The following is a 113,833-nucleotide window of genomic DNA, read 5'->3' on the forward strand; positions in this document are numbered from 1 at the left end:
ATGCTCCACAGAGCTTACTACACAGTGGAAGTCTTAATCACGGTAAAGTCACAAAATTGGCTTCCTACCGTAAACTACCGTAAAGCTGCTAGCACGCTACCCCAGCTTTAGCCACAATTACCCTGACCTACAGGATTAACCCCTACACCATCGAATAGTGCACCGGGTTGCCACACAACAAACCCGGTAATTAAGCTTATGAAAGCTTGTATGAGTAAACTCAAAACCACAAAGTAGAAACACATTCTTAAGTCACCTCAACCTAAACAGCGATAAACATATAACTCACAACTACAACCATCAGTTTCATAACCTTCCATATCATGCTCACGTAGGTCAACTCGTGACTAAAACCACATGCTCAGATTCTCAACCTAGCATCTAATTACACAAAATCCAGCCAAACAAAACTTCCTCAAGTAATGTTTGAAACCATTTTAATGCACTACGACGAATTACAAAATCACACTCATTCCCTCCCCACTGGAAGCCTTTGTCATCAACATGACATCAAAGGTTGAAATCAATGAATCACCTTCCTATCCTCACCACAGAGAATAATCGTCACCACTATGGCCTTTAAGATCAATCAACTATCAACAAATAAAACCAAGAAGAAAACAAGACAATCACAATTCAAAACAAAGTGAAACAATTCATAGTAAACCCCGTATAGTTTAGTTCAGGAGGTTACATTAAAACAAACAAATCAAGTCATAGTAATCATCATAACCCCATACTCTGACATCTGTAGGTAGCTCCGACCATCACAACAATCCTCTCAATTATTGTTAACTTAATAACAATTCAACTCCTTTACTGAGCAGTCATCACACTAATCACCACTCATATTTCACCTGTCATCACACAGATAACAATCATCCTACTGATCATCACATAGATTTCACCGGTCATCACACAGATAGCAATCATCCTACTAATCATCACACAGATTTCACCGGTCATCACACAAATATTCTCACATGCTTTACACAACAATCATTACAAAGATCATCACATAGATGTCATCGATTCATTACACGGATATTCCTACACAAGCTTTACATAATAATCATCACAAAGATTCATCACACTGATGTCAACGATTCATTACATAGATATTCCTACACAAGCTACCATATCTTAAATCCCAATTAAGATGGTCCTACTAGACCCATGGTATCTCAACAAATGAAATTCTACAATTACCACTCAATACACAATTTCACTATTTCCAAACGATGATGAACTCAAGACATCATATATTGCTCATATCACAACAAATGCACCAATACATATATATTTCATGTATATATATATATATACACACACACACACGTAGTCATCCACTCAGGAATGCCACTAATACCAACTATAGTCATGGTTAAACTAATAACTCCAAGACAATATGGTAACTATGCTCATAACGAATATCGTGAGATTTACTCACCTCTGAATCCTGCTGCGTCTTCACACGCTAACCAAGACAAGCACAAATCGCCGCAACCCCCTCAACACAAGTCTGTCAAGTACCTAAAGACATACGGTCTTGATTCAGTGCATGAATCACAATCACAAAGTGATTAAAGTTCGAAACCCCCATTTTGAACTAAAATCCCCAAAGTGACGCCAATCAAGGCGAAACCACATCCGAGACCACCCGAAGTCTTCGGAACAATCGTCCGATCGATATATATCAAAACCACAAGTCGATCGAACGCTCGAATCCTCACGGATCGAATAATCGAATGGTTCAAAACCGTAAAAATCATAACATAATCATATGATCTCAAAAAATTATGTATTATATATCAAAACGCTCGTATCAATAAGTAGATGATATATAAAACCAAAAATTGTCCCTTACATGGCTGGAACACCGTCAGAGCTCCGCCACAGGCGGAGGCATAACCACCACAACCACCGCTGGCCAAAACTGAAAACCACATCAATCCAATCGTCCATAATATCAAGAATACCAAGTATAGCAACTTTAATACCTGGGGTTCAAGCCAACTCGGTCTAGATCGCCGTCTATCGCTGTTCAAAGCCCAATAATTACTGTTCACGTTGAGTTGCAACTCCACACTGAGATTCGTTCGAAACCACCACAAGGATCGACAGGGGAGGCTGCTGCGAGCTCCACAAGCTTGGTTTGAAGCCCCGCCGTCATCGGAGATCAGAGAACCGATCGGGTCGGACTACACTTGATTACACATCCCTGCAGCAACGCCGTAGGTGAGAATCGTCGCTAGAGGATGCCACAGAGAGGAGCGCATGGTGGAGGCGAAGAGGTCAGAGCTTGTCTGATGGTCCATCGTCGCCGGAGCTCGGAGATAAAACTGGTTCAGAAAAGCGGGTTTGGGTCGGGTCGAGTGTAAAGAGGAGAGAGAATGGAGCGTTTGGAAGGTTTCCGGTTTTGGCAAGTTTCCAAAATAGTAAATTTCTGATTTACTCAAAACAGAAACCCCTATTTATAGAAATTTCTAAAAATAGTAGAAACTTCTGCTGACCATAACTTTCTCATACAAACTCCGATTTTCGCGTTCCACATGTCCACGAACTCGTATTGACGTGCTCAACGACTTTTGTGAAGGACGTTTTTGGAGAATCTCAACGTATAAAAATTCAACCTTTTGACCCCTCGAAAATAAAACGTTTCGAGTAATTATTCGTTCAAAACACTTCCGCTTCACCCACGAACCACAAAATAGTCCAACAACTACTAATTAAATTCCAAAACAATCCTTGAAAAATAATAATGAATTTTCAGGGTATTACAAGAAGTATAAGTCTACTCAAGATAAAAGGAAGTATTGCTCCTTAACTATGCAAGGTAAGAGTTGGTCGACTAGAAATGGATGACTATTATCGAAAATGGATTGACTTTCATGCTGAAATACTGCAACTTGGCCTAACGTCTGGTCTCGTGGTGTTCTCGTTGATTCCTATCTCCTTAAGCGATAGATCTACCTTCCATGCCTATGCAAGTCCCATTATTGGACGCATCAACGTACGTATTACTCTATGTCAGTTAAAGCCCCACTACGCTTCTACTGCGCCACTCTAATACCTCACTAGAACCTTGATCAAGCCTTGAAATAACATTTCGAATCAACTAGATAAACTTCTTTGATAGCTACCCTACTGGCCACACTTATAACATCTCAAACTGACTACCTAGCTTTGTCCCTAAAAAATTTTCTATTAGTATGATATTGTGAAAAAAATTTCTAAATCGAATGTGCCCTAAGAGTTCTACTAACTACCAATGTCTCCAATAAGAATTGCTAATATTTCTCACAAGTTAGTGCTTACTATATTGCCACATCATGTACCACATATTTTGAAACTCAGTTCAATGCAAGAACCATAACTACTAGTTCTACTTTCAACCCAAACCAAATCCTGAAACACATACAACATTGGCAATTAGTCCTTATCTATGGCCACCCATCCTTAATAGTCTTGAGCGTGATCGGGCTCTGGCCTCATACCTCAAAGTATCCTCAATAAAGTTGATGAACTCAAAACAGATTATAGCCGTATCTTGATTCTCAATTCGTAATCAATACTTGTTGGTGACGAAAAATTCCGAAGAGGAATTTGACTCATTAATGAATGCGGACTGGAGCGGGAGTTGACTGGGAACGATCTAGAAGCTTCCTTCGAGCGTTGACTTGGAGTTTGACCGTCGGCTCGAGGAGAAGGGGGGTACCTGCAAAAAACCCTCTGTTGCCTAAGTCAGTACGTTTCTTAGTCGAGTGGAGTAAAACAGGTTGGAATAAGATGGATTACCTCGACGTCGAGCCACCTTTATATAAGTGATGGCTTACTTGGGGGACAAGCCGTCATTATTCCCGTCTTTATGATCGCATTCATTCGCTCACTTATGATGATAATCATTGCTGTATTAACAACGGTTAATCATGACTCATTTACGACAGTCATTCGTCGCGCATTGATAACCGTAATCATTGTAGTAGTAAGGCCGTAATAATCCCTGCATTCATGATTAGAATTTAACTTCATACTAATTGCGGAGTTAATCGCCTTAATTATGAGAGCAGCAAAGGTTGACTACTCCCACAATGCCCCCAAATTTTTCTCTTTGAGCACTCGTTCGAAGAAAAAAATTCCAAAAGTTTGATTCTCTCCCTTTGAACACCCATCCCCTGTTTTCTGCTTTGGGCACCCTTCCTTAATTGCTTCTTTAACACCCATATTTTTGAACTCCTCTTTGAAAGTCAGCCCAAAACTAGAAGAAATTCTGAAATTCAACCCAACGGTGTAAGTTTCTTTCAATCACCAAGAGGATGCAAACATTACGTATTAGTCTACACATGAAGAATTCCTACGAGGCCAATGTCTAAGAGGCATAGTACCAGAAAATTGAAAGTCAACACCAAACAACTGAAAGGAACGACATCGAGATGCATACCTTATACACTTGATGATTGCATCAGCACCGAAAAGTACATGATAGGGAACCACTGCATTCGGGTCATCACTCGAGGGGTACTGAGCATCACCAAGTATATAAGGTACATGCAAGTAAGAAAGTCTACAAGACCTAACAACCTAATGCTCTGATACCAAGTTGATAGGACCTGCCCCAGATTTCACCTTGAAAACCGAAGTGGCCCTACGAGGCGCACCTTAGAAGAAATTCTACCAAAAATTTGACGGAACTTCCCCTAAAAGTGGACTACCCAAACCTGTGAACAATTAAACACTTTTGTAATTGCCAACCAAAACTCCATCTCTAGTAAGCCTACATGCTCTCCTCAAATATTCAGCTTCCACCAAGTGAAATACCATAAAACTTAATCACAATCACAAATTATATTCTTCTTAGTAATACAACTGAAAGTTGGTCATCAAAGCAATCTAGATAATAAGCTGAAATAAAGTACAAGTTAATTAAGTATTTAATCTATAGGAAATCAGAAGTGGTGGACACTATGCCTCAACGCGAAGACACCTATGCACGCTCGACCTCAACCTATCTGCAGATTGGGCACGTAAAACCCAAAAGCCCAGGGAAAAGCATTCGAAAACTGTTAGAGTGAGTGGATGAAAAATAAATAATTTCAAAGGAAAATAAAACAAGATTTATTGCTTTCCCAATTTTATTTTCATATAAAACCAAGCATGCAGTAAGGAATAGAGAAAATACTTTTAATTGATCTCTGGTATTGAAATCTGAAAATATCCTGATATCTCATAATGATTTATCTCAAAATCATTCTAGAAATCTCAGAAATCTCAATATACTGTAAATCTTCTCAAAAATCGTTACAAATCCTCATATGATAGAATATCTCAAAATTCATTTCAAAAATCTCATAAACCTCAATTAAAAAGCTCACATCATAAAATAGGCAATGACTAGAGGGTACTGCCAACTAGTCGTCTCATGCCACCTGAAGGGTATTGCCGACCAGGTGACGCATCTGAGGCAGCCCGGAATACGAGGAGGTGATGGCTAGAGGGTACTGGCGACTAACCATATCATGTTATCTGGAGGGTACTGCTGACCGGAATAAATAGTTAAAGGGTACTGCGGACTAAATATCTCATGCCATATGGAAGATACTATCGACCAGATGACGCATCGGAGAGTACTGCCAACCAAAACATATATTCTGGAGGGTACTGCCGACCATAATATTGTCTGGAGGGTACTGTCGACTAGGTAATGCATGCATGTGCTATCATTCATCATTGTTCATATTTACCTCATCAAATACATAATTCTGAACTCAATCAATCATAATATTGAAATCACTATTTTCCGAAAGAAATCCTCGAAAACTCAATATTTCTCATATGATTTACTTAACTGATCCACTTTCTGAAAACCATTTCTCAATAACTCAATAAATCGTAAAATCAAATATCAAACTACATTTATACTTATAATTCAAATGAACCCAAGGCCGATCATAATATTCAACAAAAATCAATATTAAATATCGACCATTATCAAGTGAATACTCAAATCTCAACCAAGTCATCGAAAACAAAAATTAAAGTAATTCCGATAAATCATAAATAACTCGTCAAAAGCATAATTCATTTATTATAAATCGTAAAATCAATTCAATAAATTAATATTCAGAAAATAATACTGCATGCTCATTTAATTAAAAATAAATGTCCAATCACTGATTTAAAGCTGTGGCAGTTGTCCACAAACTCGGTTTAGCGCTCTCTACAACTTTCTAGAATGAAGTTTTCTCGTAAAGTGAACGGATTAAGAAGTCAACTCTCGGAAGTCCCTAAAAGTATCGAAATGAAGTTAAAAGTGAAGATAATTGTCGTTTACCGTCCAAATGACTAGTAGACCGGTAAATTTGGGTATAGGGAGTAAGACAGTGGGCTGCTAGGACATGGGTGCAGAGGCGCTATGAAGAGGCTGGCTAAGCGAAGCTAGCGTGATGCGTTAGGACAGTGGGCTTCTAGCAAGGCTAGATGCGGGGGTAGGAGCGTCCTAGCACTGGGCTGCTGGGGCTAGTAGGTAAGGCTAGCTGGCAGGGTGCGTAGGGGTTGTGCAGGGCAGTGTGTAAGCGAGGCTGACACGGTAGAAAGGCTTGCGAGGCTAATGCGGCAGGTAGATTTTTTTCTTCTTCCTAGAGTTTTGGCTGTTCGAAGGTAGGGCTAGAGGCTCGTGATGATAACGTGTTTAAGAGAATATGATTCGGGTAGACTATTGTATATATTTCACTCATAATATGGGCCTCTATATATAGAGAGGGTTGCATAGATGGTTGCTTGGAATACAAGTACAGAATCCTATTACAATTAAGGGAAATTGGTCCAAACAGTACCTGAACTATTGCTCCTTATAATTTCGGTACCTCATTTTGAAAATATTAGAAAGGTACTTGAGATTCTGACCCCAACTGAACTTTGGTATCTAGAGTCGTTAGCTCCGTTACTGCGTTTGTTAGCTGCCAATTTTGAACTTGAAATGACTAATTTACCCTTTTTTGTTTTTTCTTAGTTGTTCTTCATCAGCTAATAAAAAAAGTAAAAGAAAGTTTTTCTTCTTCTTCTTTTTGACAGTAAATGCAAAAGAAGAATTTTAACAGTGTTTGACTGAATGTCACTTCCTTTCTTTGTTTATAGGCAAAACTGGGACTCTCTCTTTTCCACCTTCCGTCATCCATCACGTTGAAGCTGCATGCCTTATTTTCATCGGAACTCCGAATTTGCTCACCAAACAACATAACCCTTTTCGTCGTTGAATTAATCTTAACACCTCATTCCTCACTGACCCCTTCTTTCAAATTCTTTTCTGACTTTCAAAGCTCCGTATTACACACACACACACACACACACACACACACACACAGGATTAGAAGCGGACGTCCGCAGTGCCGTAAAAGTGCGGACGTCCATGCTTTTGCAATTATCAGGCCCCGATGGCGGCGCGGCTCTTGCCGAACGGAGCCCAGGGGCATTCCGCACAGCTTCACCATGAAGATGAAGGCCAACGAGATCGAGATCGAAGGTTCTGGGCAGCGACCTCACCTGAAACTTCAAGCTTGATCAAGGTCGACTACAAACTGGTAGCCGGCAAGTCCACCGGCAAGAAGAAGCTCAATATCGAATTCTAGCCTCCATCCGGCAAGAGCCACGCCGCCATCGGTGCCTAATCGCGGCAGAAGCATGGACCTCCACACTTTTGCGGCAGTGCGGACGTCCGCCTTAGAAGGAGTTGTGTGTGTGTGTGTGTGTGTGTGTGTGTGTGTGTGTGTGTGTGTGTGTGTGTGTGTGTGTGTGTGTGTGTATAGATATTTCAAGTTTCAAGCTTCACAATCAACTACACACCGTACACAATCTCCTTCATTTTCTTCAATTCGACGTAATCAGGTTTATTGATCAAGTTTAGTTCAGCTTTCGAAAACAGTGTTTTGATTGAAGAGAAATTGGGGCCGCACTCCTTGAGGTCAATCTCTTACTCCTTCCAAAACGGAGACGCAGAGAAATTGCGATGTAATCAGAGTTGATGAACTTCTTGAGGTCCTGTTTTCAGTCGAGGTCGAGTGGATATGTTCATACCAGTTCAGGTGCAGGGGGTATGAACATATCTAGAACCAAAGCACCAAACTTTCTCCCACCCAATCAACGAACCAATCCCCATAACCTTAGAACGTAGTAACCCAACTACTTAATTCGCCGTATTTTCCGACCTGGGTATTGGGCTTCTTCGGCGAAACCGGCCCGATTTGTCGGAATCGGACGACGAAAATGATGAGGAGGAAGAAGACAATAGTGATGGGGAGGTTGGGAGGTGGAGGTTTTCGTGATTAATTGGAGGGAAGACAAAGCAGTTGGAGTCTCTGATGGCTACCATTGACCATTCCTTGAGCTTATGTGAAAACAAAAACTCATGAATCTGATTTCACATGACTATTCTTTTGTCTAGGAAAGAAGATTTCAATTAAAATGGTGAAGATTTATTGGAAATTGGTCACCTCCTAACCAAATTGGTGGCATATTTGTTCTTGTTTCTGGGTTTCAATTGCAAACAAAGACCCTTTAACTCTTTAAGGAACCACCGAGAAAGCTAGAACTGGGTTCTCTGTGAGAGATTGGGTTTTGAAAAATGGTGGATTTTGGTATGCTAGTCTCTACCCCCGTTCTTATGCTCTGTTTTATTTGAACAGAGCAGTAAATAATTGTTACACCCCACACCTGATATACCTTTTTACCGAGTTACATGAAATTCTTATTGGTTACCGTTCACAATTTTAATTTTAACGTTTAGGGGGGTGGTTAAAAATTGACTTTTTATGAGTTATTAATTTGAGAAAATTTCCTTCATGAAAGTTGTAGAGGACGTTAACCCGAGCGCGGGCATATGTGGTACGTAAAAATTGGAGTTCGTATGCAAAAGTTATGAGTGAATTAAGAAAGTTACTGTTCATGGTAAGAAAATTATATTTTTAAGGAAATTACTGTGGTAGGTTTCCAAAACCGGAAACCCACCTTTCTCTCTCCTCTCCCCCGATTTTCCCCTCTTTCTTCTTCGGGAAATCCTTCTTCCCTTCGATTGGCCGCCGTCCGGCCATCACCCGGCAGAAAGCCGGCCACCACAGGGTCGTCTCCTCCCCCTGGTCACGCTGGTGCCCTTAGTTTTCGACGATTTGGCCGGAAAAGCTCAGATCGAAGCAAAGTTCTCTCCGGCTACAGTTTTGGGATTTCGCCGATTTCCGGCCATTCCGGCCACCTCCGGCCACCATATTGACATCGAAGGTTTGGTTTTTGATGGTGATCATTTCCCCTAAGGTAGTTCGTTCCAATTTGCATTGTAGAGGTTGAATTGATGATTTTTCATTTCTAGGGTTCTTGAAGCTTCGGGGCTTTCCTTCACCAGCTTGATTCGACCACTTCAAGGTAAAATTGGTTGGTGTTGTAGTTGGGAAGTTGATTGGGCTTGTTGTGTAGATGCTAGTGCCGGAGTTTGGTGGTCATCGGAGGAAGTGGCCGCCGGCGCGTGGGGACCACGCGCCGCCACTGTAGGTAGCGCGTGGTGGCGCGTAGAGTTGTGTTTTAATTGTCGTTTTAATCCCATGTACCCTACAATGATTGTAGAATGTAATGCATGAAGTTTGGTGGAAATCGGAAGATTTACGAATTGAGTTAATTGGTTAACTATTGATTTTCGTGAATTCGATCACCGAATTTCTTTCGAATTCACTTTAGAATTTATTTATCGATGAGAGATTATTGTGGGAGTAAGGATGGATGTTGTGGAGAGTTGAGGAGTTGGATTTTAGGAAAGGGGGGGGATGTTTTGAATTTCCAATTATAAGTATTGTAGAGTTAATTCCGTCCTGTGAATTATATATATATTTATGAATGTTATTCGTACAGGATGAGAGGAGTCTCCATACGAGGAAAATACCGAGCGACGTCAGGATTGAGCATATATTGTGAGTGGACTTTTGTTTTTAAGAATTGATGCATGCATTTATTTCTTGAAGTAATGCTCTAATTATTTATCATATTACATTTCGAGCATATGATTTATTTTCAGAGATTGATTATTATTTGACTAATTATTTATTTCCGAGGTGATTTCCGGAATTATACTTTTTTTTATTATATTTCTATTCGTCGATTTGAGACTTTTAAAGGATTTTCGAAATGGGATTTCGATGGAGTTATATTTCTTGTTTATTTATCGACTTTCGGCTTTGGCATTGGGAGTGCCTTGATGATGAACTTGGAATTGGTTTTGTTTCGATTCATGGAGATTATGTTTTATTATTATTTTCTCTCCTATTTATTTCTGAACTTGAGATTATCTTGGCGTGTGGGACACGTCGTTGGAAATTCTTTTACGAGAGATGGGGGAAGCCTTATGTATTTTGGATTTACTGGATTTTCGGTTATGTTTCCCTGTGCCATACTGAGGGGTGATTTTATCATGCTAGCATTGATTTTCCGCCTTTGTGGCGCGATGATGGGATCACCGTAGCCCTTCCGCCTTTGTGGCGCAGGTTACTGTCTCTGTGACAGTAATTCTGTAGCCCAGTATCCTATCGCTACACTTAGTGGCGTAAGGGTATATTACGGGAGTTATGGGAGTTCTTTAGCCTGGGAGGCTATCACCCAAGCCTGAGTGGCTTATTCGTATGGCTATCATCTTCCCCTACTTATACTATTTTTGACTAGCGGGGACTAGTCTGAGTTTTCTTAACCAGCGGGGCTGGACTTATATTTTCGAGTTTTGAAATTTCAATCTTTTACTCTGTTGTTGTGTCGGTTTTCTGGAGTTCAATGTTTTTCGGATTATTTTCTTAAGTGTTTTATAAATGTTGCATGCATCCGGATTTTATATATATCGAAAAATGTGGGAAAGTATAAAATCCATTTGGTTTATATTTGTTTATTTTTGTCCACTCACGCTAACGTTTTTATGTACTTTCCCCTGGGCCCTTCGGTTTCAAATGCCCAGTTTTCAGTGTTGCTGCTCGGCGTTCTGAAGTGAGCCATAGTGACCGCATCCGCTTCAGTCATCATATTTTGTAGGTTATTTATTTAGCCTACGGTACTCTATGTTAAACTTTATTCCTAGAATGCTCTGATTACTAAGGGATATGTGACCCAAACTTGTATGAATTATATTTGAGGTCTATGACCTAACTTTGGTGATTGTAGTAACTTGTACCTTTCGGAGATTATGTATGATGTTGTTAGCTTTGAGATGGGATTGGTGGAATTTGGGAGCAGGGTGGCTCCAGGAGTTGTGGTTGGATTATTAGAAGTGAATTTTGTTTCCGCAGGATTTTGGGTTATCCATTTTTAAGGGAGGTTATGCCGAAATTTTTGGTAAATCTCCTTTAAAGGTGGGTCCCGCGGGGCCACTTCGGATTCCAGGGTGGAATTTGGGGTGGGTCCTGTCAATAATTGTTTCATGGGTTGTATTGGTAGGTTGTTGAGATTGATTTCCTATATCTGAGCGAAAGCATCCGTAGAAGATGGGAGAATGAATATTGTTTCAACACCAAGACCCATCTTCACATCTAGAATTGAAGGGGGAGATGGGTGCCTAGAGAAAATTTCTAGGTGCCTAAATTAGATTTGGATTCCAGAAGGAAAAAAAAAATGGATTAAGACATGAAGGGAAGAAATTACCCTTCTAAAATTGCCACATGGCAAGCTCCGTAACGGAGCTAACGGCTCTAGTTACTAAAGTTCGGTTGAGATCAGAACCTCAGGTACCGTTTAGATATTTTCAAAACTTGAGATATCGAGGTTTATAAGGAGCAGTAGTTCAAGTACTGTTTGGACAAATTTCCGTACAATTAAACTAGGGGGTGAAATTTATAAAAAAAAAAAAAAAACCAGGGGGGTGAAATTTGCACACATAAAATTGCAAACTACACACCCTTTCATTTTTTTTTAATAATATGTCAACTCACATCTTTTTGCACTTCCTAAAATACTCTCAAAGCCAGATTTTTCTTTTTTTCTTTTTGGGTATTCTCTCTCTCTCTCTCTCTCTCCCCCCCCCCCCCTCCAAAACCATGACAACTCTTACTCTTCTCTCTTTCTTCTCTAGAGTCCAGACAACAACCTACTCTCTTCTCCATTGAAACTTTACCAACCTTAACCCTTCCTCTTTCTAGCTGCGAGGTTAAAGAACAGAGATCCATTTGTAGAGCATTGGAAGAAATCCGACAGCCATGAAAAGTGTTCTTACTCAGGTATTACTCGTTCTTCAATTTAATTCATGCATTTTCACTATTAACTCAATTCAAAATCCCAAATACCAAATGCTATGAACTAAATTTGATGATGCAGGACCGTCTATTGGGCGCCGCACTCATAAGCATACTCACCGGAATCCGACAAAGCATCTACAACTCCATTTCTGATACCATACCTGAATCCGACCCAGTGGCGGTGTTCTTATTATTCCGTATGGGTGAGAGCGAGGGGATGGTCGGTGACCTCAGAGATGTGAACCGGAAGCTTCTTGTAGCCTAGAGATCCGAGGGCAGCGTAGATGGCGTCTATTTGGGCAAAGAGCATGTTGTCGTAGTGGAGATTGGTAGCCAAATCCGGCGAACTGACGCTGGGCTGGAAGAGGACGTAGTCCATATTTCACTTGTTTAGGGTTCAATTTGTAGGCGAAGGGTAGGCGTTGATCAGGAATGGAGATTTGACTTTGGCGTGGAAATCGAGGATCGGAGATATGCAATTCTTCAGATCCCGGTGGAATGCCCCGACCGACTGAGATTGAGGTGGACTCGATTTATGGTGTGTGTGTGTGTGAGTGAGTGAGTGAGAGAGAGAGAGAGAGAGAGAGAGAGAGAGAGAGAGAGAACCCAAAAAGAAAAAAAGAAAAATATGATTTTGAGGGTATGTTAGGAATTAAGTGCAAAAAGATGTGAGTTGAAATATTACTAAAAAAAATGAAATGGTGTGTGGTTTGTAATTTTGGGCGTGCAAATTTCGCCCCCCTTAAACCAAGATACTAATAGGATATCTACGAGGGTGTGTCCTGTAACGTTTTATGAAACTATTTTTGTAATACTGGATTGTAGAATGAAAACGGGGAATTAAACTACAAGTTTTTAAGATGTAAATACATGTTCGGTACAAGTATTTCAAAACTTGAAATATTAAAAACATATCTATCATTAAAAAAAAAAACATATCTATAGCTCTTAGTTTAGTTTTTCCTCAGTAATCATGAAAGATAGACTATTTTGTTTGTATTGATTATGAATCCTTTATTGGTTGTTATGAGAAAAGAAACAGAGTATTGCATGTGAAGGAGATTGAACAAGAAGAATCAAATCTCTCAATTTTGTTTATAAAATATATTATATGAAGTTGCAAGCTCTTGAATCTTTAGTTCAAAAAGATAATTCAATCAGTCTCAACCTTAGTCGTTAATTCCTCTTGCCCATGAGATAATCCAATTATATTGAAGCATAAAATACCGAAGCTTTCACCCTAAATTATCCGTATAAATTAGATCTGACACGTGAAAGAGGTATTTTCTAAATCCTTCATTCTTCTCTACTGCATGATTCTGCAAGTTTCAATTGATTGAAAAAGACAGGGAAGAAGAAAGTTCAAACAACAGATAAAGTAGATGAGATCATGAGAATAGAGGATAAGTCTCAATGGAAATTGTGGGAAAGAAAGAGAGAAAGATCAAAAGAGAGGAGAAGAGTTTGTGGATCTATGTGCTTAAAAGTAAAAAAAAAATCACGACCTCTAATTGCAGGGCAGGTTGTTTTTAGAAAACAATGAAAACATCAAAAAGTCATTTCCCATATTCATTCATAGTTCCTGAATTGTTTCCTAAAATTTGTTTTCCTTGTTTTTCAAATTTAATGCAACGAACACAAATATATTACATAAGTTTTTAAATTCATAAAACAAAAAACAGTATCGCAAAATGATACTGAACGGGCCCTTATAAATTAGGTTAAGAAACCTCATTCGGAAAAGGCACGCTAAATCTCTATCTTCTGCAACAGGTATAGCAAATTATCTCCATGAACTACTACGCTCACCAATCAACTCTATATGAACAAGCACAACTTCGCTCCTTTTGAAATAATACATTCTACACTATCACCATGAAGAATGTTACCGAACATCTGTTTTCTAGGCATGCTGAACATAACCCAAATGTCACAAAATTATTAATCTAGCTATACACAATGTCAAAATACAAATAGCCTTCAACTCAGAGAAAACAGCCGAACATCTGTTTTCTGGGCATGCTGAACATAACCCAAAAGTAATAATCTAGCTATATACACAATGTCAAAATACAAATAGCCTTCAACTCAGAGAAAACAGGAAAGAAGAATAGTGATCAAGGACAGAAGTACTGAAGCTCAGCAGCTGAAGTGCTCATCTTCCTATTCATCGTCTTCTCTTTTTGGGTCTGATATTTTCTAAATCTTCACCGTCCTCAATTTGATCTATCATGTCTTCATCATTTTCACCAGCTGAGTACTCATCTTCCAAGTCGCTGTCATCTACGAAATCTTCATATTCATCCTGTAGCATTACCAGGTGAACCCCATAGCTTCTACAGCGCACCGAATCTTTACTAGTATGTTTCAAATTAACTAGGCAGCTATAAGGTGGCTCATGAAACGCAAACTTAACAAATGGAATATAGAGCAGCCATACATGAGCAGAGTCCTTCATCTTGCTTGCTTCGAAACAAAATGAATAAGTACATCTGCTTTCTCCATTGATGTGAATACTGGCTGTGAAAGAGCACTGATCAAGATTACCCACAGCAGTTGCTGAAGCACAGATAGCCAATCCTTTGTTGAAATTTAGAGGAATTTCAAAAGAAAATTCACATTCATCAAAAAGCTCCATTAAATACTTGCGATTCCTGAACCAACTAGGAACTTCACTTGCTGGAAATACAATCTCGAATTCAGACTGCTTAGCCAAGTGAATGAGAGAGAAGAGACTACTCTTATTACCTGCCCCACAATGAGGTAGATTGTCACACAATCTCTGACAATTATACAATGAAATTGATTCAATCATTTGCGAAGCTCTACGTTCCAAGATGTTTGAAAGTTTTGCAACTCGGACCAATGACTCACAGCCATCGGCATTTATCCATTCCATGCTCGGTGGAAGTTCGGGAATTTCTGAAAGCTCTGTGCAACCACGCAGGTCAAGAAACCTCAAGTTAGTCGAAACTGACTGCTCATCATTCCACCTTGGAAGCGTAACAAGCTTTGAGCAGTTCTGCAGATCAAGACGTGATAAACTATGCAGATCATAAATGCTATGTGGCAGATGGATAAGCTTATCACATTGTCTTAAAATTAAATGTTTCAGGCTGACGAGATATATAACTGTTTCAGGCAATTCTTCAATGGCCGTGCCGGATAGATCCAGCCTTGTCAAGGATACCACATTTTCCAGAATGTCGCAGAATGTCTCGAGCAATCTGCAACCCCCCAGATTGATATATTTTACTGAAATCAAGGCGATTCTTCTTGGAAACCTAGTGAGTCTGTCACATCCAGAAAGACTCAAAATAACAAGCTTATCAAGAAGTCCAACAGACTGATCAACCTCAACTAAGCTTGTACAATTGTTAAGATTCAGCTCCTTTAAATTTGGGAATCCTGACAAGTCGGGAATTCTAGTAAGGAAGTGGCAGCTTTCCAAGTTTATATATTTCAGGTTACTGCAACTCTGCGAGGCAAAACAAGCAAAAAACTAAGGATCACATGACTTAAATAGTTATATCAAACCCACGTCAAAAATTAAATACCTTGAATGTCTCTCCCAGTTGGGAGATGAGGCTACGAGGTATACTAAGCTTAACAAGCTTAGTTGGATTAAAATTGATTGGAAATGATCCAAAGGGAAATTCAGGCCAATCAATAAGTGTTAACTTGTCGGGGAGATATTCAATGTCTCCAGAAAAGTGTGCATCGGTGTTTATAAAGAACTGAAGATTTGTCATCCCCTCGAAGCTCTTATTTTGCAGTGCTATCTCATGTGGTCCGCCAAACATTACCATGACGCCTTTGATATTGTCTGTTCCCTATATATGAAAAAGCATAGCATTATCAAGGGTAAAACTATGGTATGTTAACATTTCTCATACATCAACTATTTTTACCACTTTAAAGACTCATGTTACCATTTTGAGGACTAATATTACTATTTTGAGGACTCATATGGTAAACTAAGAAAGTTTACCACTTTAAGAACTTATGTTACCACTTTGAGGACTAATATTACTATTTTGAGGACTCGTGTGGTAACTAAGAAAATTTACCACTTTAAGGACTCATGTTACCACTTTGAGGACTAATATTACTATTTTGAGGACTCATTTTACCACTTTTAAGGCAATTGTATGCATGTCATACGTTAACACATTGTAGAATTTTCCCATTATCAAAGCTCCTCTCTTCTTTTCTTTCTTTCAATTTTTTTTTTCTCATTAACATTAGCATCCCAACAAATAAGCTGCTAACAATTTCAGAATTTTGACAACATGTGCTTATCATATTTTTGAAAATTAAAGTGAAGAAAATATATGTGTTCTTGTGTTTGCAAGTATGTGTTCTGCTCACCGTGCATCTTGTGAGAACATCGTAAACATCATCAGAAAACCACAATCGGCTACGTCTAGCAGGGTTCTTTGGTGACTCAATGTGAACTATCTCTTTAGCCATTACTTCTAGTATATTGTGCATCAAGATATGATTTTTTTCATTAATCCTTATGAGTGCCTTTTCTTTGAGCTCACTAATACTTTTGTTAGGCTTGTCACCACCTTCTAGGATCTGTAACACATGGTTCTCATCTTGACCGTTGAAGAAAAATGCAATGTCAAGGAAAACATTCTTTACCGAATCCTCCAAGTTATTGTAACTTATTCGGAGAGTTTCAAAATAACCTGATTGAAGAGAGTAAAATGGAGTGTTTAATTCCTCTTGCCATTCCTTTATAGGTCTACCACACAAAACTGAACCTAAAGCTATCAGAGCTGATGGGAGACCTTGAGCATAATGTACTGCATCACTTGCAAGTTGTGAATAATCAACTGGAAGTCTTTCTCTAGGGAAGGCATTTGCAATGAAGAGCTCCAAAGCTTCCTGATGGTCCAACTCCTTGATCGTGTGTATCCGTTTGACTTGATGAGTAGTTAGCAAATGTTTATTTCTTGTTGTTATGATGATTCTGCTGCCAATACCAAACCATTCAAAACTCCCACATAATTTTTTTAACTGGTCTAATTGGTTCACATCATCCAATACTAAGAGAACCCTTTTTTTAAGTAGCCTGTCCTGTATCGCACTCATCCCTTCACCCACATCTGTCAGCTTTAGTTTTTGCCCCCCTAGAATCTTATACAGAAGGTAACTTTGTAGTCTGACTAGGCCTCCATGCTGCATTGATTCTTTGCCAACATTTTCTAGAAAACAACTGCCATCGAACTTATAGGCAAGGGAATTATAAACAGCCCTAGCAATTGTTGTCTTGCCTATACCTCCCATACCCCATATTCCTACCATTCGAACATCTTTCACCCCAAGACCTAAAACATTGTGCATATCTCGTACTCGAGAATGTATTCCAACTGGATGATCAGCCACATTAAAATTGCTATGACGTAAAATTTGTTCTGAAATTTCTTCAACAATGTTATCGATAAATTTTGATTCAGACCTGCCAATTCATAAAGAATATGAGATCTAGAGATGTGTTACTCACATTTTTACTGCAGGCAAACATTTTTCAAATCAATTCATTGTGTTTAGAATAATAAAATAAGTGCAAATTGCACGTGGTTTTGCAACTGTTTCCACCCAAGTCAACCCATCCCTCCTCTCAATTCCAAACCGCCGGTCTGATTTCTGATGAGTGATGAGTAGATCTTCGGCCAAACTACAATTTCATCTAAGTTCATGTTGATTCTAAGGTTTTTATGAAAAAGGAAATTCGGTTCTTAAAAGAAGATAAACGTAGAATTAAGGTTGTAAAGCCAGTGTAATGGTTAGAAATATACCCATTCGAGTAAGTCCATCCAGACAAGTCGGCCGCTTCCTTGAGAGCTTTGGTCCATTTATTCAGCTTCTTCATGTTATGCTTGAATTCGCTGTCATCATAACTCAACGACCAGTTCAGCAAATTCCTTATCCACGACAAGACCCTCTCCGTTTTATTGTTGAATCTCCTCTCATGTTGAGCAAGCGCTTCACCAAAACTACCACTTTGGTTCCGTACATTTGAGGGATCCACCTTGTAGAAAACGGGTCTAACCATCTGATTCTTTGACTTTTTACATTGAAGAATCTTCACGAGTTCATCCAAACACCACTTCGAAGAGGCATAAGTTTTAGAGAATACGACAATAGAGATCCTTGACTCTTCAATTGCTTTTAGAAGTGCGTCTGATATTTCTTCTCCCCTGTCAAGCTTATTGTCTATGAAGGTTTTAATTCCCTTTCGACACAGAGCGCTGTACAAATGGTCTGTAAAATTATCGCGTGTGTCCTCGCCTCTAAAACTCAAAAAGACATCGTACGTGTATCCTCTCATGGTTATCAGTGGAAGACGAAGAAGAAGAGTAAGAAGTAGATGAAGATGATGGAGGTCCAGGTTGAGGGGTCATTGTATCAAGCATGATTTTGCATATGTGAGGTATATAAGAAAGCAGGCTGAAAGAGAGGCAACGTCAACGACTTTGTGTGTAATTCATATATAATACCCGGGAAATTTCAAGTGCAACTGTGCAGGTACTTTCCCACCTTTGGAGACGGAGTATGTCGGGCGTTGACGATGTTTTATTTGTTTGTATTTATTTCTGAACCTCGATCGACTTTGGATGATAAGGATGACTAGAAGCTGAGAAGGCCGGCATGGTGTCAAGAAAGAGCTCAAACCCATTTGACTAGTTCGACCGACTAATCAGGTGGTGACATGGGGAAAAAGGAATTGTAATTTCATATTTTCACTTGATATGCAGAGAATTGGCCAATATAATTCACTTTATATTGTCTACATGTCGCCCTTCGAATCATATTTTTTATATCCAAATGTCATCTTCTTCTTGGGAGAATATTGAATTGTTCAAACCTATAAATAATAATACTAATAATTGCAGTACGTCCAAGTTGAGTTCCCATAAAATATGACGATTTTGAAATATATTTTTATTAAGAAAAAAAAAATTTCGTATTTCATTTTTGTCTCCCACTATCTTCTATAACAACTGTTTTTTTTTTTCAATATTACATTTTCTTTTTTATTTTTAAATAAAAATAAATACTTTGATACATGCAGATGTGTGGAGGAAGACTAGTTATTATTAAGAGAAGAGGTGTTGTTAGCCAAAAGCCCAAAACTCAAAATTTTGATAGAAATGTCTCTAGAATATTTAAAAAAAATTGAGAATTAATTAAACCACAAGGGAAATTATGACACTTATAAAATAGAATTTTATTAAAAAATAAACAAAAAAAAATCCAAATCCATGTTTCTCTCCCACTATATTTTCTTTGCAATAACCATTTTCTTCAATTACTTTTCACATGCAGAGCATGTATAGAGGAAGACTAGTACTATTATTATGAGAAGTGATATTGTCGATCATAACTAATTTGTTTTTTTTAGTTGAAAATGTCATCCATTATGTAATTCAACAACCAGTACAATAATATTTTTCCAGTCAGGGCTATTAAAAAAAGCCATTACATAGAGTACACAAAATAAGTAAACTCCAAAATGAGTGTACCACCAAGCACACCCTAACACACATACCTTTTTGGAATAAGCACAAAAAAAAAAAAAACAAAAAAAAAAAAAAAACAAAACAAAGCTACCCCAATAACAAATAAAATTAACCAAGAAGAAGCTTGTCCCTTGTCGATCTTCCCCACTCAAGCAGAAATTGAATCAATAAAACTATTCTCAGTTGAGGTAATCACCTCCTCAACCGGGATAGAAGTAGACTTAAAGGAAGTAGAAGGCTCATCAATGATTGCCACATCCACCATATATAGCATCCTTCTCAACAATCCCTACATCCATAGTAATTACTCAATGAAGTTTTAGGTGTCTCAACTTCAGGAATATCTGAAGCTGCCTTCATTGATACTGATTTTACCTCCTCAATAGCAGTGGTCTCCATAGTAGTTTCCTCCTCAAGCTTCTTTAGAATTCTCTATCTGCCTTTCATTTAAGGACAAGGTACCACCTCAACCCCATCCAGCTTGATACTATTGGATTTCTTCTAGAACCCTTTGGCCACCCTAGCTTCGGCTTCTTGGGAGAGATGGTCAAACGTCCATGCTCCTGAGTAAGCGCTAGAGCTATATCTTCAGTCACCAGAAGGTCCGGAGCAGGAAGAGCCAGAAGATGTATCCCAGGTTTCATCAAGGAAGTCTCGGTAGTACGTTTATGGCCATTGATCTCCTCCACATTTTTTCAGACGTAGGTGCAGCTATAGCCCCTTGCTTGCATGCCAGGATGAACTATGCACCAATAATAGAAGCGCCACGAGGTTCTGTTTTGGTTATAACACTGGCGGCACAGGTGTGATAAGTTTCTTCAGCAGGCCAGTAGCTTGCAACCCGGAGTTCAGATGTTTAGAGAAAAAGACAGCATGTTTCCTATGTTGAAAGGCTTGCTTTGCCGCTTCCTGGTTTAGAAAACCTAGATTCCCTGCAACGCTAGGGTTAATAGAAAACCTAGAAGCAACCGAATCTTGAGAACTCCCCATGGCAGAAACGATGGACAGCCAAGACATCGCACCTACTGGCGGCATAGCCTTCAGTGCATCCTTTTCCTTTACAAAGAACAAATCACAGCCCTCCACCCTATGGATAGATAGACCACAATCCCTGCAAATTCCTTTTACCGTTTCATAAACAAAATACAAGTCAACCTCAACTTCTGTAGAGAAAGAAAACTTACAGTAAATCCTTAATCGATGTCGTGTATCAATCACCATTCAGATTCGTTGTTCTTCATCTTTAAGGCAAAGAGCCACATGATAAGACCTTTCTACCTTACCAATTGATGATCCGATCATGGATAACGCAAATTTGTTTTAAAGCACAGGCAGTAAACCCTTCACCGTGAACTAGAGTTCCATGGAATGAAGTGGAAAGAAATTCACGTTACCAACATCATCATACGGCGCCACCACCAACATATTTTTTCTAAAAAACCAAGGGCCTCCCTTGAGATATTTGTTTCGATCTGTCTCGCAATCAAATTGAAACCCAAGCCTCTCCCTCATAGCACGAATATATAAACTATGCCTTATACACCAAATCGTAGGAATAGATCCGATAAAATCTGGAATGCTATGGTTACGTGTTATGCCATGTACCTAAATTCACCCGTTTACTGGTCATTTGGATGGTCGATGATTACAACCTTCACTTTTACTTTCATTTCGAACTTTTAGAGGCTCCAAAAGTTAACTTTTTCTTTGACTCAGTATTCGAGGAAACTTTCTTCTGGAAAGTTGTAGAGAACGTTAAACCGAGTTCATGGACATGCAACACGCAAGAATTAGAGTTATAACAAAGAAGTTATTAACTGTAATAACCTAGTTTTTTTTAATCAAACAATTTGGTGGCAAACACCGGTTCCGTGATTTAAGGTTAGTGGACAATTGCATAATTTGAAGGCCGGTGCTTTAACATGATTATGCATGAGTGGAAGAACGAATCAATTAAGCTAAGAAACGAATTCTCTCTCTCTCACGTCCGAAACCACCCAAAACAGAGCAAAACTTCTCCAAACTCTCTCTCACTCCACCGGCCACCAATCAAGACCAGAACACTTCCTATAGCTTCGCCTCGACCTTGCGCAGCTGCAGGTGGCAGCCTTGAACCACGACACGGCCACCAGCGGCGGCGGGAAGCTCCGCCCGGTTTGAGCTCGTTTTGGTTCCAAGCTTGATATCTCAAGCTACCGGCCAACAATCCTCACCAAACTTCACCCACGAGCTCGCCTCAACGTCCTGAAGCTCCCAGAAGTGGCCTTGCACGGCGGCGCTACTCGTGGTGGCGGCTGGAAGCCAGACCCGATCAAATCGAAAACCGAAGCTTCGATCGGTATATCTCGAGCTGTAGTGCATCGTTTTGATTGATTCTTTTTCCAGTGGGTTCCCCTTGATGTTTTTAACAACTCTCTAGAAGGCATCGAGGCCTGAAATTGAATTTTTTACGTCGATCGGAGCCCTCGCCGGATTCTGCAAAATTCTGCAAATTTTCCGACCACCGAAGCTTTCGATCGGTATATCTCGAGCTACAGACCATATTTTTCTGTGATTCTTGAACCAATGCGTTCGTCTTGAGTTTCTTAACAACTCTCTAGAAGGAATCGAAGCCTGAAATTGAAGTTTTGACGTCGAAATCAAGCCTTGCCGGATTCTGCAAATTTCGCCGGATTCTGGAAATTTTCCGGCCACCTCGACTGTTCTAGGTAATTTCCGACCACTTCCTTTCGTTTTCAGACTTCATGCTAGTTATGAAAGTGGATCAACTCGTCATTTTGAACAAGTTTGTAGTTGACGACTTTTGCATCGGAGGTGGTTGACCGCCGCGTTGACCGCCGTTGACCGCCCACTGACCGCCGCTTGTGGCGGCGTATTCGACCATATTTTGAGTTTTTATTATCTAGGTGATGATCTACGCATCCTTACGAGCGTTTTGATATATAACATGGTCATGTTAGAAAAAGTTGATAAATAGTGGATTTACGTTTTTACGTTACTATTTACGGTTTTTACGTTTTATCTTCGGTTTACGATCTGTGAAGATCAGACCATCGGTTTTACTTCAAATTTTAGTATGTTGATCGTATGACTGTCCCGATGACTTTGTGAGGTCACGGGCGAAGATCCGACCGTTGGATCTTCGTATAATTGAGAAATAGTTATTCGGAAGGCGATTCGTGAGAATCCGACCGTCGGATTTTCATATAATTTTGTGGAGATGTTAGTAAGGGCGATTCAGGAAGATCTGACCGTTGGATCTTCGTGATAATTTTGGAGGATGATCCTAAGGGCGATCCGTGAGGATCCGACCGTTGGATCATCATTAAATTCAGATCCGACCGTTGGATCATCGTTTAATTTGAATCCGACCGTTGGATCATCATTATATTCAGATCTGACCGTTGGATCGTCGTTTAATTACATTTATGAGTTGTTGGCTAAGTTAAGATCATTATTGGATTAGGTTATTGACGGTTTGAGTTGGTGGACGATTGTGGATCGTATTTTGAGCTGAATTGAAGACGCAGCGGGATTATCGAGGTGAGTAAACCTCACGTGGTTCATATTACGAACCGAATAAATTTAATTACCTTATTTTGTCGTAATTGCGTGAAAATATTTATGAAATAAATATTTGTTTTAAAATCATATGGACTTGATCAACTACGGTCCATGGGTAAGTAAAATGATTTTTACTATACAAATGAATTTCTCGGTTTTATTGCATGTGAACTATAGTTGGTATTAGTGATTATCCCTGAGCGGATAATTACGTATATATATATTTACGTGATTATATGTGAATGGTGTGACATTGAAGAGTGTGGAATTGGGATGATTAAATTATTATGAATTGACATGTGACTTACCATATTTATATGTGATGAACATGATTGATGAGTTCTTGTTAATATTCATGATTTACATTGGAGGATGTATAGAGTTAGAGAATGTAGGGTTCTGAGGATGAGGTGTCCGAAGTTCGACGGTTAAGGATAACCGGAGTGTTTGTGTACTGAGGACGGGGATGTCCAAGGTGCGACGGTTTATTATTAACCGAAGTTGTGTGCTGAGGACGGGGATGTCCAAAGCGCGACGGTTTATTATTAACCGAAGTATATGGTGCTGAGGACGGGGATGTCCAAAGCGCGACGGTTATAGTGTTAACCGAAGTATTTTTGCCGTTGCTTGACCCTAGGCCAAGGTGTCAGAGGTAACGAGGCAGTTAGAGCTCTAACGTGTTATGGGATGGGACCCAAGTGGTGATAGTGTTGTGAGATAGGACCAAAGTGGTGATATTGAATGGGTTTGACGTTTGCGTCGTGGATGTTGAGATTGTTGGTTGTGTTGTTGAGTTATAAGAATTGTAATTTAAAATCAACAGTTCTTTCTTGTTTACTCATACTGGCTGTAAAAAGCTTACCGGGTTTTGTGTTGTTGCAACTCCCGGTACACTATTCAAATTGTGTAGCGGGAAATCCTACAGGTCAGGAGAACCAGGACGGTGATCGGGCTGCTTAGAGTAGTGTTATGTGAATTACAGCATTATATTGTGAGGTTTGTTATGCTCATTTAGAGCTTTGCAATTTTACTTTGTAAGAGTGAATTGTAATAATTAACTCGAGGTTTTCGAGTTTTTGTGTTGAGTGGCGAGTGGTATGTTTGTTTGTGAGAAAAAAATTCAGAACGTTATTTGTATTAATTGTTTATTCATGTTTCGGATTTGAATTGGTTATTCAAAATTCGGGGCGTGACAGTTTGGTATCAGAGCGTAAGGTACATATTTGGTGACGTGTCAATACCTTCCGAGTGATGGCCCGTCTGCAGCGGATCCCCATCGTGCGCTCTTCGGTATTGGCTAAGTCATTGGGTATGTGTGAGTGTTGGAAGTTGTTTAGGCCGCTAAGTCGTTTTAGGAACGTTAACACCTTCCCTGTAGTATTGACTTGGTTAATATGGACTTGTATTTGACTTATACTGTGTTTTAAGTGTTATACGTGTATTAGCCAAGCATACTATATTTCTTAGGTGTTGAATATTCGAAGGAGTAGTACTTAGAACTACAGAGTTGTCTTGTAGGTTCGTATTTGAATAAGTTCAGTTACCGCGAGTTATAATCTTTAAGGGATGGAAACCTTCGGATTTAACTCTATTGAGTTAGGGTGATTGTTTTATGGAAGTGAGGTTCTTTTGGATGTTGAGGTGTTTGGTTGAAGGCATGATGTTGGCCTATGCACGTACCTAGTGTGGATACGAGTATGAATTGATGGAATTTTTGCCTTATTAGGTTGGATATACAGATGTTTTTGATTTGATTCTTGACTCATGTGGAGTGGTGGGTAGTATTGCGGTTTGGGAATGAATTATTGTGGTTAATTCTTCCATGTGTTTGTAAGTTGATGAGCAGGGTTTAAGTTGTGAGAAAGGAGTTTGATCTCGTGTTTGAGTGATTGAGACGAACGACTATATATTTGAGGTTGTTTTGTGTTTTAAGTTTATGTAGACGGGACACTTAAAGTTTTGAAATAGAGTTTGATTTTTAGTTGATAGATAATGGGGAGAATTAGAATCAACTCTTTGTTAATGATCTTGGACGAGAGTGTGTTTCTATGGTTATGGATTTTAGGTGAAATGGTTAAATACAATTTTGGGTATTGATGATAGTGACATGATTGGGTATCCATAGTGGTTCAAGTGAATTACTATGCGGTATGGAGTTGATTCGACGTATGAATCGTGAAATCTTAGGGTTGAATTATGGTAAGTTTGATGGAGCATGTTTTAGAGGGAATGGTTGAGATTTTATAAGACTAGCACGAGTAACTCTAAGGATGTGAGTTTTCCTAGTTAACTCAGGAAGTGTTTAGCTTTATTAATCCCTAATTCTAGCGACGAAATTATTGTGTTTGGTTTGACTCAGAGGATACTAGCTTGACCTCTGTGCAACTTAATTGATTGTTTGTGATAAATCATTATGAAAGATGTGTGCAGTAGAGTTGTTTATGGTTTTGAAAACAGTATTGGGTGACCAAGGTTCGATCCTTGGTGTTGTTGTTGGTTAAAGAAACAGGAAAGAAAACATGCACACCATCTTATTGAGTTTATATTACAAAAAAAAAAAGAAAAAAAAAGAAAAAAAAAAGCGAGGACTATGCTATACTAAGCCTAGTCAGCAGCTCCGGATGGGTTGAGGCTGAGCTCAAGAGAAACGTTTGAGCCACTGTGGTAACCGCCTGAGCCACCAGAATAGTAACCAAAAGCGCTACCTTCCTCGGAAGTAGCCTTCAGGTTACCAAAGACGTCCTCGCCGTGCACGGGGAACAGAGGAAGAGTTTGAACCTCCTGGTGATCTCCTCCTCGTTGTTGCAGGGATGTTTGTCCTCCTGTTGTGCCAAAAGAGTTGTACTAGTATTAGTGTTGAAGTGTGAGGAAGAATATGAAACAGAATTTAAATCAAGAAATCCTTCATTACCAGTAGAATAGGTGGAACCAAAGTTGAGATCAATGGATCTACCATCATCAGTAGAACTAGTGGACCCAAAATTGATGTCAATGGATCCACCAGCTGGCCCAAAATTGATGTCGATGGATCCACCAGCACCAGTAGAACCAGTGGACCCAAAATTGAGATCAATGGATCTACCAGTACCAAGAGAACTAGTTCTCATGGGCACTGGAGCAGCCTGATTACACCTATTCATCTGCTTCTCTCGAGCCCTGACGTTCTGGAACCAAAAGTAAATGTTCTTACCCTCAACATGCCCATACTGGTTCAGCTGGAGACAGATCTCGTGAATCTGCTCTGTAGTTGGGCACTTAAATCCCTTGACATAGTAAAGATCCTTGAGGATTCTTATTTGTTCTGGAGTAGGAATCCACCTGGTACGGCTTCGCCAGAAATCCATGTTGGCACTACTTCCAGCTGCTTGGGTGTTTCCTCCCTCCTCTGTTGGTTGCTGTTGTTGTGGTTCCATTTGTTGCGGGGTTTGGAGCTCCATTAGTTGCAGAGTTCGTGGCTCTTGGGTCATGGGGTGAGAGGATGTGGAAATCGAGGAATACATGGTTTAGTGTTTGAGGGAGATTTTGTTAGAAGGATTGGAGTTGTTGAACTGGTGATTGGAGATCTGAGATTCTCAGAGGAAAGATGAGATCGAATCTTCAAATGGAAGAAAAGATCTGAGAAAGAAGGATTGAAGATTTAGAGGAAAATATTGAAGATCTGAAAGTTCAGAGGAAAGATGGGATTGAATCAACTAGATGGGAGAGAAGATCAGAAGAGAAGGATTGAAATTGATGAAGAAAGGATTTGAGAAGAGAAAGGCTGAAGAGTTGAGAGAGAAAGACTTGAGCTCGGAAGAAAAATTTCTTTTCTTTTGGAGTGAACAGTTTTTCTCCAGAATGCACCTATTTATAGAACAAGGTGAGCAGATCTCCACCGTTGGATGAACGATCTCAGAATTTGAATCCACGCGTTGGATTAAAGTCGCCCCGAAACCCGGAAAAGCTGTTGGCGCGTGTTGAGCGTGTAAGGGGACAGGCCGAACCTCGAGACGCTGTGGCAGACAGCTTTAGCCGAAAGTGATTTGCTTTCCGTAAATCACGGAAGAGACGTGTCGTGGCACGTGGAGTGTACCGACAGTTTGTTGTTATTCTATCGCTTATGATAGAATAAATAAAAGAAGTTGCATGGATAGTAACGAGAGCAGCTGGTGCTCTAGTGGTTGAAGAGCAAGGCTCATGTACAAGAGGTCAGAGGTTCGAACCTTGCCTCTCGTTTATTTTTATTATGTTCGCTTATGACATAATAAGTAAAACATTTGTACACATTATATTAAGCACAGCTTGTGCTCCAGTGGTTGGTGGGCAAAGCCCTTGTGCAGCAGGTTAAGGTTTCGAACCTTGCCTCCCCCGTTATTTTATTTATGTCGCTTATGACATAATAAATATAACACGTGAGCATATATTAATGAAGGCAGCTCTTGCTTCAGTGGTTGGGAGCAAAACCTTCGTGTTTGAGGTCGGGAGTTCGAACCTTACCTCTTACAAATATTTTTGGATCTCGTATATGCTTGATATACGGACGTATATACGGTATGTACGGTATACATACGTATATACGGTCTGTACGGTATGTATACTTATATACAGTTGTACAGTATGCATACGTATATACGGTCTGTACGGTATGCATACGAATATACAGTTGTACGGTATGCATACGTATATACGATCTGTACGGTATGCATACGTATATACGGTATGTACAATTTCATACCGTAGCCGAGCTGGAAGTTGGTGGGCCGATTGGTAGGCCCAAATAGTAAGCCCAAATAGTAAGCCCAAATGGTAGGCCCAAATGGTAAGCCCAATTGTTCGGCCCGAATGGTAGGCCCAAATGTTAAACCCAAATTGGTTCGAGCCGGTTCTAAATGTGGATGGTTCGGTTTCTTCGGCCCAATTGGCCAGCCCTAATGCTTAGCCCAAGGATTGAGCAAGCCCAAGTCATCATCACTGGGTGACATGTTTTATTGGCGTGCTTTTGAGAATGATTTGTTTTGAGTGATGCTAATTGAGAAGCGAAACGCTTTGTGGGAGTGTTTACTGTGCTTGTATGCCAGTACAGGATGACGATCTGTGTGAAAACAGCTATATGTGCAATGCCACGTGGTGATTTGAGTGTGGGTTGCTTGAGGCAATTGTTGTGTTGTAATTTTGAGAAATGATGCGGTGAAGGAATGTCATGTTGATGACTTAAGTGGGGATGAGGATTTCATTTGTGAATTCTCGTTGTGTGAGTTTACGTTTGTGATGAAAGGATTTAGTGGCCATAGGAATGTATTTTTATACAAAGGGCTGTGGTTTTGTAGATTACTACAGTTTTGGGAAAGATGGAGATTCGATGGTTAGGTTAACTGTAATCGAGAGCAATTAACTTGCGCTTAAATTTCGGGACGAAATTTCTTTAAGGAGGGTAGATTGTAATAACCTAGTTTTTTTTAATCAAACAATTTGGTGGCAAACACCGGTTCCGTGATTTAAGGTTAGTGGACAATTGCATAATTTGAAGGCCGGTGCTTTAACATGATTATGCATGAGTGGAAGAACGAATCAATTAAGCTAAGAAACGAATTCTCTCTCTCTCACGTCCGAAACCACCCAAAACAGAGCAAAACTTCTCCAAACTCTCTCTCACTCCACCGGCCACCAATCAAGACCAGAACACTTCCTATAGCTTCGCCTCGACCTTGCGCAGCTGCAGGTGGCAGCCTTGAACCACGACACGGCCACCAGCGGCGGCGGGAAGCTCCGCCCGGTTTGAGCTCGTTTTGGTTCCAAGCTTGATATCTCAAGCTACCGGCCAACAATCCTCACCAAACTTCACCCACGAGCTCGCCTCAACGTCCTGAAGCTCCCAGAAGTGGCCTTGCACGGCGGCGCTACTCGTGGTGGCGGCTGGAAGCCAGACCCGATCAAATCGAAAACCGAAGCTTCGATCGGTATATCTCGAGCTGTAGTGCATCGTTTTGATTGATTCTTTTTCCAGTGGGTTCCCCTTGATGTTGTTAACAACTCTCTAGAAGGCATCGAGGCCTGAAATTGAATTTTTTACGTCGATCGGAGCCCTCGCCGGATTCTGCAAAATTCTGCAAATTTTCCGACCACCGAAGCTTTCGATCGGTATATCTCGAGCTACAGACCATATTTTTCTGTGATTCTTGAACCAATGCGTTCGTCTTGAGTTTCTTAACAACTCTCTAGAAGGAATCGAAGCCTGAAATTGAAGTTTTGACGTCGAAATCAAGCCTTGCCGGATTCTGCAAATTTCGCCGGATTCTGGAAATTTTCCGGCCACCTCGACTGTTCTAGGTAATTTCCGACCACTTCCTTTCGTTTTCAGACTTCATGCTAGTTATGAAAGTGGATCAACTCGTCATTTTGAACAAGTTTGTAGTTGACGACTTTTGCATCGGAGGTGGTTGACCGCCGCGTTGACCGCCGTTGACCGCCCACTGACCGCCGCTTGTGGCGGCGTATTCGACCATATTTTGAGTTTTTATTATCTAGGTGATGATCTACGCATCCTTACGAGCGTTTTGATATATAACATGGTCATGTTAGAAAAAGTTGATAAATAGTGGATTTACGTTTTTACGTTACTATTTACGGTTTTTACGTTTTATCTTCGGTTTACGATCTGTGAAGATCAGACCATCGGTTTTACTTCAAATTTTAGTATGTTGATCGTATGACTGTCCCGATGACTTTGTGAGGTCACGGGCGAAGATCCGACCGTTGGATCTTCGTATAATTGAGAAATAGTTATTCGGAAGGCGATTCGTGAGAATCCGACCGTCGGATTTTCATATAATTTTGTGGAGATGTTAGTAAGGGCGATTCAGGAAGATCTGACCGTTGGATCTTCGTGATAATTTTGGAGGATGATCCTAAGGGCGATCCGTGAGGATCCGACCGTTGGATCATCATTAAATTCAGATCCGACCGTTGGATCATCGTTTAATTTGAATCCGACCGTTGGATCATCATTATATTCAGATCTGACCGTTGGATCGTCGTTTAATTACATTTATGAGTTGTTGGCTAAGTTAAGATCATTATTGGATTAGGTTATTGACGGTTTGAGTTGGTGGACGATTGTGGATCGTATTTTGAGCTGAATTGAAGACGCAGCGGGATTATCGAGGTGAGTAAACCTCACGTGGTTCATATTACGAACCGAATAAATTTAATTACCTTATTTTGTCGTAATTGCGTGAAAATATTTATGAAATAAATATTTGTTTTAAAATCATATGGACTTGATCAACTACGGTCCATGGGTAAGTAAAATGATTTTTACTATACAAATGAATTTCTCGGTTTTATTGCATGTGAACTATAGTTGGTATTAGTGATTATCCCTGAGCGGATAATTACGTATATATATATTTACGTGATTATATGTGAATGGTGTGACATTGAAGAGTGTGGAATTGGGATGATTAAATTATTATGAATTGACATGTGACTTACCATATTTATATGTGATGAACATGATTGATGAGTTCTTGTTAATATTCATGATTTACATTGGAGGATGTATAGAGTTAGAGAATGTAGGGTTCTGAGGATGAGGTGTCCGAAGTTCGACGGTTAAGGATAACCGGAGTGTTTGTGTACTGAGGACGGGGATGTCCAAGGTGCGACGGTTTATTATTAACCGAAGTTGTGTGCTGAGGACGGGGATGTCCAAAGCGCGACGGTTTATTATTAACCGAAGTATATGGTGCTGAGGACGGGGATGTCCAAAGCGCGACGGTTATAGTGTTAACCGAAGTATTTTTGCCGTTGCTTGACCCTAGGCCAAGGTGTCAGAGGTAACGAGGCAGTTAGAGCTCTAACGTGTTATGGGATGGGACCCAAGTGGTGATAGTGTTGTGAGATAGGACCAAAGTGGTGATATTGAATGGGTTTGACGTTTGCGTCGTGGATGTTGAGATTGTTGGTTGTGTTGTTGAGTTATAAGAATTGTAATTTAAAATCAACAGTTCTTTCTTGTTTACTCATACTGGCTGTAAAAAGCTTACCGGGTTTTGTGTTGTTGCAACTCCCGGTACACTATTCAAATTGTGTAGCGGGAAATCCTACAGGTCAGGAGAACCAGGACGGTGATCGGGCTGCTTAGAGTAGTGTTATGTGAATTACAGCATTATATTGTGAGGTTTGTTATGCTCATTTAGAGCTTTGCAATTTTACTTTGTAAGAGTGAATTGTAATAATTAACTCGAGGTTTTCGAGTTTTTGTGTTGAGTGGCGAGTGGTATGTTTGTTTGTGAGAAAAAAATTCAGAACGTTATTTGTATTAATTGTTTATTCATGTTTCGGATTTGAATTGGTTATTCAAAATTCGGGGCGTGACATTAACGATTTAAGTTAGTGGTATTTTCATAAATAGTGGGAACTCTGATACTATAAATAGTTGTTTCCTGTCTTAGAAATAACCATATATGGAAGTTTCCCGAAATAGAAATCCCAAAACGAATAAAAGGGCATATCGGCGCCGAAACTTCTCAGCCTCGTCAATGCTGATTTCAGCCACCTTAGGCCATGATATCGGTTCCATCTAAACCATGTTGACCTCCTCTTCCTTTCTGTGGCGGCGGTGTATGACGATTTCAGCAATGGAAGGCGCAGCAAGCGGAAAACTCTCCGGGTCCTTGCATCTCTGGCCACTGTTTCTGACGAAATCACTTGGGTCCTGAAGCCCACTTATCTGTGGTTCAAATCCACCCAGCCACCAACTCCAATTCACTTGGAAAATGACGAATGGAAGATCAGAAAATCTAGGGATTCTGGGGCTTTTGAGGTAAATTCTGACTTTTAGAGTTGAAATTTATCGTTCTCATTAAGAAAGTTGTTGGGGATGATGAGAGGATCATGGTGATATAATTTCACGACCCAATTCGGGGTCGAAGGCCGCTAGGCTACTTTCACTACCAGAAAAATGGTCTTTTACGGCCCACATTGAGCGCTGTAAATGACAAATTACGGCACACAAAAACGCGCCGTAAATGGACATGCCGTAAAAGACAAACCTCTTTTACGGCGTGTTTCCAGAACGCCGTAAAAGACCTCACGAGCGCGCCGTGAAAGATATAAAAGAGCGCTGTAAAAGAGTTTGAGAAATTCTTAATTTCGATTTTGAAACATTAAAGCGCGCCGTAAATGACCAATAAGTGCGCCGTAATTGATCACATAAGCACGCTGTAAAAGACAAAAATGAGCGCCGTAAAAAAATTTTAAAGATTTTTTTATTTCGATTTTCAAATTGGAAAGCACGCCGTAATTGATATCTAAAGCACGCCGTAAGTGATATCTGAAGCACGCCGTAATTAATTAACAAGCTTGTCGTGATTGATTAACAAGCACGCGCGCCATAAATGTGGTCGTAAGGATATATTTAAGACACGTAACATTTGCACTGATTTTTTTTCCCTGTAAATGTTGTGATACCATTTCAAAATCGAAATAAATCTATACAATTTATTGAGATAAAAAGAGAGATAACAAACTACAAGTATCACATTAGAAAATGTAAATTATATGCCAACAACAATTGAGTATTGTACAAAAACAACTTAACTAAACCAACATATCATCACCATGCTAAAATCTAAAACATTCTAGATTAACAGAGAGCATCTTAGATTTCCATTGTCTCTGTTAATTGCACGAGATAAATATATAGTGAACCATCCTGTGGCCTTTTAAACATCTTCGTATTATGCTTGATGCCAACTTTTACCTGCATAACCAAAACAAACAGAGAGAGCAATGAAATCTAGTCTGTCATATTTGTTTTTCATTCAAGGAAAACATATACAGCTAAAATTCTAATTTAGCAATTAATGTATCATAAGCAAATAGAAGCAATTACCTCCGAAATGGCTAATTCACTTTGATGTACTTGATAGGCCATGCAATCATACTTCCTGTGGATGCATAAAGTTTACTAAACTCGCTTATGGAGTAAAGTATCAACATTACTCCATGCTTATGACAACTCTACACAGTAAAGTCAGTAAACCAGAATGTGTCACAATCACAACACCCCACAAAGATTGGAACATGCACAAAAGCAAATGAAAAAGATAAGTTAAAAGCTGCAAACAAACAAATTTAGTAAGTCATAAATCAGTTCCTTTGTAATAATCTTCTGCATTCACTTAAAACCTTCATAATTAAGGTCCAAGTAGTTGTAGTTATCCATATTCTGTTTTAGGGTACCTCAGCCAACATGTATGACAAATAAGCCATAAGCATCATGAGAGCAACTTCACGATCTGTAGAATGCATGTTGCCAAGAGAATCATAAATTCATAATGTCAGGGAAATTGGTTAAGTATAGTTCCACAGTACAAGTCTTTCCATCTAATTGCTATTCAAATTTGCTAACTACACAGATGGTCATAATTTAATAAACTTAGCTTTTGCTTAAATTTATAATAAGCGCAAGAACACATATGCCATTATAATTTTAGCAGATTTTAATCTTGCTGATGTCAAGTAAAAACCAGAAACTATAATGGTAAATGTAAGTGCATACGCTGAGCTTAATTATCTTCTATAAATTCATTTTCTTCCTATTCTTTGTATATGTATTTCTATTACAATAAAAAATCTATCTCATTGACTGGACCATAAGTGACTACTAGTCCTGGAATATATATTGTTTATACATACAGAAATGAATGCAGCACCAAATAATGGGTCAACATTCCAGAAGTGTTCCCTCATACCTTCCAAAGTAGAGTGTTTTTATGATATAAGCGCTTATAAGACCAGCCTGAAACATAGTAACGAAGCAAGTTAGAACATCCCAAACTTAGTAACAAGCGCTCAATTTTCTCCCAATCATATAATTACAGATTAAGCATATGCATATTGCACATATGTGAAGGTTCATGGTATTTATTCTAACATATTATCAATCCAAACCATCTTTTATGCAAAATCCACCAAATTAATAATCCAGACAAAAAGTGAAAACATGATGGCATGAAGTCTTTTAAAAGAACATTTTCTTAGGAATAACACAGTTTTTGTTATCCAGTCTATATTATTAGTCATTTTGTGTTATGTAGGACAGTTACTTCAATAAGTGATATGACCTTGATAATCTTCACCATGGTAAAATAGCAGACTAGTAGAAACCAAGCACCCACATAGAGCAATTACTTACCTGCAGTGTCCCATAATCCAAAGGTTAACTGTGCTTCCATCCACCACCACTTTAGCAATTAAAAAATATGTCATAAATCAATGAAACAAACTTAACTGATTAGTTATATATGAATCATGATGAAATTAACACCATGCTTCTTACAGTGGGGAAGGTAATGTTGGTATAAGAGATCAACATGCAAGTTTTTCCAATAGCTCCATCACAACATTAAAGAATCAATCAGTCACCTCTACTAAAGCTCCAATCAAAAAGTCATTGTAGCCATAGTATGAGCCCAAACATATAATACATAAACTAGTGGAGATACAACTTACTCTCTTTTAACCTCCCCTGAAGGTGTGAAAGATCAGGAGGTTGATGCGCCTCTTGTTCAAGTTCCTATATCATTAGGAAAAAGACGTTGAAAATTTAAGCAGGAATGAAAACTAATACTTATCAATTAATATTCCAATAAGTCATGTGAAAGAAGCAAACCTGGTCAGTTGGTAATCTGAACTCATCAGATTCATCCTTGATATTTAATTCCAGTTCCTTTCTACCTTCTTCTTGGGCTTCTTTGGAATTTTAGCGGTGAAAGGCTCCTTCTTTTGCTTCGTCTTGGGCAAAATTCAACAAAACCATTACAAAATCACCACAAACAAGATAAATAAAGCTTCAGAATCCGAATTAAAAAGAACCGCAAGCACAAAGTTTTGAAAAGTCAAACCTAAAAGAGTAAGAGAGAGTTGGAGAAAGCACCGGACTGCTCAATCGGGAATAGTTCAAGATGGGATGGGTTTCGACGGCATAGAAACTGTATAATCACAAACCCTGTAAACCCATAAAGAAAACCGAATCAAAATTAGATCTTGAGCTCTAAATAGACCCAAATGAAATCCACCCAAATCGAATGAAATTCGCACGGTACCAAATTACAATCAAAGATCAACACAATCGATATGCATGAAAGAGGAGAGACAACTGGCGATAGCAAAAAACATGGAAAATCAGAAATAGCAGAGAGGTTACCATAGATCTGAACACAATATGAAGTATCTCGAGATCCAACTCTAATAGAGAGAGCCCTGCCACATATCTGAAAATGATGTCGGAGCGCTGCTACAGATAACGCAGAATGGACGTCGGCATGTATAGAGAGAGAGGCAGAGCTGCGGTGAATAGAGATGTGTGAACCGAGTCCTACTCCAGATCTAACAGAAACCCAAACTTCCCGGAGAGGAACATCCCGTCCGGTAACTCTCATTGGAGTAGGCAAGGTCGCAAGGATAAGATGAGAGAGAGAGAGAGAGAGAGAGAGAGAGATCTAGGATGAGAACATTACAAGAAGAGGGAAGTTTAATTGTTAGCCGAAAATTATTAGCGGGCTCTTAAAATTTTGTTACAATTAGGGCGCTCTTCAAAAACACGCCGTAAAATACTTTTCTATCATTTACGGCGTATATGAGAAATACGCCGTAAAAGATCAGAAAAGATAGTCTTTTACGGCTCACAAAAACGTACGCCGTAAATATAATTTGTCATTTACGGCACACACTGAAAGCATGCCGTAAATGACCAGAAAGAGAATTCTTTTACGGCACATAAAAAAACACGCCGTAAATGAGACTCTTTTACGGCGCACATGATATGCACGTCGTAATTTGCGCGCCGTAAAAGATTAATTTTCTAGTAGTGTTTAGGGCATCTAATTTGGTGATTTAGGTAGAGCATGACATTACGAACATGTGGATATAGTTTGGTAGCCATACGATGAACTTTGAGATCGATAGGAATTTCTGAAGTTTCGTAAATTTGGATTTCGATTCGGGAAGATCCGACCATTTTGACCCCATTTTTTGATAGGTTTTTATAGTTATCGAACCAACATAACCTATGAAATTTGAACTCCTTTGATATGAATACAAGCTTTTCACGAATTATCGTTTTAAGGGTTTTGATTTTATTATCGTCAATTTATTTTCGATACTAGGAAACAATTATTCATAACATCAATTTGTTCAGGACGATGTGTAGATCGAGCTCGAGAAGGAATTTGTCGGACGACCTTCATAGCTGTTACACTATCAGTGAACATTTGCTTTTTAAATTAAATCTGCATGCAGTATTATTAATATTTTCCGATTGAGATTGATTTTTACGATTTAATGATTTCCTTAAATTGATGATATTTGAGTTTGAATAATTTATCAAGATTTTATGATTTATGCTTTCCGCAGTTCATCGATGATTTAATATATGTTCTCGTTATTGAAGATAATGATTTTTATCAAGTAATTTTGAGTATAGAGTTATTGAGAGAAAAGTGGAGATTTAAATATTATGAGTTAATGAGTTAAATATGAAATGAGAAATTATGAGTTTGGATTCTAAATTGAGGAGATAAAATTGAATGATGATGATGTTAGCGCATGCATGCATTACCTGGTCGGCAGTACCCTCCAGGTAATAGTCTGGTCGGCAGTACCTTCCGATGTTTCATCTAGTCTATAGTACCCTCCAGATGACATGAGATGGTTAGTCGGCAGTACCCTCTTACCATCACCTCATAGTGTTTCGGTCGGCAGTACCCTCCGATGCATCATCTGGTCAGCGATACCCTCGAGATGGTATGAAATGGTTAGTCAGCAGTAACCTCTAGCCATCGCCTCCTTATATTCCGGTCGACGGTATCCTTCGATGCGTCATCTGGTCGACAGTACCCTCTAGGTGACATGAGATGGCTAGTCGGCAGTACTCTCTAGTCATCCCTTATTTGAGATATCAATATATTTTGAGTTATTTTATTATACGAGGTTTTGAAATGATTTTGAGACGAGTTACAGTTTATTTATGAGATATTGTTATCAGAGGTTTTGAATGGATTTTAAGATGATTTACAATATATTTTAGATATTAGTATATTTGAGATTTCTAAGATGATTTGAGATGTTTCATTATGTGAGCATTTGAAACAATTTTCGAGGTGATTTACAGCATGAGTTGAGATTTCAGTACCAGAGAATGATTAAGAGTATTTTTCTTGAACCTAAGATCACTCACTACCTAAGATCAAGGTCCTGGGTTCGAGTCACCATGGGGGTAGAAGTGAAATCCTTTGATCCTCTTTAAAAAAGAAAAAGAAAAAAAAAAGAGTATTTTTCTTGAACTTATATTGCAGGCTTGGTTTTTACATGAAAATAAAATTTCGAAAGCATTAAATATTTTGTTTTACCTTCATTACACTTACTTATTTTTCGTTCACTCACTCTAATAATTTTCAAATATTTTTCCCTGAGCTTTTCGTTTTTATGTGCCCAGTCTGCAGATAGGTTGAGGTCGAGCGTGTGTAGGAGTCGAGACATAGTGTCAACTGCTTCCATCTTTATTGTAGGTTACTGTATAGTCTACTTGTGTCATATTTCAACTCATTGCGTAGTTTGCTCTGATGACCTATTTTCAGTTGTATTAATGATAATTTGAGACTTGAGATCCGAGATAAAGTACGTTTTCTTATATATCTTGTGAGAGTTGAGTTATTTGGGTTGCCCTTGTGGGTATTAGAAGTTTTATTTTTGTTTATAGGATTGACGTTTTGGGTAGTCCACTTTTAGGTGAAGTTCAGCCAAGTTTTTTTGTGGAATTTCTTCTAAGTTGGGTCTTAAGTAGGGCCACTTTAGATTTCAGAATGAAATCTGGGGCAGGTCCTGTGACTACGTGTGAGAAGCTGTCAAATCATATAGTGATGATTGTCTTGTAGCGCCACCTCACAGGAAACCCTAGGTCAACATGAGCCTCATCAGACAAAGCAAAGGCAGCAGCCAAGCTTGAGATCGAATCTGCCTTGACAACGGCAATGATAAACCTAGTAAAGGAGGCGCAAAGTCAAAGTGTCATCACTATTTTTTTTTTTTTTTTTACTTTTGTACCCGTTCAACATTATACAATTTTATATATATTTTTAATTGTGAAGAAATTTTTTTTTTTTTTTAATCAAGGAAATAATATATTCATCACAAGCCAGAATAGGTCATTACATACCATTCCGCTGTCATTTAAGGCCATAGACAGATAAGAAGATAGTGATAGCACCCACAAGTGGTACATAGAAATAGACCTACTCATTGTACATTTAAATACGTAGAGGTAGTGGAGACCCTCCTTTGGTACTACTCCAGAGGCGCTAGAGATACATAGAGTGCACATCGGTGCTTAGCTTCCCAAATACAAGAAATTTATTGTAGGAAAAATTTCAGTTTAGTAACCTGTGGTTTTCACTCGACATCATGTCAGTCCCTGTCCTTTCAATTTGATCAGCAACACCCCTCAGGTGCCAATTTCGATCACCCGTGACCAAAATTTCGTCGGTCGTCCAAAACAGACGTCAAATGCTGACTTGGCTCTGACAAGCCCAACAAGAAGGCCCACATGAAGGGGTAAATTCCTAATCTGCCCCTAATACTTCCCATTAACCTCCACTCGATTAACCTAATTCATTTTGAACGAAATCAAACGCCTCACTCTCCTAAAATCTTCCTCGAGCGACCTAACTCTCCCCCAAAATCTAGCAACCCAGAATCCAATAGCACCGAAATCTATCCTAAAATCGGGCAACCCTATCAAGGAAATCCTCCATTTGAAGCGTCAATGGATGAATGGAGACCCCGAAATGGGGGGGATACAGTTGCTGACAAAATTCCTAAAATGGTGAGTTATTTTTGTTTAGAAAGTTTGAATCCGGTCTTCGATTAGAGTAGGTTGAACAATGGTTTTGAAATTTTGAGGGTTTGAGTGTTCAATTAGGAATGGGTTTGGGGGTTATTGCTATAAGCTAGGGTTTAGGGCATCGTTTAGCCCTCTTCGAAGCTTCTGATTTGGTGTATCTAAATGTGGGGTCTTATTGTGGGTGGAATGGGTTTATAAACGGCAAAGTTTGTACCTTTCTTGTTTGTTTGCGCTGACGGTTTAGGGATTAAACATGCTTCTGATTTGGTGTTTGGAAATGGGAATGAATATTTTAGGGGTTTGATTGTGGGTGGAATGGGTTTATAAATGGCAAAGTTTGTACCTTTCTTGTCTGTTTGCGCTGACGGTTTAGAGATTAAACATGCTTCTGATTTGGTGTTTGGAAATGTGAATGAATATTTTAGGGGTTTGATTGTGGGTGGAATGGGTTTATAAATGATTGTGTGTAGCTTTATTGTTGCATCTTTCATATTCAATTGAGCTATTGTCTGTTTGTGTTTATGGTTTAGAGAAATTGTGGTGTAAAGTCAGTAAAAGTGTAAAGAATGCATGTAATGGTTGTTGGGGAGCTGCTTTATGCACTTTAATACAGTACTGCATGTGTGGTCCTAATGTGGACAAAAGAAGAAATTTGACTGGAGGGCTTTTAAAAGTTGTTGTTTTGTTTGGACTTATGGTGCTTCTCATTCATTCAATTGTTTGGTTGTGTGGTTGTTTTGCATTCAATACATGGCTGATTAAATCCTTCTCTATGTTGCAGATCACCCAGATTACTTTACGGTCAAGATGTATCATGATGGATACATCAGTGGAAGCAGCTATATTGGTGGTCAAGTGAACTACTATGACTATGTAGATAAGGATCGAATGTCACTTGTAGAGGTTGATGGGATGGTCAGAGGGTTAAACCAGAACTATAGTGGAAGGAGAATAGATTATTTGTACAGTATAGGGAATGGGGATGATGGTATGACTAAGATTAAGACAGACAAGGACGCAATTACTATGTGTTGCTGTGTACCAGAAATCCGATTAGTCATCATCTACTTGGATCACTTGGATCTACATGATGACTATGAAGAAACAAACTCGGATAGTGACTTATATATGTATGAAGATGGGGAGGCAAATTGTTTTGTAAGTCAAGCTAGAACAAAGAGTGGAGTTGTGATTGAAGAACTCCCGGATTCTCCAAGAAAGAAACCTGGGGTTATCATAAAAGAGCTTCCGGATTCACCAAGGAAAAGTGGGATAGAGAGAGCAGCCAAGAAATAGCTTGGGATTGTGATTAGAGAATGGAATGGGGATGGCAGCATACCTACTCAAGCAAGCAGAACACTTGCCTTAGATCCAAAGGCTAAAGGTAAACAAAATGTCAGTGAAAGTGAGGATTTGTTTGACATTAAAGTGGGGGAGTTTAGGAAGAGAGGAAGAGTGCATGTTGATTATAAGGAGGATGGGGCACAATCTGGAGATGATGATTCTGCAGATGAAGATTATAGGCTACATTTTGAGTATGATGAATATGGGAATTATGGTTTGGATGATGATTGGATGGGAGATATGGACGATGAATTTGATGTCTTTGGTGAGAGTATTGGACCAAGTACACAAGTAAAAGCTACTGTTGGAAGTAGTGTTGAGGAAGAGTTCGTGGCCGAGGACAATGAAGATATGTATAAATCAGTTGATTCTGATGAGGAAGTACTAGGAGGTGAAACCAACTCTGATGGTGAGATAGGGGATGACTTTTCAGAGTTCAATCCCAAGACGGACATGAAGGACCCACAGTTTATGTTGGGGATGAAGTTTGCATCAGCAAAAATCTTGAGAGCTGCTTTAAGAGAGAAAGCAATAATGGGAGGATGGGAATGCTGCTTTTTGAAGAGTGACAGAAAGAGGGTGAGAGTGATTTGCAAAGCGGACAACTGCCCCTTCGAGTTGTATGCTAGCAAAATGCAGCATGAGTAAACCCTGATGGTGAAGACATATCAGGCAAAGCATACATGTTCTAGGGTTCATGTCAACTCTATGGTCAAGGCACCTTACCTAACTGAAAAGTTTGTGGATCAGATCAAGCTAAATCTTGATTGGAAAACAGGTACCTTTGTTTTCATAATTCGGATTTTCAACTCTTTGGAATGATTATGTTCATAATCCGTTCCTAATATGTTCCTTTATTTATTGAACAGAATCACTTGCACAGACGATGTCAGCGGGTGTAAAGGCAAAGGTATCTGTGCAGCAGGCCTATAGAGCTAAGAGGGCAGCCTTGAAGCAGCTTGAAAGGTCCATCATGGAGCAATATGCTATAGTGAGGGACTATGGATCATAATTGAAAAGAGTAGACCTTGAAACCACAGTGGACATAAAGTGTGATTTCAATGATGCTAGTGGGTTGCCTGTGTTTAAAAGGATGTACATTTGCCTCAGGGCATTGAAGACTAGTTTTAAAGCTGGATGCAGATCAGTAATAGGGCTGGACGGTTGCCATTTAAAGAGTCCTCATGGTGGACAGCTCCTAACTGCAGTAGGAGTTGATGCAAATAACACCACCTGGGTAGTTGCATATGCCCAAGTTGAGATGGAGAGCACAGACTCTTGGAAATGGTTCTTAGAGTTGCTGGTCAAGGACTTAGACATAGAGCATGAGGGGGCTGGATGGACTTTTATCAGTGACAAGCAGAAAGGCCTCTTACCAGCCTTTGAGTCCATTATCCCCCTTGCATACCATCGCTTCTGTGTGCGACACCTTTGGACAAATTTTACTAAGTTGTTTCCTGGTAAAGCCAAGAAGGACCAACTCTGGGCAACAGCAAAGTCAACCACCTTGGCGTATTTTCACAAGGAAATGGTTCTGATCAAACAAATGGACCCTAAGGCTTATGATTGGCTGACAGGTTAGTATTGTTCTTGTTTTTTTTTTTTTTTTTTTTTTTTTAAAGGTTCACCAAGTTAGTTTCTGCCCCATTTGGATTAATACATGTGTTTGTCTTGTAGATCCAAGAAGGCCTCCCCTTCACTGGTGTAGAGCACACTTCAAGACTCACATTAAGTGTGATATTCTTCTGAATAATTTATGTGAGAGCTTTAACACATTCATATTAGGTGCAAGAGGCAAGCTTGTTGTGTCAAGCTTTGAGGAGATGAGGGTTAAACTCATGAAGAGGATTATGTTGAGGAAGGAAAAGATGATGAAGTATGAGGTTACCATCTGCCCTAAACCTCGAGGAATTTTTGAAAAAAAAAAAAACAAAGTCAAAGCTGCCAGCGATTGTGTCCCACATGGTTCTGGAGGTCCACAAATTGAAGTGGAAAGTTTTGGAGGAGGTAAGCATGTTGTTGGTCTTGAAAGAAGGACTTGTGCATGTCGGAGATGGGACTTGAGTGGTATACCATGTAAACATGGTGTTGTTGCAATTAACTTCATGAAGTTAGACCTGGATGACTTTGTCGATGATTGTTACTTGAAAAAGACATATATGGCTAATTACAGCCACACCATCAAGCCTGTTAACGGCATGGAGTTGTGGCCCACTTCTGAAGAACCTACAATCCTATCCCCCCCCCAGTACACAAGACAACCTGGAAGGCCAAGGACAGCAAGGATCAAGGATGCATCGAAGAGGGCTGAAAATGGAGGTTCCAAGCTTGGCAGAGTTCAGAGAAGTTTGAGGTGTGATAATTGTGGTGTGGTTGGCCACAATGAGAGATCATGTCATATGCAATTGCCACCCAAGCCAAAAGCAACCAATATAAACAAGAGGAAGATGAACAATGAAGAGGCAGAAACATCTGCAAATCAGGCAACCAAACTTTATTTTTCGTATAATCAACCGATGAGTTTTACCATATAACCATTCTTTTGGAATAATACAATGCTAATTTTGTTTCTTGATTTATTGTAGGGTACTGGTAAGAAAAAGGCTACCAAGACAAAGAATGAGTTAAGGCAGAAGGCAAGGGAAAGGGCAGAAGTACTAAAGGTTAGCTAATCAATCAAAATCTAATGATTAAAATGGTCCAATTAATTATGAGCTAAGTTGGTGTCGTTTGAGTGATAGCAGAAAAAAAGGGATGAGAAGAAGGCTGCCACAGCTAGAGCTGCTCCTACAAATGCAAGAGCTGCTCATTCTGCAAATGCAAGAGCTGTTGCTGCTTCAACCTCAAGAGATGCTCCTGCTTCAAGCTCGAAAGCAACTGCTGCAAAAGATCATCAAAGAGGCTTAGAGAAAGTGGAAAATAGAGTCAAAGCATTTCAGATTAGCAGGCCTTAGTTTACCTTTAGGGTGATTAGTTTTTGTTTAGTGATATTGATGATGATTTATGTTTCAATCACTTGTGCAACCTTGTGTTGTGGTACAAGGTTGCTGGATCTAATCTTTTGATAAGATGATTAGGTCTACTAAAACTGCAATATGTGGATCCCATTTGAAATATTTTTTTGGGTGATGGATGTAACACGTGTAACTTGTTTGGGTCTGCTATTGTGAAATACAATTGACGATATTGATGTTATTGTTATTGTTTCAATTGGTCCTTGTTATTGTTTCATTGTATTGTTATAAATTAGGTTGTTTTGATGTCTTTCAATATGTTTGAATTGAAAAAAAAAGAAAGAACTAGGTTCTGTCAAATTCTGGGTTTTTGGAGGCAAGATTTGTCAATTGTTGAATTTACCCCTTCATGTGTACCTTCTTACTAGGATTGTCAGAGCCAGGTCAGCAGTTAACGTCTGTTTTGGATGGCATGGTCATGGGTGATCGAAATTGGTACCTCAGGGGTGTTGCTGATCAAATTGAAAGGACAGGGACTGACATGATTTCGAGTGTAAACCACAGGGTACTAAACTGAAATTAATCCTTTATTGTAATTAGATAAAAACTAAAACCATAGGGATGGGCGTAGGGCAAAAACACCCTAGCCCAAATTATGCCCCAGAGGGCAGTCCTAAGAGAATGAGCCCAGCTCAAGGCCCAGCAGAGAGTTGACCCTTTTCCGCCATCATCCTCAACCTCCAGCGCTGCCACACATCCTCAACCCCAGCATCGATCACGCTGTCAGACCTATAGCCGCTGCGACCCTACACAAAATTGATCAGAACCGCACAGCTACGCTGCCACTACGATCTGTACATATCCACCACAACCACGGCACCCCAGCGATCCTTCCAGACCGCCAAAGCCTCACCGCCATAGCCACCCCGATCCGTCATAGCCACACTGTCACCAGTTCTAGAAGCCCCCGCCGCCACAGGTCTTGGAAGCGCTCCCACCATCCCTGCATAATCCGACCAGCCTGGACCCCTCGGCCAAACCCCAAGTCACACCCCATTCATGAGACTACTGGCAATAGCTTTCAAGACCCGCCCGGCAGCAGCCCAAATCGGCATAGCGAAACGTCGATGAGCGCCGCCGGACGGGAAGAAAATTGGGAAAACCTAGACGCAGTCCGAGTTTTCTGGAGCAAACCCGAGAGAGTTTTTTTTTAATTGTCAAGAATAAAAGAGTCAAAATTTAAATAAACAACTAGTTATTAAACTTATTAATTTCAAAAAATAACTACCCACTTATAGACGAGTAACTACGTACCCATCTCCCCACGTATAGGGTGTGAGCACTTTCTAGTTATATTTATAATACTGTTGTTGTTTTTTCTTTGACTCAGATATATTCTCATCTTTTTTTCCTTTTCTATGTTTGTACTTTTGGGGTAAGATTTATGTCCCCGCCTCTTCTTTGTTTTTTTCTATTATTATTAATAAAAATAAAATAAGTGGATGGGGGGTGTTTTCTCAAAGTGTCGCAGACTCTTCTTCTATAAGATTGAAGGCGAGACTTATTCACTATATTGTTTGCTTGTAAAGAAGTAATATCGCATAATCGCTTATTTAATTAAAAAAAAAAAGAAGCATATGTGCTATGTCCTACATGGCGTTTGATTAGATGTCCTTGGTCAAATAACCTTATGCAAAAACTAATTGATCAGTACGTCGTGTTCAAATTGTATTAGAAATAAACCCACCAATAATTATGCGTACGACTTTTTTAACTTTGGCAGATTTGGGAGAACATCGTGGAATTTTTCCCATAGACGTGACCCTTTTTCAATAACATATTGCATGACACCAACCAAGAATTTTCATCATTAATCAGCTACACTTTTAATTTCTTTTTTTAACGTACTCTTCCACGCCTCAAATATTATATTTCATGCCTACAATTACACCTGGTTTGGTGAACACCTCTGAAGCAGTTTCATCCAAGGCCTAATCTGGTGAATAACAAGAGAGAGTGATCGATCGATCAGTATCATATTTACAATGAAACCCAATTCAATGGTCACTCAATTTGGAACCCCTTCCTCTTCTTCTTTCACCCATAAACATTCTTGGACATATGATGTCTTTCTAAGTTTCAGAGGTCAGGATACACGCAGAAATTTTACAGACCATTTGTATAGCGCTTTGAGTCAACAGGGGATCTTAACCTTCGATAACGTTGAGGTTCCAAAAGGAGAAGTGAATGGCCCGGCGATTTTCAGAGCAATCGAAGAGTCAAGAATTTCTATCATCATATTATCTCACAATTATGCAACTTCAAGATGGTGTTTGGAGGAATTGGTGAAGATCCTCGGATGTAGAAACTCAAAGCAATTACAACAGGTTCTTCCTGTGTTCTACAAGGTTAGCCCCTCCGATGTAAGGAACCTGAGAGGTCGTTTTGGTGAGGCATTAGCTGCGCATGAAATTGAGTTCAAGGATAAGATATATGAATGGAGAGCAGCTCTTGTGGAAGTAGCAAATCTCTCTGGTTGGCATTTTCTGGAGGACGGGTAAGTTTCTTAACCATCATAACTAGCCACCTTCATTCTATAGTTTTTTTTTTTTTTTTTCGTTACAACCTTCAATATCTATGCTTTCGATCAGCTAATAAAGGAGATAATTATGTAACCAAAACAAATAAAAAAATAAAGGAGTAATTTTCTAGAGTAAAAACGCATTATAATAACTTCCAACTATTTTCTGAATGGACAACAGCTTTTTATGGAAGCAAATTCAAGTTTTAGGTCTATGCTAACCTGATCATAAATTGATAAATCATTCCAGATGGATTCAATCATTACTTTTATGGTCTCAGCAGATAAAATCCTACATCTGAACCCACCAATCTTCTAAATTTCCCCATAACATTAGTTATGAGAAATTTTGTTCTCTATAACCCAAATTAAGCTCTTTTGAAAAAAAAATTCTTTACTAATTTGCCCTCTCCCCCTTTGAGAGAGAGAGAGAGAGAGAGAGAGAGAGAGAGAGAGAGAGTGTGTGTGTGTGTGTGTGATAGATAGATAGATAGAGTGGGGTTACCGGAGAGTTTGCTGGAATCTTGCCAGCGGTCAACGGAGATTTTGCCGGTCATCGGAGGTCCCTGGAGAAATCGTCAGAGATCTCATAAGTCACTAGAGAAGATGCGAAGGATCTCACTGAAACATTTATTGACCCTCAATAAAATACTTTTTATTAAGGATCAATAAAAAAAAAAAGGGAAAATGTCCATTTACCCAAATTTGAGTTACACTAACCCCATTTACCCAAATATCTTATAAATTAAATTGCCCACTTATCCAACAAATTATATATTTTTTGCCCTAATACCCAATTAAGTTATTTTTTTATTAATTTTTATTTATTTTTGAGACAATTTTGCCCTCTCTCCCTTTGCCACTTGGAGAGAGAGAGACTTCACTGGAATCCGGTCACCTGCCGCCAGAATCCCGTGACTGACTGCGGGAATCCTGTGATCGATTGCCGGAATCCGATCACCGGCGGTCGAAATTCGAAGATCGGTGTCATGTTTTATTGCCCCCCAATAAACTGTTTATTACCCCCAATAATACATAATAAACTTTTTATTGCCCCCCAATAAACTTTATTGCCACCTAATAAACTTTTTATTGCTCCCCAATAAAAATTTGGAGCAATAAAAATTTATTGGGGGTTAATAAAAGTCTCTGGCGACCTCTTTGCGAACTTCTGGCAACCTCCGGACCGGTGACCAGAGTCCCGCGTCCTATTTTATTGCCCCCCAATAAACTTTATTGCCCCCAATGATACCCAATAAACATTTTATTGCCCCCCAATAAACTTTATAAAAATTTATTGAGGGGTAATAAAGTCTCCGGCGACCTCTTTGAAAACCTCCGGCGACCGGTTACCGGATTCCGGCGATCGGTGACTGGATTTTGGCGGCCGGTTACCGGTGACCGGAGTCCCGTGACCAGTGACCGGAGTCCGGCGATCGGTGACCGGATTCCGGTGAGGTCTTCAATGATTTTTTAATTATTTAAAGGGCAAACTTGTCTTTTTACATTTAAATTGGGTAAGTGGGCACATAAATCTTTTGGTGGAGTAAGTGGGCATTTATTGGACCCAAATTGAGTAAATGGTCAAGAGCCCTTAAAAAAATGGGTAAATAACCAAAAACCCAAAATCACCTCTAAATTTGATTTCTTCTCATTTTCATTCTCAACAAAAAATTTATTGACCCTCCATCAAAAGTTTTATGAGTTATAGTCAGTTGTATTGAGGGTCAATAATGACTCATTTTGTTGCTTTTGTGAGTTGTACGCTATTTTATTGAGAGTCAATAATGAGTGCAAAATCATCATTTAATTTCTTTTATGAATTGTAGGCAGTTTTATTGATGGTCAATAATAAATGCAAAATGTAGATTTGAAAAGTTTTGTCAGTTGTTAGTGTTATTGAGGGTTAATGAGTATAAAATATAGATATTCAAGATTTTGTGAGTTGTAGTCAGTATTATTGAGGGTCAATAAAAATGTCATTTTCAACGATAAAGATTAATTGCAATGTTTTATAGAAAGTTATTTCTACCCAAAAGAAATTAAAAACAAAGATCAAGTAATATCCAGACGCAAAGATTTAAAGGATATATTATAAGGCAACTGACCAATTGCCCAAATTTAGCCCAACAAATGCCCACTTACTCCACTAACATATTTATGTGCCCACTTACCCTATTTGAAGGTAAAAAGACACTTGTAGGCTCCAAATATCCAAAATTTACCAACTGCCACAATAACTCTCTCTATGTCTCAGACTCTCTCTCACTCTATTCACCACGATGACTAAGGACATCTCTCTCTCTCTCTCTCTCAAAACTTCTCTTATTCTCTCTATCTCTCTAAAGCCCCCTCCTCCCCTCTCTTTCTGAAAGGTATCTATGACAGACGATGTCCTCGTCATCGAGCTACTACTACAGCTAAAGAAGTTACGGGCAGTGGCATCATTGTCTTTGATTCACTAGGAGTTACAAGTGAGTTGGTTGAAGGCATCGACGGTGGTGGTGGTGGGTTCTGGCGGCCGATATCAATCTCAAGAGTGGTGACCTGATGAATTGCTGGATTAAATTCGATGGGTCAAGTCGGGTCTTCAACATATCCGTTTCGTATTCGAATCTCAAACCCAGAGACCCGCTCCTCTCCTTCCCTTTCGATCTTGATCTCCAACGTCAACAAATTCATGTATGTTGTGTTTTCCGAGTTGACCCAAGGAATCATTGAAATCCACTGTCACGCCTTGATTTTTAATCATCAATAAAAATCAAGATCATTCTCACAATTATACAAATGTGATGATTCAACCATTAATACAAAATACTTGAAATGTTGAAGGATATTCGATTTATGTGCGCCTTACCAAACTAGGATTACTTTCTATTGTTGTAATAGGAGAGAATGTTCTAGATTCCTAGTTCTAATTAGAATAGGATTCCTTGTACTCAAAGATTATGTACTTGTATCCTCTATATATAGAGGCTCCTATTATCAATGAAAGTTTAAACAATTTCTCTCTACAATCTTCTCTTAAGTCTCTTATTCTAAAACACGTTATCAGCAAGAGCCTAACCCTGAATCAGAAGCCAAAATTTTTTTCTTCTCTCTTCTTGCCGTGAAACCCTAGAACCCTACCCTAGGATCACCTCATGCGCGCCACCATCTCTGCGCGCAGTTTTGGGAAGAGAACTACAAGACTACGAGGAAAAGAAGAACAAGAAAATCAAGCATCAAGAAAGCACCAAGTATGTTTTAAATTGAAGTTCCTGCTTTCTGTACTTTAATTTAATCTTCTTTTTCTTCGGGGACTTGCAACCTCCCTTCTTCTACATCCCACCTTTCTGTAACGTGCGTTTGATTCTATAAAAGCGGAATCGTGGGGATTCACGCTATATGAACTAAGAGCGTTCGTAGACTTTGGACTAAGAGCGTCCGTAAGCATCGATTTTGACCATACAAACATCATTGTTTCGGTCTAATTTAAATTTCTTGGAAATCGATTTCTTGGTAGCATTAAGGCTCGCAAATCTTAATATTAGTTTTCATGGAAGCATTGACTTCAAAACTAATCGGTTCTTGTTTCTCCTTTTCAAGATGTCAAACTTGAACGAGCTCGATTTTACTCTATTGGATTCTACGGGCACAGGATATTTCATGTGGGCTCATAATGTTAAGCTCCACCAAATTGCCCTTGATTTATTGCCTACAATCCAAGAGCGCTAATATGAAGGAACCGCTCAAGACTCTCAAACTGAGATAGATAATTTCAGGTTACTTACCCTGATGAAGCACCACATAGAGATGGCACTTTAGTTTGAGTACATGAATGAGGATAGCGCTAGAAACCTTTGGGTAGCGCTTCGTGAACGTTTTAGTAAACATTCACCATCTTCCGAACTTAGAAGCACAATGGAATAATCTCTGCTTCTCTAAACTTCGAAATAGTTATGGAATATTGTTCGGAAGCTCTCTGCATCAGATCATTGATGCATGCCTGTGGAAAAACTATCACAGAAGAACAATTGATTGAGAAAACTCTAACTACCTTCCCCGTCACTAAATTAAGATTCTCTGAATTCTATCGAATCTTAATCAACGAAGGACGGATCACAATCACAAATCTCCATCAGCTAATTAGAGCTATGGCTTGTGTTGAAAGGCACAACCACAAATTTGTGAATAGAGAATATGGTAGGCCTCAAAATGGCTACCATGAGCATCGTTCTAGAAGAAGTCGCCATGGACGATATGATACATATGATCAACATGCTCATGAAGGTAATCACCAAAGTTGGCAAATACATGACCAAAGGAGTCATGACGTTAAGCGTATAGGGGTTGGACGCCATGGCACCACTTTTGGCCATGGTGATGCTATTCCAACGCCATTGGTCCTAGGAACCATATGTATAACGTCAATATAGCTCAATCAAGAGAGCATCCTCATCATGGTATTTTATGGAGTATATGATCAACGGTGATCATGACATCGAGTTAAAGAAGACTTTAAATATGGCAATGAAGATAAACATATGCCGCAGATTTTTTAGTATAGTCTTTTTTTTCCAAGAATTATGTAATGGCAATTATGCCTTAAATCAATAAATGACAATTGTCTTAACTCTTTCTCACTAGGCTCACCCAATTAAGTATGATGTCTAGGAAACTAGTTGAGATTAGTGGTACTTAAGCGAGTTTTGCTCCACCGACATCTCTTCTTACTTTCCTAGTCATGTTTAATTGAAGTTACCGAAATGATTGAGTGACTACGATTTGTCTACGTTTGATTTTTATTTTGGATTAGATTTTGGTCAAGAAACTTTGATGTTATCATTGGGTATTATTAATAAAGTATCGATTATTCTATTTCATGTCTTGGACATATATTAAATTCGAACTTTATTATTTCAAAGATATAAGAGTCAATGGTTTTCATTGTGTGAATGGACAAGAGTTCCTTTGCATCACCTCTAATGACTACGAATATAAACGAGTCTTAGAGAAACTTATATGTCATTCTAGTGGGTTGTATGCAACCACTATTCGAATCATTGAATCAAACTATGTCATGAGAGATGACTTATGGGATTCCGACACATATAGGCTCTGGCATGACCATTTGGGACACCCAGGTCGTGACATGATGATCCATATATTAAACACTTCACGCGGACATCCATTCTTCAAAACGAAGAGAAGTAAGAATAAAAAAAATTGATTCGAGGAGAAGCATGGCACGCCTCTGCGCCTCATGGAGCCACCACCATGCTAGACCGGCCACCAATGGCCAGCGCCGCCTACCCCCTGCGGCCATCACTTGGCTTTGACGCCAAGAACCCTAATTCACCTCCTCTTTCTACTTCTAAAGTCAATTGTGACTTCATGGCTCAACCAAAATCCTCATTGTTGCTTCTAAAGCCCATCTTTTGTTTTGTAAAGCCTGCTTTTTAGGATCGAGACCATCCTATGCAAAGGACAGTAAGGAAATAATTCCATTCTTACAAAGAATCCAAGGGGATGTTGTGGATCGATTCAACCAACTTGCCGACTGCTTAGATGTTTTATGGTGTTGGTTGATGTGCGGACATGCTGGTCACGTGTCGCGATATCGTCCGCTCATAATGCTGCTCATGATAAACTCCTAGCCCATATCATATAGCTATAGGCTCACTACTCGGATCATCCTATTCAGTCCATTCGACTTGATAATGCTAGAGAGTTTACATCGAAAATTTTTGATGACTATTGCATATCATTAGGGATTGATATTAGGCATCATATTCCCATGTACACACCCCAGTGGTCTCGTGGGAAAGCCACCATTAAACGACTACGATGGTAGCCTGAACATTGGTAAATGTGCACCAATATTTCCTCTTAGGGTTATGCAACATCGCATGCAGCTATGCTAATTCATCTACGACTCATAACCACTCAACCTTTATTTGTGTTACAGCTAATGACTGGGTGCGAGTCTAATATCTCGTACTTACGCATATTTGTGTGTGATTTATGTGCCAATTGCGCCGCCACAGCACATCAAATGGGTCATTGCATCTAATGCATATATATATATAATTTTTTTTTTTGTTGGATATAAATCTCCAACCATAAGTCCGCTATGTAGAACCCTTGACAGGCGATCTTTTTTCTGCTAGATTTGCGGATTGTCACTTTGATGAGACAATCTTCCCATCGTTAGGGGGAGATAAGAACAAGAATGTCCAACAGGAACGACAGGAATTGTCGTGGTCTGTGTCGTGGTCTGTCCCCACTTTGTCTCATCTAGATCCCCGAACCACACAAGAAGTGCGGAGAATTCTCAATCTTCATAACGTAGCAGATTCGATGCCTGATGAATTTTCTAATATCGCTAAAGTGACGAAATCACACATACCTGCTGTAAAAGTGCCTGCAAGGATTATTGTCCCCACAAGAGGACATGGCGCCACCCAGAGGAGATGGGCACGGCACCACCACCATGGATGGTGGTATAGTAACGCCACAAGGTGGCATAATGGCATCATAGGCCATGGGTTATGCTAGAGAGCGTAGGAAACCCATAGGTTCGATGGATTCTCACCCTAGGAAGAGAGCGAGTTTGGTACAACTTGATCCATTGATCATTGATACTCAAAATCCTTCTCATGAGAATATCAGGATTGTGGTTAGAACCGTTGAAGAATATATAGATCGTTGGGGGACGCCTCAATGTTAGAACCGACTCCTGTGAATATAGAGATCTCTACAAACTACAATAGTGTACATGAGGACGTGGGATTATTGAGACCAATGACATCGAACCTTGTTCTGTTGAAGAATATCAATGTAGGGGAAATTGGCCTAAAAGGAAAGATGCGATCAAGGTTGAATTGGATTCACTAACGAAGATGAAGGATTTCGGGCCTGATATGCCAACACCTCCTAACATAAAACCTGTTGACAGTAATAGGTCTTCATTAGATAGCTTGATGACAAAAAGAGATGGTAATCTGATCTTATGGCCCAAGGCTTCTCACAAAACGCTCTGGAATCGACTATGAGAAGACATATTCTCTTGTAATGGATGTCAATGCACTCCACTACCTTGTCAGTTTGATAGTTTTCGAATAACTGAACATGCAGCTTACGAATGTGGTCACTACATATCTTTTATGAGGATCTAGATACATAATATAATGAAGGTTCTTGTAGACTTCATTTACCCAAATCAAGTGGCTCAAGACCACGGAGTTTGTTTGCAATGAAGTTGAAATGCTCACTAAAGTGACTATTTGATTGGGAAGGGATATAATGAACTATGCCCGCGTGTCTCCATGAAAAGTTTCGGATTTGCAATTGTAGCGGTTTTTGTTGATAAACATAATTGGAACCCTTGAGAGTTAAGGGAAACTACTGAACACCTGAAATTCGAGTTTGAGATCAAGGACCTTGGGAGAAAACGATTTTGTCTAGATTTAGAACTTTGTCAAGATGCACTCCCATGGCTGTCTGTAGTCTTGACCCTAAGAGGGATACGTTTCGTCCCAGAGATGATGACGAAGACGTGTTAATTGGCAGAAGTGCCTTACCTAAGTGTAATAAGCGCATTATTGTACATCTTAACATAATACAAGACCAGACGCCTCATTTGTTACGAACTTGTTGGCTAGATGTAGCCCTACGCCAACTCGATGCCATTGAACTGGTGTAAAGACAACTTTCGATACTTAAAGGGTACGATAGATATGGGTTTGTTTTATCCCTACAGAGAGAAGAGGAATGACAAAATTATGGGATCAGACCCCATATGACAAAGCGTCACCGTTTACACGCCGTAGCCGACCATGTGGCCGCCGGCGCCGGCGCCGCCACCAAAGGTGGTCGGCCTCACCCACCTCCCTTACATCAAAACGATGGTGATTTTTTTATAGGTTTTGTTGATGCAGGGTATCTCTCTAACCCTCACAAAGGTCGCTCCCAAACAGGTTATGTCTTTACCATGGGAACTTGGGAAGCACTGCGATATCTTGGAGGTCTACAAAACAGACCCTTGTTGCTACTTCCTCGAATCATGCAGATATTATTGCCCTACATGAATCAATGCATGAATGCATATGGTTAAGGTCCATAGTTGGACATATGTGAGGAACTTGTGGTTTGAAGTCTACCACAGATGAACCTACATGCATTTATGAGGATAATGCAGCTTGTATTGAACAAATGAAGTTAGGTTTCATCACAGGCGACAACACCAAGCATATATAGCCTAACTTCTTTTATTATCAGCAATAACATACACTTCTAAAGATTGAAGTAAATCAAATCCGATTAGAGGATAATGTAGCAGACTTATTTACTAAGTCGTTACCTAAATCCACCTTTAAGAAACATGTGAAGAGCATCGGATTGAGAAAGTTATCCGAACTCCCATGATGTAGCAGCCAGGGGGAGATGTCGACATCAGGGGGAGGCATGATGTCTACATGTTTGATCTCTCAAAGAGTGAAGGGCGTGTTGTACTCTTTTTCTCCTCCTCGAGGTTGTTTTTGTCCCACAGGGTTTTTTATTACTCGAGTAAGGTTTTTAACGAGACAACATTTGAAGCGCCATGGTGTCACGATGACATCACGTTTGGACGGCACAAGGGGGAGTGTTGAAGGATATTCGATTTATGTGTGCCTTACCAAACTATGATTACTTTCTATTGTTGTAATAGATTCCTAGTTCTAATTAGAATAGGATTCCTTGTACTCAAAGATTATGTACTTGTATCCTCTATATATAAAGGCTCCTATTATCAATGAAAGTTACAACAATTTCTCTCTACAATCTTCTCTCAAGTCTCTTATTCTAAAACATGAAAAACTTTTTCCTTTTAAACTAAGTACATATTGATGTCCTGAACCCACAATGTAAATATATTCTCGCTCCGCAGAGTCATATATTACACAAGTTTACAAATTAAATTGCCACAATAAAATAAACGTAAATACTCCTCAGAGCTTAGTATATAGCAAAAGTCATAATAATGGCAAAACTACAAGTTGATCAAACGGTCAGATCCTCATGGATCGAAAACCGAACGATTTGAAATTAAGGAAAACCCTAACATTATCAAACAACCTCCAAAAGTTACATATCATATATCAAAATGCTCGTATCGACTAGTAGATGATAATGAAGTAAGAAACTGCCCTAGACATGGTTGGACGCACTGCCACATGAGGCTGCACGTGAGCTCACGCGCTGCCGTGCCAAACTCAATACCAGCTCAATCCAACCGTCCAGAATGTAGAGAATACTAAGTCGAGTAACTTTAATACCTGGAGTTCAAGTCAAATCGGCCTAGATCGCCGTTGCAAGTCAAAAATCACTGTTCACCTTAAGTTGCAGCTCCACGCTGAAAATCGGTCAACATGACTACCAAGGGTCGAAAGAGGACGCAGCCAGGAGCAAAACGTGACCGATTTCACGTCCATCCATCGCCAAAATCGGGAGAACCGATCGGGTCCGCAGCCTAGTGGCTTCACTGCGCAGCCGTGGCTGAGAATCAGAGCTAGAGGCCACCGTAGGGAGGACCGGACGGAGGAGAAGAAGCGATTTGGGTTGGTTTTGTGGCCTGTGGTCGCTGGAGAAACGAGTTCTGGCCGGGTTGAGAAAACGGGTCCGGGTCAGGTTTACAGGAAAATAGAGAGAGAATATTTTCTGGAATTTTCTGAAAAACTTGCCAAAATGGGAAAGTAAGGTCTTTTTCCAGAAATTTCCCTATTTACACAAAATTTCTGAAAATGAAAATAACTTCCGCTGACCATAACTTTCTTGTACGAACTCCTATTTACGCGTGCTGCATGTCCACGAACTCGTATCGATGCGCTCTACGACTTTCGTGAAGGAATTTTTTAGAGAAACTCAACATAAAAATTGTCAACCTTCGCGTCCTCCTAGAATAATTAATCGTTCGAAAATAATTTCATTTCACCATCAACATACGAATAAAACATAACAATAATAATTCGTACAACTGGTCCATTATTAATTGCAAGAATTAAATAAAAAAAATCCTGGTCATCACATCCACAACGTTGAGTAGTGGAGCTTCAACTTGTTTGTCGATTCAACTAGCTCAAGTGGATCAGCAGCACCACCGCCTTTGACGACTAATCTGATGAACCCAACCACCAACTAGGTCAAATCTCCACCACCTTCTTTTGCTCCAACTAGGTCTGATTTAGCTTCTAGTACTAGCACTACACAGAAGAACAGTAAGTCTTCTTCTTGCCATAACTAGCTTCACAAGCAAGGTCCAGGAGTTGTTGCTGGTGCGGTCATAGCTGGGGCTTTCATTTTGGCTATGTTTGTCAGTTTTTTCGTTTGGGTTATAACAAGAAGATTAGACATGTTAAGAAACAAGTTGAGTCAGTTAATTCACCAGTGAGGTCGATTCAGAACCCTACTACTATATGTGCATATGGAGTATACATGAGATTTCTATGTTGTTAAATTTGGTATATGGAGTATAACATGGGATTTTTGTTTTGGTTAAATTTATTTTATTGGAGGCAATAACAGATTTTATTTAAATTCAATAAATAAACTTTTATTAGGGAGTCGATAAACCTCTTAAAACTTTTAAAATCAAGAATATCTTCATTTTTTACTTATTATTGACCTTCAATAAAACTTTTATTGGGGGCAATTAAACTTACTAGATTTTTTATTCACGGGCAATAACAGTTATTATTGGGGGTCAATAAATCTCTTAAAACATTTATGAGATCTCCAACGACCTCCCTGTGGGTCTCCGACGATCTCTCTGATGACCTCCAATGACTGGCGAGACTCTAGAAAAAGTTCGGCAAGGTTTTGGCAAATTTCGACGAGGTTCCGGCAAAGTCAAGTGTGGTTCCGGCAAACTTTTATTGGAGGGCAATAAAAATTTATTAGGTTTTATTGGGGAGCAATAAAAGTTTATTGGAGGGAAGGGAGACTAATCTCCCTTAAATTAGACAAATAAAACTTTGATTGAGGAAGAAGAAAAGGAGATCACATTAATTTAACATCTTTTATTGGGGGTAATAAAAGTTTATTGGGTTTTATTGGGGGGCAATAAAAGTCTCCGGTGACCTATGAGATTTCCAACGACCTCTTTAGGGACCTCCGGCAGAATTTTATGGAGAAGTCCGTTGGACAGTCACGAGATTCCGACGACAGACGATCGATGACCGAGAGTCCGACGACAGACGATCGATGACCGAGAGTCCGACGGCCAGTTACCGGAGTCCGCCTAAGTCTCTGATGACTTTTCTCTAAGTGACCAAAGAGAGAGGGCAAAATTGTCTCAAAATTAAATAAAAAACAATAAATAAATAAAAAAACCTAATTGGGTATTAGGAAAAAAATATGTAATTTATTGGGTAAGTGGGGAATCTTGTAAGATGTTTGGATAAATGAGGTTAGTGTAGTTCAAATTTGGATAAATAGACATTTTCCCTATATTATATACAAGCAAAAGACCCATCTTTTTTTTATCAAAAAGACCCCCTTCTCATATGGGTTTTGCTTATATTCTGCAATTCAAGCTTAAGCTCCAATTAGGATCCCTGTAGCAGAAAACAAAACAGAGGTCGAGTTATACTTGTTCCTATTGGCCCAAATCACTGGGTTTAAGGTCGCACAATATGGAAACTTCCCAATAGATTACTTGAACTAAAAAAAGGCACCCAATCAAACACCAAACTACAAAAATCCTACAAAGTAAAAGACAACCCAGTAGCTTGTGAAATCATTAACTACCTTATACCCAGTTGAAGATTGAGCATCAAATCATTCTATCGAGAATCAAATCGTAGTTCGTATGCTCTTTGGAAATAAGTTGCCCAGGTTTCTTGGGCTCGCCTGGAAAACAACAGGGATTCCTCTTCCAATGTGATTGGAAGTGATGATGATGTGAACAATTGGACCAACTGAAACTGAAGAATGAATCTACCTATTGGTGGTGCTGCAAAGCAAACAATCCAAAATCCTAAACCAGATATGGTGGGAAGCCCTTTTGCTTATCCCTAACCAGAGCCTGGTCGAGGCCACAGTCACCGTTGTGGACCTCGATGACGGTGTGTTGTCGCGGTTCTCGAGGCTGAGGAGGATGTTGAGGTTGTGGAGGCCAACGTTAGCATGGATAGTGACGACGGAGAAGTCGAGCACGCAAGGGAGAGGCCGACATTGGCGGTGGTCATGGTCTTACCGACACTTGGAATGACATGATAGTACTTCAGGCCTTGGCATTATTGGCAACACGTCGGTGGTTGCACAGAGAGAGTGAGAGAGAGAGTGTGTGTGTGTAATTGAGCTGAGCCCAAAGGTGTCATTTAATAATTGAGCTGAGCCCAAAGGTGTCATTTTCTCCCTAAATGGAGTGATTGAGAATTTGAATTTGTTGGTGGAGTGATGGGAAGTGTGTAAAAATTGGGCTATGGGGCAATGCCCTTATTAAAAAATACTAAATAAAAAAGGGGACCGATCAATAACCACTTAAATTATAGTTAACATTATACTTTGGTTCTAGACCATATGATCCTGATTAAACAAAATTTGTTATTTGTCTTTTAAATAATAGTAGAACAAAACACACTCGATAGGTGTGAATAATAAATTAAATAAATATAGAAAAACTTTTTTCAAAGTAAGTGGGAAGTTACTACATATAGTAGAAAGTGTTGTTATGGGTGAAATGCACATATAGTGGGTAAGTGGGAAGTTACCTGCAGATGAGTGAAATATTGTTTTCTTATCTTTTTCAATTTTGATTTTGTTATCTATCTTCTTATCCCTTAATTATTAAATATAATTTCAAATTAATATATATATATATATATATATATATATACAGATCCTATCCAGAGCGGAGCTCTGCTTTGAAATTAACGTGTGAAGTTCGAGTTTTTGGTCACTTTTCGGTTGCATATCCACATCTCGACCGTTCAGTTTTTAGGTACTAGTGTATAGATTCTCTCTGCAAATTTTCAGCCAAATTGATGATCGTTAAGGTATCTAAATCGCTTAAACCAATGGACGGACTGAATCTGTCAACCTGAACCGTACTAGCTTTAAGGCAATTATCAATGCCTTAACGATTATCATTTTGGCTGAAAATTTGCAGAGACGATCTATACACTAGTACCTAAAAACTGAACGGTCGAGATGTGGATATGCGACCGAAAAGTGACCCAAAACTCGAACTTCACACATAAATTTTCAAAGCGGAGCTCCGCTCTGGATAGGATCTGTATATATATATATATATATATATATATATAGGGTTAAATATTGTTTACTCCCTGAACTTTTACCCAAAAAACACTTCAGTCCTTGTCATTCTAATTTTACACGTTTACTCCTTGTACTCTTAATTTTGGATCAATAGGTCCATTCCGTTACTCTCCGTCCAAAATTTCCGTTAAGTCCATGACGTGGCAATCCTTCTGCGTCAAAATGTCTATTTTACCCTTTTTTTTTTCTTTTTCTTTTTCTATTCATCTCTTTTTTTTCTCTGCTCGACGAGAATGAACTCCTTTCACTCTCTGCTGCAATACCCATGAGATCGCCACCGACACCTCCAAGGCCAAACCAGACCCATCGTACGGCTTGGGATCTTCCTCATCTCTCATAGCTTCTTCTTCAGGTTACTCCCACTCCTTCTTCTCTCAGATGAGACGATCTGGGTTTCGAGGCAGAGGGAGAGATCCAGGTCGGGGAAGGAGGCGAAGCAGGTCGATGCCGAATCGACTCAATCGTTGACGATGGGACGATCTGGGTTTTGAGGCGGAGGGAGAGATTGAGATCGGGGACGGAGGCGAAGCAAGTTAGGTTCAGGTTGAGGTCGTGCGTCCCAAAGCATGAGGGAGGTGCGGCGGTGCAATTCTGGGTTTGCATTGGCTCGGCGGTGCAGTTCAATTTAGGAAGACTCTGAACCCGAATTTGTGGTGATTCGGACTTAGGGTTTTTGATCTGTATTGGCTTTCGATGAACTGAGCAAGATGTGTAATGGGTTTGCCAACAATGAAAAGAAGAAAATCAAGAAACCCAAAAAATTGAAATCTTGAAATTGAAGAACTGAAGAAGAAGCTCAGAATGGCAGACCAAATGTGCTTCGACTGCCTCCAGCGCTGGATTGAGTCGGAGTTCTCCGGCAAACTCGTCTTCATCCACAGACTTTCTGATTCCGCTTTTTCGTTTAGCTCAAACGTCGTCGTTCAGGTCCAAGTTCAATTCTTTATCCCTCTCTCTCATCCCCGTGCATTAAGTACCGGCAAAAGTTCAATGCTTTTTGATTTGTTGAGAAAGTTGAATACTCAAATTACTTGATTTTTTGCAGTTGTCTAGTTCAAATGGAGAAGCTGCTTCATCTCCTCAATTCTTGCTCAAGTATCTACCCAGTCATCACCATGATTGCTTGACCAAATTTGTGTTATGATTTGGCTCAATTTGATTCTGGAAATGAATTAGCTTTTCATTTGTGTGTGGTAGAATAGCTCTAGTGTTTGATTAACTAAATTGCAACTCAAATATGAGATTGTTGATTTCAATTGCTGATTGGTTTTCAGAAATTGTTGTTCTTGTGGTGTAGTTTGTTGTATTTTCAATTAACATTGCCAAATTGGTGTGAGGAGAGGGGTTCGTCAGAAGAAGTGAAAAAGATTGAGGAGGTGAAGAAGAAGAAGAGAGAGCTGGAAGAAGAAGAAGAAGAAGATATGAAAAAAAAAAATTAAGGGCAGAATAGACATTTTACCACGACTTAACGGAATTTTTAGACGGATAGTAACGGAATGGACCTATTGGTCCAAAATTGAGAGTACAAGGAGTAAACGTGTGAAATTAGAAGGACAAGGACTGAAGTATTTTTTGGCTAAAAGTTCAGGGAGTGTACATACCTCCAATAATATGGAGTATTTACTACGTCACCAAGCATAAGTAACACCCACTTTGGGACATCCACAAGACATGGCAAGGCCCAACCGAGACATACATCGTGTAGCCCTATGTTCAGGCTACGCGGCGGTATCCGGAAGTCGCAAATCCGCCACCGGGAAGCCACCTTCCCGCCCTTGCCAACATGTCTCCATAACATAGCTTTCTGCATGTTAAATAGACTAGAATAGTGTGGTTTCTTGTCCCACATCGAAGAACAAGTAAAGGAGAAGCATTCCTTCATCTATAAAAGGAATGCCTCCTCCCACAACTCAACACATTCATCCATCCCATTACATACTTTGTAATCTTGTTAGGCCGCAAGGCTCGACACACTAGTATAAGCTTTCAAGTGGACGTAGTCTCCCGCTCATGCGGAGGCGAACCACTATACATCTTGTGTCAAATCTCTCTCTCTCTGTCTCTCTTTCTTTATTTATAGCTAACTAGAGATCCCCACGGATCACTTAACGTTAACATTGGCGCCGTCTGTGGGAAGCCGACACACAGAGGCTTCGTCACTTACCATTGAGTTAAGTCATATTAACCAAGATTTCTTTCATTGAGTTATATAATTGAAATTCTTAGCGGTAACTTGTGCCATCGGGGCCGGTCAACGGCCAACATGGCTGGTCAACGCCGGTCAACACGTGGTCAACGCCCATGGAGTGGTCAAAACTTGCAGAAACTGATCAAAACACCAACATATGGGTCGGTCAACGCCCGGCGGATTCAGTCAGCGCCCAGCGGGCTGGTCACGCCAACTCAAGAAAGTCAACGATGCACTATTCAAAAAAAAAAGTGGGCGGCACAAACTCTCTGGACACCCAGAACACTTCTCTGGGCACCCCTCCAATTCACGTTTCCCGCCGGTTCCTACCAACTGCAGCTCCGTCCACCTTCGACCGAGCTCGTGGTCTCCGCCAAGCTCCATCAGCGGCGACTTCCTCCATCAACGTTGCCCAAGAACTCCTCCGCCCGGTGCTCCACCGCTCCGCCGGGGATTCTTCGCTGCACTTCTTCCGCCGAACTCCAGCATCCGCTGGACACCAAGACCATCTTCGCCCCTCTCCGTCCCAAGGCCTCCGCTAGCCAACTGCGATCTTCCGCCGGAGTGAGATCCTCCGCCGGACTTCTGCAGCACCGCTAAACACTAAGCTCCGCCGAACTCCCCCGCTGGGAATCACCGGCGGCACACCACCGCCCAACTCACCGGCAACCTTCCTCCGCTGGGCGCACTCCCAGCCAGCCAGCGGCTCCGCTCCGCCGGAAGCTATCTCAGGCAGCAGGTGTCGATCAAAGATTGATCCGCCAGGCACAGTTGCGTCGAGCGCTCTAGCCACTCATCAACCTATCTCCGCTAGGAGACCTCCTCTGAGCACGCAGCCTTCGCCGAACTCAAAACCACCGCCGGACCGCCAGCCCAGTCCAGCGCCGGCATGCCAGCGCCCGCTGCACTCCAAACACCGCCGATCTCGGAGCCTCCACAGAGCTCCAGGTCTGCCGAACTTCATCTGCGGGAAACAAGCTCCGCCGGCCACGTTTGGCTGAGCCACTCCACCAAACAACTCGTCCGCCGAGCTTCGTCAGCAACTCCTAAGCTTCATCAACGGCAGCAAGGCTAGCCACCGCCGGACTCCAGTACGGCACCTTTCCCGCTCATCGCAGTCGGCGGAAAGGGCTGGGCTCATTCAGCCTGGGCTGCTGCCAGTGGCACCGCCACACTGGGTCAGCGGCAACACCGAATTTGCAGCACATCCGCTGAGCTTTCATCCCCACGTTCACTTTGAATAGTGGCTAGCACACCTGATCCCTTCGCTGAGCTTGAAGCAGGCCCAACCAACAAGATAATTGTGTATTGGCTGCATGTGCCTTGTTATCAACTTATGGACACCTGTGCATGTGCTCCGACTCAACCGCTAGCATTACTTGCTTATTTGTACATTATCGGAATACTTTATCCGCCAAGCAATGGATCGTCATGCTCGGCCACCCTCGCCAGCCTCCAAATTGGCACAAGATAAGTCACTATTTCTTATCTTTTCCGCTCTTACAATTAGAGCTACTACCATACCAATGCCATGCTTTTACTACTTTTAAGCATGTTATTAGCAACTTTCCTACAAGTACATGCTACACACATACACGCTTAAATTCACTTTCATGTGACATTCATCTAGAACCTTGCACCGCTAGTCTCCCATGTGTACTAGCATGACTTATAGCTCAATTAAACATGCTCGGATAAATGCTTGCGAAACGGTTACGACTCGCTTGGGTATCAAAGCATGGCCGCGACTCGCTTGGGCAACGTATGCTCGCATAGCGCCTACACCCAACTTGCTCGAACACCTAACTCGCTCCACTTATCCAACATGCTTTAGTTACGCTCTCGGTTCACAATGCTTCATACATGTGGTCTAGCCTCCGGGCACTACATTTTTTCACATTCTCTTATCTATGGTCTAGCCTCCGGGCTCCACGAGTACATGGTCTACGACCTACCGCCATGCGGCAGGGCGACGCCCCATTATCTCATGCACTTACGAATTTTTGTCTTTTGTGATACAGGATAGCGAGTCCCTTCTTGCTTGCGGAGCTCGGGGACTTGTAGGGGCTGTGCGCCCCTCGGATTTTACTTATGCTTGATGACTTCATGATTTGAACTCCCCAACCAAGAAGTTCCTCTTACTCGGGGACTTCGGGGACTTGTACATACCTCCAATAATATGGAGTATTTACTACGTCACCAAGCATAAGTAACACCCACTTTGGGACATCCACAAGACATGGCAAGGCCCAACCGAGACATACATCGTGTAGCCCTATGTTCAGGCTACGCGGCGGTATCCGGAAGTCGCAAATCCGCCACCGGGAAGCCACCTTCCCGCCCTTGCCAACATGTCTCCATAACATAGCTTTCTGCATGTTAAATAGACTAGAATAGTGTGGTTTCTTGTCCCACATCGAAGAACAAGTAAAGGAGAAGCATTCCTTCATCTATAAAAGGAATGCCTCCTCCCACAACTCAACACATTCATCCATCCCATTACATACTTTGTAATCTTGTTAGGCCGCAAGGCTCGACACACTAGTATAAGCTTTCAAGTGGACGTAGTCTCCCGCTCATGCGGAGGCGAACCACTATTCATCTTGTGTCAAATCTCTCTCTCTCTGTCTCTCTTTCTTTATTTATAGCTAACTAGAGATCCCCACGGATCACTTAACGTTAACAGGGAGTAAACAATATATATGTGTGTGTGTGTGTGTGTGTGATGTAAGGATCTATATGTAATTTCACATGCAGTTTCGCTAACAAAACATCTTCTCTTAATAATAGTATAGATATTCCATTATATACCTTATCAAATAAGGCTCCTAACCATTTACCCAATTTGGGCCAAATAAATGCCCACTTACTCCACTAAAAGATTTGTGTTCCCACTTACGCAATTTAAATGTAAAAAGACAAGTTTGCTCTTTAAATAATTAAAAAGTCATTGAAGACCTCGCCGAACTCCTGTCACCGGCTGCCGGAATCCTATCACAAGTCGCCAGAGACTTTTATTACCCCCCAATAAATTTTTATAAAGTTTATTGGGGGAAATAAAATGTTTATTGGGTATTATTGGGGGCAATAAAATAGGACGCCGGACTCCGGTTGCCGGAAGTTCGCAAAGAGGTCACCGGAGACTTTTATTGGTGCCCCCAATAAAAATTTATTAGGGGGCAATAAAGTTTATTGGGAGGCAATAAAAAGTTTATTGGGTATTATTGGGGATAATTAAAAGTTTATTGGGGGGCAATAAAACAGAACACCGGCCGCCCAATAAAAAGTTTATTAGGGGGCAATAAAGTTTATTGTGAGGCAATAAAAAGTTTATTGGGTATTATTGGGGGTAATAAAAAGTTTATTGGGGGGCAATAAAACAGGACACCGGTCGCCGGATTCCGACTGTCGGTGATCGGATTTCGGCGGCCGGTGACCGGAGTCCGGAGTCCGGTGAAGTCTCTCTCTCTCTCTCTCTAAGTGACAAAGGGAGAGAGGGCAAAATTGTCCCAAAAATAAACAAAAATTAATAAAAAAATAACTTAATTGGGAATTAGGGCAAAAAATATGTAATTTGTTGGGTAAGTGGGCAATTTTATAAGATGTTTGGGTAAATGGGGTTAGTGTAGCTCAAATTTGGGTAAGTGGACATTTTCCCTATCAAATATCTATCATTAATTTCTTTCTCATTCTCCTTCAAATTCATTTATTGTAGATAGGGGTCATCATTTGGCCATAAGTTCATAGGACCAAAGCCCAACCTGGCCCTTGCATTAAGACGGGCCAGCCCGACCCTTTCTCAAATAGAATAGGATATGGGTCATGCAAGTGAAGCCAGGGTGGGCCCGTTAGGGCCAAACCCGGCCCGACCTTTTAAGCCCGCTCAATGCCCTAATAATTTTCCATTTTTTCTATTTTTAAATATGTTTCTCTTTACTTATCCCTTTCTTTGTGAACCTAGACTTAGGGCTGGGCACGGGCCGGGCTGGGCCGAAATTGTGGTAATCCCGATCCCAGGCCTGAAATTGAAGTTCGGTACGGGCCGGTACGGTTTAGCACATTTTGAGAATTGATCCCGACAAGCCCGAACCGGATCGGTAACGGGCCGGGACAGGACCTAATCCGGGATAGAACCGGAAAAAAATAAATAAATAAAGATCTCTCTGTTTGCTCAGATGCACTTTGTTGATCTCCGTTTGCTTCAATGAAATCTAATTCAAAGGAAATAAAGAGATCAACATGTAGATTAGATCACTAATATACAAACTCTCAATCTTCGAAGCCCTAGAATCTCTCCCTCTCTCTCTGTCTCTGAAACGCTGTCATTTCAGCCATGGCGGAGTGCAGCAAGGTCGCGCCGACGCCGCTGCTGAAGGATGAGTTGGACATAGGGATCCCGACGATCCGAAACCTCGACGGGATTGAACTTATAATGGACCGAGGAGGCCGGGCAGGTGAGATGGTAGATCTGGTCGACTTCGAGAAGGAGAGGAAGACAAAAGAAAGAAGAGAGAGTTCGGATCTACACCTATCAAAGAGATTAGGAAGTTAAATCATAAAACCAGAGATGATGGCAGCAATTTCTTCCAAATTGAGAGCTAAATAACATGCATGGGAGATGAGAGATAGAGATCATGGTGCAAGATTCATGGCGATGAGAGACGGGTGAGACAAGCAGTGGTTAGATTGTGAGGGATTATGTACAGAAAGTCAGAAAGAAAGAGATAGAGAGATGGTGTAGAAGGAAAGGGAAGGGAAGATAAGAATATAAAATGGTAGTGTACATGTTACACTTCCCAGAACATTATGGTCTGAGTCAAAAGCTATCCAATTAAGTCAGCCCATGTTTCAAAAACATAGAATAATTATACTTCGGTACGGTTTGGGATAAGCACAGGATGAAGAAGAGTTTTTCTATTGGAACCTCCAAATTTACTCACTTGACCTCAATGTTTTTTACACCTCCTATCAAATTTTCAAATACTAAATTTACTCATTAAACCTCACTAAAGTTCCTCAAATAACCTTACTCATATAATTTACAAACAAACTAAGATCTTTATAATAAAAAACTTAGTCATTTCAATGATTTAATTACTCTATACATCTTAATTACATCTCCTTTCCTTAATCAGAGAACATAAATCTCTTATCCAATAAAAAAAAAATCAAACACAAGGTATTGAGTTTTTAAAATTAATAAAAATAAAATAACATGAACTATTATGTGATTTTTTTTATTTACTTTTTCTTTTTTAGCTGTGCAAAAAAAAAAAACAGATTAATTATTTTTACTTAATGTTTCTCTATTTTCTGTACCTCATGATTAATTATTTAAATATTTTTTTATTTATTTTTATTTGCTAGCTCTATTTTGTTTTTTTTCTTTTTGCAAATATAATGGATAGATTTAGATTTAGGTCATAAATATTATTTTGTTCTCCCTGACCAATATGCGTTCAATATGCATATCATACATTTTTATCTTAATCATAGTTTTATTTCTTATTAAATATATATGAATGCTTTAATGAGTATGTAGTGAAATTGGAAAATGAAAATAGATAGGGAAAATAATAAAGAATGCAATCTAATATTATTGAATAAAAAAATCTAGAGAAAATAAATATAACAATTTTTTTGGAATAATTATTGTCCTTAATAGTCATTTTATAGTAGGTTATATATGTCATTTAATAATTCATAATAGAGTGAGGTCAAGTGAGCAGATTTAGAGGTCCCAATAGAAACTCTTGATGAAGAATTGGATACCGATCCCGTACCGTAGCAAACGGTTCAGTTCGAGACAGTACCCGAACAATGAAAAAATGAAAAACAAGATCGTACCGTACCGGCTTAATTCGGGACGGAACCGGACCTACAATTAAAATATTAATGCAAAGAGTTTTTTTTTTTATAAGATTAATGCAAAGAGTTTTAATCATGGAATACATAACATTACTTTTTTGTTAAGGAACCCAAAAAAAGGTTATTTTGTTTAGCCCAAATAAAGAGTTTTAACCTTTTGTAATAAATAAAATCATTACTTTTTATTTCAGTGGCAATTTCTGTAATTTTTAGGGAAAAAAAGGTTGTATTATTTATCCTACATGGCCATTTTGAGTGTAAATTGAAAAGAAATAATGGATGAGTTTTACCTAATATCTATACTATTATTAAGAGAAGAGGCTTTGTTGGCCAAAACAAAAAAAAATATACCATAATGACCCTGGATTATTAAAAAACTTTAACACTCATAAAACAAATAGGGGTAAAATAGTCAATTTATAAAATAAATAGAAAAAAAAATGTAAAAGTGGGAAGTAGATAAAGTACGTACGTGAAAAAAAAAACCACAAACTTCCACAAAAAACTACCAATTCCTGTAAAAAAAACTACCCACTCTGTTTTAAAAAAAATATATCAATTTTCACACATATTGTGTGTGGGACCTGTCTAGTTTCTTATTAAAATTGGGTGTATAATGAATATTTGACCAAGCTATTAAAGTGCTAGACAAACTGCATTTTTTCAACTTACATTAACCAGTGTCTCGTGCTTTACCATTGGCAGGTTTGAGTCGAAGTTTATTCATGGGATTGTTGACGAGATTTTGAAACGAGTACATCTTACCTATTTGCATGTGGCGGATTATCCGGTAGGAATAGAGTCTCGTATACGTGATATGGATAGGCTTGTAGGTGTTGGCGGGGATGATATTCGTATGGTCGGGATATGGGGGCCTGGTGGAATAGGTAAAACAACAATTGCCAAAGCTGTTTATAATTCAATTATTCACAAGTTCGAATGTAGCTGCTTCCTGGAAAATATTAGAGAAAGATCAGCGCAATATGGAGGCCTCGTGAAACTACAAAGATTTTTTCTTTCCCACATCCTAAAGGGAAAAGAAATAAAATTAGCCACTTGCAATGAAGGAATGACAGTTATAAAGGAAAGATTAAGCCACAAAAGGGTTCTGTTAGTTCTTGATGATGTGAATGACTTGGAACAGTTAAGAATATTAGCTGGAGGATCTCAGTGGTTTGGTTTGGGAAGCAGGGTTATTATTACAACAAGAGATAAGCATTTATTAATTGCTCATCAGGTCAATCTAATATACAAGATCAAAAAATTGGATCATCATGAAGCTTTTGAGCTCTTCAGTTACAATTGCTTCCCAAAAAAGGAACTTTCAAATGAGTCTGCGAAACTGGCAATTGATGCAGTACAGTACGCCCAGGGCCTTCCATTAGCTCTTGTAGCTTTAGGCTCAGTTCTTTGTGGTAGATCTATAGAGGAGTGGAAAGAAGCGAGAGATGGTAATTGGCAATTTGGTATCACAGGTCTGTATGACACTCTTAAAATAAGTATTGATGCATTGGAACATCAGGTTAGAGAAGTTTTCCTTGACATCGCATGTTTCTTTAGAGGTCAAAATAACAATCATGTGATACAGTTACTAAAAGGGGGTGGCATCAATCCTAACATCAGTCTTAGTATCCTCCAAGAAAAGGCGGTGATAAGTATTAATGAAGAAAACCATATCTGGATGCACAACTTGGTGGAGGTAATGGGAAAAAGAATAGTTCACATTGAGTCCCCAAATGAACCCTGCAAACGCAGTAGATTGTGGTCTTCTGATGATGTTTACGATGTATTAACTAAAGGCAAAGTAAGTAGAACATACACATGCAATTACAGATTTATTTAAAAGAGAACTTGCTTTACTAACACTAATGCTTTTTCATATTAGGGAACAAACAAAGTCAAAGGTATCATGGTAAAGTTGCCTGAACCAGATGAGATAGTATTGAGTGCTGCAAGCTTTTCACGGATGAAAAATCTTAAATACTTCATAAACTGTAATGCATCTTTTTCGGGATACATTGATTATCTCCCTGATGAGTTGAGGCTAATTGATTGGCCTGCATTTCCTTTCGAATCTTTACCAATCAATTTTATTCCGAGGAAGCTTGTTAAACTCAGTATGCCTCGCAGCTGCATGTCACAACTGGGGGAGAGATTCAAGGTATATTGAACTATTGAACTATTTTCAGCAGTTAAATTTTTTTCACTTGAGGTTATATATATTCCTACTATGTCTTAATCTGTTTCTTTTTTCCTCTAATGTATACAGCACTCCAAAACTCTGAAATATATAAATCTGGAAAGCTGCCCATTCTTGACAGAAATCCCGAACTTGTCTGGATTTCCAAATTTAAGGCACTTGAATTTGAGCAACTGTACCGCTTTAGTTGAGCTTGATGATTCTATTGGATTCCTTAATAAGCTTGTGTCTTTAAGTCTTTCAGGATGCCGTAATATTACTAAGTTTCCAAGAAGAATCGCCTTGAAATCTGCAAAACATATTACTCTTAGAGGTTGCAGAATGCTTGAGTCTTTCCCCGCAATTGTAAAAAGGATGGAGTGCTTGACAAGCTTAGATCTATCCGGCACTGCCATCAAAGAATTGCCTTCACAAATTGCATCTCTGATTAGCCTTGAAGAGTTAACTATAAGAGAATGTGACAACCTTACTACTCTTCCATGCAGCATATATGATTTGCAGAATTTGGGGTCTCTTGATCTCCAAGGCTGCTCAAAAATTGTTACGTTTCCAAAATGATGTGCAGAATCAGTCCCAACATACTTGAACATATCACATGACTTGACTTATCTAAATCTACGTGGCTGCAGGATGCTTGAGGAAATTCCTGAACTTCCACCAAAAGTGAAATGGGTAAATGCGGCTGATTGCTTATTGTTGGAACGATTTACGAAATTATCAAACATCTTGGAACATAGAGAGTCGCAAATGATCAAATGTGTTTCACTGTTGAATTGTCAGAGACTGTGTGGAAGTCTGGCCAACAAAATGGAAGAGATTGAAGATACTTTACTGAATGAGGTCACTCTCTGCTCTCTGTTTCTCTCATGCAAGCAATCTGAATTCAACGTTGTTTTTCCAGGAGCTGAAGTTCCAAAGTGGTTCAACCATTGGAAGTATTTGAGTAATCCAGTTGATACATCTGAATTTTCTTTTGAAATCCCTCTCAATTTCAAATTGGGGGACAAAGGATTGGCTATATGTGCAGTGGCTACTTCTGTAGATGATCTTGGTCATTGCGCTTTCACAGCCAGAATTAGCATTCAGGAAGAAAGTAGTTGTCACGCCCCGAATTTTAAATACAATTAAAATCCGAAACATGAATTATACAACTTAATAGAATAAACGTCCTGAATTTTTTTCTCACAAACAACCACACTTCACACCTCTCAATATTACAATAAATCAAATCCTCAAGTTAATTATTACAACACACTCTCACCAAATCAAATTGTAAGGCTCAATGAGCTTAACTCACCTCACTATTACAAATGCTGTAAAACTATAACAAATACTCTAACCCGCTCGATCACCGCCCTGATTCTCCTGACCTGCAGGATTACCCGCTACACCGTTTGAATAGTGTACCGGGATTGCAACAATACAAACCCGGTAAGCTTTTTGCAAAGCTCGTATGAGTAAATGAAAGGATTGCACGATTTAAAGTAACCAAATCAACTCATGCATAAATTTAACTCAAGTATTTTCTTTGCATAATAATTGAAGTGTACAATGTCACTTCAAGCATCAATCAACTCACATCTCAACATGACTACTCAAAAACAAACAACTGTTTACTCAATATATACTCACAGGCTTATGATTTATTTATATAAATCATCCCATGCAGTATATTATACTTACAGGCTTATGATTAATTAGATTAATCACCCCATTCAGTATATCATACTTACAGGCTTATGATTAATTATATTAATCACCCCATTCAGTATGTCATGTCATACCCAAGGGCATATGATAACTCGTTTATCCCCCAAGCAGTATGATGGCAGACAGACTAGAGCTCTAACTGTATCGTAAAGTGTCACCTGGGCCAAGGTTCACCTTACGAATGACTGCTTTTCTCAATTCACTCGACTCCTCATTTAATTCATCTCAACGACTCAACTATCGCACTTTACTCAATTACCCATTATCATAGACAACACAACATCTAAGATAAATCACATATTCCAAGGGTAATGCTCAAAATATAACTCAGTAAATCACACCATCCAATATATATTCCACGTAAATATATATATACGTAGTCACCCACACAAGAGTGACCACTAATACCAACTATAGTTCACATGCAATAAAATCTAGAAATTCATTTTTATAGTTTAAATACATTTTACTTACCTATGGACCGTAGTCGATCAAGTCCATATAATTTAAAACAAATATTTATTTTCGTAAAACAATTTCCACAATTTCTCAATTAAATAAAATCACCGAATTTCGGTTCGTGAATGAACCATGTGCGATTTACTCACCTCGATATTCCCGCTGCGTCTTCAATTCAACACAATACACACCAAAACCGCTCACCCAAGGGAGACCGTCAATCACCTAATCACACATGACCTTAACTTAGCCAATAACTCAAAAACATATTCAAACGACAATCCAACGGTCGGATCGAAATTAAATGATGATCCAACGGTCGGATCCTCACGGATCGCCCTTAGGATCACCCTCCAAAAATCATCACGAAGATCCAACGGTCGGATCTTCCTGAATCGTCCTTACTAACATCTTCACAAATTTATACGAAAATCCGACGGACGGATTCTCACGAATCGCCTCCCTAATCACTGTTTTGCATTTATACGAAGATCCAACGATCGGATCTTCGCCCATGGCCACACAAAGTCACTGGGACAGTCATAAGATCATCATATCAAAACTACAAGTCCATCTGACGGTCCTAACTTCACATATCACAAATCTAACGATCGAAATCGATCGAAACTTAAAAATTCATAACTTAATCATACGATATCCAAAAATTGCGTATAATATATCAAAATGATCGTATTGAAATATAGAATCTGAAAATGTACAGAAACCATATTTTTGATCCCCGGAGGTGGCCGGAAAGGGCCGCCGGAGTTAGTGGCAGAGCCGCCGCCGACCACCGCCAATGGTGTCGGGGCCGGGCTGCTCCTCTTCCTCTCATCATGCTTAACAACTTTCATAACTAGCATGAAGTCTAAAAACGAAAGGAAGTGGTCGGAAATTACCTAGAACAGTTGAAGGTGGCCGGAAATTTTCCAGAAACCGGCGAAGAAATGCAGAAACCGGCGAGCCAAGATTTCGACGTAAAAACTTCAATTTCAGGCCCCGATTCCTTCTAGAGAGTTGTTAAGAACATCAAGGCAAACCCACTGGTTCAAGAATCAATCAAAACGATGCACTATAACTCGAGATATCACGATCGAAAGGTTTTGATTTTCGATCAAAAACCGGTCGAGCTCCGACGAACGTGAAAATGGTCGATTCAGGTCTGGTTCTTCTTGGTGCTTGTTCAGAAAGTTGATGCGAATCATATGAGCCAAGAATCAAGAGTATTGGTGGCTTGTAGCTCAAGATATTGAGATTGATTCGAAATCGGCTCAAACGGAGCCAGGTCCTCCGCCGTCACTACAGTTCATGTTGCGGCGCAAGGATGCCACTGGCGGCTGCGCAAGGTCTAGGCGAAGCTACTGGAGGTGGTCCGACGTCTTGAGGTGGCCTGAGGAGAGAGAGGTCGGCAGGTGAATGGTTGCTCTGTTTTTCTTGCTGGGTTCGGCTGATAGAGAGAGTGAGAGTGTGAGTGGGAGAGAGGGAGAGTGTGAGTGAGGGAGAGAGAGAGTGTCGGCAATGTCGATCAATACAAACAATTAACCCAGCATAATCATTAAAGTTAAAGTAATCGAATCATGAAAGTAAAGCACACTGTTTGCTTTGATTAAAGAAACAACCGGGTATTACAGTAGTATTACACGTTCGTTTAGTTTTGAAGCAAAAGAAATGGTGTCAGCTCATGTGTGGCTGCTCTATATTCCATTGGTTAACTTTGCTCATCGTCAATCCTTGCCTTTTACCTGTCGAGTTACTTTGGAACATACTAGCCAAGGTTCAGCGCGCTGTAAAAGCTATGGGGTGCACCTAGTAATGCCCCAAGGTGAATATGATGACTACATGGAAGATGACTACTCCGTCTGCTCATCTAGTGAAGATGATGAGAGTAATATTTCAGATTGGAAAAAGAAAAAAGAGAAGATGAAGAAATGGAAATAAGAGCAGTACTCCAAAGACGATGGGAACGATCCTTTTTGAGAATAATGTTATCAAAACATGGAAGGTCAATGGAATTCAGTTCAAGAATATGTATCTGTCTTTGGTGGTATTCCACTAGCATTTCGCTCGTCGTTTGCATCTGTACCGTAAAATATGTACATGTCTTTGCGTCTGTGGCTCGTTTTCTGTTTGTTTCATTTTCTTTGTATCCATTGATGATTCTTGTGAACATACATAAAATATGTACTGTATTCTCGACAATGTTCAAACTTCATAGACTCCTAGATCAGCCTTTGTGGTACGTTGTTAGGTTTTTTTTTTTTTTTGATACGGAAAGAAATACACTAAATACTTAGGCCGCGCGGCCCTCCACAATTTACAGTGTCAAACAAAATAGCTCTAGAGACCGTTGGTGGAAAACAATTGACCCACCAAATACGATCCGAACTAGTGTGGCCAAGTTTGGTGACAGAATCAGCAGCAAAGTTTGCCTTTCTAAACACATGTTTGAAGGTAATGGTAGAAAAAGAAGCAACCAGTGATCTAATATCCGTAATGATTTTCCGTAATTTCCAAGGTGGATGAGATACACCATTAACAGCATCGATGACAAGCTTTGAGTCTCCCTCAACCTCAATGAACTGGAGTCCCCTATCCATAGCAGCAATTAAGCTATCCCGTAAGGCAATTGCCTCCGCCGTCGGAATGGTTGTAGAACCCGAATTTGTCGTGCTTGCGAGAATAGGTTGTCCCAAAGAATCTCTAAATATGAAGCCTGAGGAAGCAGAGCCGGACTTAACAGATCCATCAAAGTTTATCTTGACAGTATTATGTGGCGGGGGTTGCCAACGGATATTATCTGGTATGTGGTTAGAACACCTCGGTGTTGGAACCATCTAACCGTTGTTCAACGTCTGTAGCACAGCAGAGGCAATTGCTACATGAATGTTAGGTTAATTCAACATGAATGTAGTACAGTTTGAAAGATTTTTGTTTCTCAGACTTCAGTCTTTTTTTTTTTTTTTCAGAAAGGGTAATTCTAGACCTCCCAATTTACTATCTAGACCTCCCCTAATTTTTGTAAAATTTTAAATCCTATTTTACCCCTTCTATACCACTTCTCGTCTTCTCTCTCTGAACGATCATGTCAATTTTCCCCAATAGCAAAGACGTCATCAGTCAATCTCTTTTCATTTACTTACAAGCCAAAGAGATTCATCAACAAGATTCCACTACTACACCAAGTGAATCAGACAACAGTCAAAAGCCTGTTGTCTGAAAGAAAATGGAGATGTTGTAAACTGGCATGACGTCTGATCTCCCCTATCAGACAACATTCTTTTTTAATTGTCTCTCTGGTCATTCACACAACATGTGTACCTAAATATGTGTTGTCTAAATTTACCAAATTTCGATTCATGACGGTAGTCTGTTGTCGGGTATGAACACAGACAACAGCTTATTGTCGGGGTGTTGAGTGAAATTCACCAAGCACAACAATCTTTCGAAGCCTTTGTTGTCTGCTAAATATCTTCAACGACAATATTGTATGAGACCTGATGTGTGCAGTAAACATCACACAAGCATTTTTGATTACCAAATGTTGTGTGAAATGCATTACAAATATCAATTTGCTCGATATGGTGTTGTCTCGGTTGAACCTTAGACTACATCTTCAATTACCGTATGTTGTCTGAATATCCCTAAGATAACAATTATCTAGATTCCAATGTTGTCTGAAATTCAATTAATATGACAATATTAATTAAGCATGTGTTGTACCGGATGAATTTCAGACCACAGATTGTTTTTTTCTTGTTGTCTGAATTAACAGTTATATAACAAGTTTGATGATACTGATGTTGTCTAAATGTAATTTAAGATAACAATAATGTTGATGAATTTGTTGTCTTGAATGAACCTCAGACCACAATATTTTTTCCTTCTTGTTGTCAGTGCTCCTTTAAGATGACAAATTGCTGGATGCCATTGTTGTCTACACTAGCTTAAGATGACAAGTTGGTACATGCCAATGTTGTCTGAATATCTTTGAGATGACAAGTTGGTATATAAAGGTGTTGTCTGAATTCTCCTCAGACAATAAGCTTTATTTGGTCCTTTCTTTTGTGTTGTGTGATAGTTTGCACTACAACAGTTACATTCATATATATGTTGTTGGAATTGAGTTTGCATAATTGATCTGGAAATAGGCAGATATATATGAAATTCAAAGTTGTCATTTACTTCATCATTCTCATACATCATTCTCGCAAATCTTACATTATCGATCAATTCAAAGTACAAGCATCAACTCATGTCCAACCAAATCCATAGAACAAAGTTTCAACTCAACTAAAAAAGAAGATATAGCTCCATAAGTACCAAGCACAATGCTTACATATATGTCTTCACAATAAACTTTGCCCACTCATTTCTGACCACATCAATATCTTCCTGGGTATATGCTGCTTTGCCTCTTCTCTCCCACTGAAATAAATTGGTTTGTACGTAGTTAGTAATGGACAAAATTACAAAAAGAATCTATATATAGTTGTCATTGAGCATTATGTATTCTGGACAACCTTGCCACTTAGTAATTGACATCAAAATTTCAATAACCATAATCGAAGCAACCAACAGCAAATGCAGTTATTATATATATATATGACATATTCACCAAAACACATTGAAAACAACAGCAACCAAAATTTAAGGGATTTTGGACTTTCCTGACATTCCAAGCAATCGACATTAACCAAAAAATTACATATATATGTCATTGTTCAACAGAAGACATGTAAAACAACAGCAACCAAAATTTCAAGCATTCTGGACAACCTTGACATAATCCAAGCAACCAACACCAACCAAAAGTCATATTCACCCAAACACATGAAACACAACAGAAACCAAAATTTCAGTAACTATATTCCAAGCAACCTCAACTAGTTGTAGTTACCTTGGTGAAAAAATCTAAGCTCTTATCTTCCACTATTTCCTTCATATATCTCATTACATAATATCCACAGTCTTTGTCCGTCTTTTGCTCCGGAATACCCTAAAAAAAGTATATTAAATACCAACAATGGGCAAAACTCATTCGGGAATAACCAACTTCTCGGAACAAAAATTATAAAAACTGTTTCATAAAAGGTTTCATAATCGTACCGCACAGTTTTTCCAAGTAGTTGCCTTTCTGCCTTGCCTCTTGAGTTGAGCATTATGTATTTTGATGCCACTTTAAAATTAGCAGAAAATTTGTGTTAATATGCAGCTGAAACATCAGTTTAAATTAAGTCCATTACTACTAAAAACATCCACTTACTTATCAACAATATTCTTCCACTCTCCTGTGCAGAGTCTCCTCTTTAATGGATCCATGAAGTAGACAATGTCTTCTTCAGGACTGAGTACAGTCAGCATCCAATGACATCTTCAAAGCAGAAAAAAAAAAAATTCACATTTCAAGACAATGGACATCAAATCACAATATATTCAGGACCGTATCAATTTCAGAATGCATGTATCCAATGTATGAAGATTACATACCCAGAGTTATATGGCACCAAAATAATCTGACCACGCTTTGCTCGTTTTAGCCTATCGGCGATAGCACGGGAACGCTCAATTGGACTGCCACACCCAATGGCACCAACATCTGTATTGTCCAGAAATCCAACCATATCTACCATTTTTGTTTTTTTCAACACACAATATAGGTAGCTACAAATGAAAGAATGCAACATTAAACCATAAGTTTTAGGACACGTATATGTAAATTCCAACTAATGTGAGTAGGTTACCGAATATAGATGTCTATGCAGCTGCCCGATACTTCCTTCATGGTAACAAAATTATTAATATCATGTTTGCAGATAAAAGTTTTGGATGGATGTCCGAAAATCTTTTCATCGAACTCGCAGATAATTGTTTGCGCATTTCTCATTCTTTCTTTGGCCCAATTGCATACCGCAATAAGAGATGCAGGAGTAGTTGGTGGCAGTGATGCAGTGTCTATATCTTCCTCTTCATCATCATCTTCATCTGCCCTTTTTCTCTTCTTCAATCCTTTACTCTTTGCTGTCGTCTGCTTGTGTAACAGAAAATGGTACAAATCAGTAGGGACAAGTCATCAAAGCAAGAATTAACTTTAAGGTACATTTAAATGAAGTTATAAGTAGTATTTGTTACCTTAGACTCGCATTGAAAAATTATAAGGTTTTCAGGCCAGGCCACATAAGTCCCGATAGCATCTCGAACAGTCACTATTTCATCTTTAATCGGAAATGGAAGCTTAGCTTCATCCACTAGAGAAGTGACAATTGACACACGCCTGTTTCCCTTGCCCAATGGAACACCATGGATAAGCTGGCTATTGTTTTCACCATTGACTTCTGTAATTGTTGCAATTGCTACAACATTATCGATTGAACCTGTAGCCAATCGGCACTCTTTCCCAATTGTTTGTGCCTAAAAATGATAAAATGTTATAATGAGGCACTATATAAGATAGTTGATCAAATAATGTAACATGGCAACATAACACATCATCTAACTTAACGATGTAATGGTTTAATGTAGAACACATTTACAATTACCTGAATTGAACCCTTCTGGATTTCCAGATCAACAACCACCTGACTATTTTTGACATCTTTCACAGTAGCATTCAACTCCACTCCACTAATGGGATTCACATCTTTTACTGGCTCCTGAAGAGGAAGTTTTAATTCCAAAGATTCTTTTGATGGCTCCTGAAGATGTTCTAAATCCAAAGACTTCTTAACAGTGGCAGAAATCAGTTTTTCAGTTCCCACAACATTTTTCTCTTGCAAATTTGAACAACTTCCTTGTCCAGAACCCACTTGCTTGTCAAGGGTGGAAACTTTGGGGGACTCAGTTTGCAAAGCACTCGCACCAACCTTCTCTAGTAACCTCCTAAATCTCTCCTCCCAAATTGCTCGTTCTTCTGCTAATATCTTCTCCCTCTCTTGTTCCATTATCTTCTGAACACTTAACCTAACAGTCTGTTCAACACTTTGCTTTTGACGTTTTGGGAGGTTAAAATATGTAGATTTCCTCACACAACCTCCCACTCCTCTTACTACTCCAGTATTTTCAGGATTTCCTAATGCTAAGGTTAACACATCATCTGCACCCGAAGTGCTTAACTCTCCCTCAACCTCCTTTTTCTTCAAAGCAGCCTGAAAATACAAGTGTTTGAGGGTGAGATATATATATATATATAAAAGTATTGATGGTGTAACATTACATTCAAATGGCTGATCTCAAACCAAATTGAAATTACTTACAATTTTTTTGGCCTTCTCCTCTACCAAAGGATCTTTAAACCCACCATTCTTGTCCTGACGTGCCTTAATCCACATCGTTGCACGATCAAGTTCAGAGTCACTCATACATCCAGACTATATAAATTGATCAAGTCAATATTTATACCATTGTATAATAAATCAGTATGTACAAACCATGAAACATGCAACTGATTACTAACCAGTTCTTCCTCCAATCCAGCGTATCCTTTACGTGACATCCGATGAGGATACTTATTTAAGGCCCTTTTTTTTTTCTGTTTCTCATGCAATTCCTACATAACAAGGTCCACTCATTACATGCTTAACTTGTAAACACTCAATCAATATGTACAAAACAGTAACTGCCAAATAGTTCTTACTTACCAGGAATGTGTCAGACAACCTATCCTTTACAAAAATCTCCCAATCCCGTTGATTAATGAAAAGATAGTCCTCTGGACGAGACTCGATCATTTCAAGGTTATCCCTATAAGGGAGAATGTAGCGGGTAGTCAAATGACTTTTGAATTCTCTCCATTTCCGTCCTGCTGAGATTAAAACCATTCTTTTGTGTTCTGGACGCAACAGAAACGCCAACTACATACATGAAAATAGCAACCAACAACGCATAAGTAACTGAACAAGTAAGCATGAATTATCTGCAACACATCAGAAATACCAAAAGATCAAAAATTAGGAAATATGGATCATACCTTTACACCTTCCCAGATTTTGTTTTTATGTTCCATTAAAACATCGTTCCATGTAGGATTCGAGATTGCAACCTTCTTGCGAGCTAACACCCCAATATATGACTGCATTTCTTTACCAGCTTTCCCTATGGGTTCCCCTTTATCGTTAAAGCTAACTGTCATCTTCTTTCCAATAATTTTTCGCCTCACAATGCGACACATAGTTACACACCCTCGTTTAAGCAACTTCAGTCCTTCTTTTCTGACAGCTTTTGAACCCTTCGAATGACGTCGTCGCTTCAATGACAAGGCCTTTGATGCACCGTGTACTGAAGCCTTACTGGTTCCCTTTGATCTCTTGGTAGTACACCTTGTCCCCAACTAAATTTCTCTCATTCTCTTAGCCATTGCTAGTGCTTGAGATGAAGGTCTTCGCGTTGAAGGTGCCATAATCTGAAAACACAAAACCAAATACAGTAAGCTTTTTATTTATAATAATTAAGTGTTGCGATACAAAAATAAACACAAAAGCAAATACAATCAAGTTCCTAATATTTATAACATCAGATAAGTAAATGAGAATTAAACCATTTTACATTATCAGACATCATCAAAAAATGATCATTACACATGCTAAAAGTGCCTCAACATTAACTGCCTATACTACAAATGGGTTTAGGGGAGATTTGTTAAATCCCTAACTTAAACAGATAACTTCGAGAGTTATCATTTATCAACCCATATCCCTTCATTCCCTTCTCGCAAGTAGCGGTTCTCATCATCACCAACTGCATTGTCATACGACTCAATTGCTGGCATTCTTGCTACAAAGGGCTGCTGCTCAAGTTCCAGATTGTCAAGCTCTTCTTCTTCATCCCCATCGTGGGCATAATCTCTATCAGGACATTGAATAACTACTGACCAATCATCATCAAGAGGGTCAGATGCATACCATACTTGTTTCACATCCTTACCTAAAACAAATGGATCGGCCACATGACCTATCCTATTCAAGTTTACCAACGTAAACCCAAACTCATCTACTATAATGCCCTTGGCATTTTCAACCCAATCACACTTAAACACAGGGATTCTAAACTGTTGATAGTCCATCTCCCAAATTGATGTAATCACCCCATAAAATTGCATATCATCCAGTTTGGGGTTTTTGTCCTTCGCACTAGATACTTGTAAAGCACGAGCATTTAGGAAAACACCACTATTTTGCACTTTCCTAACATTATCACGTTCCTTGGTATTGAAATGAACCCCATTGACCATGTAACTACAAAATGTAGGTACATCCGGATTCGGTCCATCTGCAATCCACCTCAAAGTTTCAGAGATACCATGATTAGGATTGCCCAATTCTTCAAGAACCTATGAAAACATATAAACATATTAATGCACAGCCACTTATTCAAAAATTAACCAGTAATGAAGACTACTATAATGAAATTGATACTTTTGTTAACGACACGTACCCTCTCCTTTATCCAGCTAACAAAAGTTAAATTTTGCTTATTGGTCAGCCAATTTTCATTTTTTTTGAACCTTGGATAGGTATGCTTCAAAATCTCCATATGTTCTCTGCAAAATTATAAATGTGATCAAAACTAACATTTTTAACTGCGGAAAGCTGTACAAATGTAAACAACAGATTGAAAGTGTAATGTATACTTACTCGAAGTATGGTCTTGCTTCCTCTGTATTCTGTAACACACATAGATGTGCTAGCTCCAACTCCCTTCCATAGACAGATACAATAGTAGCACCAGATAAGGGTTTGTTGCAAGTTACATCGAATATGCCTACTGATGGGATGCCAACTGTATCCTCAGAAAGTGCACGTTCTGAGCAAAATTCCACGGCTTCTTCAGCAATATAGGACTCAGCAATGCAACCCTCTGGATGGTTTCGATTTCTAACATAGCCTTTGAGGGTTTTCATGTACCTTTCAAAAGGGTACATCCACCTAAAGAATACCGGTCCACAAAGCTCAACTTCTCTGACAAGATGAACTGTGAGATGAATCATGATGTCGAAAAACGAAGGTGGAAAATACTTTTCAAGCTCACAAACTGTCAGAACTAGGTCTTCTTGCATTTTTTTTAGCTCTCTAACATCTATTACTTTACTGCATATAGCCTTAAAGAACAAACAAAACCGAATGATTGCATACCGGACCGGCTTCTCTAAACTTGAACGTATAGCAATAGGAAGTAGATGTTGCATGACCATATGACAATCATGTGATTTGAGCCCCACCAGCCTTAGGTCATCCAAGGAAACAAGATTCCTTATATTTGAGGAAATTCTGTAAGGACCCTTCATGCTGAAAAAAGACATGCACATTGCTCTTTTCTCTTCTACCAGCAGATTCCAAGTTGCCAAAGGCAGCTTGTCTTTTTTTTTCCCAGGTTCTGGTGCCAAACCAGTCCTTATGCCCATATCTACCATATCCAACCTAGCAGCGACTCCATCCTTTGTTTTTCCAGGAATGTTGAATAATGTACCGATAATGCTATCACATACATTCTTCTCAATGTGCATGACATCGAGATTATGTCGAACCGGAAGAAATTTCCAATACTCAAGATCAAAGAATATGGACTTCTTCTTCCAACAAGGTCTGCTTCCATCTTCTAGACCCTTATATGTTGGAGAAGGGTTCTTTTTACCGAATGGCCGGTTCATCCCCTCAACCCTTTGCAAGACCTCTTCTCCACTTAAAGGTTCAGGGGCAGTTTCATATTCCGGTAGGTTATTGAACTCCTTAGTTTGCCTTCTATAAGGATGATGGCGCGGTAATCATCTCCGGTGAACAATATGGCTCATCTTTTGTCCATGAGACAACCGATGAGGTTTTGTGTTCTCACAACATATAGGGCAGCCATTGTATCCCTTAGTGACACTACCCGACAAGTTCCCATAAGCGGGAAAGTCATTAATTGTCCAAAAGAGAACAGCTTTCAGTTTGAAGTATTCTCCTCTAAATGCATCATACACTCCATCTATCCCATCCCACAAAGCTTTTAAATCATCAACTAAGGGCTGCAAGTACACATCAATGTCATTTCCGGGTTGTTTAGGTCCGGAAATCAGCATAGTTAGCATCATGAACTTCCTTTTCATGCACAGCCATGGTGGGAGGTTATACGTAACTAGTATAACTGGCCAGCAAGAATATCTACTGCTCAAAGAGCTGTGGGGATTGAAACCATCGGATGAAAGTGCGAGTCTGAGGTTCCTAGGGTCATTGCCAAAGTCTGGCCATTTTTGGTCCACTAACTTCCAAGTGGGGGAATCTGCCGGATGACGCATAAACTCATCCTTACTCCTCTCATACTCATGCCAAGTTAGGCTTTTGGAAGTTTTTGTGGACTGAAACATGCGCTTGAACCTTGGGATTGGGGGAAAGTACCACAATACCTTCCCGGGTACCCCTTGCTTCACAATATTATCTTTCCCTAATTTCCACCTTGACTCCCCACATGTAGGACAACTAGTTGCATTAGTATGCTGTCCTCTATACAAAATGCAGTCATTAGGACATGCATGTATCTTTTTGTAGTCCATTCCTAATGAAACCAAAGTCTTTTTGGCCTCATAATGTGAACTTGGTATCTCATTACCTTCAGGAAGAAACATGGCGATCATGATCAACATGTCAGAATAGCACACATTAGACATGCCATGTTTTGCTTTAAGGTTATAGGTCTGTATAAGTGCATTTAATTTTGTGTGCTTCGTACAACCAGGGTACAAAGCTTTATCTCCATCCTCAACTAGCTTCATGAAGTCATTCGATTCTGCTGAAAACTGCTCATCCTCACCATTATCAACAAACTGCTCTTCCTCACCATTATCGATAAACTGCTCATCCTCACCAGCCCTATTTTCTCCCTGATTTTCCAGCCCTATATTATCTGCCCCATCTCCATCTTCTACCATATCAACAGTAGCTTCAGATATCCCTTCAATGACATTCATCGTTGCCCTAGAAGGTTCTCCGTGCCATACCCAATCTTTGTAACTCTCATCTATACCATTCCAATATAGATGATCTTTTATCATCCTAGCTGATAAGAACCCATCTGTACCCCCACATTTAGCGCAGGGACAGCAGATATGATCTATATCGCTTGCATTCTCTACAGCAAACTTAATGAATTCCTGAACACCTAGCTTATATGTATGTGATCTCCTATCAGCATGCATCCAAGACTTATCCATCTTAAAAAGAAAACAAACTTAAGTTCAGACAACTTAAAAAAGCATTCTCTAATGTATCAACACAATATATACACGAGTACTTATCCATATTAAAAAGAAAAAAAAAACTTCACATCTGCCAAGTTCGAAAAGCATTATCTTATATATGTATCAACATAATGTAGCTACTTTAAAAGAAGAAGAAAACCAAAAAACAGAAGAAGCCAATTCAATTCAAATGTTTCCATATTCCACCAAAACATAAAACGTCGCATATTAGAAGACTGCTACATATTCTCTTTTAATTTCCAAACCGGCCATTACCATATTTATAGACTAAGGATAATTAAGCCATATTATAAAGCATATATATACATTACATAACTAACAACCACAAGCAGCAAACCACAGTCATGAGGCCTTTTATACATTCATGTCCAAAGAAGAAAATAAGTGATATACCTTAAGGATGGCAAGCTTAATTTAGTCCAACCAACACCAGCTGACCTTCTTCAACCCTTTGAACTTTAGGCAAATCTACCTAACATGGTAACAAATTTCAAGATCAATATCATAACCACATCTTTGCTCCAGCACAACAAATTAATGCTAGTAATCACACAATTCACTTACTGCAAAGTATTAAGCCACTATGCCAAAAAAGCAATCAGACGACAGAGGAGATCTGTCGTCTGATTAAAAAAATTTCTGTTGTCTAGTACGGTGCCGTCTCTTGGGGCATCAGACGACAGATTTCCTCTGTCGTCTTATTTATCAGACGACAGAAGGTTTTCAAGTCATCTGTTGTCTGTTAGAGAATTCAGACAACAGTTATCTGTTATTTATAATGACTTACAACAACAGTTTTCTGTTGTTTGTTTCGTATTCTAATAACAATTAACTGTTATTTAAACTACCAACACAAAACAATTATTTGTTGTTGTACATTCATTTAAGATACAATTATATGTTGTTGTTTTTGTCTTGTGTCAACGAAAATTTATATATTTTTGTCGTTGTTTTTATTGTAAGGCCACAGTTTTCTGTTGTTTGAGTGGGAAAATAACTAACAGTTAACTGTTAGTTAAACTACTAACACAAAACAATTATTTGTTGTTGTACATTCATTTAAATTACAATTATATGTCGTTGTTTTTATTTTGAGTCAACAGAAGTTTATATATTTTTGTCTTTGTTTTGATTGTGAGACCACAATTTTCTGTTGTTTGAGTGGGAATATAACAATAGATTTTTCCTAAATTCTGTTGTTCTTAAGTAGCTCCAACAACATATTTTGACTTTGATTTAGTGGTTGCATGGTATTTCAAATGTCACATTTATATTCCTATTAGGCAAAATGCCCGCGCGGTGCTGCGGGTATACTATTGATATGGTTGAATTTACATCGAAATTACGTTATAGATACATTAGATATAGTAAAACTACATTATACATTGTTCTACTTGTCTCAAAAATCTGGTGCCTTTGCCATACGAATCTGGATTAGCAGCGACATCATAAAAGGAATGGATGCTGCCACTATCTTGGTTTCCAGCCCAAAACTGGTTTTGGAAGTTGTCCTTTGCTCCAGCAGACATATCCTAGCATGAAATTGAAAAACCATTACCAAAAAATAAAAAATTCAAAGGCACTCAATGAAACACTTTTCTTCTCTCAAGCAAATGCATTTCGTTTGGTTACTTTGTCTAAGCCGGTAGAATGAATCTTCTGGAAAAGCTTTTCACTTTTGTTAGCAAAAGTAGCGAGGGAAATTGTACATTTGATTAAAAAAATGTTGCTCTTTGGTTTATGAAGTGACAAAATGTTCTGTATGCATATATATAGACCTGTACAAAATAATTTACTCTTCACACACTCATTCTCAATTTACACTATTCTAAGTAAACAAAAAGCATTAGTCAAAAAAAGTTCAATGCAATTACATCAGTTCATGGAGATGAGATGAATGACTTAAATAGATACTTTTTTTCACAATGAGAACTAAGATTGATGAAAAGACAAAGCAAGCAATACATTAACTAAAGATAACAGGAAAAGAAACTATCCATACCTTCAGGCTGGGATTGGACACCTGCTTCTGATATCATATATATAGTAGAGTAGTCCTTAAGCACCGCAGTCAGCAAACCTGTACACTGCAGTGGAAAAAACTTAAGATGATGTATAATGGGTCTATGGTTCAGAGACTATTGCAGTACATTTGTCTTAATCTATTTTTTTTTTGTCCTTTTCATCTGATGCACTTGCAAGAAAATTGAAAGGCTGAGAAATAAAAAAATAAAAGGAGTGTTTGACCAGGTTGCAAGACCAAGTAAGGTCATTTTAAATTGCAAGACCGATTTAGTTTAATCAATCCGTTTCAGTGACTCATGAAAAGAAATTCAAACAAATGTAACTAATCACAATACAAAAGCAAATGGCTAAGTCCAAGCAAATGTAACTACTGATTCATCTGCTGATTTATTTATCAAGAAATAGAATTAAAAAAAAACAAAGGAAATACAATTGATAACTGCATATTGAGAGGGTATATATCCAAAACAGCATTGTAAATTTGTAATCCCAACAAAATGAATTTCAGCCAGATTATGACTGCAGTATCACTGACATTTTGTTTTACATTCCTTATATCACTATATTATCAGTTTATCATATACTTCAATCAAAATTTATGTTCTCTCTTTCATGCTTAAATGCATCTTCATACACAATTTGGAATGAACAACTAATAAAAAAACAAAAAGATCAAATTGCAATTTTGATCAGCTATCTAGTCACTTGGTCACAACTGCCATACAACTAAATTTAAATTCAGACACTCTACTAATTTCAAATTCAGACTACATAGCTACATAGTAAGTCATGATCATTAGTCTTTGATAACCACACAACTTGGGCAAGTTCAAACTAAATTGCTCAAAGACGTAGACCCAAACTCAATTAGAACGAAACCTTGTGGTTTTCTAAACTCACCCCATCATTAACCAGAGCACTCTTCCTATTCTTTCTTCTTTTCTTTCTTTCTCCTCTTCTCTCTGTCATCGACTTTCCCATCTGCTCCTCTCTTTCTTTCTGATTTTCCTCTTTCTTTCCCTTGTTACTCTTTCTTTCTCCACCTCCCTCTATTTCCTTCTTTCTCATCACTTTGCCGACCCATCTTTCATTTCTTTCTTTTTTCTCTTTTTTTTTTCTTTTTCTTTCTTCTTCTCGGCCACCAAAAACTGAACTTCTCCTTTTCAAATAAAAGCCCACACCCCAAAACAAACTAAAAAGGAGAAATAAACTTAATATCTAATAATCTAAGTAATTGACAAACTGAAAGACAAAACCAACTAACCAAGTAAAACAATAGCACCTAACTAAATAAGTAAAAGAAATAAACCTTTAACAAGGCTTATAAAAATGTAAACCCAAACACAAAAGAAGAGATATTTAAATTGGATGAGGGATATCACAAAAACTGTGAGTTAGACTAGCAACATAGCATTTTTTTTTAATAGACTAGCAACTAAATCCATATCCTTGCAATCATCCACAGGGAAGTCATGACTCAAACACACTACTCAGCTCTATCAACTGCAGTAAAAGTGCAGTATCATAACTATAGAGTAGAAACCTATATAGAACAACTACTGTCCTCGCAATTTAGTGCACTACAAGATGAATATCAAGGAAAACCGTTATACTATTAGAAGATGATAAAACCTGGCAATTGACACCACAATCTGGCATTAGTTCTGTTGCAGCTGATACAAATTCTTTCCCTCATTTAGATACAAATAATAGCATTTGAACTTGAAGCAACTGTGGCAGATCAACACATCTTGGTGCAGCAAAACACACACTGGATATTGCTTCTTTCAAGTCTAGAGGGCACTCCCTATATCAGATCAAAGTTTAGTTCTTAAATATCTAAAGATTGGGTGAGTAATAAACTGCATAAAACTGCAAACCCTTAAATGATAAACAAGCAAATCAAGGAGCATAGCCTCCAAAAAGCAACAAAATGTACAGCAACTGAAACCATGGTTAAATCGACCACATGAACCTTTTAAATCTATAAAACAGATCATAAGATGAGGCCCTTAAAACCCAACAACAAAAATCAGAGAGAAAACGAACAAAACCAAAACAAGTGACACTAACCGACTAAAACATTTACTACAAGATAACAGGGCTCACAATGACAACAAAAATGTATACTTAAGGGCATTCAAAGCTCAACAACTATGTATAGCAGCACAAAAGGGCATTTAAATCCGTTTTTATTACCTGAATCACAGAGTTTGTTTCAGTCTTATACTTACACTGACATCTCTAATGAGGTTAGCATCAGGAGCGAGACAACTACAATTGTTCTTAAGCATCAGTTCGGTAGGAAGTGGTTGTCCAGAAAAAATTGTTTTCACCATATTCAAAAGGCTAATTGCTTCTTCTTCTAACAGATTTCCATGACCAAGGCCTTCAATGTAAAGCTGCACATATAGAGATGACAGTAAGTTGAAAATAGTTCTACATTTTCCACTAAAAAACTCCAAACTACAATAACGTAATTTCTCATTTGACAGCTATGTACTCTCTGATTCTTTCACTATTTAATAATACCGACATGAAAGTTGAAGAAAAGGAAGTGAATAAGTTTTCACTATATGTGAAGTATACCTGGGACCAAAGCTCTAGAATAAATGACTTCACATCAGAAACAGACAATCCATTTAAAACATGCAACTGGTCATCTACATCGTAGAATCTCTGGTACAAAAACTTGCAGTTTCAAGTATTCCGCATGACTCAGAGGATTCATATTAGTGTTCTTTATCAGACGCTCCATATTTTCTTTAATAACCTGTATGTTATGTGTGAATTCATCATAAACAAGCCAGAAACCAGCAAGGTACTTCCTTTTGACATGAATAATCAAACTTAAACCAAAACACACTAGAGTGCAGACAATGGCTATGCCAGCATACCTTGAAACGATCATAAGTTGGCAGGAAATTTTTGGTTGTTGTCAGAATTGTTGACAATACAGCTGGAAGCTTATCATTGAAGCCCCACAGCTTTAGTTCCAGATAGTAATTATTCACATACAAAGAAGTATCCAGCAGGGCAAAACTGGCCTGAATACAGAGAATACAGGTTACTGTCATGTATAGATATTGATTGACCATTTCTACTTTCCAGGGAAAACAACATTTGATCCACAAATTACTTAATGTTGTGGAACACTGCTAGTAGAAATTGTATATCACAACTGAATTAATAAATGTTGAGATGACGGAGTGTGTTAAGAATGGAAATAGAACAGAACAGACTAGAGAAGAGAACAGCCTAGAAAGATTTGAATAAAGAAACACAAATTTTCAAGACAAAAACTAATGGTAGATTTCATTACAACCCACTATAGCATCCGAGTCCTTGTAGTGACACACTTGGATCCAGACTATATAGGGATTCAAAATTGATCCAAGTGCAAACAGGCATTCCCAAAAACATCATTTAATATCAGCCTTCTAAACTGAACCACAAAGTAACTAGTAATTATAAGAGATGAGACATTGACCTGATATAAAATCTCATTCAGCTCATCTCTAAGAAGGTCGATATATAGTACAGTCAACAGAGAACTCTTCAAGTTATCAAATCCACCCTTTAGACTGATTCGAAAGTATATATTTGCCCGTGGAACTTTAAAAGTACGATCAAGCTTGTACCAGAACTTAAGCAAAGGTTGATCAAGTATACATCTCGGAGAAGATGTATATGTAGTATCAAGACCATCAGAACGAATGGAAAAATCAGAAGGAATAAACTCATTCTTTTCTCGGAGATGCAACGAAACATCAATCTCGGGAGAACACAGACAATTAAGAAAAACCAAACAAAGAAAGCCAGACAATTAAACACAGAGAACACAAAGATATAGCAGCACAAAATAAATGAAAATAACAAAGCTTTAATCACCTAGAACAAAGAAAATTAGTTTGACTTGAAAGCAAGAAACAATGGAAAAAAATTAAATGAAGAACATCAAACACCAAACTTGAAAACACACCACAGAGCAAACCAAGTACAATTTAACAAAAATGTGTAAACTATATCACAAAATTACAACCTCAAATCGAATCGAATCAAGCATTGATTCAATTATTCGGTACCTCGGCCACGTCCACATGCTTCCAGCAACTGGGCTCGTCTCCGTCTCAAGCAGCCTCGTCATCTTTGGATTTGGCAGTACCAGGAGAGCCGCGGAACTGCATAATTTCTCCTCCTTTGGGTTTCTCTTGGATTGAAGAAGAAACCTAAGATTCGGTGATGGCTTCCATCTTCCGGAGACGAAGCTCAGCATCCTTGGAGCCAGAGAGAACGAACTGACAGTCGAGATTGACAGATGCTAGGAACGGAGCGAGATCCCCTTTCTACATCCTTTGGTCCTTCCAATTAAAATTAATCCTTTGAGAGATGATGTATGGGTTTGAGGCACAGCTAACGTAGAGAGAGAGAGAATCGGGAAATTTAGGTTAAGATAGGAACAGGGTTTGAGAGAGAGAGAGAGAGTATTTAGGAGATGGTGGTAGAGATCGATTTGGGTAGTCTTCTTCTCGAAGATGGAAAGCAAGGAGAAGGACGACGTTCGCTCCATTAATTGTGATCGGATTTGAACAAGGACTGAGAGAAATTGATCATAAGGATTAAAGGGGATTATGTCACTGAAGGTGAAAAAGAGAGAGGGAGAGCGAGTGAGCACAGATGGGAAATGGTGAATGAGTGTTATGCCAAAAGAGACTTTGAAACAAAAATAGTCAAGCTCACCTTGTTCAGACAACACAATTAAGAAATTGTGTCATTTGAATAACACTCTATTGACTAGTCAGCTATAGGGTTTGAGCATTTGAGAGGGAAAAGACTAAAATTTGTTGGAGGGAATTCGAAAATTTCTGCTAGGGTTCAATATAGAAAATTTTCATCTTTTCAGACGACATTTAAGTGTCGTCTGAGTCTGACCATATCTTCAAAATAAAACAAGTATGGTTTCTCATTGTATTCAGACAACACATTTAATTTATGTGTCGTCTGAGTTTAGTCTGAAACACTCAGACGACAGAAAATGACTATTCTGTCGTCTGAACTCTGTTGTCTGATAGCTTTTTTGGCATAGTGAGCAACCATTGAATTCACTGTATATCTCTATTTTGATAAAGTATCATGTTTATATTAGTTGCATTTTTTTAAGTTAGATAACAAGGAGAGGTCCTTTGGTATACAAGTTATTTTATTTCAGACCATGCTCACAACTCAACAAAACGTGTGGCAAATAGTCTTGACAAGATGAAGGACAAGCATAGCAAAAAATACAAAGGGAAGCCCGACCTATTAGAAGATAAGACAAACCAAGCATGTTACTCTCTTCACACTACAAGGTCTACAAGTGGCAGTTTCCCATCATGTAGTTCATGACAATTATAGAATATATAAAGAGTAATATAATTGAATCTTGAATATTCATGATTTATACTGCTATCATGTAGTTCATGACAATTATAGAAGGCATACTGCTAGTCTAGTAGTCTACTAAAAGAGCATTCTTTATTATTTTTTACACGAGTACAACACTAATAGTGACTTGACATAAAACAAAGCTGCTTGCTTTTCATCTAAAAACAAAGCTGCAGCTGCTCTTCTTTTTTTTCCCAAACTCGCAGGTATAATCCAATGTTCCAAAAAATCAAACGAACAATCAGCAATTGTTTGATTAAACATTAAACAACCATCACTCTCATTTACTTGTAGCAAGTGATTATTATGATCCAATCAGATACAATATCTGCACAATCATGAAAAGCTGCATAAGTACATAGCAGCATCAACGCCATTCCCATCACTCATTTTCGCATTAGAAATTTGACCAATTTATAAGTCGTCAATTGAAAACACAAAGAACAAAACCAACAATGTAATAAAACCCATCACTTTTACATAGTCAGCTAAGAATATGTGGTAGCGGTATCAGCATCAGACCATCCAATGTTTTCAATTTCCATCATTTGGTACCCACTAAAATTGAGCTTTCTAAATACCTCAAGAGGTTGATTTTCCACTATCTGAACTCAAACCAATACAACACAGAAAACATAAAACCCAGTTTCATTTGCAATTGCAGATTTGCAGCAACCATCCAATCAATAAACCCAAACATTCATATACCCAGAAAAAAAAAACAAATTTCAGAAAACCCAGTCAATAAATCAGATCAAAAGCTGAAGAACTAAATCTGTCAATATGATTGAGAACTGAATAATATCAGAAAACCCAGTCAATAAATCAAATCAAAGAGACAGAGATGGAGGGTGATGATTGAGAGAGAGGACGAAGCAATATTGGAGAGAGTCAGAACCTTAGAGTCAGAACCCAAACCCAATCATACCCAACAAACCCAGATTGAAAATTTCCAAACCCTAATCAAACAAAGGCCCTATTAAAGAGGGATATAGTACCTGTAGACTAATCAATTCTCTAGCTCGACCAGAGTTGATGCGGCCTTAAGCTTCGGCGACTTCGAGCTGAGGCAGCGGAGAGAGTAAACCACCTGACTAGGTAGCGACTTCGAGCGGAGAGAGAGTGAGAGTGAGAGGCGGAGAGAGAGAGTGAGGCGAGAGCGAGAGCGAGAGAGAGTAAGACTGAGAGTGAGAGTGAGAGCGAGAGTGTATCGATTTCTGGTTTCGATAGGCTGCTGAGATGGTGAGATGGTGAGAGCGAAAGGGAGGGAGAATGACCTAATTTTTTTCAAGAAAGGGAGGGAAGTTTTTGGTTTCGATACGACCAAGGGAGGGAATTGAGCTAGATAGGGATTTGTGTTTTGGCTACAAAAATAAATATAAATTAAACTTTTTTGTTTTTTCTGATTTCTCAGACAACACATGTCCTAATAACTATTGTCTTAAAGTTATCAATTTTACCAAACTCCAATTGATTACAATGTGTTGGCTGAGTTTGAGAAGAAACGACAAATATAACAAATATGTCGTCTGACTAACTCAGACGACACCAAAATGTCGTATGTCGTCTGTTACATGTCGTCTGATTCACTTTGTGTAGTAGTGTTCATTCTTGGTCAAGCTATACATGACCAGCAATGGCTTCAATAAGCATTGAATCTTGATCTCGAATCTAAGCATAACAACTCAAGTAATTGGCTGGGTTGATGTTTATATGGAAGGAAAACACTGAAAGATGGTTAAGTTGAGATTGAAAGAGTGCCAAAAGCCCAAAAGTGACAAGGCACAAAACAAAAGAAAACCTATATATATACTTATATATTGTGGTAGTTCTTTCTTAATCCTTGTGCAAAAGTATAATTAGAGCAACTTTAGCAATGCTAGCCATTTTTGAGTTAAATTTTAGCTAAAGTAGTTAAAAAGTCATTTTAGCTAGCCACTTTAGAATTACGTTTGCATCAATGCTCTCTATTTTAGCTAGTTTTGAATTTATATTATTTTTTAAATGAATATTAAATAGTTTAAATGTATTTATAAATTAACTTAAAATGAGTGTTTTAAATTATAGAGAGCCTCATTCCGCTCTCTATATTTAGGAGCGAGATAGCTAAAAGTTATAATAGATAGCCACTTAGGAGTCTGGTGCAGCTGCTATTTATAAAAAGCTAAACATGCTCTCCAAAATAGTTAAGGAGTCACAATAGAGAGTCTGCTAAAAATGCTCTTACAAATGAGAAAAACCAAATTGGGTTATTTTTTCAATTGGGAAAGCTTAGTTCCCTCGCTTGAAATGAGTAGAAGCTCTTCTTTAATTGAACTACTAGCCCTTTAATATGTGCTCCGCACATGTCAATTGACTTTTGTTTATTTTTATTTTTTTAATTAAAAAAGTTACAGCAATTTCTCTCCTAATTTTATGGAACCTTCTCCTTTTTTCATGGGATGTATTACAACTTTTTCAAATATGATATAGTCTATTGACTATCTTATCCACATATAGAAATAATTTGTTTATTAATATTTGTATAATGTGAGGGCATATATGGTCTTCAAAAATTTAACCATTCCCTCAAAAATTGGCTTAATTATATAAGATATATCAACTGGGTCTTGTTGTTTATAATTGGGCAAGCTTCGTTGGTTGGTTTGCTGCAGAAAGAGAGGTTTAGGTACTTTCATACATTGCCAACAAAGGCTGCTGAAAAGATGGTATCAGCTTCTGGGTGAAGCAAAAGTAAAGATTCAAAAAGGGTGGAGTCGACCTCGGCTTCTGGGTACTTTCTTTTTCTTAAGAGAGGGTAAAATAGGAAATAAATTCTGATAAAAATTATAAGAGGTTTAAATAGCAAATTGGGAGGTCTAACTAGAACCACCCTTTGAGAAATGCACTTTCATTGATAATATCTTCCATGGTTGTTATCAGTTTATCACTGGTTTTTCGATTCAAATAATTATATTTTCTACAAATAATGCAAATTACATGATGCTATTTGGCCGTGTGATTTAGTTCAAATCTACAGTCAATTTGAGAAATGGATGGAGATCTAGGAAGAGTGACAACTCATAACGGAACAACATTGGAATCACATATATGAAAATGCAGTAACAACCAATATGAAACCCTTATAACTCCTTAAACTCACTGTAAGTGATTATTTCCTGTTAAAGCAGCTTACGCTATTGAAGAATTTGTACTCAATCATTTCAACTGTACCGGGACACCCTTGTCATGTACAACCACGACAAATATCAATCAACTCCCGAAAGTTTCGTGTTTTTGTATTTATTAAGGATATTCAAGCTCCTAAAGTATGGCAAAGAGTCTGCAATTCTTCGTTATGAATCGGTGAACATTGTATAATCTAAGCAGCTATGTCATAAAATAAAGGAAATACAACATAAAGAGTAATTAAAGGGGTCCTTGACCCAAAGCACCAAAATTAGCCAAACTTATCTCACTAACCCCAACAACAGATTTTTATTCCCACTAACCCAATTTAAAGTGAAATCACAATTTTGTCCTTAATCTAATTAATGAATTACAACTTGCCATGCCACTCTTCCTCTCCTCGATCTCTCTCTCACCTCAGGACGCAGACTCCTCCCTCTCACCTCACGACGCAGACTCTCTCTCTCTCTCTCTCTCCCCCCCCCAGCACGACGCCGACACTCATGCCCCGCCATGGAGGCTTCTGACCCGGAGGACGAGATCAGGAGTTTCAGAGTTGCTTCGCAGCTAGTCGTACTCGGCGGAGCTTTTCTCCGGTTGCGGCGAAGAGACTCGTCCCGGACCAGTGCTCCGGCATCAACCTCTTCGTCGTTCCCTTACTGTCCTTCCACTTGATCTGCGTTTTGGTCTGCGAAGAGACTCGTCCAAGGATTCTGGTGGTGACCTCCGACCTTGGTGGGAATCGCGGTTCTGGTGGTGACCTTCTACACATTCCCGGACTTTTCCTGGGAAATCCGCCACCAGTCTTCTCCTTTGTTGCTGTTTCGGTCATGTTTCTCCTTGGGGAATTGGAGCATGAAAAGGCTTAAATATTGTTTGGGTAAAATGGGGGAAGAAGATCCAAAATGAAAGAAAAATGAAAAGAAACAAAAAATTCTATTGGGGCAATAGACGTTTTGAATTGATGTAATCTTCTCGTTTTTTTCTTTAATCAAAGTTTTTTTTGTCTAAATTTAGGGAGATTAATTCTCATTCTGGTGACTAAAAGTTCTATTTGAGGGCAATAGACGTCTATTGGGGGGCAATAGACTATTGGGGCAATAGACCTTATTAGGGGCAAAAAAAAACTTTCCGGTGAGATTTTCAGCAAATTCCGGCGACCGGTGACCCGACTCCGGCGAAGTCTCCTATGATTTCTCTCTCTTCCATTCTCTCTCTCTCTAAGTAACAAAGGGGTGAGGGTAAAATGGTATTTAAAAAAATTAAAAAACAAAAAAAAAATCTTAATGGGGTATTAGGGAAGGCCTCCTTAGAGTGTTTTGGATAAGAGAGAATTAAAAAAACTTAATGGGGTAAGTGGGAAAAAAATTCCTAGAAATGGGGTAAATAGACAAAAACCCTAATTAAGGGACCATATCTTGTTCCTACTCATAACCCCTCTTTCCCTTTCTTGCTAGGATCCGAAGTTGCTCAGCTTCTATCACAAGTCACCGGGTGGAAGAAGCATACATTGTTCTGTCAAAGATACTGCTCTATAACACGCAGTAATATATGACGTATCACTGGGTAGCTGTCTAACAAAGGCAGTAAGATTCTCTATAGGTTTCTCTGGTCAGTATATGACTATGAGTATCTTATTCTTGGATGTTGGGCATCATCATGGTACAGATTTTGAGGATGAGTTTGAAAAGGTAGTACCTGAACATGCGACCCAAATGGCGCTAAGTTTTCACGTGAGGCTGGAACCCAAGAGTGCATGATGGGAAAACAGAATAGGGTCACTTTATCATTTCAAACTTCAATCAAATCAGTCCCTCTTTCACTTTCACAAGCAAGCGTGAAGAGAGTTTCTTCAGTCACAGGGAGACTGATGGTGATAGGCTTTTACTTTTCTTGTGTGAAGACTAAATGGTTTAGGGTTCCTGAGCCATATTTTCCGCCGCCACTTCCCACCCAACCAATGATCTTGAGTTTAAGGGGAAAATCTAAAGCTGCGAATAGAGAACTTAACCTCTTTTCATGGACGCAAGTCCAACACAATGAAGTAAAAGGCACTTAAAATCAGTGACGGCCGTGACAACCAGGAAGAGCCACTATGGTTTACCTTTCTAGCAGAAGAAGTGTAGATGTGGAACCCGAGAAGGCTAGGTCCAGAATTGAGACAGAGCCGAAAGCCCTATCCCCTGCACTCGTATAGCAATTGACATGACAACAATGCACAAAACTGGAAGTATGACCAAACAAATGGATGACAACAATGTCAACTGTATATATAACTTCGTTGTATAATTGGTTTGATATATACACAACAAATATGGTTGAACTAACATCAACCGTCTAAACAAAATATACAAAAAAGAAACATGTCAATTGTTGCTTTATAGCAACTTCCCACATTCCTCTCTATTCTGATGATTCCAAAGATGACCTACTTCCCACTCTTGTAGCTATCTCGCAGTGTGACCGTACGATTGAACACAAGCTTCTCAGGAGTCGAATCTTTGTCGACCACAAAATAGCCTGGAATTGCACATAGATACAAAGTCAGACAACATATCTAGCAATATCTCCAAATTCATGAAATGTGAGCAGAAATATGGAATCAAGCTACTCTATATCAACCCATTACTTCTATAGGTCCGCAGTCTTGAAAAATTCAGAATCTATTAGTTCATGTATACGGTATATCATAGATTTATTTCCAGTAAATGAAGGATTAATCAAAAGAAATTTTCCAAAAACATCCCGAGCAAAGTTAAAACATGGTGAAGAACAAGAAGCAGTTGTTTGAAAATAGGTGAATAGTTTATAGAGCATCTTCCCAAACTGACAATAATCAATGGCATTAGCATTTTTTTTGAGATACAAGTTTGGTATATAATTGGTAAAATGGTAGAATATAATCAATGTGATGCAAAGCCCTATGTACTCATGTCTCTAGATGCGAAGTGCCCCTATCTATCTCTATAAGACAACCAACAAGTCAATGCAGGAACATACCAAGTCTTTCGAACTGAAACTTGTCACCAACACCAACACCTTTCTCAAGCGGGGGAACAGCAAATGCATTTGGTATTACCACTTTCGATTTTCCATTCAAATCAGAAAGCCAGTCATCAAGCTCAGCAGGATTCTGGCACAGACAGATTTTTGATAAGAAAACAATTATGTGTTTGGGGGGGGGGGGGGGGGTGTCGGTTTCGTAGAAAATAAATGATGGCCAACCTCTGAATTGAATAGTCTGTCAAACAATCGGACTTCCACTTTGAGTGGATCGATCCCAGGAGAAGGTTCAGCGACCCAATGCAGCACCCGCTGTGGAATACATAAATTGATGAATTCAGCAAATGAGTAAGAAGCAACAGCGCGTAATTTTGAAGCACATTTTCAATTCCAGCACAAGAGATGGATTATAAACCTTTGGCTTTGTCTTCTTCTCCGGATCATACTCGATCCGTATCTCAAGGACAGTCTCATTATCCTCGGCTAAAACAACATCCTTTGCATCCACACACCTGATAGGACATGCGTATCTGCGACCATGAAGATAAAGATCGTTACTGGGGAGCCTACATCTGCTGCTAAAGGGTCGAGGAAAATAAAGAACCAGTAAGCCATATATACCTAAGCAGGGCAGATTTTCCAGGAGCAAGTCCGAAGTAGTCTTTTGAGTCTTTAAGGCGAAAATCGGAGCGCTCAATGTACAACACCTTGGAAAATGGAACCTGATGTGTAGGCCAGAAAACATAAGCCAATGACAATCATAAGTACCACAAACTTGAGGCAACATTTGAACCAATACAGCAGTTAAAATTGATAAAGGTGGTGACAAAAATAAAAGCCCAGGTGATATTAGCCAAAAAGTCAAAAAAAAAAAAAAATTGTGATCCTCTTTAGAACTGTGAAATCTAGCCGATAGTGTTTTTCTATTATTATATCTCTAAATCATATGGACCCAAATACTGTTGGACTAATATAAATTAAAGATATAGATTTTAACAGAAATTACAAATCTAGAATACTGATCACCAAAGTGACCAAAGTTCATATATCAGCATTGCCCTGACTCCTCAACGCATACAATTTGATCTGTGAAATCCAAGGTTACCTTGTAGGACTCCGCCTCAGAATCGGGCCACTTTCTTGCTTCACAGTCCTTTATGAGGTCATCTTTCCAGTTGGTAATGACGACCTTAAAACCGAAATGATTGGTCATTCAAAGAGAAGGAAATCATATCAAAGCCAAAGCAAAGGCAACAAGATTCACACCTTTACAGGATCAAGCACAACCATTGTGCGAGGAGCTGTTTTATTGAGCTCTTCTCTGATGTGGTACTCGAGGCGACTCAGATGAATCATACTACAATCACTGCAGCAGAAGAGATCAAAAGCTTATAAATGGCCGGTTATGAGCACTGTAAATCTTATTGTCTTTAGAAGAGGCTCAATATAGTGATATACAGTATAAATAAGCAAAAACATATTCAAACCTTCTGGTGATTCCAATTCCTCTAACAAACGTATTAATGGCACTCGACGTCACACCCCTACGTCGTAAACCAGCCAGCGTCATAAGGCGTGGATCATCCCAACCATCAACCCAATTTTCAGTCACTAGTCGATTTAACTGCCACATATATAGTAGTTGTTAATTGTGGAGAAAACTCATACATGGTATTGAAAATTAAATTTGTCAACAACATAAGTACGTCCAATAGTTGACTCACCTTACGCTTCGACATAACAGTGTTACTGACATTCAGTCTTGAATATTCCCAAACATGTGGTTGATATAGGCCCAGAGAATGCAATAACCAGTAGTATGAAGCACGGCGTGTCTCAAATTCTAAAGTGCACAGCTGCCATATTCATAGACAAGATGAATAAAGAAATCAACCCACTTTTACAAGTTACAAGAAACACTGCTAAGTTGAAAAAAAAAACAAAAAAAAACGTAGTTGCACAAAGGACTAGTGTTGGTATAAGAATTTTCAACTAGTGATATGTAAGTACACCATTCTGGGTAACATTATAAACAAGAAACATGATGCTTCCAGGCTCGTTCTGGAAAGACAAGTTGCTCTGATAAATTTAAGGATGACTAATTATTCCACTAAAGTACATCCCAAAAGAATACCAATTGAAGGTGGAAGACATACCGAATGGGTGATATTCTCAAGAGAATCCACAATGCAGTGAGCATAATCGTAACTGGGATAGATACACCAGCTGTCTCCAGCATGTGGATGAGGAGTAAACTGCAAAAAAAAAAAAATAAATAAATAAATAAATCACCAGCTTGAGAGAAGCCATAAGCCTGGGTAACCAAAAAGAACATTTGAGGTAGAAACTTACCTTGATAGTTGATACGATATGCAATAAGGTCATACATGTTAAAATTATCGCTCTGCATGTCTTGTTTCATTCTTAGAGTTGCCTTCCCTTCTTCAATCAGGCCTCGCCTCATATCCTCAAAAAGTTTCAGCGACTCTTTAATTGGCCTGTCCCTCCAAGGGCTGTTCATTTTTTTCTCCCTGTACTCCTTTATCTCATCCCCCGTCTAAAACTAATAATCAAAAGTAAGCATCCTTCTCAAACCAATGCAGATTAATTAATACCACCAAAGTCATTAAATCAAAGTAGAAGTGATAATCATTCCATCCCTCTAGTTGGAGAGATTAGCCAGCTAGATATAAGAAATGTAGGGTCGGATAATGGAACTACATTCTACAGAGGACTTGTCCGCGTAAGTTCTCAATACTAAGCATGGAAAGCAATTTTGCAAAGTATTCGAGATATTATAAAACAAAACCTGATGATCAACGTAAGCATGACCCCTTCGTATGAGCTCCACTGCTAATTCATACAGATCTTGAAAGTAATCACTAGTGTAAGTGATCTGCATAAAATTAGATGTCAGCCATCACAATGAAGTAAGGTAAAAGAAGAAAACATCTGCCCACCAACTCTTTTACCTTGTAGGGCTCCCAACCCATCCAATTGACAATCTCTTGAATATGATCAATATATTCTTTCTTTTCAGCTTCCGGATTTGTGTCATCAAACCTATGGCAAGAGAAACAAAAAATCAGATTAAAATTCCTTCTGTCTTCATATTAAACAACATAAAATTTTGAAAGATTATAAAATTCTGCAATGGTCATTTTTCAATGCATGATAATTTTATTGCCGTAACAGTTAGATTAACTTCGCTGTATCATATTAGATACAAAAAGAATAATCAGGAAAAAATTTCTTAGTTTCAGATATTGCAAACAAGTTTAGGTAAGACCTTCAGCAATATGGAAATACAAATACTATGTCATATACCATCTGATACAGTTGAAATTTTGATATTTCCAAAAGCGTCTCATCTCCCAAATTTGGCTCATAAAGATTGGAAGCTTGAGGAGTCAATAAAACAGTGTATAGTTCAGCTATTATTTCAGGAACATTGACCCTCTAAGGAATAGCTTCACAGACATACACATCAAACCAAAATGCATATACCATCCAAGCACACCACTCAACAAAAAGTAACATGAATCCAGAGATGAATGAATACTTCTATGCGTTTTACAGCAAAAAGCAACCCTAGAAAGAAACATCATATGAAAAACGCCAACCACACTTTTCATTCTATGTCTCAAAACTATGCACCTTCATCTGACCCGCCATGCCAAATCTAATTAAATTCAAGAAATCAGGCAAAAAAAATTCTACCTAAATAATATTGCTGTGCTCACAAGAACATAGTACGCAACCAAGATAATATTAGCTAGATGGAAAAGGTACAAAAACAAGGATTCTGACAACAGATTCTACCATCAGCTTCCACATTTAGCTCGCATCCACATTTGGCTCGCAAAGATGGGAAGCTTGGGAGGAAAAACAAGACCAAAATGCTAAACAAACCACTATACAGTTCACTTTGATTCCAAGATCATTGTCCTCTAGTCAGAATAAATACCTAGCGCAGATATATCCAACCAACATGCAAAATTAGAACACACTTTTGAAAAGAAACCTTCTCTACCAAACAAATTTTAATATGTTGTCTTTACTTCATTAAACTATTCAGAAGCACAAGATACACTACTCCTTTAAAGTGAAATCTATATAGAGATTTATCTTTAATCTCAGTCTTTAAACAACAACAGCTTGTCAAATGATAGGTTTGCATGTTTTTTCTTTTTCCTCTTCTTACTAGAAAATGATATATAATACATATTAAAAAGCTGGCAAAGTGACAAGGAATGACTCTCACCTCAGATAGCAGCCACCACCTCTCTCTTTTGCCAGTCCAAAGTCAATAAACATTGCCTGATGAACAGATATGGTTATGAGTTAGAACTTGAAGAACCACAGAATATAACCTAGAAACCATTTATATCCTTACCTTGGCATGGCCTATGTGTAGATATCCATTCGGTTCAGGAGGAAAGCGAGTTAAAACTCTTCCGCCAGTCACACTTAAGTGTTTTTCAAGGAGTTCCTTTGAGTTACAACATCTCAGAATAGAACCATCACTAAAGAAAACTGAAGTATGAACCTGAAAATATACAGTAGAATAGCAAATTCTCTGAATCAAACGATCTCCAAGTATGATTTGGAACGTAAATTAAACAATGGCTGGTTGGTGAGAAACCAAAGGCAACACCAATATGCAAACGTACAGTCACTATTTTTGAAATTACATGGAGTAATTTTTTTCTTTAGTTTTCAAATCTTAGAGGTAAAAAGATCGCCTGGCAAGGGAAGTAAATGGCGGATGATTGTTGGAGTCTCAAATCTAAGTTAGTTGCCCATTCGTCTGTAAGGACCCATCATAGTACGCTGTAGCGGCGCAATTGGCACACTCAAATATGCATAAGTACGATACTGGTACCCAGTTACTAGCTGTAACGCAGAGGTAGATTGAGTGGCAGTGGGTCGTAGACGAAGTAGCATAGCTGCATGCGATATTGCACCACCCCAAGAGGATATAAGGAGATTGGTGTGCATTACCAATGTCCGGACTACCATAGTAGTCGTTTCCGCAAGACCATTTAGGTGTGTACATAGGAATATGATGTCCAACATCAGACCCATTGCAATAACTATTGAAAGTTTTCAATGTAAACTTTCTAGCATTGTCAAGTCCAATTGACTGAAGAGGATGATCTGGGGAGTAAGCCCGTTGTAATATGATATGTGCTAGGAGCGTAGCATAAGCAACATGTGTCCAAGGCTGCTCTATTTGCTTCCAAAGCTTGAGCTTACTCAACAGTTCGCCCGTCCTGGCTAGGCTCGAGAATCGTATGCAGGATTCCATCAGCCTTAAGATGCTGGCGGACATCATGAACCCACTTGTGATATCCAGAGCCAGTTGTTCCCAATGGAGCGAAGTCCAGTTTGTTACTCATCTTGAAAGAGAACAAGAAAAATGGTTAGTTTCGGAGCGAAAAAGGCTACCATGAAAACATATAAAATTTCTGCGCGTAATTGCTCCCAAGAAATTAGGGATTTCAGAGCGTAGTCGCTTCCAAGAAATCCGATTCCAAGAGGTATTGGATTAGATCGAAATAATGATGTGTTTGTGGTCGATCATAACTTCTCAACAAACTCTAAGTTTGGAGGACTCTACAAGCTCCAAGCTTGGAGTGAGCACGAACCCCCACAGTTCGGCTTTTGGTCTCCCCTATGAAGAAGAAAGGGGGGTAGAAGAAGGGAGTTTGCAAGTCCCCGAGAAAAAGAAGACAAATTGAATAAAAACTAAAAAAAACGGGAACTTTTAGTAAAAAATACCTCGAAATAAGTCGCCGGAGGTGGGCCAGGCGCATCAGTGGGCATGGTCGGGTCTGTGGGCAAGGTGGGCTGCTCCTTTTTTTCTTTTCTTCTGCAATGGGCCGCATCTTCTTTGGGCCGGTTCGTTTCCTTTTTTTTTTTTTTTTTTCTCTTTTTTCTGTTGATGTGAGCCGCGGGTCTCCTTCTCTCTTGGGCTGGGCAAACTGGAGCAAAGGAATTTAGGCTGGAACAAAAGGACAGGTGGCGGTTCAAGGGTGCAGCTGTTCTGGTGGCCGGCTCGGGAACTTTAAGGCCGGTTCCGGGAAATATTTTTCCGGTTCTTGGAATCTGGAGTGAAGACCCTGACGGTGACGAAATATGACCGTAGGAGGCGGACTGCAAGGGTGCGAACTGTGCAGGAGACCTTTTGCTTCTTCTGGGGGCTGGTTGGTTATTTTTCCGACCGGTTCTAGGGGTGGCACCGCTGGTTCTGGACTCCTGGGATTGAGGGCTTCAATATATGCGATGGTGGTTTAGGGTTTGAAGGCTACGATTTTAGGGTTTGAAGGCTACGATTTTAGGGTTTCAGGGCTTCGTGTTTTAGGAAAACTGAAATTATGAGAGAATTGAGTCGTGCTTTCATTGATAATAAGGGTCTCTTATATAGAGGATTACAAGCATAGAGATAGAGTTGTACATAGAAACAGAATCGTACATTGATTGGATATCTATTAAAATTCTCAGAGATTATCTCTAATACAAACCCTATTACAACTAGAGCAAATAACCTAGAGTTTGGGCCAGACACATATTCTGGATTTTCTTGAACAATATCAAAATTTTCTAATATTTCAGGATATTTCCGACAATTCTTGATTTTTCGGGAAAAATCATTGAATATTACAATATAATAGGGGGGCGGATCCGTGACCACCTAAATTATAGTCCGAATTATACCCCAAATTTTGTCCATTAAATCTAATAACAATTAACGATTGAGATGAGTCCTAAAAAATAAATCATTATCTTTTTTTTATAGAATTAATTTATCAAATCCATTTAGTAAAGATATAATAAAGTTAAATTAAAACTACTATGATTTGGAATATAATTAACAGATTAATTTTTTTCCTATTGAAACTCATCTACTGCTGGGAAAAGAAAAGAAAATTTTAATCACTGCAAGTAGCCTAGTTGGGTGTGCTCCCCAACCTAGGTTCGAACCTCGAAGCTGTCAAAGTGGCCAGACACTGTGCTGCAATGCACAGTTGGAGCATTTCACATGCGCTGAAGGGGTTTATCTTGGGCCTAGGAAGCCTTTGAGTTCCCCTTGACAAAGTCAAAAAAAAAAAAAAAATTGATCTAGATGAAGTCTTTGACGGAGCACAATAAAAATTATTGAGTTTCAATCTCTTCTCTACCTCTTTCTCACTGGTTTCTTCATCAAGATGACAGAGCACAATCAAGATTCATCATACTCTCAGTGCATACCAATTCAATTGATCTTGACTATCATTCGTATAAACATTTGTTGTTGAATTTTTTTTTTTTTTTTTGTGGCAAAGGCTCATTGCTTAACCTGATAAAATGTTTCATGATTTTCATTCACAAGGAAGCAATCAATTGTTATGAACTTCCACCATTAGAGGCCCATAGTCTCCTAGCAATATATGGGAAGCAACAAAAGTATGACTACGTGGAATAATAGTTGTCCGTAAGAGGCCCATATGCTTCATTGATAAAGAGCTGAACTCCTTGTGGAGAAGACGAAGATAACGAAGGAGATGAAATTTAGGTCAGGCCCATATGTTGATTAAATTCCTGATTTTGGTAATTATTGATATTCCAAAACGGGATAGTTATGAAAGATATTTAATTAAGAAGAATTAAACAAGGAGAGAGAGAAAGAAAAATAACTATGCATTAATTATTTGAATTGATATAATATATTTCCCCCGTTATTCAAAAAGAACTAATAAATTGTTTTTAATCTCAATTGTTTATTGTTATTAGATTTAATGGACAAGATTTGGAGTATAATCCTTATTATAATTTAGGTGGCCACAGATCTGCCCCCCCCCCCCCCCTATTATATTGTAATATTTAGTGACTTTTCCCAAAACATCAAGAATTGTCGGAAATATTAGAAAATTTTGATATATCGTTAAATTAACTTGAAATTCGAAGATAATATCGCCGCCCTTAAAAAATTAAAATTGCAGTGATAACTTCAACTATTTAGTCCTTGCATGTTGGTATTAAGACTATGGGCGTAGTTGCATTTGAAGCATTTATGCTATCACTTTAATGTTGTTAAACCATATTTTTCTTTTGGCCCTAAAAACATCATACACATTTTTCTATTTATGTAAAAAAAAAAAAAAAAAAATCATGAAGAAGTTTTCATTGAAGATTTCATTAAACTTGTGATATTTCAATCAATCATAACTTGTGGTACATTTACATTCTCGTGTACATATCTCATAACGGGTAGGATAAGGCTTCAGATACCTAGAAAATTGGGGATTTAGAGACAAGTGGAACTCTCTGATTCTTTCGGCTATCATAATCTTGATATCTTGTACCGTGAATGCATTCAAATCAGAATGACCAGATTTCTCTATCTTCTTTGGTTCCTCGTCCTACACTACCTTTTTGTCTTTTTCATTAATAAGGAAAGCACACTTTGCCACTAGGTGGCAAGACCCGCCACGCATTTCACCTTGAAATCCGAGGTGGCCTTGTGGGGACTCACATCAGGAATAATTCTACTGAAAATTCGGCTGACTCTCCAAAAAATGGACTATCCAAAACCTATAAAGACATTCTAACACTTCTCAATAATCCAAACTGTCACACCCCGAATTTCAAATAAAGAAATTCGAATCCGAACGCAATAACTTAACAAGCACAAGAACACATATAGAAAATTTTTCATTTAAACTAAGCAACAACAAACCAAGCTCACAAACATTAATACGGACTCGTTCTTTAGAGTCACATATTATATTACAAAAGAGTTCACAAATTAAACTGAATAACAATTCAATGAGTAAACACACCTACCACACTCACTATATAGCGGAAGAGTAAAACCAAATGTACTTCTACATCCAAGCTACGACAGCAACAACACCTCAGCTTCAACGATAGTTATTCGTTACCCTAACCTGCACAATAACCCCTAGATCATGGAATAGTGCACGAGGTTGAAACAACAAATCCGGTAAGCTTTTGCAAGCTCGTGTGAGTAAACCCAAATAACCACAAAACACCTTTCCGACTCAAGGACAACAAGTCAACTCAATGATTTCTCAACTCACTACGAATCTCAACTACAACTGCACTCACAAATAAACTAAATAAAACCAGTCATCCCTGCAGAGAAAATTAGTTCAGGAGATCACCAAAAAGCACACAATCCAAAACCATAGTAATCCCTGCATATAGTTTAGTTCAGGAGATTACATTAAAATCAACCAATAGAATGAAAATGAAAAATAAATAAGGAAGTCAAACAACTCAGGCGAATAACGAGGAAAACCTTTCAACTCAAGGTAAAGAAACACATACCATGATTCCTTAAAAACTCAATATTCTTTCCCCAAAAGAAACAACACAAGTCACACCGTGACAAAATCATAGGAAATGTTAACCTAACAAATCAATATGAAACTCCGGTCCAACCTGGACAAAAGAACTCAAAGAAGCAACTCACACAATGTACCCTTCCAAATCTCAACACCTTTTCCCAAAAGGACAATACAACAAGTCACCCCGTGACAAAATCATATAAAATGTTAACCTACCAAATAAAATATGATTCTTTGGTCCAAACTGGACAAAATGTGTACCCAGGAGTCATAAGTAACCTACTTAGATCCATGAGATACGATGGCCGACAGACTAGAGCTCTAACTGAATCGTAGCCCGTCACCCGGCCAAGGTTATGGCATCCTATATAATTGCCTAAGGTCACAACCTGCAACCCCTGATCCTTAGGCCAACCTAACCCTTAGATCAAAACATTTAAAAGCAGTCACTCGAGACCAAAATGTTACTCAACTCAAAAGGAGAAATCACAACCTGTGACTCCCAAATCCTCAGACCCCCGGTGGTCAGATCAAAACATTTAAAATGGTCCCCCGAACCTGAAAATGATACACAACTCTCAAAAGGAGAAATCACAACCTGTGACTCCCAAAACCCCAAATACTTTTCAAAACAATAGAAAATCTCGTTTCTCACAATAATTGTTTTCCCGAAAAGTCATATTGCAATACAATAATGAACTCACTCGAACATATTGCTTGTATCACAACAAAACCACCAAAACATATATATTTCAAGTAAATATATATATACGTAGTCATTCACTCAGGAATGCCACTACTACCAACTTTAGTTTGCAGTTAAATAAATAACTCCCAAAACGATAAGGTAACTCGATTCGTAAAAGAACATTGTAAGATTACTCACCTCAAAATCTTGCTGCGTCTTCTATACAGAACCGAGATAACACAATCACAAAATATCCGTCCAAGACAACTTCCTCAGGTACATAATCACATACAGTCCCAACTCAGTACACGAAACACAAAGCAATTAAAGTTCGAACCCTCGTTTGAACTAAAACCCTGAAAGTAAAGCCAATCGAGGCAGAACTTCATCAGAGACCAACCAAAGTCTCCGGAATACTTCTACAATCGATATGACAAAACTACAAGTCGATCGAACTGCTGGATCCTTATGGATCGAAAACTGAAATAATCGAAACAGGTAAAAACCCTAACATGTCCATACGATCTCCGAAAATTACGTATTATATATCAAAATGTTCGTATCGATGAGTAGATGACATATAAAACCAGAAACTTCCCCTGACAAGGCCGGAAACGCCGCCAAGCGCCGCCACAGGCTGCGGCGCACTGCCACCTGCCAAACTCAAAATCACAACAATCCAACCATCCAAAATGGAGTTTATACAATGAGGAACAAGTTTCATACCTATAGCTAAGACTGATTCGGCCTACATCACGCTCGAACAAGCTTGAGAAATCTACACCGTTGAACTTCAAGTCGTGATTCTGGCCACCACACTTCGAATCGTGCTTCAAGGTTGCCATGGTTGTGATCTAGAGGAGGAGAGTGTCCCAAAGTGACCGGTTTGGAGCTCATCCTCTGCCAGAATCGGAAAATCCGACCGGGTCCGACGGTGTCGAACTACCACCCTCCGATCTGCAATTTCCGGCTTGAATTGGCGACAACCAGGCCGGTAGGAACAACAGCGATGACAATCTGAGTCGGTCTGCAGTGGTGGCTTCGCAGGAAAACGTTGGACGGTGCCGGAAAAGTCGAGTCAGGTCGGCCGGTTTTTGGCGAACCCTAGGGTTTCTGAGGAGAGAGAACGAAGCGTTTTGGGGTTTCCAAAAATGGAAATCCGGAATTTCTGAAAATATTTTCCCAATTTTTCTATTTAACGAAAATGGAAACTTTTTCCGATGGCGATAACTTCTTCATACGAACTCCGATTTTCGTGTTCCGCATGTTCACAAACTCGTATCGATGGCTCTACAATTTCCGTGAAGGAAGTTTTCACAGAATCGTAAAGTATAAAAAGTCAACCCTTGAATCGAAGCATTTCGAGCAAATGATTGTCCGAAATTCTTCCACTTCACTAACAACTCGAGAATTCATACAAAATGACACTTTATTAATTCAAGGAATTTCCACAAAAATAATGAATTTTCGAGGTATTACAAAAACCATCCTCATTTCATGGAGCCTACATGCACCCGACAATTCACTACCAACTCCACAACAACTACAATAAGTTTGAATCTACTCAAAATACAAAGTTATACCAATGTTGGTAATTAGAGCAATCTAATAGTTTCACAAGATAAACAAGATATGACGGAAGGATAGATAAATCCTACAATGCGGAAGCAGTGACAACTATGCCTCGACTTCAGGTACGCCCGACCTTAACTAGTCTAATCTACAAACTAGGCATTTGAAACCAAAGAGCCCAGGAAAAAGTATTTGAAAAAAAATAATAATAATAACACATTAGCGTGAGTGGACAAAAATAAATGTTAGCATTAACTGAAACTAAAAGAAACTTTAATACTTTCCCACTTTTATCTTTTAAAACAAAGAAGCATGCAAATGTTTATAAAACCTTTCTTAAATAAAACTGGTCAGCCCCGCTGGTTAATTAGAAAGGTAGAATGTGGGAAAGGAATGGTCACCATACAATAAAGAGAGCCTCCCAAGCTAAAGGCTCGACTACTACCCACAAGGTATAGGGTAGAATATAAGGGTGAATAAGCTAGCTATTGCAACTGATTCATTGTGAGTGCACTTTCGTTTTAAAATATATGCATGCAATTCTTTCTTATTAATCGTTTTATCACTTTGAGTATATGATTTGGTTTCGAAAATGAATTGTGAATTGTTACTTGGCTTTGTTTCTATTATGATTTTCAGAATTTGCTTTCGATATTAAATGATGTTGAGCTTTCCGAGGAATTTCAGACATGTGAGTTTTGATTTAAATTATGGATTTTCAATGAGCTAACTAGCAGTAAAATTACAACCCAAGTATGGTGATAAGAAAATCCAAAATTGATAATAAATATTCCCCAGAAATCTCGCATGAAACCAAAATCGTAAAGGAAGGATAAACATGAGTATGATTCTCAACCGTACTTGGAAAATTGCTGAAAGATATCGAAACCAAATAATCACAATTAACCAATGCGATTTCACAATTCATAAAGGAAATCATAAATTCCACCAAAAATCTCATTTTTGGAAAGTTCATAAAACAATGAAAATCAATTTCAATTCCTGAAAAATCTCACACAAATAAATTATCACAATTTAAGCACAAGTACGTTTCCCAACCGCACTCGAAAAATATTAATCAAGATCATTCTGAGTAAGGCATAGCAATGAATGCGATTAATAAACTTAATAGATTTCTCAATTTGATAGATATAATCATGCGAGATTAACGAAAATCCACAATTTAAATCAAAAACTCACGTTTCTGAAATTCCTTGGAAAGCTCAGCATCATTTAAAATCGAAAGAAAATTCAATTCTGAAAATCATAATAGAAACCAATCCAAGTAACAATTCACAATTCATTTCCGAAACCAAATCATATGCCCAAAGTGATAAAACGATTGATAAGAAAGAAATGCATGCATATATTTTAAAACGAGAGTCCACTCATAATGAATTGGTTGCAATAGCCGTCAAGCCGAGACTTCCCAAGTCAACGGCTTGATCATTCTTCCATCCAACCCATTTTTCGATTTTGATCCTTTGACAAAATTAGGGTTTGCCTATAACTGGATTAACATGGTGATGAGATGTGTGACTTCTGTTAGTTATGCAATCTTGGTCAATGGGGAAGCTACTGCAAAAATACACCCTACCAGGGGAATCCACTCTCTCCCTATCTATTTATCTTATGTGCTGAAGGTTTATCTGCCTTAATTTCTCAGGCAGTACAGTTTGGTCCCATTCAAGGGCTGAAAATGGGTCCACAAGCGCCAGTGTTACATCATCTCTTCTTTGCGGATGATAGCCTTCTTTTTGGTGCAGCTACTTTGGAGGAATGTAGGACCTTCAAAGGAATTCTTGATACTTATGAACAAGCCTCTGGACAAAAGGTAAATTTTAGTAAAAGCAGTGTTGTGTTCAGCACTAATGTGCAGCCTCATCTCAAGGAAGTTCTAGCTGCGGTGTTGAATGTCACATGTGTTGATGAACATGATCAGTATCTTGGTCTACCTTTACGAGTAGGAAAATCCAAGACAGCTAGGTTTCAGTACTTGAAAGAAAAAGTCTCCAAAAAGCTCGTGCATTGGAAGTCAAAATTTCTGAGTAGTGCGGGTAAGGAAATTCTCATTAAAGTCGTTGCTCAGGTAATGCCAACCTATGCTATGAATTGTTATCTTCTCCCAAAAAGCTTGTGTGATGACATCCATAAACTCTGTGCTTCCTTCTTTTGGGGTGACATGGAGGGCAAGCGAAAAATCCATTGGAGAAGCTGGGAAAAACTTTGCTTAACTAAGCATGAAGGTGGCTTGGGATTCAAGAACATTTATGCCTACAATCTTGCCATGTTAGCCAAGCAAGGGTGGAGGCTCATCACCAGACCTAACTCGCTTATAGCTCAAGTGCTCAAGGCTCGGTACTTTCCCCATTGCTCCTTTTGGGATGCCAATTTAGGTGATGCACCGTCTTATTCCTGGAGAAGTATTTTGGAAAGTAGATCATTACTCAAAGCTGGTACTTCGTGGAGAGTTGGGGATGGAACTCAAATTAGTATTTAGCATGATAATTGGGTACCAAATTGTCCTCAATATCTACTTCAGAAACCGGTGCACACTCTCCTTGAGACAGTAGCAGACCTCATTGATCCTACATCTAGAACCTGGATTTCCACCTTGGTTCATACTTTATTTAGCCCTCAGGTGGTTGCCAGTATTTTGTGCATTCCATTGCGACATCATCCTATTCCTGATAAAAGATGTTGGACCCCTGAAAAGAGAGGGTTATTTACGGTGAAAAGTGCCTACTGGATCGCTAGGCAGCAGGTGCTCGAAAATACGTTAGCTTCATCCTCGACGGGTGATCCTTTTCTGATGCTATGGAAATGTATTTGGAAGGCCAAGATACCAGGGAAAGTTCAAATATGTTGCTGGAGGGCGGTTAATAACTTGCTACCTACAAGGGAACAACTTTCGAAGAGAGGTTATGATGGAGAAATGGGATGCTTACTCTGCAATTACAGAATGGAGAGCTCAGATCATCTGTTTTGCAAATGTCCTACTGCTACATCATTACTTTCAGGTACCCCGTTCTTGTTACAGTCCTCTATTCTACCCAACTTGGACTTTAAGGAATGGATGTTAGAACGAGCTCTTACTTTGAAGCCACAAATTTTTGAGAAGCTTCTTATGATTATCTGGGGTTTATGGAAGAATAGAAATAACAAGTTGTGGGAAGATAATGCTCAGTCTCCGAATGATATTATGCCAGGGTGTTTATCATGGTTGAATGAGTTCCAACAAGCTCGCAAGATGCCTACTGCAAGGACCCAAGCTGGGGTTCATCGATGGAAACCTGCAAAGATCCTCAAGCTTAATGTGGATGGTGCGTTTGCATCTCAGTTTTCACATGGAGGCACAGGCAGCGTTCTAAGAAGTTCCACTGGCAGCTTTGTTGCTGCCTTCATGAAGCCCGTGCACCATGTATGACTAAACAGGTGAAACTTCTAGCCATTCAAGAAGGCCTACTTTTTCTGAAGCAATTTCGTGTCCAGCAGGCAGTCATTGAAACTGACTGTCTCTTGGCAGTTCAAGACTTGGCTCGGACTGATGTGAATCTGTCGGAACTCAGTAATCTAGTTCAGGACATACAACAAGCACTAGAAGATATGCAGGGTGTCCAAATCAGTTTTGCGTCCCGGTCTTGCAACAAAGTGGCGCACAGACTAGCAAGTCTAGCTTTTGACGATGGCCAGAGGGAGATTTGGCATGGAAATACTCCCAGTTGTATTCTTGACTTGATTACAAAGGATTGTAACCCAATTCAATAATTCCTTCAATGAAAGTTAGTCTCTTTGATTCAAAAAAAAAAAAAAAGTAACCACGCTCGGTCATTTGATATAAAATTAAAGTCCGATCAACAACATACTAATAACAATTATTTCTTTAAATATTTAAAACCTTTAGAGTTAACCCATTGTGGAGCCTTGCCTATCACTTCAATTTGACAATCATGACAAGTTCCAATTAATTATCCATATCGATTGCCTTTCAACAATGGTTACTACCCAATTCCTTCAAGTCTGTAGCCTTTTGATTTTTTAGGGTAACCAATAAAATAGCAGCTTACAGTTTTGGGATCTAACTTGTTAATGTTTGGATTGTATATCCTAGATTCTGTAGGGCACCTTCATACATGGTAGTAATGTTTGCTAGGTGTCCTGCTGCAAATATAGTTTGCAATTCTTAATGCCTCAACCCACAAGAAATTAGGTAAACATGTTGTGCACATCATGCTTCTAACCATATTCAAAAGAGTCTTATTCTTTCTCTCAGACATACCATACTGCTAAGGATTATATAGTGTGGTATATTGAGCTTGAATGCCTTGTTCATGTAAATACAAAGAAAATTGACCCTTTTGTTGTCCACTCTCTGTGCATTTTCTATAAAATTCACTACCCCTGTCTGATCTAACAGTTTTGATTTTCTTTTCTAGTTGTTTTTCTACTTCAGCCTTAAAGATTTGAAAAGCTTTAAGTGCTTCAGATTTTTCTGAAAGTAGATAAACATAACAATATTTAGAAAAGTCATCAATGAA

At 38.9% G+C, this 113,833-nt stretch overlaps 9 protein-coding genes and 4 long non-coding RNA genes across 13 annotated transcripts; 4 read left to right on the forward strand and 9 right to left on the reverse strand.

The window, feature by feature from the left end:
- Positions 1 to 14,168: 14,168 nt before the first annotated feature.
- LOC133740671 (disease resistance protein RPV1-like) lies at positions 14,169 to 18,693 on the reverse strand. The gene is made up of 4 exons (XM_062168605.1): positions 18,056 to 18,693; positions 16,617 to 17,715; positions 15,803 to 16,078; positions 14,169 to 15,723 (listed from the first exon to the last, which is right to left on the reverse strand). The coding sequence occupies exons 1-4, from the start codon at positions 18,586 to 18,588 to the stop codon at positions 14,413 to 14,415; spliced, it is 3,219 nt and encodes a 1,072-aa protein (XP_062024589.1). The 5' UTR covers positions 18,589 to 18,693; the 3' UTR covers positions 14,169 to 14,412.
- Positions 18,694 to 22,239: 3,546 nt separating this feature from the next.
- On the forward strand, positions 22,240 to 25,801 carry LOC133735210 (uncharacterized). The gene is made up of 3 exons (XR_009858841.1): positions 22,240 to 22,488; positions 23,247 to 23,323; positions 24,255 to 25,801. It is a non-coding gene; the product is annotated as an uncharacterized LOC133735210 (long non-coding RNA).
- Positions 25,802 to 27,788: 1,987 nt separating this feature from the next.
- On the forward strand, positions 27,789 to 31,649 carry LOC133741474 (uncharacterized). Its single transcript, XR_009861940.1, has 3 exons — positions 27,789 to 29,650; positions 30,409 to 30,485; positions 31,417 to 31,649. It is a non-coding gene; the product is annotated as an uncharacterized LOC133741474 (long non-coding RNA).
- Positions 31,650 to 41,664: 10,015 nt separating this feature from the next.
- LOC133737368 (uncharacterized) lies at positions 41,665 to 43,525 on the forward strand. Its single transcript, XM_062164936.1, has 4 exons — positions 41,665 to 42,148; positions 42,249 to 43,054; positions 43,157 to 43,234; positions 43,316 to 43,525. The coding sequence occupies exons 1-4, from the start codon at positions 41,665 to 41,667 to the stop codon at positions 43,523 to 43,525; spliced, it is 1,578 nt and encodes a 525-aa protein (XP_062020920.1).
- A 1,912-nt stretch (positions 43,526 to 45,437) lies between these two features.
- LOC133736033 (disease resistance protein RPV1-like) lies at positions 45,438 to 70,769 on the forward strand. Its single transcript, XM_062163470.1, has 4 exons — positions 45,438 to 46,082; positions 68,170 to 69,268; positions 69,350 to 69,625; positions 69,734 to 70,769. Exons 1-4 carry the CDS (start codon positions 45,571 to 45,573, stop codon positions 70,220 to 70,222), a joined length of 2,376 nt encoding a protein of 791 aa, XP_062019454.1. The 5' UTR covers positions 45,438 to 45,570; the 3' UTR covers positions 70,223 to 70,769.
- Positions 70,770 to 70,820: 51 nt separating this feature from the next.
- On the reverse strand, positions 70,821 to 72,228 carry LOC133736036 (uncharacterized). Its single transcript, XR_009859387.1, has 2 exons — positions 71,983 to 72,228; positions 70,821 to 71,049 (listed from the first exon to the last, which is right to left on the reverse strand). It is a non-coding gene; the product is annotated as an uncharacterized LOC133736036 (long non-coding RNA).
- A 1,887-nt stretch (positions 72,229 to 74,115) lies between these two features.
- Positions 74,116 to 74,667, reverse strand: LOC133737369 (uncharacterized). The gene has a single exon (XM_062164937.1). It carries the CDS (start codon positions 74,665 to 74,667, stop codon positions 74,116 to 74,118), a length of 552 nt encoding a protein of 183 aa, XP_062020921.1.
- A 1,428-nt stretch (positions 74,668 to 76,095) lies between these two features.
- On the reverse strand, positions 76,096 to 79,997 carry LOC133737370 (uncharacterized). The gene is made up of 12 exons (XM_062164938.1): positions 79,797 to 79,997; positions 79,468 to 79,680; positions 79,284 to 79,376; positions 79,084 to 79,197; positions 78,370 to 78,975; positions 77,963 to 78,241; positions 77,575 to 77,858; positions 77,321 to 77,494; positions 77,097 to 77,204; positions 76,940 to 77,009; positions 76,731 to 76,829; positions 76,096 to 76,258 (listed from the first exon to the last, which is right to left on the reverse strand). The coding sequence occupies exons 1-12, from the start codon at positions 79,995 to 79,997 to the stop codon at positions 76,166 to 76,168; spliced, it is 2,334 nt and encodes a 777-aa protein (XP_062020922.1). The 3' UTR covers positions 76,096 to 76,165.
- A 504-nt stretch (positions 79,998 to 80,501) lies between these two features.
- On the reverse strand, positions 80,502 to 82,472 carry LOC133737371 (uncharacterized). Its single transcript, XM_062164939.1, has 3 exons — positions 81,460 to 82,472; positions 81,260 to 81,365; positions 80,502 to 81,155 (listed from the first exon to the last, which is right to left on the reverse strand). Exons 1-3 carry the CDS (start codon positions 82,470 to 82,472, stop codon positions 80,502 to 80,504), a joined length of 1,773 nt encoding a protein of 590 aa, XP_062020923.1.
- A 114-nt stretch (positions 82,473 to 82,586) lies between these two features.
- Positions 82,587 to 84,011, reverse strand: LOC133737372 (uncharacterized). The gene has a single exon (XM_062164940.1). The coding sequence runs from the start codon at positions 84,009 to 84,011 to the stop codon at positions 82,587 to 82,589; it is 1,425 nt and encodes a 474-aa protein (XP_062020924.1).
- Positions 84,012 to 85,266: 1,255 nt separating this feature from the next.
- On the reverse strand, positions 85,267 to 88,160 carry LOC133736037 (uncharacterized). Its single transcript, XR_009859388.1, has 3 exons — positions 87,717 to 88,160; positions 86,062 to 86,146; positions 85,267 to 85,591 (listed from the first exon to the last, which is right to left on the reverse strand). It is a non-coding gene; the product is annotated as an uncharacterized LOC133736037 (long non-coding RNA).
- Positions 88,161 to 88,265: 105 nt separating this feature from the next.
- On the reverse strand, positions 88,266 to 90,231 carry LOC133737373 (nardilysin-like). The gene is made up of 5 exons (XM_062164941.1): positions 90,127 to 90,231; positions 89,575 to 89,859; positions 88,982 to 89,131; positions 88,674 to 88,857; positions 88,266 to 88,486 (listed from the first exon to the last, which is right to left on the reverse strand). Exons 1-4 carry the CDS (start codon positions 90,229 to 90,231, stop codon positions 88,744 to 88,746), a joined length of 654 nt encoding a protein of 217 aa, XP_062020925.1. The 3' UTR covers positions 88,266 to 88,486; positions 88,674 to 88,743.
- Positions 90,232 to 96,923: 6,692 nt separating this feature from the next.
- LOC133737374 (glutamine--tRNA ligase-like) lies at positions 96,924 to 108,568 on the reverse strand. The gene is made up of 16 exons (XM_062164942.1): positions 108,476 to 108,568; positions 102,076 to 102,228; positions 101,944 to 101,999; positions 100,652 to 100,742; positions 100,489 to 100,575; positions 100,040 to 100,236; positions 99,836 to 99,935; positions 99,404 to 99,535; positions 99,167 to 99,303; positions 98,946 to 99,045; positions 98,785 to 98,868; positions 98,301 to 98,401; positions 98,095 to 98,209; positions 97,902 to 97,991; positions 97,677 to 97,809; positions 96,924 to 97,196 (listed from the first exon to the last, which is right to left on the reverse strand). The coding sequence occupies exons 1-16, from the start codon at positions 108,566 to 108,568 to the stop codon at positions 97,105 to 97,107; spliced, it is 1,761 nt and encodes a 586-aa protein (XP_062020926.1). The 3' UTR covers positions 96,924 to 97,104.
- Between the last annotated feature and the right edge of the window lie 5,265 nt (positions 108,569 to 113,833).

Source organism: Rosa rugosa, chromosome 3 (assembly GCF_958449725.1).
Source record: "Rosa rugosa chromosome 3, drRosRugo1.1, whole genome shotgun sequence".
NCBI classification, from domain to species: domain Eukaryota; kingdom Viridiplantae; phylum Streptophyta; class Magnoliopsida; order Rosales; family Rosaceae; genus Rosa; species Rosa rugosa.

Excerpts from the sequence above, each read along its gene's own strand:
- LOC133737371 (XM_062164939.1), bottom strand. The coding sequence starts at position 82,472 with ATGAACCGGCCATTCGGTAAAAAGAACCCTTCTCCAACATATAAGGGT. Across the intron at positions 81,366-81,459 it reads GAAGCAAGACCATACTTCGA|AGAACATATGGAGATTTTGA; the intron begins GTAAGTATACAT and ends ATAATTTTGCAG. Across the intron at positions 81,156-81,259 it reads TTAGCTGGATAAAGGAGAGG|GTTCTTGAAGAATTGGGCAA; the intron begins GTACGTGTCGTT and ends ATGTTTTCATAG.
- LOC133737373 (XM_062164941.1), bottom strand. The coding sequence starts at position 90,231 with ATGACGAGGCTGCTTGAGACGGAGACGAGCCCAGTTGCTGGAAGCATG. Across the intron at positions 89,132-89,574 it reads TGAATGAGATTTTATATCAG|GCCAGTTTTGCCCTGCTGGA; the intron begins GTCAATGTCTCA and ends CTCTGTATTCAG. Across the intron at positions 88,858-88,981 it reads CAACTTATGATCGTTTCAAG|GTTATTAAAGAAAATATGGA; the intron begins GTATGCTGGCAT and ends CATAACATACAG.
- LOC133737368 (XM_062164936.1), top strand. The coding sequence starts at position 41,665 with ATGTACATTTGCCTCAGGGCATTGAAGACTAGTTTTAAAGCTGGATGC. Across the intron at positions 43,055-43,156 it reads CAGAAACATCTGCAAATCAG|GGTACTGGTAAGAAAAAGGC; the intron begins GCAACCAAACTT and ends GATTTATTGTAG. Across the intron at positions 43,235-43,315 it reads AAAGGGCAGAAGTACTAAAG|AAAAAAAGGGATGAGAAGAA; the intron begins GTTAGCTAATCA and ends GAGTGATAGCAG.
- LOC133737374 (XM_062164942.1), bottom strand. The coding sequence starts at position 108,568 with ATGGCAACCTTGAAGCACGATTCGAAGTGTGGTGGCCAGAATCACGAC. Across the intron at positions 100,576-100,651 it reads TGGGTTGGGAGCCCTACAAG|ATCACTTACACTAGTGATTA; the intron begins GTAAAAGAGTTG and ends AATTTTATGCAG. Across the intron at positions 98,402-98,784 it reads CTGAGGCGGAGTCCTACAAG|GTTCCATTTTCCAAGGTGTT; the intron begins GTAACCTTGGAT and ends CCTACACATCAG.
- LOC133737369 (XM_062164937.1), bottom strand. The coding sequence starts at position 74,667 with ATGGTTCCAACACCGAGGTGTTCTAACCACATACCAGATAATATCCGT.
- LOC133740671 (XM_062168605.1), bottom strand. The coding sequence starts at position 18,588 with ATGAGAGGATACACGTACGATGTCTTTTTGAGTTTTAGAGGCGAGGAC. Across the intron at positions 17,716-18,055 it reads GGATGGACTTACTCGAATGG|GTCTGAATCAAAATTTATCG; the intron begins GTATATTTCTAA and ends ATGAATTGGCAG. Across the intron at positions 15,724-15,802 it reads AACTGGGAGAGACATTCAAG|AGTTGCAGTAACCTGAAATA; the intron begins GTATTTAATTTT and ends TTTGCCTCGCAG.
- LOC133736033 (XM_062163470.1), top strand. The coding sequence starts at position 45,571 with ATGAAACCCAATTCAATGGTCACTCAATTTGGAACCCCTTCCTCTTCT. Across the intron at positions 69,269-69,349 it reads ATGTATTAACTAAAGGCAAA|GGAACAAACAAAGTCAAAGG; the intron begins GTAAGTAGAACA and ends TTTTCATATTAG. Across the intron at positions 69,626-69,733 it reads AACTGGGGGAGAGATTCAAG|CACTCCAAAACTCTGAAATA; the intron begins GTATATTGAACT and ends TAATGTATACAG.
- LOC133737370 (XM_062164938.1), bottom strand. The coding sequence starts at position 79,997 with ATGTGTCGCATTGTGAGGCGAAAAATTATTGGAAAGAAGATGACAGTT. Across the intron at positions 77,495-77,574 it reads TGCATAGACATCTATATTCG|CTACCTATATTGTGTGTTGA; the intron begins GTAACCTACTCA and ends TTTCATTTGTAG. Across the intron at positions 77,010-77,096 it reads TGGAAGAATATTGTTGATAA|TGGCATCAAAATACATAATG; the intron begins GTAAGTGGATGT and ends CTAATTTTAAAG.
- LOC133737372 (XM_062164940.1), bottom strand. The coding sequence starts at position 84,011 with ATGGATAAGTCTTGGATGCATGCTGATAGGAGATCACATACATATAAG.